Consider the following 144,179-nt stretch of genomic DNA (forward strand, 5'->3'; position numbering starts at 1 on the left):
GCTACACAGTGTCCGCACTTGGTCAACCATGGAATAGGTTTAAAAAAGAAAGGGGCAACAAAGCTATGGATCAAAAATAAAATGTTACCACAGTTTGTATGCTAATAGCAGTGATATCAAGGGAAACGAAAGCTATTGTAAAAATTAGTTTGAGCGTAGATAATTGTGTTTAGCTGGTTCACTTTTTTTTTTTTTTTTTTTAATTTTCAATTACGAAATGTCAGTTTTATCATTTAAATTACTGCATAATCACTCGTTTTTTTTTTTGCCATATTGAGATTTTTTCATGAAATTAATATTTAACAGAAAAAATGTGGTAAAGAGACAAATAACATAAGTTTCATGTCTTATCGCTTTTTTATTTAAAAAATCGTTTAATATGCTTAACGAATGTTTATTAACAACAATTCTCTAAGTTTTGTGTGATTCTATTATATTTAGTAGTAATAAATGTTGGTGAAATGGTGTATTTTCCTAATGATGTTAATTGGTGAAAGTTTGTAAACTGGTTTTGCTCTGAATCTGTTAACGTATTTCGAAATGAGGTAAATTGTATGTTCTCTAGATGCTCTCCGTAATTTTTAGAAATCAGTTGACAAATATTTCTTTCTGGTAAAGAAAATAAGAAGTAAAATTTACAAAATTAGTTTACCTCTTAAAGAAATCAAATATACAGGGTGTACCAGAAGTAGTGATTCGTCTTTTGAGTGATCAGTACATTATTATTATAAACAAGAATGGCATGAAACAAAATTGTAGGTACAGAGGAATGATGTCCTACACCTACGGATCAAGCGCTTTATAGGATCTAATCCCTATTCTCCATTTGGAGGTCCACTTGGCAGTCATTAACGGAGACTCACATTTCTGCACGCATCTCGGCACATCTGAACGGGAATGTTGTTGAATTCCTCGGTGATTCGCGCCGTCAATTCTGCAACACTGTTTATAGGTCTTGCATATACCTTGTCTTTCAAATGTCCCCATAGGAAGAAGTCGGAAGAGATAAGGTCTGGTGACTGTGGCGGCTACTCCACTGTTCCCCGACGACCAATCCATCGCTCGGGGAAGGTGTTATCATAAAAGTCACGTCAACATCATCCCTCTCCTGCAACAGAGGTATCACAGATTCCTCCAGTAAGTTGAAGTACGTCTCCCCCGTCACCGGCCCATCAACGATACAAGTAAGTCACTACTTCTGGGACACCCTGTAGTTAATGAGGACTATTTTGTTTCTTATCCACTACAATATATCTATTAATTGAATGTACTCTAAGACGGCTGTACCTGGTGAAGCTTCTTTACTATAGTCCAAGACTGGACAACACTACTTTATATCTTAACGGTTCAAGTTTTCATTTTACTTGTTCTTACTTACTATCTTATGTCATAGAATCTAAATGGAGTTGAATAATAAGAAAGCCATTTCGCAACCGAAACACTATTTCTTCAGTTAAATATTAATTATGTTTCGAGTTATCAGAGAATTGCTGTCTTTGTTATTATTAATAATGATGAGCTTCATATTTATAAGAACCTTTATTATTATATTATTTATTGGATGAGTGAGAAAAACAATATTATTTCACTTTTCCAGAAACTATCAGAAGATACAAATGAGTTTTCTTACTATAAAACGGTATGGAATGTAACTAAAACCAATGAATCGGTGATTATGTTTTTCCGTTTTTTCTATACATTTAATAGAAAAGACACACATATAAACAATATTTTTCACATTTTTTTGTCAATAATTAAAGATTTTGTAAGTTTTACGTTGTATAAATTAAAACAGTTGTAAATACAGTCCATTGTTTTTGATTGACTAGAGTTAAAACTTTCCTTCTTCTTGAACTGAGGTAACATAAAACGACACTTAATGTTTAGGCTAGGCACAAATTGAGACTTAAGTTTTCAAGAGACTCGCTTCCAAATTAGAATCAGATATAGAGTGTCCCGATAACTTGGCCTAATGTGAACCGAAGGGTGGCCAAGTTAGTGAAAATGCCGCGTTATCGGGAATGGGGTTAAAAAAGAATGAGTGTTTCCTCAGAAAATACAGTACTCTACTTGTATGTATTAGTTGCTTGAAAACGCAACAGAGAATAAACTGCCCAATTACCCTTAAGGTTGGTTTAAAGGGACAAGTTTTGCTAATAGATGTCACTACAATCTTCGTATCTCTCTCATGTATTTGATAATGATTTTGCAGGGTACTTTTAATACTGATAGTATGTGTATAATCGGGAAATATATATTTGTGGTAAATTTCATAGAAAAAGAATTATAAATACGAAAATTAGAGTGAGTAAAACAAAATGTTGCTAAATGGACAAGAAAGTTTTATTTTCGTTTTATTGTTCTTATTTACTGCTCTTTTGACATGAAATTTGCCACATACATGTCTTTGCCGATTATACACATACTAACATTATAAGAAATACCGGACGAACTCGTTATCAAATTATATTCCTATAATGACATATTTATAGACATGCGACAATAATTTTGGACATGAGTGTACATGGGATGATCCAACATGCCACGGCCTCAAATAGATGTAATGCCCAAAAGCCGATCGCAACTGAAAAGAAAAACTTGCAGTTTTCTTAAGGTAGGTGATGAACGTGCATAATATCTTCAAAAATGATTTCATTGACATTATTTTGCGTTTATTGTAGGATTCATGAAATGTTAAGCTATTTATTTATTTCATTTTATTTGTCATTGTTAATTACAACGTTATGAATGAAATGATGTAGAAATATGGGGCACAAAAAACTGTCTCTCAACTAGAGTGCCAACGCGACTGTAAGCAGACGCGAGTATTGCTCCGTTCTGTTTAAATCCTGTAAGTTACAAAAGAGCGCCTCACACCCGCTTATAGCCATTTCAATTTGCGCCTAGCCTAAAACTGGGGTCCCAACCGCTACTCTGGTTTGTATGAGAAGGAGGTATCCCATCAGGAATTGAACTTAGAGCCATGCGTGTTTATTACTTGCCCACGGAAGGATACATATTATTGTCTGTTGTATTAATACTATGGTATATTATTTTTGTTAGGCTGAATTAATTTATTGGTTCATTATCTTTGTCTTTTAAGAGGAGACATGGAAATTCGTCGCTTTCTTAGTATGTTCAAAATGGAAAAACAAGTAAAGATTGTATCAAACTATAGACTTAACAACATTCTAGCACTTAGTTGTGGAACAAAGCAGTCAATGAGTTTGATATATTCCTAATCAATACATTATTTATCAATATTGGATTTCGAAGTAGTATGAGACCTTCCTGTACTTTAACAAGTTCACTGTCCCTAAGCAACAACAATACTATCCCTATAACTTACTTTAGCGCCCTGACAATACAATTGTACGATACTCTCTTTTCATGACACATGGATTGAATCATTTTTAGTATAGATAGCGCTTGTATAATATCGACTTCCCTGACACGAGATGCAATGGGCTTAAACCAGCGGTTTGAAATTGATCGTACAAAATGAAAATATATCATTTTTATTTTTACATTTCCCACAATTATCGTTATTATTATTATTATTAAGTATTCTGCCTTTCGGCAGGTCCTGGGACTAATGAGGATTTTTTTTTTTTTTTTTTCAATTTTAGATTTGGGCCTGGAAATGTTTCTTTCTCGATCTTCAGCTTCCTCTTTTAACTCCCAATATTCTCTCCTATCTTTCAAATCATCGATCAGCTGTGTTCTTCCTATTCCTCGCTTCCCTTCCATCTTTCCTTCTTTGGCGGTGTGAAGAAGACAATTTCTTTGCAAGATGTGTCCAATCCAATTGGCCTTCCTACAAAGGATGCTGGCTAGAAGTGTCCTCTCCTCTCCTATCCGTTTTAAAACATCTTCGTTTGTTACTCTCTCTGTCCATTGTATCTTCATCTTCCTCCAACACCACCTTTCGAAGCTCTCTAAATATTTCTTTTCTAACTTCCGTAATGTCCAAGTCTCTGAACCATACAGTCCAATGCTCCATATATAGCACTTGACCAACTTCTTCTTAAGTCCAATATTGAGCCTGCTAGTTAAGAGTGATCTTTTCTTGTTGAATGCTTCTTTAGCTATGGCAATTCTTGACCTGATCTCTTTGGTGCAGTAAGCTTCTCTTCCATACACTTCCCAGATACTTGAAATTATCGACCTTTTCAAGTTTTCTTTGTTCTACTCTGAGCCGTAATGGCGTGTTTCCACGGGATATGCTCATGACTTTCGACTTTTCGATGTTAATTTCCATTCCATACAGTTTTCCAATGTCAACTATTTTGTCAATCATCTCCTGTAGTCCTCTTTCGATTTTAGCTATTTTAACCGTATCATCTGCATACCTGATCTTGTTAATGATCTGCTCTCCAATCTTGAAATCTTCAATTCCCATTAATGCTTCCTTTATTAAACATTCACTATAAATGTTGAATAATTGGGGCGACATACTACATCCTTGTCTGACTCCTCCTCCAATTTCCACACTATTGGTTTCTCCTTAATCAAGCGCAACTTCACTCGTTGTCCTATATACAGGTTCTGAATGAGTCGTTGCTCTCTCCAGTTGACTCCGACTTCTTTAAGTATTTTCAGAAGTTTCGTCCAATTGACTCGGTCGAAAGCTTTTTGCCAGTCGATGAAGCACAAACACAACTCTTCCTTTACATCAAGAATTCTTTCTGATATAATTCTCATCAATTCAATAGCATCTCTAGTGCCTTTTCCTTTCCGGAATCCAAACTGATCTTCTTCCAACCTTTCATCTATCTTACTTTCCAGCCGCCTTTTCAGTATGCGTGCAATGATCTTTCCAATGTGGGAAATCAGGCTAATTGTTCTGTGATCGCTGCACTTCTTTGCTTGCTTTTTCTTGGGCAATGCAATTGTAACATGAAGAAAATTCTTTGGCCATTCTCCACTCAGATAGATCTTGTTAATAAGTGAAGTCAGTACTTTCATTGCGTTGTCTCCTAATCCCTTGAGCAAATCTACTGGTATGTCGTAGTCTCCAGTGGCCTTTCTCCTTCGCATGTCTTTGATTGCTTGTACTACTTCACTTTTCAATATACTGGGTCCTTTTCCATCACCATCCACCTCTTCCTCTGCTTCGATTGGAAAAACCTTTAGGTGGTTCTTCTGATCATACAGATCTTTTATGTATTCCTCCCAAATTCTATAGATTTCTTGATGTCAGTGACCATACGACCTTGATCTTCAAATCCAAACGTTCGTATACTTTTGTTAGCTTTTCCTCCTAATTCTTGTGCTTTCTGGTACATCAGATCATATCTGCCGCACCGTTGAAGTTCCATTATTTCTTCACATATTTGCTCCATGTACTTTTCTTTGGCTTTGTCCCTTTCTCTTCTCAATTCATTATTCAGCCTTCTGTATTCATTGATGTCCTTGTTTTTTTGCTTTTCTGCGTTCCTCCATCCATGGTTTTCTCGGTGTTCTTTCCATCCTGCCAATGTTATTGTGGAGTGTGTCCAGTAGAATCTGTTTAACTTTTCCCCAACTTTCCGCCTCTATATTTTCAACGATATGTAGACACAAATAAACTAATATATTTAGAGAAAGGTAATTTAGATGGCAGAGCTTATTTGCTAGAGATGTTTAAATTTGCATTAAAAAACTTACTCTGTTTTGAAATTTATAACTAGTACTTTATTGAGAATATAATCGGTTGGTACGTGTAAGACCTAATGTTGTAAAACGTAAATAAGCACAGAATAGTCTGTTTTGAAAATTACTATAAATACGATTTTAAACTCAGTCATTTGTTTGATTCATTAAAATTTACACAAAAACTATGTTGGCCTATATTTTTTAAATTGAGTTAGTGCAACAAAAGTGATTAAACTGTCTACAGGTTGTGAACGCTAACTTTTTTTTTTTAAGTTGTGTGTCATGTCTGATATCTTTTTTTATTACAAAATTTATATATATATATATAAAAATTACAATTATGACATCTAGTAACATTTATTTTGCATTCATTTAAATAAATTGCGAGAGAAGTTTCCATTTTAATTCTTGATATCAGAGCATTCATGTTTAAAAATAGATAAGTATGTTAAAATTTTACTATATTAGTTTTGCTTGTTTATTAACCCTCGCACTACCGAGGCTTTTTTTTTTTTTTTTTTTTTTTTTTTTTTTTTTTTTTTAACGTGAACTACCAAGAGAACAGGGTCACTTTTACCCACCTGTTAAGATTAAATATATCTCGCAAAAGAAACAAATTAGAAACTCCCACAAAAATCTAGTGACTGAAGTAAACAGTAGATGGGACCAACGGGATTGGGTTCTAAATGTCAGTTTCATCTTCTACCAACGGGATTGGGGCACTTTGTGCCCACCAACTTAAAAATTTCCCCACGCACATGGTGTTTGTCCATCAATCTTATTCAACGTGGTTAACCCTCCGTCACGAGGCCTTCAATTAACTAATTGACTATTCTTCTCCCAAATCCAACATCAGGCCATTACTTTAGTCCTTTCATGCATTTTCGAAAGATCTGTCTAATGAGAATTTATATTAACGTCAATATCTAGTTTTGTTGAACTTCTTCAGTAACGTAAACCAGCTCGTCATTCAACAAATCAGTTGATGCAAAATCAGAGTTTTCACTTACACAATTGTAGACGATGGAAAGTGTGATCCTCGCTGAGACATTGCAACATTTGGATCTTGTATGAATGCCACTTCTTGTGGAAAATACGACATATTCTTGATTGGGTTGTGTGGTCCAACAACAATTGCCGAGTACTCTTGCACATAGCTGGTAACACACTGGCTGATGTCCGTACAACAGTGCCAGTCTTCCATCTTCTGCTACTGCGTGGTTTGTCATGTACGCTACCAGATTCCTTAAATCGCTGTATCACTTTAAGCATTACGTTGTGCGTGTCTTGGGTGTTTACGGTTCAATTCCTCTGTTGCATCTCTATTATAACTGTGAGCCAGGAAAATCACATTCTCATTCGTTTTGAGTCAGAATTTTCCTTTATTCACTCAACTGTACATAGTGGCATAAAATAGGAACAACCAAATTTCCTATGTAATCTAACTTTTGATTTATCTATATAAATTGCAATGTATCCTCCATATGCACATAGCTAACACGTACATATGAAAACATCAACAAAGGTAGACGACGCTTCATTACAATGGTACCAGCATTTGATCCGACGAGGAGCATCACTACCTACGAAGATGAATCAGGTTAACCGAACCAACGTATAAAAGGAGTTGCAGAACACCTATCCATATCAGTCTGCGTTGAGACTGATTTTCCTTACCTGCCTGCCTTCTCCGGCTGCTGTATGCTAAAGTGTCTCTCGGGCACTCATTTTATTAACCTCACAACTAAGAAAAATTCAAAAGGATCTTATTGATCTCGTTTAGTAAGACGCTGTCGCATAGGTGTACAAACTTTATATATTTTGTAATAAACAAGAAAGAAACTAAACCCGTTCACTGCCAACACCCCCACAGAAATTACTATATATATATATATATATATATATATATATATATGACTGAATTCCGAAGTGAGAACAAAATATATGTCATAACTAACGATAAAATTATGTGACGATAGAAAATAATTTCTACTGGCCTCCTTGATAGTATTTTAAAATACTACGCACTTGATATTGCTCCTTTTCAATTACTTAGAAAATTATAATAAAAGAAAGACTACCGTCAGTTGGGGTGGCTTTGGCTCATTTGCCAAAAAAGGTATTAAATTGCTCCCAAGCACAGCTTAATTTTTGCACTTAGACTCAGCAAGTGCAAAAATTATGCTGTATTTGGAAGTAGTAGTAGTTGATTTTTTTTAATAAATATATATATATATATATATATATATATATATATAGAGAGAGAGAGAGAGAGAGAGAGAGAGAGTGTCAAAGTCACCCCAACTGACGGTACCGAGTTCTCTTAAGAATTATTTCCCAATGGCCAAAATGGAAGTTGATTTTTTTTTTTTTTTTTCATTCATTTAAACCTAAATTCTTTGAGCTACAATAATGACCCGATTTCGAAGCTCTCAAAGCATCTACACGGAATGGTTCATTAATCATGTGTTCCCGAAAACCTGTTCGGTCGTCAGTGTATTTCTCGAATGCGATTCAACAACTCTCTGCCCTCTGCCAAGAACACTAGACAGTTTAAAGACAGTGGACGCTTAACAATCGAGACCAACGAAAGGCGAGCTAAACTTTAACCAACCAAACCAATAGCGATGGACTGAGTGGATCGTGATATGCTGCAACGTGTTTCGGATAAATTCTCGTATCACTTTGATATCAGTGCTGTGCTGGCCACAATGAATACTTGTGGGACAGGAAATAGAATCTGATTGGCAGTAGAATATTTAAGAACTTGTTGGGAATTTGGCGTACTTTTTCTTAGTAGAATAGCTTCATGAAATCGGTTAGCCTTTTTAGAATAATCCTGTACTATTGAGATCAGGCTCATTTCTATTTCTGACAAGGAAAGGACATGAACCTGTCAACGAGACTTCCTAATCAAACCTAGTCCATTCGATAAACATAACAAAGATTATGTTCATGCACAAAAAATTACGTGCCATGGACAACGGAGTAAGTCCCTAGGGCCCACTGACCCTGTTAGTATAAATAAAATCGAAGACTCGCAGTGAAACGGCTATTGCATCAACACTGTTCATTTGAAAGTCATGGTTTATAGATCATTCTCTACAGCATGAAACAAGCTTTCCAGAGGTGCTATGTATTGGGGCTGATAACGTACATGAACAGGCAGGGGCGGATCCAGGATCGACTTCTGGGGGGGGGGGGAGTGGGTTGTCATACTGCTACTTTTAAGGGCTCCAAACTTTGGAATGGGTTTTATTTATATATATAAAATAAGAAAGTTTAATCTTCTGGGGAGAGCGATCACCACCCCCTGGATCCGCCCCTGCGAACAAGCAAAATTGGGGGAATGTCAGGAAAATTCCCTCCTATGAACTTTCGACCCTCTGGAGTAACCCCGGGTAAAAGTACACAATTCAAATGTATCTCGAAAAATACTATATGGGATAAGAAATATGTGTACCAAGTTTTGTATTGCTAGACAGAATAGGTATGAGGGGAAAGTGCGTATTGGTATACACATTTCTTATCCCCTATACTATTTTCTGAGATACACTTGGATTGTGTGCTTTTACCCGGCGCCACTCCAGAAGGGTCCAAAGTTGATGGAAGGGATCTCTGGAGAGAATTTTCCCGACATTATCCTAGTTTTCCCTGTTCAAGTACGTTAGGGGCCCCAATACATAGCATCTCTGGACAGCTTGTTTCATGCTGAAGAGAATGAACTATAAACCATGACTTTCCAATGAACTGTGTTGATGCAATAGCCATTTCACTGCAAGTCTACGATTTTCTTTATACTAAGAGGATTAATGGGCTTCAGGGACTTACTCCATTGTCCATGGCGCCTAATTTTTCGTGCATGAACACATCTTTGTTATGTTTATCGAATGGACTAGCCGATCATCCTGACTGGGGTTTTCCAGTTTTCCTCAGTTCTACCAGACAAATGCCGGGATGGTATCTACTAAACAGGCCCTGGCCGATACCCTCTCAAATAATTCCATTGTTATTGTTCTTGTAAGATATTTAGTATAAAATGGCCTCTGAGCTGTATCTGCTGATAAATAAATAAAAGTATTAAAGCAAATGCAAAAACACTGGTGGGGAAAAGTTTTAAAAAGTTACAATATTTATTTGTACAAACAAATTTACAAGTTCAGTTAAGACGAAATACTGCAAAGTTAATTGTAAATTACCGAAATATTTCTTAACCCTATGGTAGTTCCATTAATGTGGAAATTCATTAAAATCTATTCAACATTCATACAAGAACGAAGCATACATGAACATAGAAAGTATCAAACATTTTCAGTAAAAATTATCATGGCTTAAGCGAATATTCTTCTCAGCATAATGTCTCAAGCTTCATTAACTTATACATAATATATTACATATTATAGGTAATTGTAAAAATATACACATTTAACCACTAGTTTTTGTCACAAATACACATTAATACTCATACTCTTACACTTAATATATGAAAGACCTCACGAAGAGCTTCACCAATCGCCACATCCAAACGTAGAAAGAACATCAGATCAACAGAGTGGAATCTTGATCCCACTGCACTGCTTGTTTCACTACAGAATTGTCAACCATGGGGCCATTTTCAGAATCCATCGCCGAAGAATATTTGAACCTTTCATCCTTCTGGAAGTCTCGCATGTGTTTTGCTCGCAACAATTGACGGGGGTAGCTTTCTCCTGTTCCTCGATTTGTATTGGTGATAGGAGCCAATGGGCTTCGTCCCTGAAAATAACAGTTCTTATATGATTTACTTCCATCATTTTCATTATCTAATATACATTTTTACCAAAGTTGTTTGTATATTAAAAGTTACAACCGAGCAACAACAATGCAATTCAAGATAGTGTATAAATAAAACTCACAGCACAGTGAACTTTTTGACTCTGGCCATATTACGTTCTCTATCCATCCGTAGAACAATCTAGATATAGCATAATGAAGTGTACGATTTTCCTTATAATAACTATTGGAGTTTTTCTGCAAACAACTGAGTTTTGATCCTACGCCGGTCCATCCTTAGATCTTTGAAGGAATAAAGAACTAAAAAAACTTACATAGATTTGTCTGACGTGCAGATAATTTCACAAAATAAATTTTCGTGGAGAATTCAGTCTTCCTATTTCCTTATTGAATATTGCCATACCTGTGTTAAGAGTTGAAAGTGCGTCTTCTACATTTTAAAAATATATCTAGAATCATGGTTCAACCATGACTCAGTTTCCCTTGTTCAAATTCAATCCCAGATTTTTAATTTGAATACAAAAGGACTTGACAACTAACTACTTCGTACTTCTGGATTCAAAGAAACATTTTGCTTCGTTAAATAAATTTAGTCAAGGGACAATTATCACAGAATTGGACTACAATTCTCGATGTGTTTTCGGAATGTATGAGGCATGCTTTCAGCTCTGTATCTGGCAAACCTGAATCCAGGTAATACGGCAACAGCACATAGGAAACAGGATGTAAAAAATTCCACCCGAATTTTACTTTAGTAAAATAACCTATATGTAGGATACATTTATATAAGTTTTCCTTTTAGCTTTTAGTTTAAGTTTCTCCTTTATTGTTTTAAAAATATATAGAGAACCTATGAAGATTTTTTTAAAATAGAGGAAGAAACGATAATTGTATGAATAATTCACCACTTGATTACTAATCATTATCGATGCATAACATAGATTAGGATAATACAACAATGAATGCATATTAACGCACAAATTTATATAAAAAAAAAAAGCGGAACGTAATAGCAATATAAGAACAAAGGCTACCGGGATCCAAAGTCCGAGTCTCTGAAGAAGGCGCTACGCAAGAGACAGATGATTAATGGGGGAAAGTGAATGTTTGTGAAATTATTATTTTTCTATTCTCCCACCGTGAACTGAAGCCGGAATCATGCAAACCAAGGAGACACGTTCTAGCCACTAGACCAGCGGGGAAGGGCTAAGTAGTTGAAAAACAGAGACAGAACATCTTGCCTGTTGGTTATAGAACCAGTGTTTCAACAAGGAAGTTATATATAGTTCTCCAGTATCTCAGAAACGTAAAAAGTAATTTTATCTACTAAATTTGAAGCTACCAAAGTGCTAAAGTTACCCAAGAAGAAAAATGAAGAGCAAACGAATTAAGCAGGTCAAGGAGTAATCCGGAGAATTACACGAGTAAGCAAACAATGAGGTTTGAAAAATATATAGTAGGAAAGTAACCACCCTTCACGCACCACACAGCAACAATATTCGCTCTTTACCTAGATCGGGACAAATTAAGCATAGTTGCTTTCTAAAAGTACTGGAAAGGTTTGTGTAATGCCTTCGGATCTAATCCTGATTGAAGGGAAAATCAACTTACACCTTCTCATGGAAGAAAGTGGGGAAACTCCCTAGGCGGTCAACATTAAGTAGGGACCGATTGGCTCTCGAGAAGAGTCAATCTCTACATGGTGCGAATAGTCTTCTCGGAGAGTGGATGAGCGCTTCTTTCCTTAGAAAAAAAGTCCTAAAAGACGAATGAACCATAAGGTGTTCAATGGTATGAAGATGTGGAAAAGAAATACTACCACATTATATGGCCCAGGAGAGAAGAAGAAGAAGAAACGCAATGATAGATTCTTTCTGAGATAAAAATATCCCTTCGTTTGGATCTCTGGGAAAATCAAAGAAGACTACGAATGGTGTCGCGATAGCAATGAGAGACGAAGTAATTAGTAATGGACCGTATAAAACATAATCAAGGTGGAATGCTGTAGTTACCACCTGATGTTTGTGAAACTAATTCAAAACCAGTGGATATTGTAATAACAAGTTCATATGCCACCAACTGACCATGGTGAAATGAAGTAATATATATCACGAAATTAGTGACATATTGCGTCAAGAGGGAAGCTGTAAGATCAACACCAAAGTAATAGGAGACTTCAACATATATTATACACACACACATTATTTTACTGTTTCATTAGTTTCACTGAATTTTCTAGTTTGAACTACTGCTTAAAACACACGAAGTTTTAAATAGTAAATAAAGATAATGTGTTTTTATGCCTTACAATAATATTTCAAGGCTCAATATTAAGTCGGATCATCAATGGACGATAATGCCTAATGTCAGATATGTTGTATTAACGTTAGAGCGTATAAATTAGGGAATTAACTGCTAAGACAAAACTGTTCTGATATATTGCTGGTTGTACTAAGACTAATAATTTCTACTATTGATGCGTTTACCCATGAATGTATAGTTTTAGTTACTTAGTAACTTACTGGTAATCATATAGTAGAGACCTCCCAGCAGTTCTATTTCATGCAACGACCATAAAGTTACATGGTAGTAAATGTATCAATCTACCTTTTCTGGATTTTCCCAACACAAATAAAGACAATATACAATCGTGAATAACAAAGTATGTCTATAAATAAACTTTAATAGGACAGATTCCTCGGCATAGGAAGCCAGTAACATCCTACTACAGTTATTTTTCAGATACACGTTTCAATGTGTCAATAAATTTTTGCACGTACATATATTCTTGGTTATTTAGCAACGCTACTGCTACTTGTGGAACCTGGCCCACCTTCCTACAGCTTATTGTGGTAAGGAAAGGATCCACAAGAAATCTATTCTGACTTTGGAGTAATTTAGAAAGACGCCGAAATGTCATACTCCCCATAGCAGAACATGCCGCGATCTGCGATGTGATCGCAGAAAATTTGCCGCGCCTGTGCAGAAAAATTACCAGAGAAAAAAAATATAGCCGACAGAAAAGTGTAAAAACATGCCTGCTACGTGTAGATGTCTTAAATGCACAGACGACTCACATAAATATAATTTGAACTATTTTTTACGTCGCGTAAAGCGCATTTTTAACAATCACAAGTGTTTCTTCTGCAGAAAATTTGAGATTTAAAAAAGCTCGTCGCAGAAAGACAAATTAAGTTCTGCTATCGGGGTCATACTTAATCCACCTCGTTGATGGACAGGCGACACGCATTTGAATAGGAACACTCAAAGCAGGTTAGTATTTCATGTGATAAGGTGCTTCTCTGAACATTGTATCTAATTTTAACCACCACTTGTCTTACCTTAACTGGGGAGAATGTCTTCTTAACTGGAGAAGGCGCCGACACCTTGATTTCAACGGCAGTTTTATTTTCTTTATCCTTCATATCAGGTTGATCCATAACATAAAACTTGTCTTCTTTCTTTTCTACTCCACGACAGACGTCTTCTGTATTATCTTCTTCCAAAACTTCATTATCTGAAAGGGGAAATTAATTTTTGTATCTTTTGGAATTCAATTAACATAATCTAATAATAGGCTATACCAGATTGCTTTGACCGATGGCTATCATGCTGTTTTGTGCACATAATAGCCTTTGTGTTTTGTTTCTGTAATATTCCCTTCTATATTGTTTGACTAACTTGTACTCTACCTTTAATTTTCTCCACTCTACAGATGACATCTGCAGCGAAACGAATGAAAATATCAGAAGATCTAAAAAGTATTGATTCTTTGGAGATCTAAATTGAAAATACATCTATTGTGATTTAAAAATAACATCATTTTGTTCGATGACCAGCTATTTTCATGGTAACAACATAAATCCTGTCGCTGCAGAACTTCCGTTGCTTCTGGTATATAAGTTTTCACAGGTCTCTTTTGAAACTTAACACCATTCAGGGAGTTCTGCAGAGACCGAAACAAATGAAAGTCTGAGGTTGCGAAGTTCAGGCTATACGGGGAATATATTAAAACGTTCCAACGAAGTTCTCTCAAATGCTGAAGGGTCGTATGCGATCTGGTGTTGTTAGCGTGGTATACGACATCCTTTCTGTTGACCAGCTCCGGGCGTTTCTTATGAATTGCTAGATGAACCCGAGCTCATTATCAATAGTATAGATCCGAATCTATCGTTCTGCTCGCCAGCAGCAACTCGTGCTGCACGACGCCAGGGAGTCTACTAAAATTTCGAAATGAAATTTCATGAATTTTGTGACCTTTTCTTTACCAAATATAACATTTCGTAACTTTCTCAAGAGCGAATTTGGCCGAATTTTCATGCATGCGACAGAAATTTGCTTTGCTTGTGATTTGGTAAAGTCTAAAGCCGACCATAGACATTTTTGGTGGTAAATTTTAACGTCTTATAGAATAAAATTTTCCAGTCTGTACTTATATTTGTACAGATATATATATATATATATATATATATATATATATATATATATAAAAGTAACCCAAAAGCTAAATTTCTTGACTTTCATGACCGATTTCTGATTTCATGACTTTTTTTTTGTGACTTTCGTGACCGATAGACACCCTGGATGCCCTTCCAATCCTGCAAAACATACAGGTAATCTTCCTGGACGTCAGCGAGGGCTTTCACACAGACTATGCTGCTTCTTCTCGCTTTGATAACCTTTTATGCACATCGTTGTTATGGATTATCCACTTTTATCACACGTAATCAACTGCTTCAGAAATGGCTAGAGTTCGATACGTTTCAGTAGACTCGCAGAGACAGAAATTCAATCGAGTAAATGCTTTGAGTCAGACCAAACGTCTTGCTTCATTTTGAAGTTAGTTTTCTCCAAATGGTTTTACACTGTTTGGTGATGGATGTAACGATGTCGTGACTGCTTACATGCAGGTCTTAACTTTTGAGAATATCATCCACTTTTGCAGTGATTGGTCGCTCTCTGCAAGAAGCATCTTGTACATTTAAATTTCCAGGACGAAAGTGACTGAACCATCTTTTAGATGTTGCTTTGCTTTGTCCATAGAAAGCACAAATTTCTTCACGGACCTGTGCAGCCTCTGCGTCTTTATCGAAATGAAATTGTAAAATGTAGTGGACTTTTGTGGGAAGTTCATCCATCTTTATGGCTCAATGCCTTGTGTCTGATAAGAATCCCAACGATTTTCTCTTTTCCTCACATCAGTAGTATGGGTCTGTATGGACCACTTTTTTTTTTTCCACAATATTTATACGAGGTGTTTCAAAACAACACCGACAACGTTTGGGAGGTGATTCCTGACACTAAGATAAGACAAAGTATGGACCAACCTGGATGCACAAATGCTTCTTTTCGGAGTTATAGGCTGTCGAAAACATGAAACAATGAACTTTAAACTTCCATAGCTCCAAAACTACGGGACTTACTGTAGTCGGGTGAAGACTTCACTTAGAAACTATTATAGAGGGTATCCAAGTATCCATGTTTCCATATTAGTGAGGGAGTTTGGCTACGAGCATATAATTTGAAGTACTCACAACTACGAGTTCGTCTATAAAAACTGTTGCGGAAGTACCGCAGGATTCTGAAACATGGATATTTGGATAGGGCACATACTAGTTCCTATAGTGTTGAAACCATGGACATTTAAAATTCATTTTTTCATGTTTTTGGCAGCCTGTATCTCCGAAAGGAAGCATTTGTACACCCAGGTTGGTCTATACTTTTTGTCTTATCTTGGTGCCAGGAATCGTCTCCCAAACGTTGTCGGTGTTGTTTTGAAACACCCTGTAATACAAAACTCGCCATTTAAAACAACATGTCAAATTCATGGCCAAAATAAAATAATCATATAAAACTTTATGACATAATCGTATGAAGCATCAACGACGTTTCATTAAAGTACATTATAACATTTATCCAGCAGAATACTATGTAAGTTGTTAGAGTGAACACTGTCCCACTATTTTGGACCACAATTTTTATAGATAACTCTTACTTAAACACTGTCCAAACCCCCATACCCAAAAGAACATATAAGTATATTCCCACGCAGCCACAGACAGCTGCTCCATCCAATAACTATGATTATGCTTAACAAAACAGTGCTCGGAACTTTTCGTGAGATTTCATCTTTCATCGATTGCCATAACCTATAGCATAAAAGCTTTGAAAACTCGTCTGCAGAATAGCGTTCCAGCCACCTCATACAATCGAGAGCGAATATGTAGAAAGAAACAAGTTATCCCTCTGCCTCGTTTGTTCTTTTCTCATTTTATTTCGCACACATATATTGGTACCAAACCTATATGTGATGTGTTTTGTCCGCATGTCCTGTTGCCGACAAAATTGAAATGATACGGTCAAGTCCAGTTGAAGCACTCATGGAACATTTTTATCCGAGCTAAGGGAAGATTCTTACACCACAAATAAATTTAGCGTGGAAAATTCATTCTCACATGCAGCGTTGCCAGTGTACTCGATAAAAATTATCATATTTACATCAAATATTATTGAGGTGGTAATTTTCACCCTCGTAATTTCAAAACGATTAACTGTAACTCTATAGCATATGGAACCCGGAGGTTCAATGTGGCGTTCACAAAAGCTCCCAGTGACTTCTGTCCTTAGCCAATTGGGTCCAGTTTCTTTCTGGGAGATCCATCTTTATATATATATAAGTTTTACGTCCCACGCTTATGCAGGTTAGGCTAAAAGAGACGGTGATGATTACAGATGAGTGAAATGAACAAAGTGGAAGGAAACGGGAGAACCCCGAGAAAACCCACGAGCACGGTGTTTGTCCACCACAAAGCCACACGGCGCGAGCTGGGATCGAACCAGGGACCCCAAGCACCGGAGGTGAACGCTCTACCACTGAGCCCATCTTAATATAGTCCTCCCATCTGAGCTTAGGTGCTCCTAATGGTCGCTTTCCGATTGGATTTCCAGTTAAAACTTGGAAGATGTTCCTACTTTGTTCCATTCTAGGTACAAGACCTGCTTACGTGAGCCTCCTGGACTTGATGACCCTAATAATGTTTGATAAACGGTATCAATTACGCAGTTCCTTGTTATGAAGTTTTCGTCATTCCCCATTCCTCTTCCTCTTGGGTCCGACTATTCGTATCAGGATTTTATTTTCAAATACTTTCAGTTTATGTTCTTTCCTCAGAATAGGCGACCATGTCTTGTAACCATACAGCACAACAGGCATGAATATTGTTTTGTATATTTTAAGCTCCAAATTCCTCGACAGAATTCACGACGATAAAACATTTTGAACTGAATAATAATACGAATTTCTTGCTTTTAGTCAACATTTAATTTCTTCATGGATATGGTTTGATCTGTTAATATTGATCCTAGACACTTAAAAGTATTATTTGACACTAAGTTTCAAAGCGATATATCTAAAAATAAAGATTACGGCTATGTTCGAATAAATATTAGGTACTGACAATATTGCACATACAAAATTCAAATAATGTCTCATTATCTCCGCCATTTATTAATATATTTCAAAAATTGAAACTAATTTCGAAAAGCTATTAAACACGTAAATTAAGCACTGCACTGATGATGGTTTATCGCTAAGGATAAAATTAAGAACTTAATTATTTTCATGATTTAAATAGGAATTTGAAAAATAAAAATACTAGCACAATGGTTGTAAAATAATTAGATTTTTACAAGTAATATTTTTTTCGAAAGCTTAATTTCTTCGTTATTTATTAACATATTTAAGAAATAGTTGAATTTTTTTGAAGATTTAAAGAAAGGATATTCTCCACGTTTGTTTAATAAACCTGAAAATCAATCCCGGGCGTCAATTTGCCATGGCAACTGGAAAAAGGAGTCTGACTCATAGATAATTTGAGTTGAGTTGACTTGACTTGACTTTGGGTTTAACGTCCCTTTCAGCAGTGAGGCTATATGAGACGGAACTTACTGATTAACGTAGAATCCGAACCACATGCGCTCCGCCGGAAATTGAATCCGTGTCTCCCATAGATAATTTAAGATCAAAATATGTAGACCTATGTATCAAACTGGATTTACATTATAAAAATTGTACTAACTAACCCTGTATGCATTCCTAGTATCTAAAATAGTTTCCAATAGTTCGAATATTTTAATTAGTATCCATTTTCAAGGACCAAATCCGAAATATCTTAAGTTATTTCAGCTACTAGGGATATAAAAAAGTGAGTACACACTATCTTGTAAAATGTGTTCCGTACGTTCTAATACTGATTGGATTTATAATAATCCATTGTATTAGTATTTTGAGAACTGACGCCAAATTTGAAGGAAATGTTTCGAGCACTGCCATACAGTATATGGATTCTATGAAAAAAGGGAGGTGAAGGCGAGGGCCAATTGATGAACGGTATTAGAACGGAGAACTCCCAAGCCACAATGAAGGACCGTTGTTTGTGAGGCTTCTCGACAGTAGTTACTGCTACTGGTAACAGACTGCTTTATGGTGATCATCTCTAAGAATTTTTGTGTTTATCAAAAACATTCCTCTAGATTGCAACAACCACAAGTGGACAACATTGTAATAATGGACACGTGCAGGAATAAGACTTACCAGACTCCATTGCATCAAGCAATTCTTGAATCAAATTTCCCTTCGAATGCAGCACTGGCTCCACTCGTTGTTTGCTGCAAGTTGGTGTATCATTTGCGTCGCATTGGATGCTGACTTGAGGTTGGGCACTTGGAGTTGGGGTTTCCTCCACCTAAATAAATAAAATAACGAGAATAATAAGCATCATGTGGAATATCATAGATGCTAGTCTTACACTTTTCTTATAAAATATTTAAAATACAGAATGTGTAATTAATACATAAATAAATAAAAAATCCTACCCTACCTTCACAGTTACGAACTGCAACAATTTATGACAAGTGTCATATATTATATTTACCACTGAATTGTGTTTGTATATATGTACAAATATACTAAACTCTGATCAAAATTAGAAATGAACTGACAGTTCAAAACCACGTGGAAATGTGTAAAGGGAAGCTACGTCACGAGCTATATACAGTCCTTTCAAATTGATTTTGTTTAGAAAAAATGAAATGCATAGTTTTTTTCTAGTGGTGGTGGTGATGGTGGGGAGGTACATATTTGGATATCGTGTCAGGTAGAAATTGTAAACTATGTACTCTTAGCAAAATATTACAAAGATTAATGCAATAAACAGGATGCTTTAAATATACCATTAAACAAGTTTACTCTGGGTTACAACAGTGGCAATTAGTGCAAGATTCGTAAAAATTTAGAACAGGTATCCAAATAATTGGACAAATCGACTCGAGTAAGACTAGTACCAGTTCGAAGACGGGTCAAGAAAAGGAACAAATATATTAATCTTTTGGACAAGTATTTGTTACAACAGCAATTGAATCAAGTGGTTCATGGGGCCGAAAGAAGTTTAATTTTATCAATGAAGTTGGCCAACATATATCGCTAAAATTTGGAGATACCCGAGCTAGAGTATTTCTCATACAACGTATTAGTATAGCGATTCAACGAGGAAATGTGTCAGCTATTTTGGGAACTTTGCCAACCGGAAAACAATTAGAAGACCTCTTCCTTTGGTAGGCAATTTATGAGCTGTTAGGGATAAAATTTTCGGCATTTCACACTAACAATAATAGTACGAAGATAATGATGAAAACTGTTAATAAAAATAAATTCGAATGTTGCAAATTTGAATAAAACCCTAAGTTATAACAATATGCAGGGCTTGAGAAATCTTGCTTGCAAGTACTTACCAGCCAAGAAATCTACTAGCCAGACCATTTTACAGTCACAGTGTTTATACAAGTAAACAAAAATAACTGTAACGCAGTAAACATATCAATACTTCTTTTGTTTATTGGCATGTCTTTTACAAATAATAGTAATAAAAAGTGTCATCTGCTATTTATTGTTGAATTTACGTTTTTGACTGATCGGACTTTACTCGCCAAATTTAAAAAAGTACTCGCCACTGGCGAGTGGATTTTTCAAGCCCTGACAATATGTGACTTAAATTTGAAGTACGTATTAAGCATCTAATTTGAAATTCACGTCTTGTACAGGCGGATGGAAGAAAGTGAAAGAAAAAAAAAATTGATCGGCTCTGGGAAAAGTGAGCATAACCTTTCACTTTCTGTTTATAAGTTGTTCTTGGATTGAATTTCTATAACGTGTCTGATAAAGGAGATTTTACATTGTTGAAAAATCTACACATGTATCATTAATACATTTGGTGCTTGTTACTATTGCTTTATTTATACATGCGAAAACCTTACCTGAATAGGTGTGCGAGCAATCTCTGTTGATGGAGATCTTGGATCGAGACTCAAAACACGATGTTTGGGCGTGTGAAGTGCATCGGGCTTCGGTCTTGATTGCTGTGTAGGTGGTGCTGCAGCTTCCAAAATATCGTTGAAAGCCTGACTGGTAAAATTACCCATCTCTACTAATAAAGAAATTATAGGTTTATTATCAGTTCAATATAGAATTTCTTCTACCACAAACGGTCACTTAATATATCAATGAAGATTATCAAACTAGAAAGACGAATATTGAGTGGAGATGGAAGGAAAGTGGGTAATGATATTTGGAAGAAGATAATCAACGAGATGCAGCTACACAGACAATGCTAGTCTTCTGAAAGAATGTGTGCTGAGGAAGGCAATAACCTCTTGTTGAAACGTCATAACCAGGGCCCGGATTTTGTTGACAAGTCAACTTTTTTCTGTTACGCATAGGACAAGGCAAGTTCAAATAAAAACGTTATCCATCAACTCTAGGTTCTAAAAATATAGTTTTTTAGGGTCAACTTTTGGTCACTTTTTGCTGTTTTGAAATTTCAGGTCATTTTTTAATATTTTAAGGTAACTTTTAGGTCACTTATGGTCTTTTTATTCTTTTTTTTTCTACATAAGGAAATCTTTAAATGAACACGGTTTACGGATGTGGAAAAGACGAAGTTGAATAATCTCTTTTCTTACTTCCTGACTATTGGGATGGAAAAACTGCATTCTTAACAAGCTAATGAAAACTAAGCTGTAGCTGCTTAACGAAAGGTGGGGGTTGATAGGTGGCCAAACAGATAGTTTTGGGTTGTTAACCACAAAGGATGTGATCACGTGAATAACTAAAAATGGATTAGAAAGCGTACAAGGGTTTTAAACAGGCTTTTATCTATTATTTTTCATGTAGTCTAAACTTGCTAAGTTTTATTGTTGCTAAGTGTGCTTCCTAAAACTCGGGAGTGAATTGACACTTTCAATACTTACAATGCCATACAATGGACTGATCAATAGAAATAAATGATCAATGGACTGCAACTAACTGAAACAAAACTTTTTGAATATGAGTGAGAAATGTTAATTAAAAATCCAATGGATATTAAAAAATGTCAATGTTTAATGAAATAAAAGTTTGAGAAAACGTCAGTTTTAAGGTCAATTTTTGTTATTTTTAGGGTCATTTTACAGGAATTTTAGTGTCATTTTATAGGTCACTTCTTAAATTTTTTTTAGGTCAACAAGATCCGGGCCCTGGTCATAACTAATAATTCTGAGTTCTTTTGGGTAAGTACTTTTAATACAAAATGTCCAAACATAGTACTATCGATTTCGAGTAGGCTATCATGGTTCATATTGTACGAAAAAATAAAATTTTGGATAAAGAAATTTCTCCCCTTTGGTTCAAAAGTAACTGAGAAATAACATTTTCTGAACTTGAGAGGTGGGTAGGGAAGTTGATTTATTTCTAAGTATATGAAAATGAACTGTGCACTTAAAGTAACAATACCAATAAACAACACTCAAACTTTTATTCTTCCATTGTTGCTAAGTGAAGAAGGAAATGTTGCTATGCTACAACAATAAGCATGGGTCCATGGAAAGAACTCACCTTGCATGTTGTTGTTACGACTCCACAATGTGTTATATTTTGGATGGATATGAACACACTACCGCAAACTGGAATCAATTATTTACATTATTGATATTTTTGGTCCTGTAAAAGGAAAAATTCCCGAGTATTTAGTGGGAAGTGAATGTTTCATAGTAAGTCCAATCTTTCTACGAAAACTACGTTACCGGTAACTATTTGTAAGTGAATGGACGAAGTTTGAATTACCAAGTGTTAAAACCTTTCTACTTGTTACCGACTTCTTTTCCTTTATTACAGGGCCAAAAAGAACAATAATGTAAATAATAATTACAGCTGTAGATAGTATTATCATGCCTCCAATACGCTTAATATACAATAATGTAAATTTATTCCAGTCTGCAGTAGGAGTGTTCGTGTCCATGGACCCAGCGCGGACCGAAATATAGAACATTACGGGGTTTTTAAGAAAAACGCAACAGCAACGGATGAACCTTGAGTCCTTTTAATGTTAAATATGCATATCCCACAGCATCTACCACTTATTACGCGTGCGTTCGTCCCAAGGCCAGGCTTGAAATGCTGTAACCATCCTATATCTTTGAACGCAAAGCAAGGAAAACTAATTTCGTTACAGCATTATACCCTCTACACACCACGAAATGAATGAATTTAAAAAATCCCGCCCTTTACATTTTATTACTGTGATTAATTGTATGATTATTTTTAGGATTTTCACTGTTCTAACTTACCGAAACCTCTACTCGAACTACTGTCCTTCCGCAGTTATTGAGAACAGATATAGTTATACTTCAATTGTTCTGAATAATTGATTAGGACATAATACCATACTGTTTTGCCATTAAGAAAATCGTTAAAAACATGTACCGGTCAAGTTTACATACACAAATTTGCAAAATTTAGAGGTAAAACCCAATATATTCCACGGAAAGGCGTGTTTATAAGGAACAAATTTCTATAGGCGACAGAATTAAATATTAACTAATACAGTTGCATTTTTGGTTTACAAATGCAAAAAATATTACAAGTGCTTTACGACTGTTAAAATAAATGAGCATATACGAAAATTACTATTGGATACTATTTTATTTGGATATGCTCGCGTAGTATTTCTGCACAATGTAGTACAAAAGCTTTATTTCATGTTTACTAGTATAGCGTCCTAGCGTGAAACTATTACAAGTGCTATTGGAATTAGTATAATTGAAGGTTAATGTTCCGTTAAAGGAGTCCAGTGTCTTCCACACCACTTCTTTCTATTGATTTTCGTGTGATTACATAATATAACGTTATATTAGTTTATATTAGGTCACGTTAGGTTAGGTTAGGTTAGCTTAGCTTAAGGGGGTCCAGTGTAGTTTTGACCCCCTTAACGGAACATGGACCCGATTGAGAATCCACGTGTTTTCACTACCTTTGATTACGTGTATTCAAACCAGCTTCACTCTGCCATGACTCGGTTACATAGCATTCGTGATTTTTAGCGGCCACCTAGCGCAGATCGGCTTGAGTTTTTGCTCTGTAGTTTTTATGTCAAACCTCTGGACGCTATATTTATCCGCGAATCGTAAACAATTGTAAGTTTACAATTCTCACGGTCGGTGGCTCCCGTGAACTTAATCTGTCTTAACTGGGGTAACGTCATGTTGCCCGGCGCAATTCTTTTGGAGAACAAAACGATAATCACTGAAGAAATTATAGGCTTAATATTTCAATACTTATTTTCAGTGGTGAGCTGGAAAAAAAAACTGATAAGACAAACTCAAAAAACTAACTGAATTTTCTGAGATGATGAGAATTGTTTCTACATAATTACCTATAATTTACCGAGAACCAAATTTAAATCAGATAATTTATTCTCAAACTACACAGAACAGAACATGGACAATGAAGGATGTTTCAATATACGACACTTTCGCTGGCGACTGCACACGACGTTTGCGTTAATATGAATATTGAAAACTCTTTTAAAAAATAAATTAATTTTATCTTTATATCGAAACATGTTGCAACGATTTGTACGTATGAACACGTCCAATAATGATTAGGAGATAGATTTACCTTTGATGTAAATCAATTGTACGTGAATATTAAATAGATACACACTAAAGTTTACATGTATTAAACTCGATAATAAATAGTAATTATTACTATTACTTACACCAGTGACTAATTTAACATAAATTTAACTTGAAATTTTCAAACTTGGTGCAACAGGAACTAGAACATTATCTAAAGAGTAAATACTTAAACAAATAACCATTACGTACAAAATGAAATTTAAAGAATTTTGTTGGATTCTATTAAATGACTATATGTAATTCTCCTTACCTACAGCTTTTCTTCCGATTCAAAACCCCAGCTGAATCACAGTATTTCTTCTATAACTACTTCAAATAGATATCTTACTTTATCTAGCCAATAACTTCACACATTACTCATTCAATGTAACGCGTGTTGTTATTGGTTAGATGCTAATGCTCAAGTATGAGAATATCATATGAGAAGTTTTTTTTTTTTTTTTCTTTCTTGTCGGGATCGCTTTTAACGGCATTCTCACCGCAACGCAAAATTGCGAGTTAGGTGTGGGATCAGCTCCTCCCTTATCGCTAATTTCGTATGTTAGGATTTATAAATAAATTTCCTTCATTGCGTTCTTATCTCGTAATTGCAGGCGGCAACACATTGCAAAATTTTCGTTTAATTTGCAATAATTGGCGTAGTAGTAATAATTTAGTAAATTGCAATTTTCGCGTTGTGTGGCGGAATGAGACCAAATTTTAAGGAGGTTAAGGAGAAGGAATGAAATAGTTGGAAATATTCTGTGGACATGGGGTTGTGCCGTCTGCAGAGCGTAAAGCAGCCGCTTTAATAAAAGTTCTTTAAATATCGTGAAGGAAATTTTAATTTTTGTTATTGGTATTATGGTAGAAAGAATTTTAGCAAAATGGAACACGTTTTGAGAGGAAGATTTGGGTAAGCTATTCCATTAGCTAATATAAGGTTTCGTAAATGCTCTCTTAAACGGAGAGATAGCCGCATGAAAGAATACTGTGTTTTTACAGTTAGTATTAATACTAAGTTGGTGCCTTTGTACTGCTTTTTATACAATGTAAATAGGAGTGTTGAGTATTGTATTTCTGAAACCATTAGTTGTAGATCTCTCTTCCCTCACAGTGCAAGGGCGTAACGAAATGTCTTGAGGTTAAGTGGCGGAGAGTAGGTCCAAAAATACGCAACGGTAAACTTTACAATACACGCTTGTGCTGCATATCGATAAGTAGGACCGCTTGAAAAGGATATAATAGAGTGAGATAGGTCAGGGTAGAGAGGAAGGTTCTAGAATGCTGGTCAGCGCAAATAGGTAAGGGTGTACTCAGGTTGGTACTCAGATTGGTTATTTTCTTTATCAAAGCTTAATATTTAACTCAAATCTTAATGCCGAGCGAGGAAGCCAGGTTGATTACTTTCTTTGTTAAAATTCAATGGGAATGAAGACCAGTGTTCTAGAACCTTGCCGTCCTCATCGTATATGATTTTATACGATATCATGGCTTTTTTCTTTCTTTCTTTCTTTCTTTTTTTTTTTGCACTATCTTTGTTTATTCGAATACCTTTTCTTCCTAATGCGCGTGCTCCATGCAAACGCGCTACGGTGCGGGCCTCCGTGCTGCTCTCTTGCTCTGACTCTCGTAGATAGTTCACGATTTTAGTGACCATATATCACAATTTGTGTGTTTGAATGGCATTTAGAATCTCCTTCAAATCTACTGACAGCTTGAGAGCCGGTACGGTGACTTATTATGAGCTATTATGTGACATCTTTATGCTTACACCCACCGTCACTCGCGCCTCGTCTGCACACCCTCTCGCTACCACTCAGGCCGCCCTGCTGCGCTTTACTCCAGACTCGGTTCGAGGCCACCTAGCACAAGTTGGTTCGTGTTTAATGCACTGTAGTTTTTATTTAATGCGTCCACGCTGTCTTTGTATTAGGACGCAAGATTTCAAAGTCAGATGCACATGCCAATCCAAAAATGATGGTTGCCAGTATTTCACGTTCAAGTTATAAGAGCCCCCGACGGCCGTTGGTTTGACAAACAAAGAAATTACATCAGGGCATAAAATTTCAAAACCTGACAATTAGATTCAGGATGATCAATTTTGAAGTAGACAATTCATATGCATATTACAAAAATATCTGACCATAAGGCTTCACGTTTGTGTAACGCTCACTGCACTGAAGTACCAGTTGCCGATTGCAGTAATAACAGTATCTCGTGCAAATACCTATTTTTTATATTTTATGTATTTTGTTATTTATTTATTTTTTATTTCTGACGTGATGTGATTGGTTGATCTATTCTAGGCACTGTTCTGTCTCCCCAGCTGTTCTAGCTTCAAACAGCGGTAGGAACGATCTTTCGTGTTGACGTGGCAGGAGGCAAACTATTTCGATTGAGGATGGGAAAATAGGGGGCGAATTACAACTTGTGAAGTAATTCACTTTCATGGTTCGTTGTGAAGACTTCACATTCCGTATTTTCTCTCACTCAGTGACAATTACTGTCGTGCGAATCACGAACTGCGCAGCCCTGTATGTTTAGACAGAAACAGATTCCTACCGAACACTGGTCGCTAGCTCTAAATTTCCAGTCGCCAATGGCGACCTGAATTTTTGCGCCTTGTTTTATACTCATGACTACATCACATTTACGCAGACACGATAAATGGCATTACTTTCAAATATGAATAAACCGTGTTATTATTAAATGGTGAACCAATGTTTTTTGTACATATCCAACGTCACTAACGCACCTTTTCTATACGGACATCCCAGCTTCGCCGTACCCAGACGTGGATTAGTTGCATGTAGTGACAACCTAGTACTGGTGTGTGGTTTTTCGCACTAGGCACATTTGCAAAGCGATGCTACTTTCTACAGGGAGAAAATGTTATCTTGTGTTGGTTATCAATGTGAAATACCGTAGATCACAGCTACGTGATATATGTGCAAGTGAAACCCCACCACAGTTGGGAGTATCTGCCATGGTCACTCGCGAGAAAAATTATGTTCACTGAACAAATCGCACATTTTTCCCCTATTATTTTGTGTATCAAAAATTTCGTAGTCATTGTTGAGATCGATTTGAATTGATTTCTTGCCTTTTTTCTATTGAACTATGGGAAGAAGTGTTTTTTTTTTTTTTTTTTTTTTCGGTGATTCTTCCTCTATAAACTGCTAATCCAAATTTATCTATTCCATGTCCTTTTCCGTCAGTGGTCGCTTCATCGTACATAGGTCTAACACTACTGCCAATGCCATTGGTAAGAAGTACTCATGCTTCAATACATTTCTAATTGTGTATACTAATTTGAGGAAGCTTTTTATATTAATTTGAGGAGGATGAGTCCAGTGTAACTGTTTGTGAATGTATTCGTCCATGGGTCACGAGAAAGTTGACCTCAAATATTGCATATATACATAGTGACTTTAATTTATATATATAAGTCGCCATGTTTGTGACCTCATACCTCTTGAACCACCCGACCAATGTAGATAAAATTTTCAACATAGATTAGACTCAGTTTTTATCAATTGTTTTTATCAATTTCACTCTGACAGTTCAACTTAGGGGAAGGGAAGATATTTAAAAATGATCGAAAATGACCGATATTACTGCCGATTTTCGGAGTCACTGAGATAAACGATGGCACTTCCGCTGTTCTTTAAATCCAATTTCAGCCCCGTAACTTGGGCAAGGAGGGATATATATATATATATATGATCGAAAATTACTGATATTAGTGTCGAATCCATAATTTTCGGGGCCGCTGAGACGACCAGTAACACTTCCGATGCAGTTTAAATTCAAATTCACCACTTTATGTCCAAAATGAAACTTATTATCCCCGTGCGAAGAACGGGTACTCTGCTAGTAAATAAATATAAATATCCCAAATTTCCAAGAAATATCCCATGAATGAATATGTTTGGAAATGGTTTCATTTTATTCAGCCGTCTCAAATTAATATAAAATGTGCAATTGCAAATGTATCAAAGTGTGGGTACTTCTTACCAATGGCATTAGTGTTAATTCTTTTGTGGAGATCAGAGCCCTGCGCGTGCCGGGCGCGCCCGTTTGGCCTGGCAGATTACCCGGCCCGCCCTGGCCCGTTTCAAGTATATCAAACTGGCCGGGCACGTGTATTTCCGGGCCGGACCCTGTGAGAGACGGCACGGAAACTAATGTTGTCAGCCTATCTTAATCGTAATGTGTTTGGGAAACTGGCTCTTTATTCAAGACTGTAAAGTACTTTACTACTACGACCACTGCTATTACTACTACAACTGCTACGATTTCGCGTCAGAGTTGTTGATATGTCTGGTAGTACAGAATTTACCTTCTAAGTACAGAAAAAAATTGGAGAAATGCTAGTTATTATGGCCGGTATGCGTAGAATGTGAGCGGATGCTTGTTATACGATGGACAACGGTTACTCAGTAGGTAAAGCACTCACATTTGGTGCTAGAGGTCGTCGGATCGATCCCTGCTCGCGCTATGCGAGCTTTGTGGTGGACAAACAGAGTGTGTGACAGTTTTCGGGGTGGTCCCGTTTCCTCTCACTTTTCATTCCACCAATTTATCCTATCATCATCAATACGGCCTGAGCCGTAGTTACCTAAAGAACGTATGATAAAGTCAAGTTCGTGACCTACTAAGTAGAATTTGGAACGCTACCATTAGACAAGGGGACGAAACCGTGAACTGGCGTGTTCATAAGATCAGCACAATTTGTAGTAATGTTCAGTTAGCAAGGCAGATATTACCAAATGGTGTTACATGTTCCTGTCTTGTTTCTAGTATGATACTAACAAAATATAATAATCAAATAAATCATCAAGACGCCAGGGTCGATTAGGTGTTCTTGGAACGTGGCTTAGTAGTAGAACATTCACCTCTGGTGCATGGGGTCCCTGATGTGATCGCAGCTCGCGCGAAGTGAACTTTGTGAAGGACAAATACCGTGTGCGTTTGTATTCACGGGGTTCTCCCGTTTCCTCTCACTTTATTCATTCCACCAAGTCATTTATTTCTCATCATCACCCTCTCCTTTAGCCTAGCCGGCATAAACGTGGGACGTAAAACTCAAAGATTTCATTTTTTTGTGTTCGTATTACTAGTAATAGCAGTAGCGGTATTCGCTGACGTATTAGTATAGTAATGAGTAGTAATAGTAGTAGCAGTGGCAGCAATAATGGAATTAGCACTAATATCTGTAATCGTAATAGTAATAGTAGTATTAACAGTAATAGTTGTGGTATTAGCATTACATACGGTGTAGCAGTTTTATGTATCTTCTCTGTTACTTGTAACGCACTAATGAGTGTAGTGTAAGGCTTTTAGGTCCATGAGCTGTATTATATAATAAACATGGCCGGACAGAGCAAGCACAGATAACAGACAGACAGAGTAAGGATATAGAAAGCAAACCTTGGGTAACATTTCACACGTTTTCTCATTCGAGAAGGATAAATAGACATTGCAATGTTATGATGACACATTTCCCATTTTCCATTGCATATTGAAGGATTGACTTGACTTATCAAACTTTGTTGTTCTCAGGCCGGTTACCCTCGGCCAGTTTAGGGTCCGGTTCGTTCTCCGTCCGGCTCGAGAATCGGGCCGGGCCATCTTCGGGTCTGCGTTTGCAGGCCTTTGGTGGAGATTAATTAAGCGGTTCAATTATAGTGCCTGTATAACCTTTTACGTAAGCTGGGGAAGGATGAAGCTATGCTCCATTTGCTTCAATTGTATGGTGTTAATTTAGAAGTGAGAAAGTATATTATTTGACAGATTATGCAAATACCTTGACTATCATGTGGTAATAATCATAGAACTCGTAGGAGAATAATATTGAAGCTACTAATCTTTTTATTATCTTGTGATCTTAAATACTCCAACTGCCTTAATATTTTGTTGTTGATTTTTATTTATTTGTTTATTTTTCTAGGAACGAGCTGATAATGTCCCTTAATAGGTGCTGTAGACATGGCTGTGGTGGATGTGGAATGTTTGTGTTGAAGCGAGTTGCGTTAAAGAACCCTAAATGGGAGGTGTCCACGCAGAGAGTTAGTTATTCTACGCTCAGAACTTTAGGACGAATCAGAAGACCTATTACCAGTGTTAAACCAACGTATCATATCGTCCTGCCAAGAAGAGGAGTGGCAGCCCTTGCATTTCGTATATTAAGAGGGGCCTTGAAGATACGATATCTTCTGCTTGGAGGCGCTATCGGAGGTGGAATGACACTGCAGAGGGTATGATGAAATTATTTTTCGTTTACCTAGAGTTAAGTCCATTGCTTTATTGTGAAGGACAATATGTTTCGTTTCACAACTTTGAAAGATAATTAAGTACGATGGTAATAATGAGCTTTTTTAAAAATGCAATTTGCAAAAATTTGCTGCTGTCATCCTCATTTCCCAGTTGCTACATCTGTTTTTTGTTTATTTGAAATTTAATATTTCTTGCATTACTAGTAACAAATTAAATTTGAGCTTCAGTGGTAGAAATTAAATTTGGACGTTCACTTCTGGTGCGTGGGGTTTCTGGTTTGATCTCACCTCGCACCAAGTAGACTTTCTGGTGTAGAATTACCTTGTACATGAGTCTTCTGGGAGTTCTCTCGTCATCATCGTCTCTTTTAGCCTAGTCAGCATAAACGTGGGATGTAAAACTTAAAGATTTCATTTCAATTTAGCCAGGATGGAGACCATAATTTGTACAACGTTAAAGATTTTAATTTACTGTCACACAACATATATTAAAAGAAAATTAAAACCATTTTACCTTGATGCTGCTTGGTTTATTCCTCTTTAGAATCGGTGTGTACTTCGTACATTTCGTCTGGTAAAACTATTGGGAACTTCATCTAGTCAAATGCTATTTCAAACAGCAGACGAATGCGAAATTTCCTACATTTTATTTAATCCATCTTATAAATCGTGTAAATCTTAACTAAAATTATAGTTTTGCCAGGTATAATTCTTTCTGATGCTTTAACTTCTTGGTATTGTATTTGTTGTTTCTAAAACTCTGAGACAATGTCGCTTATAGATTATTGACTCATATTACAACGAATCCCTTCAAGTATACTCTTCTTGCATGAATTTTAATTAATTCCCATATTCAATTAAATTTATTGCAGAACCAGAAAACAATAATCACATTTATTTTCTTGTACCTGACTATGTTCCGATCAAATAATAAATTTCATACAAGACGAGTTACGGCAAGTATCTGAATCAACTTATTTCTTAAAATTTATAAATAAGTACAAATAAATAACAGGTACATCCTGTATCCAATACAGGTTAATACCTGTTATTTAATTAAGAATATGTATTCTATAGCGTCCATTAGGAAAGATGGACAAACAACTTGAAATCCTCACCCTCCTAGTATAGAACCTATATACCTTTTTTTTTTTTTTTTTTTTTTTTTCAGTTTAATTCCAGCCATATTTATCACCATCTTGTCATTTTGGCTACCGCTGGATACAATTAGCCAGTGCCATATATATATATATTTCTGCGAAGAAGACGCTATATTTTTTGCGGTTCTTTGAGTTTGATGAACATTCCGAAGTTATGGGTGATCATATTAGAAGAATGGAGTGTTCGAGTACCTCCCACCTGCTTACAGGAGCAACATTATCACGAGCATTGTCATGAAAGACAATTGGCGCAAGTGTGTATAATAATGCTGCCATCCTTGTCAAAAGTGACACCCAACAGACAACCGTTTGTTGGCAATGCTTTTTGGAGACCGACCTTATATTGGCTGTCTCAGTTATACTCGTTCCACGCTGCTCACTTTCCAAAAGCTTCGCTTTAAGGCGATGTAATTTCATCCACTACTTAACTTCGTATACGTCCATTTAAATGCACTGCACTAACAACAATAAGAATATCTATGCCTTCCCTCTAGATGTACTGAAAATATTAACAGGTTTATAGGTAAAATGGTGACAGTTTTGGTAGTGCTTGTTGCTAGCCTTCATATATTTGAGATGCGGAGGACAACCGTATTTTCCCAACACCTAGTTTTTACTTTTGATAAAAGTACATTGAAATTAAGTACACAGTTCCTCTTTTGTCTGAAATATAGCACCGTGTGCATGGGTTTCCTCGGGGTTGTCCCGTTTCCTCCCACTTTCTTCATTTTACCATTTCATTCATTACTCATCATCACTGTCTCCTTTAGCCTAACCGGCATAACCGTGGGACATAAAACTCAAAGATTTCATTTCATTTGAAATATAGCACTATAATACTTTTTATATCTGTTACTAAATTTTCATGCTTCTCTCTCTCTCATAACAGACGTATGAACAATGGAAAGACTCTTTTCCCGGCGTGAAATGGATTGAAGAATATCTTCCTCCGCCTGAAAAATGGGATGAATTTCGAGGGTCTTTAATCTCCTTGAAAGATAAAGTAAAAGAAGGATTCGAAATAGGTATGTTGCTTTTTTCATTAAATAAATATCTTCCTTCTTAAATGTTGGAAATTGATGGACCCATTGTTTTTTCACGAAACATTACTGCATGGGATATATACTTTCTCACCAAGATGTGTTACTTCAGAATATGTGTTATAAATCTAGGCAATCAAACCATAATGGATAAATTAACAACGTAGGTAAGTAATAAGAGCTCTCATATTGTCGTATACGTTAATGTACAAGATTATTGTTTCAGTGTTCCTGAATAGTTATACGTATATTGTTATCAGTACATTAAGTGAAGTATAATTCTTCCCTGTCATTTTCATCTCACTCATAATGTAATGTTTTCTAAAATTGAGAAGGGTAATAACGTGATGCTGTGGCATCCTTTCTAAATATCCCATGTCCTTTTTTAGGTGAAGTTGCCTTACTTTGTTTCCTTTCTAGCATCATAGATTTCAAGTTTTATTTGCACTGATCTCGTGCTTCACATATCTAGTACAGTCACCAACAAAAGTTTTCTGTATTTTTTTAAAGTTTACTTCGTAAGAAATTGATTTTTTCTAATGCCGTTTTTAGTAAATTACAGATAATTTCGTACTGTGTGTGTTCTCAAATTGATTTATACATTTCGACGCTGTTGCAAAAAGAATATGTGAAAGAGGCATTATGATTTTTGCTGGTGATTGTACACCGACAAAACATTAGGAAGTTGGCTAGCTTGAATCTTAATTGAGTCACAAACGTTCAGATCAGGTTAGGTAAAGGAACGTAAAAGTCGAGATGAGCCAGGTATAAGGATTTTGTATAAGCTCATTAACAATTAATTTCGGAAAACATGATGATGTAAGAAAACACAGTGCTCACATTCTACGGGAGTGTGTGCATGATGTTTGTATATGGTGATGTTTGTGCTTAATAATTACGAGTCGAAATTCTTGTGGACTGAATTGTGATACAGGCTTCATCAACAAACAAATGCCGTAGCAAAAGTATGTACTGAATATGCGTGGTTCTTATGTTTCCAATAGACTTGAAAGAAAGAAAAAAGTTAAGCATTTATTCGATTCAATAGTATCATCAGATGTTTCAAGGAAAAGTAAGTGATGGTTTTATTGTCATACATATGCGTACTTTCATATTCGTAGCCACAAACAACAGAAAAGAGTATATTTTGTAGTATACAAATATTAGGTGTACAACTTTTTTTATGGAGTAGACGAAAATAACTGAGTGCTCGACATTGTGTAAACTATTTTTGCTTTACGTTCTTATGCAACGATTTTATGAACGGCTTAACCTACTTTTTGCGTACATAAAGTAAATTATTTCCTTTAATTTAGGTGAAATGTAAATTGGACCAGCACGTTAGTCTTATTCACAGAAATTTAAATAATTGATTTCAAGGGGAAGAAGATTGACTTGATTTGTTGAATTAGAGTTTGGCGTCTTTTACAGGAGCAAGGCTATATGAGACGTTGACTGACAATCTTATGTAAGATTTGAACCACATGAGCTCCCATAGGGAATTTAATCCAGATCATCCGCGCCGAAGGCACATGCGATGACCGTAAAAGAAAAGAGAGGAGAAACTGCGAATATGTAAAGAACTCGCACTCTCCTGAAATAGAAGTTTCCGCTCTGACTAGGTTAGAGGAAGGATGGTTGGCGAAAATTCGATAAATGTTAAATTCCATGGAAATTAAAGATAACAATATTTTTTTTTATGCAATATACGTGGGTCAGTCAGGAAGTTAGTTGCATTCCTTCGTAAATATTTTCGGTCAAAGGTTATTTTGATGAAATTGTGTGGCAACACTGCAGACATGAAGATGTATCATGTGACGTAACGGCTTTCACGAGGCAAGTGGAAGTGTTCTGATAATCAGTCGTAAACATGTCTCGACAGCTGCAAGTGGCGTCCAAATTGGAAATGCGTGCAGTGATTCGTTTTTTTTTATGGGCGAAAAGGTGTAACTGGACTGAAATTTATCGGCAGCTGCATGAAGTGTATGGTATAATGGAATGTCATGTGAAGCTATCGCGAAGTGGCGCACATGTTTGAGAACGGACGTACAGATATTGACAACAAACGTGCGAACTTCTGACAAAGTTTAGGTGGGAAGTGTGGGATCACCGTCCTTATACCCAGACCTTTCACCATATGTTTGATCCCATGAAAGACGATCTTTCAAAGCAACGACACCACTCGGATGACGAGGCGAAAGCTGCAGCCCAAGAATCTTTATCGGACATTGGACGGGATTTCTTTGCAGAAGGCATAGAAAAACTTGTACCTCGACAAATGCTTAAATAACGAAGGTAATTACGTTGAAAAATAGACTGTGAATCGAACTTTACGATACAAATAAAGTTATTGTAAAATTTCTATCCTGTTTTATTTTCGTAAGCAGTGCATCTAACTCTTTGACTGACCCTCGTATTTTGCGTAAAAACGAAAACTCAAATTTGATTATTTGCATAGTTTCTAAACTACGCCGTGATTCAAATGCAATACAATTGATGAATGGAGTCTGTTTCGAGGTATTCGTAAAATACTTCTGTTGTTTTTATTGTTTCACTTACAGATAATAAATGTCCGAAATTTTGCAACGATAGTTTTAGGAAAGAAAACTACTTCAGACAATAATATACATGAAACACTAAGATAATCACATTATCTACCTCTGCATTTAGTACGAAATGTTTTATAGTAGTTGCATAGGAATTAAGTGAAAAGTCAACTTTAAATATTAAATACAATTTCTTCCAAGTTTTGTAATTGACAGTGGTGATTCTGAAATGGTGGATTTCTTTTCTGGTAGAACAAATTTTCTAGTGAAGGAGTACTTAAGGATTATTGGTGTCGTTGTTTATTATTATTGTTGTTGCTCTCTGAAATGTAAATGTTGGTTGCTTTATCCCACTTACCAAGTGGACGAGTTAAACACGGATTTATATTTGGAAAATAATATTGAATATAGTTGTTATCGAGATAACAGCTAGGTGAATTGCATGCTACGTATACGTGAAACACATATACAGACCTCCGCCTCAGCAACAGTGATTTTCATTGTAAGTCTCAACGTCTAATAGTAATTGACATTGGTGCATTAGAGCCCGTGGCATATCAGATGAAGACAGTCTACAAGCCGAACTTCTGCATCTGAAAACCACCTTTACAACACAATAGCTACAGTAGTACTGGTATATGAAGAAGCCTGTAAAGATCCATGTCTATCCAAATGAACAGGGAAAGAAAAAAAAAGGAACTGCCTATCTCCTGTACAATGGCCACCTGTCAAGGAAAATTTAGCGAAGCATGACATACAAACAATTCACAAAGTCAGAGCCGTGCTACATCCAATTAAAGATGATTTAGACCTCAGGATAACTGGAGTATACCGTATTCCATGTGAATCCTATATCAGACAGACTGGTTGTACGATTGAAATTCACCGCAAGGAAAATTTAAGAGCATAACATCTCTCTCTCAGGAACAACTTTTGGTAGTCATGTGTTCAGGCTGTTAGGGGAGAAAAATCAAGAAAGTAATTGTTGGAAAAAAACAGCGATCTTAACAGGGACACTGACTTATAACTTAGTCAAACATGGGTTTCTCTTTCGAATGAAAAATGAAATAATAATTTGAAAAGTCACATGCTTACAAATTCACACAACTGACCAATCAGAACGATGTCATGGATTAACAGTTGTTGGATGCTTCCATCCACCAACCATGTTCCGTCTTTCCTATGTCAGTGGCTGTATAAGTAATGCTTCTTTTTCATCCTTTCATGTCGTACCCTGACGATGAAAACAATGTCGTTAGTTCTCCAAACATTGAACATCGTGCAATTCACTTGGTTGTTTACTCGAGAACAACTATATTCATTACGACACCAGGAAAGCCTCAATTCTTATTTCAGTTTTGAATTTGTGATACAGTAGGTTTTGCATGCAGATGCTTCTAGAAAAGACAGTAATTTTTTTTTCTTTTATTAGTTAATATATTCCATGTTTGCTTTCCTATTGGCTAGATCCCAGGTTGAAGACTCTAGGCCAGGAACAATACCAAAATTTTCGAGAATGGTTTGATCGTAGATTAGATGATGCCATACAGGCAGCGGAAGCATCTGATTTGGATTCAGAAGGGGTTTTCCAAAACAGTAAGTGGAAGTTCGTTCATATATTCATATGGTAAACATGCAAATTCATACACATTATATGCTTTCTATTCTTTATCAAGGAGACAAATAGTGCCTCATCTAATGTACACTTTCTAGTTTTTCTATTTGTTTCTCATCAATACATTATCTCGTTCGCGATCCTGTTATTGTCCACATGACTTGGGACTTATCCTGTAAATTTTCGAGTTGCATGACGGGGGTCACGGTGGATCAGTGGTAGAGCGTTCATCTCTGGTGCATGAGTCCCTGGTTCGATCCCAGCTCACGCCAAGTGAGCTTTATAGTGGACAAACACCGTGTGCGTGAGTTTTCTCAGGGTTCTTCCGTTTCCTTCCTCTTCCTTCATTCCACCATTGCGTTCATTTCTAGTCACCACCGTCTCCTTTGGCCTAGCCGGCATATCCATGGGGCGTAAAGCTGAAAGATTTCATTTCATTTTTCGAGTTGCATGACTATCGTAAACATACTGAGAATCGTATTACATTGTGAGCCTAACCTAAATTTGCGTACCAAGTTATGTACTACTAGCAAATGCACCCTGCAGCGATCAATATTTAGCGTTCACTTCCTCTGCATTACCGCATTAATTTCGCGCAAAGAGCTGGTAGATTCGTATTCTCTAAGGCAAAATTATACGAAATCTTACGCCTTAATGTTTAATGAATTAAATGAAAACTTTGATAGTAGATTTTGCTCTACCCTTCGCTTATATTACCAAAATACATGCAACTAAATGAGATTCATATTATGCATATGAGGACACTTCATATATCAAACCTCATGCAGCAATTTAAATAAATAAAGAAAAAGGAATTCTGTGTATTGAATTCATGCAGCCGGAACACCACATAAGCCAAATTTTGTACCTGTAGTCCAGTGGCTCAGTTAAAACATGTGATAATTGTCGGGGCCGAATTTTCAAAAATTAGTTGCGCCTATGAATTACTGTGGGCTTTGACCGAACAAAATCGTAATTTAGTAATAAAAAAAAAAAAAAAATGAGACATACATTCGATCACTGGTCCTCGTATTCACTGAATCGCTGAACGTTTTAGGAGAATCGTTTGTCACGTAGCACTAAATTTTGTCACCTTTACTTTGTATTCCTTGATTTTTCCTAATCTTCTCTTGAAGTGTAGAGTTTTGTCGAGGACCTTAGACTCGGAATCGATGTAGGGGACATTTTTTAAGAAGTATTTTGGTTTGTTAATCGCAAAACTTTTATTTTTTTTATTTTTATTTATTTTTATTTTTATTTTTTTTAATGTAGAGAGTGTTTACTCAGTTTGTACTTAATAGTATATAAAGTAGGGTCACAATTGCTCAGTGATAAAAGTCTTATATCTGGAGCATTATATTTCAAATTCTATCGTTCTCAGCTTGTACCACGTAGATTTAGTGATAAATCGATACCATAAGCATGAGTTCTCTTGTAAGGTTCGATTTTTCTGTTTTCAGGTATTCCATTAGCTATTTCATGACCTTTCGTTTCCATTTTTCAAGACTTTCATTAGCCTGCAAAGAGACACTTAGCACGGAAGTTCTGTAGTTGAAATTGTAGTTACGTTATGTAGCTTCTTCGTTCATTCAGATTCATAATTAAGAATTTGTCTTCAGATTGTAATTGAGTAGTATAATTGGAAATATTTTAATCGCATAGGACTTCGCATGAAAGACAAACATTTTCTTTTATTTTTAATTGATATCATTGATATATAAAGAACTAGAGATGCCCTTCCCTATGTTGCATTGTTGATTCTAGCATGCTTTCGATTGTAGCGTTCGATTCGAGATATCGTCTTCCAAGATGGCGTATTTCATTTTCATATAGACTTTCTTACAGAATATCGATAAATACCGTACGACTTGTATGAGAGATAGGCCTATTGTTCCTTTTAACAGTGAGTGAGGATTATTTTATGCAATAATTGCCATCAGTAGCAATTTTTAATGTAGATAAAGTAGGCCTACTCCCTCCACAACCAAACAGTTGCCTTGCCAAGTTGTCACAGAACACTTCTACGTTACATAATTTTGGTGAAATTTCCAAGAACTCATAAACATATAATTCAATAAATAAGCAAACTTAATAATAGTTTCAGAGTTCTCTAGATATTAGTCTTTGCGAGCCTTTTAACGGTTAAATACTGGTACAATGCATATGCCTATTCACCCAATGTTATTACAAGTACACAACCACATTTTATTATTGACTGTTAAAGGATAAAAGAAGAAAGAAAATGACTTACCTTTCACATATGAAATTTCAAAGAACGGTGATTTTTTTTTTTTTTTTTTTTTTTTTTTTCGTCGTACAATTTTTCCTAGGAGCACAGACAATCAACAATAAAACAGATATAAATTATTATGGAGCCTTACGTGAAAAACACGTCTTTATCCTCTTCCAATATGGCGGATCGATTCGATATATGCGAGTTCGACAGCATCAAAGATCTCGCGTCAGGGCATCTCTAGTTGTTTATCAGCCGTGTGCACTAACGAAGTTTAAACGAGCATTCACTCAAACGCGTTCAACGTTAAAGTTTCAAGTTTAAACGTGGTTTCAGGACTTTTGTTGCACCATTCAAAGTCGAAATTCAGTATATCTCGTTTAAGTAAACTTCGGTCAATTTGTAGAATCGACTCTGGTTGTCGTCTTTTGTCTGTAATCTTTGTTTAACAAAGAAATGAAGAAAGCAAGCCGTGTGCCGGTCGTCTCGATTTTGGAAATTGTGTGCATAGAGTTGTGAGTACTCTAATTTCAGTGATCGTAATTGTGATGGAAAAAATAACAAAACCACGCGCAAAATTTTTTTCCGAACACGCGAAATGTATTGTAATTTCATTAGTGGAAAAGTACAAAGACACTATTGAATGTAAATAGACTGACTTAGATGAACGAAATTTAAACTCCCAAATTCGGCCGTTCAAGCTAAAACCAAGACTTATCCACCATTTGACCGAGACTTAACCTTAAACGTTGTTGGTGCAACAGATACTTTCACCGAACTTGGTTATGACCCTCGTTCATCAGTTGAACTTCGTTGGTGCACACGGCCATATATTAACTCAATGATTGATATATGATTAGTTATAGTTATAAGAAAAATAGTTTCTACAGCAATGGTAAGTTTAAAGTTTATATAGAGCACATGTATGAGCACCACACATTGTCTGGCTTCGAACTTTTCTTTCCTTGCATATCGTATATTAAATGGCTCCTTTTTAATGTGTCATGCCTATTGAAATGCATGCTAATTTTTCTTTACTGATATCTTGTTGAACTGATTATCCATGTTTCCCTTTTTAACTCTTTCAATTATCAACTGAGGAGGAAAGAGGCTCAGCAATCCAAGTCATGTGGGTTTTCTTTTCGTTCCTTTTGTCATTATATCTATCTTTTTCTTTTTTCCCCTTTTTCCTTGGGTATAATGTATTTCTTTACATCTATTTTCTTTAACAGTTTTCTGTTTGTAACTTTTAGTCGCTATAATTTTAAGTATTGTTTGCTGCCAACAATTCTAAAGAAATTAACTCCTTAAAGAAATGAAGGTTTACATTCTATACAGCTGTTTGCAAAGCACTGTATAATGTAATTTAACTATCATACATGAAGTGCAGAGAATCTACCTAAATTACGAATTTCACTCATCTAGCTATTTGAAATTCCATTTATCATAATTGGAATTATACAGAATAGTTTAAGGGAAGGGGATTGTAGGAAATGGTAAATCGATTACACTGAGTGTAGATTAAATTGCAATTAATTTATGTCCAATTATCATTTGGAGATTCTGAATTGCCGACTTAATATAATTAACTGACGATGTGACCAAAACAAATTGAAGATTCATCTTCACAGAACCAGAAATTCTTTGTTATCCAGTCAGAATTATTATTAATCATTTTCTTGAGCTTTATTACCTTTTCAACATATCCAAAGGCCTTTTTGTCATCTGGTAAGGCACTTCACTCTAAAATACGCCGTACGAATAATTAACAATTGGACAAAGTTAAGCACATATCTTTTGGGACACTGTCTTAAAGTATACAGAGTTATCTCTACAACCGGACATACAAAGTAAAATATTGCAACAAACAACCCGTCCTTATCCATTTGAAATAAGTTGTATTTTTGTGTTTTAACCCGTGTTTATTAAAGTACTTCCAATCTATCATTTCACTAGCTTTTCTCTCAGCATCATCAGGTGTTACATATAATATAAACTATTCGTATGTAATCATAGATTCTGTAGACTAGTAATTCTCAACCTTTTCGAGACTAACTCTCTTTTGAGTGAATGCGATTGTCCTGATTGCCCCTTCTTCTCCCAGTCATGTATGAAGTTAAACGTAAGACTTGGACGGAGTAGTTTAAGAACCACAAAGAGACTTCAATTTCTAATATAAAAAAATGAAGAAAATTTTATTTCTATAATTTATCTTATATTAGCCATCTTTTCCTTACATTCCTTTGAAAACAGAAACGCCCCCTGGTGGGCGCTAATATCCACGTTGAGAACCACTGCTCTAGAATTGTTTGTAACAGTCTATGCTACATGATTCCATGATGATGTGGGAAAGAAAGCTGGGGAAATGATCATTGAGATGAAGGAAGGTAGTGATAAATATAGCGTTAGAAACCAAAGTAATGTTGAAATCTTAATGACTTGCGTGTGTCTCTTTATCTATATTTCTACAAGAGTACAACACTGAAGCCATCTTCAGAGCGCGCGCTCTCTCTCACTATATATATCCTGAATAGTTCTATATCCACGCAAAACAGAAAGAAAGAAAACTCTTAGTACAGAGATAATTTAAACATGTTTTGGGAACAGACTGCTCCCATTTATGAAAAGAAACAATTACAATAAAACTTAAATATTTTACTTCAAAAATTATCAGCATTGCAATTTTCTTCATACTGCACTAGTGGAAATCAACTTAAGAATGCCTTCACGGCTGTGACCCAAAGTTAATGCGCAAGAGGAAGGTGATTATGATTCCGACATGGCGCCCATAAGACATTTCAAACATATATACATGTTCAAAAACATGCAGCACTCACTTTAATAACATGTGTAACCACTCCGAGCAGCCACACAAACAGCTTTTTGGGAGGTAACTGGTGGTACAGATAGACGCTGAAGGTTATTCTGAGATCGCTGTAGGATTCGGTATGTTTGTCGATGGTCGTTACCAGACCCGGCTTGCGGTCAGACATCGTTCCATCAAGTCCTGTACATCCCATATACAGCTCAGGTTCGGAGACACAGTAAGCCAGAGCAGAAGATATATACTGAGTTGAGTTGACTTTGAGTTTAACATCCCGTTCAGCAGCGAGGCTATATGGGACGTGGACGTACTGATTAACGTGGAATCCAAACCACATGAGCTCCCGCCGGGTATCGAACCCGGGCCTCCCACGCCAAAGGCGCGTACGCTAACCGCTTAGCCACGAAGGAGCTCTAAGATATATACTGAGTACGGCACGCAAATTATCCTGCATACGAGGACATGGAGTTGCGCGTTATCTTGCTGCAATTAAATGTACAAAGGTACGATAAACTATTAATATCTCCCTGAATTGAGACCAGAGACAAGCGAGCTGTGTAACCATCACTGTGTTCGAGACAGACGATTTCCATTTACCTTGCCAGTGCAGTCTCTTCTGACACATCCAACTCGTTCTCGATGATGAATAGATGTCAAGAGAGGAACGCATGAACTTTCTCATATGGAGGGCGACGATGGTTGGGAATACATTGGCGGTCGTTGTTGTGTCAGTTAGTTCGGGCCAAATAATCGTTCTGCCCAGGCACTCCCCGGTGCGTCGCGTGGGCATATTTGACGCGTGAACCCTCTACCTCGCATCTTGTAGACCACTGACATGTCAGAACCCACACGAACGGGAATTCTGTGAAACGATCATCAATCTTCTCACCCCCCCCCCCCCCAAACATATATACTATAGGCCACGCTTAAGTCATTTAGGTATTATCTTGAGTCGTCATGTTGTTGTAAGCACAAACTTTTTTCCACACACTATTCATCGTATTATCCGACACCTTCAAGCTGCTATTAACATGTTTTCTTCAGAAACTACCATGAGCCTGCTCTCTACAGACATTACCATTCTGTTGAGGCATTACCATTCTAATCGGGCAATCTATACGAGAGTTTTTACATGCTTTTCCACAAATTATACGGTTTACTCAACATTGTTAGGGTCGTAAAGTCTAGGAGGCTTAGGTGGGCAGGTCATATAGTCAGAATGGAAGAAAGCAGAAACGCTTTCAAAGTCTTGGCTGGAAGACCAATCGGAAAACGACCATTAGGAAGACCTAGACGCTTATGGGAGGACAATATTAAGATGGATCTCCCAGAGATAGGAATACAAAGTAGAAACTGGATCCAATTGGCTAAGGATAGAAGTCAGTGGAGAGCTTTTGTTAACGCGGCATTGAACCTCTGGGTTCCATAGGCCATAGAGTTATATATATATATATATATATATATATATATATATAACTTCTAATCTTCCTTGCATTTCTTATCACAGTTACAACGTTGGACGATATAATAATCCGTATCTATTTAAAAAAAAATCCTTAAAGCCACTATATATAAAAAACCTACCTTTCCATCCCAGCTGGATATTAGTTGTCTCTGGCGGCTGACATATTGTGTTAGCCCCGAATTCTCAATCCCCCAACCACCATTACTGCAACTGCCCACGATTTTCCCACGATAAAAGCACACTATTCTTTAGAAGCCACCCGTGCATTATACCATAAAGATCATAATATAAAATCATTGTATATCGCCTTGGAATGGCTGAAATTTGTAATTTGTTAATAAAGAACTACGGATAAATTAATATAAAGTTAGCACTGGCAGCTTCAGTATTTGTGAACAAGGGGCACGACAAGCTACAAAGGAACGCTCACTGAACGTAGCCTGAAATATTTTTCCGGAAGGGGGGATATACCTTCTGGAACAAGAACGAGAAAGTGTTCTCGTAAGGACATTAATATCAGTAAGCACTTGTTCCACAAACTATGTCAAGTACCCAGGTTGTATGTATTTACGCAAAGCATGTGCATATACAGGCCTTCAGGGTGGTTGTAATGGAATTATTTACTATGGCTAAGACGTGATAAAAGATCAGGAAAGAAATTATCAATAATGAATCTTAGTATTGCTACCAGAAATTGGTGTAATGAATTTTCATTTCGATTTATGTAATTCTAATCCAAATTTGTGTAACATCTCTTTATTAAAATTTTCATTTGGCCCCGCCTAGCCACTCGAGCTAGTCCGGGCCTGAATTCATTAAAACCTGATCACAAAAATACATTCATTCATTTGAAATGGCTAAGCTGGGAACGATTTGTCGTGGAAACTGAAATTTTATCATAAAGAATGAAAAAAAAAAAAAACGTCAGATATTGCAGTAAGTGATCTCTATCGTCATAATTATTATTAAAAATAAAGCGAGAATATTGGGAATAGTAAGATATACGATATAATTGAAATATTTATTCTTCAGTCATGAATAATTTATTATTTTGCCCACTTACTATGTACAATTAAAGCATAAATACTAAATTGATTCATTAAAGTCATTAATAGTGTAAGGAATAAATGTTCATTTTTCTTTCTTTTTAAACTTCATTATGTGCTTCTTAAGTTCACTAAATTCATATCAAATTTAATTTTGTTGTTAGTTTTCTTTAATCTTAGATTGCATTGAGTTGAGCTTTAGCTTATATTGTCTGGTATAGTTTCTGTTGTCATTTGAGCATTGCTTTAAGAAAAAAAAAAAAAAAAAAAAAAAAAAAAAAAAAAAAACCAGCGACAATGAACTTTTATTTCCTTTTGTTTTTATTTTTTAAGTGCTTGGGTTGTTCTCTCACAATGATCTTTTTCCCCCCTGTAGGTTTCCTAGGGTTATCAGGAGTTGATCCTGTTGTTACAGGTGTGTAGAATTTTATTGTTGCTTTTTATTTCCTTCCGTTCGCCTTGTGCATGCAATTGGATGATTGGTGTTTGCTTTATTTTGTTACATTTCAGAAAGCTTTGTGTCTTGTTTTTATACACTTTTTACATTTTAATACTAACAGTCAGTAGTGATGTTGGATTGTTGGCAAGTAAACCTTTAGTTATATGTTCCTTTTAAGTATTATTTATTATTATTATTATTAGAAGCATGTCAAAGATACTAATTATACTAGTGATTTTTTTTAAGCTACTAACATTAATAGAAAATAATAACATAATCAAGCTTTTCGTTTACGAGCCTCTAGCTTGAATGTCTTTTTAGAGTATGTTTTTAATATCATTATGTAAAAGTCTGGAAATCTAAATAAGCGTATTCTACAAGACAATGTCAGTTTTCCATGAAAATGACGTTTATTAAAATTGGTGAATTTGGTAAAGTTAACAGAAACCATATGATTAATATCCACAACTTTCTTTGAATTATATACATTGTATATTGGGAAAGTAATGAAAACTTAAATTTTATGTATTAGCTGAAAAAGTTAAATGAAGTCAAGTCTGTCCGTGATATATTAAGTAAGTTCAGAACAAGACATAGTCGTTATATCCAAAATTATAACTGCTACATGGGCTAAAAGAATGTTAAATGTAGAATTTGTGACACAACAAGCCTTGCTGAAATGATAAAATTTAAAAAAAAAAAAAAAAAAAAAAGTGAATAGTGTATTTATATACCGAAAGTTTATAGCGAGAGTCATATAATGTCATAACGAATATTGTCTCATAAAAATGCAGTTCTGTTTTTATAACTCGAGAATGTTTTGGTCATAAAAATCAAGAAATTGGATGTTTCTAGAGAGCTTTTATTGACATGTTACATTTGTTAAAACGATATTGGTACACGAATGAAGCATACAGTTTGAAATGCGTCTCAATTTTGAAGGGAAATGGTTCTGTTCGGACAGGAGAAGGTTTCTCTCCGTGTTATCTCCAAGAATAAAATTAAGAATCATGGTGGCTCGGTAATAGCATAGTCATCTCTTGTACGAAGGGTCTTAATTCGATCGATAGTCGCATGAACTTGCGATGAACAACATTGCCTCTGAAGATTCTCTTGAGATTCTTGCTTTTCCTTCCGCTATCTTCTTTCCATCAATTCTATCATCATCGGTCGCCTCCACTTATTACCCATTTTATATATATATATATATATATATATATATATATATATATATATAGTTTACCGAACATAACTGCGGGACGTTAATCATGAAAGCTCATTTTATTTTCTTTAGTATGGACCATTGTTTTCCTTGGAATCGTTTAATCATATTAAAATAATAATAAAAACAATAATTGGAGATTGCGCGGGTGTAAAATATCTCATCTGCAACATTTCCATCCGTGCCCGCAACATCTCTGATTGCACCCGCACTCACGTTCACAGATAATAGGATAACAGATATATACAACTTATTTGTTCTTTAACAATTATGATTTCAAAAATAGTTTGTAACGTAACCATTGTAAATATTCTCCTTGTAGTTTTATGAATCCTGTGATACGATATATATCACATTCAACCAGACGTTAAATACAGTACCTTCTGATTCAAATGAACTACTCCAAGTAAAATTCGATAAAATCCATGGAGAGACAAATTTCAAAATTGGTGTAAAATACAAATGCAGTTTTCTGACAAAAGAAAATAGTATTGCTAATACTGTACGAGTCAAATATTTTCTAAACGCATTGCTTAAAAAGACAAGTCGTTATTCATAAGACATGAACGTTTTTGTTCAGAACGCAAAAGTGAAAGAAAGAAGAGTAAGCCACCTTAACCCTCCAGCCCTGATTTTTTGTTTCCTCATCGATCTTTATTTTCATTATTATTATTATTATTATTTTTTTTAACTTTTTACTTAACAAATGAAGTACAATCGCCATTTTGTTTGCAGATGTCATATTTACAGAATTATTGGATGTACACATTTGTTTACAATAGGGTTGAAACATGTATATAAAATATAAAATGGCATTAATCTAAAATATCATTGTAATCTATGTAATTTACACATCTCTAAAGCAGGATAACTTATTGTTTCTCTCTCTCTCTCTTGAACTTCGTTAATCGTGATATCGCCTACAAGTACCGTGCGTAGCTTCCTGACAACGGGTGAAAGTACTAGAGAATTGCTGAAAATGATTTAGACAAGCTCAAACAATACAAAGACAAAAAATCATCCATTTTGAATCTTCCAGATTGTTAATCATTAAATATAATGTTACTGCCAGGACCAAAAATGTTAAATAAACACGCATATATTAGTACTTAATATTTATCACGTATAAGGATTAGAAAGGAAACCATTTTGCTCTGTTGGTAGGTTGGATGATCGGATTAGAGTTTAGGGTACCTTTTAGCACCAAGGCTATATGAGACCAAGACTTACATTTTAAGGTCAATTCAAACTACCAGAATAGTTAAAACTGCAAGGCTCCCTGTCCGGGAACTAAACCCGGGACCCAATGCATCGAAGACATGCACGTTATGGAAAGTGTTTGTTCTGTCCATTGTATGTCTCACAAAAGTAATCACACTTTAGTACAAATAGTCAGTAATTAATAGTATTTCGAAGAGTGATCACGCAAATCGTTGTCTTTTCACAAACATGCATTGTCCACAGAGAAAATAAAAATATATCCGCGGAAAGTTGCATCCGTGTAAGAGTTGGGTGCGGATATCGGCATCAGCGCAAGCGTATAATAATAATAATAAAATTTCTTTCATAAGATTTATGTTCTTATTCGTATGTTAGAAAAGGTTAACTAGGCATATATTTTTGGGCCTTTGAATTCTTTCTTTCAAGTCTTATGTTTTGAAACGTACTTCCAACGAAAACCAGTAGAGAATTTTAATAGGAGTGTGGGAGTTAATATGTGTTTTGAACACGATTGTACTGTCCCTGCGTAGAACATCATAACTACAATAGGCAGAATGAAGAGTATGAGATAGAATGCAGTTTAAAAAAAAAAAAAAGAAAAAAAGAAAAAAGAAAAAACAGAAGAAATAAATAATTCGATTGAATTAATGTTTTTTTTTTCGGTGTATCAATTATAAACAATATTACGTAAATTTTAATTTAGTTTTTTCTGTAACTACTTTCAGTTTTAATTAGCACTTCAAGTTATTTTGTAATCGAAAGGCATGTTGTAAATCGTTTACGTTTCCTCCTTTCTATCAGGTAAAGATACGAGGCAAAATGCAATCTCTTTCACAAGATCTTCTACGAGCGAAAAAGTTGAAGAAAAGAAAAAAACTGCTGCCGGTAAGTGACAATTTGTTTGAAGTTTCCTCTCCTTTGAAGCAATGTAAAACTGTAATAATGTCATATCTTTATCAACGTATCCCAGCGATAATTAGGTTTTAAGAAACATACCAAAGGAAGCTTTCTTACTTTTAGGTAGACTCTTGACTTCGAAGAACATTTAAATTGCGGGACTGATTTATTTTTCTGCTCTAGGCGCCAATTTTGAAAGCCAGGCGCCTCCATAATACAGATCCACTTTGATGCCAATTCTACATTCTTTGTTTTTAAATTACGGTTGCTGGTAGAAATAGTGCAATTGGAGAGTGTCTATTGGTCACGAAAAAATCACGAAATCAGAAAACGGTCATGAAAGTCAAGAAAAAGTCACGAAATTTAACTTTTGGGTCACTATTATTTTATCTGTACAAATATTAATACAGACTGGAATTTTTTTTTCTATAAAACACCAAAATTCGCCACTAGAATTGTCTATGATCAGCTTTAGACGCTTCCAAATAGCAAGCAAAGTCAGCTTCTATCACATACATGAAAATTCGCACCAAAATTCGTTCTTGAGAATGTTACGAAATTTTATGGTTTGGTAAAGAAAAGCTCACGAAATTTCATTTTGGAATTCTAGTAGACACTCCAAATTGGAATGATAACGTTGTCTGATTCTGAAGTTTCACCCTTTGCTTCACATCGTTCTGACTCAATACTTCAATACAATACTGACTCAATAATTTTGTTTTCTTTCTTCCTACTGGCGTGCTAAAATATTTTGTTAATGAAGATTGCTTCAAATCCTGTGTTTGAGTATCTCGTGACACACATTTCATAGTTAATCTGGAAGCCATAAAAGTTTAACTAGGGCACAAAAAACAGTGCATAGACTAAAGCGATATAGCTATCGAGTACGCAGTACTCGTTATCCAACAGAATTAAATATATTTTTGAAGTTCATTGTAAATTATAACTTCTTAACGAACTTACGATAAATTGTTCTTAATCCGCCAAAGAAAGAGAGAAAAAATCAAAACTACTGGCAGGTAAAAACTGAGAATAATAACGTTGAAAATAAATAAATAAAAACTAGGCGTTAGAGTTGGATTTCCACTCGTTATGACGACCTGGCACTCTTCAAGCCCTGTTGGAATACATTGAGAAAAAGACATATGGAAAGAAATGAAAGTTACATATAATGTCAATTTTTCCTCGGACGGATATTGTCGATTACAAACTTATATGGTTCTGATTGAACAGAAATCCCGCGGATCATAGGTATGTGTTTTAGCACTGAACCACGTGCTTCTGAAGGAGAGAAAAGCATACGTAGACAGTACAAACATTATGGACGTTCAGAATGCTTAAAATAAGGTTAGTAGTTACAATCCTTAACGGATGCTTTCCCTGGAAATGTCGAGCATTATTTGGCATTGATTAAAAATAAAAAATAAATAAAATAAAATAAAAAATAAAAAAAACAAAGGCTATCCGTTAATTACGACCGTCACGCAATGTACTGTATATTGCTGTTACAAACATTTTCATTTTCTGCACTATTTGAGGCTTAGATCCAAGGTTGTATAGTCGATCAGGCATCTAACAACAAACTGGGTGGCCTGAGTTCATCCCTGGTGGAAGCGGGATTTATTTATCTTTCTATCCTTGTTAGAAACGATTCAGAGGTTCATAAACCCGTCAAAATGAGGATACGTGTGACACAAAGGTGGTTGATGTCTGATGCTGAGCACATTACGTCTCCTTTCACACAGCCCATAGCCAGTATTGAACGAGGCTTTACTTAAAAAGTTGTCAGTAATAGTTAATTCATATTAGCATTTCTTTAAACACCATTGACTTTATACATTATTTTAATAACAAAGTATAGTTCTGTTTGTTGCAAAGAATGGAGATGTTCTATATCGATACATTTATATTGCTATATATTACATGAGTTATTTTCATGTGGTATCACCAATATTCGTTGAATAGTGAACTGATAATCGTGAACCACTCACGTCTTAATGTGCACGTGTACTTATGTTTCAATAATTTGAGACTTAAAAAAAAAAAAAAAAAAAAAAAAAAAAAAAAAAAAAAAAAAAACTAGAAAGTAATGACGTACCATTATTCTCCGAGGCTAAAGGAAACGGTGATAATAATGGTCAAAATGATAGAACGAAGAAGCGGGGAAGATGCTGGAGAGCTCCCAGAAAATCCTGCACAAACGGTTTATCCAGCACAAAGCTCAATTGGCATGAACTGGTATCGAACCAGAGATCTGTGTATCTTTCAAAACATATGAAAATATATAAGTATTTAACGAGTAAAGCTGTTAGTGCAGTAGCAGTTCATTCAATTCATTACAGAAACACATTTCATATAGTGGAACACTGACAGAACAGAACATGAGGAAGATTGCAAGTGTTCTGAGAAAATACTGAAAAAAGTTGCAATTAAGTACAACAATGACATCACGACATTCTTTTCGATGTAAACAATCGCAAACATAGAGATGTTCTAATGGAAAGCTCAACGCTAATCAAACGTTTTTGGGCCATTATTTCTCAAGAACACTATCACAAATGATTGCATTCATAAACTTAACATCAGTGCACATTGACGTGAGGCAAAATTTAGTCCGTATCAGGTTTTCGGTTCTCGAGATATTGACGGATTCGGTTCAAGGTTCTACAATCATTATTCAAGGTTCTAGAGATATTGAGGGTACACTCCAAGAAGATTTTGTAGAGGAACCTAATCAGAGTACCGATTTAGGTATCTCTAATGGTTACATTCTAATGACTATAGAAATGTGGAAACAACATGCTCTCAGTATTTCTTGAATAATGGGGAAACGAAAACAATTAAAAAGCTAAACAGATAAGGCCTCTCAGTGGGTGTTCTTCCAGCTTTTAACAAGTTTATCGTTTAAATTACGAAAAATAACATAACCTAAAACCCTCTAGGAATATGGAAAGATCAGTAAGCCAATATAAAAGTTATTTTGTTGAGAAAAATACTTCAAGCGGCATTTACAAAATTTCTTGTACCTACGAAAAAAAATTATATTAGCACTAGGCAAAAAGAAGACATAAGGGAATCTCGAGAGACCAAAGAAGCTATATTAGGTTTAGCAAAGCTTCTACAAGTTACTAAACACCGGTACAGGATTTAAAAATTTTACACTGTGCTACTTTAAATATCGAAATAAAGTGTAGTTGATAAGGACAAATAATCCAATTCTGACCACTGATAAAGGAAATGTTGAGTTTTATTAATTACATACATATAACACTACCTGAATTATATATGGTTACGAAAGATAGAAAAATAAATTGACCTGGCTGCATTCAAATTAATTATTTGTTGAGCGATTGATGACGACGTTCTCATTAAGAAAAATCCATAGGAAAGAAAACCAAAAAAGCACAAATAAAAATAAGGTTATTAGTAAATTAAATTAGTGCCTTAAGACATTTATACATTATTGTTATATAGTAAAATAATTAGACCAGGTTATAACTATTGGGGAAGGGAGGCGACCGCAACTATCCATCCAATTTTCGAAATATTCATTAATAGAGTCCAGATTTCTATGCACAAACCAATCCTGAGATATGCATGCAACTAATGCACGAAAAATGTCAAAAAATGCACCAAAATATGCATTAAAAATTTAACAAATACACTGAAATATTCACTAAGAAAATAAAATTTCAATTTCTTATAAAAATATCTCATCTTAATGACCTCTGTTGTGTGAACTATTAAGGTCTTCCTTGGGTTTTCTTCCGTAAACCCTCTGCGTTTCAGTGAGAAACGTTTTGTAGATCGAAAAGTTCCTTTCTACATCAGAAGAAGTCACTGATGCATGTGAAGAACACGAAATGTCTTTCTGTCTTAAGTCTTCTTCCAATTCCATGTTTTCACCATTAAGTATATTAGCAGTATCACATATTGTTTTGTACCCATAATTTTTTGCCTAATACTTGGCAAAATTTATCTGACAGTAGTTTCGCAACGCTGTGAGTTTCACTGGACGGTCTGTAATAGTTCGCCCAACAAAGAGAGTGAATGCAACACAGTATTGTTACGGCATTCCAACTGTCTCATAATTTCATGTATTCTCGAGAAGTGGTTGTGTATGTACTTGATTTTGTTCTCAATGCCACTTGTAGAGAAACATTTTTGTAATATATGAATAGCGGCTGCATCATCGGGATTTAGTGAGTTTACAAGTGTCTTCACTTAATTTAAGTTTACTGCATAATACAATACAGCTTCTACCCAGGAGTCCTATCGATTTTAAACTGGTTGCGGAGATAGCGGAACATTTTTCGCAACTTCACGAAAGATACGTACTCGCAATGGAGCTTTCACAAATACTTTTCTTTATATTTGTTACAAGCCCATCCACTTCCAGATATAGGCATTTGCTTGTTTCTGCTGCACGATGAAGATCGTATGCAAGACAAGTCAGGTGGACTAAGTTTGGATACAACATTTTATTCTATTATTCTATACAACGTTTTATTCTACATCTGCGTTTACAAAGTACAGGGGTAGACAAAAAAAAATCTAAAAACACTTCATACAGAACACGTAAGTTTGGCCCTCCACTGTACAACACGTGTTGCGGTTGCTAATCGTTTTTTGTTTTCAATGTGTCATGTGGACCTTGCCCTTCCGTCAGCAGTAACCAGTTCATCTGTGAGTGTCGTGGTGTGAAAGTGGTGCGGAAAAATGGGCAACTTGACAGACTTCCAAAGAGGCATGATCGTTGGTGCCCGTCTGGTTGGAGCTTCAGTGGCAACAGTGGCAAACATTGTGGGGGTATCGAAAGGCATTGTGTCCAATGTCACAAGGGCATACACAATTCATGAGCAAACGACGTCTGCAAAGCACAACAGTGGTCAAAAGACAATCCTGTCAGATAGGGACCGGAGGGCATTAAAACGGATTGTAGCAGCTAAAAAAAGAAGACCACTGCAATGAAATTTACGTCTGAACTCAATTCCGGCCTACAGAACTCGGTTTCATCGAAAACAGTGCGACGGGAACTTCATAAAATGAAAATTCATGGCAGGGCCACTATCGGCAAACCCTTGGTCAGAGCAGTAAATGCGAAGAGGCGTATCCAGTGGTGCAAGGACAACAAGGCGTGGACTCATGAGCAGTGGAAACACTTAATGTGGTCCGATGAATCGACCTTCACCTTGTTCCCAACAACCGGTCGTGTTTACGTATGGAGAACACCGTCTCAGGCCTATGATACAGACTGTTTGCTCCCAACTATAAAGCATGGGGGTGGTTCTGTTACAATATGGGCAGTAATATCGTGGTTTTCTGCAGGTCCCATCATAGCCCTGCATGGAATGGTGAATGCTAAGGCGTATGAGGCCGTTTTGGGGGACCAGGTTCTACCCATGGCCCAAATATTGTTCCCTGATGGTGATGGCATCTACCAAGATGATTTGGCACCCTGTCACGCTGCAAAAATGGTGAAATCATGGTTTGAGAAGCATGACCAGGAGCTATCACACCTCCCCTAGGTCCCACAATCACCAGATCTGAACATCATTGAGCCGTTGTAGTCTGAGTTAGAAAGGCGTGTTCGGTTTTATTACCCTCCACCAGCATCCCGTAAGGAACTGAAGCATATTTTGGAGGAACAGTGGTACAGAATTCCACACACCACGAATCAGGAGCTGTATACGTCTATTCCACGTCGGATCCAAGCTGTTTTGGACGCAAAGGAGGCCCCACACCATATTAGGTACGATTTTCACACTTTTGCAAACGTTTTAGATTTCAGTGCACTTTAAATATAACCTACTTTCTTGTGATATACTCTGAAATATGCTTGTATGTAGCAATAAAATTCAGAAATATGCCATATCCTGCAAAATTTACAAAATATGCATGCACATCGAAATTCACTCAAAATATGCACTTATATGCGCTATCATATGCGTCTCATACGAATCTTTACAAGTCCGTCGAAAAGAAAAAAATATTTTCCAAATGTTTCTGCATGTTATTATAAACGTGCACTTTGCATATAAATTCGGGCTGTATTCATTAATAACCACCGTTAAAACCAAAAATAAATAAATAGTGTGAAGATTGTACTGTGGAAACGGATTTAAGCCTTTGTATGCCTCTGAAGATGAGTGTCTGAGTGTCACACTCGAAATATTGGAGGAATTATTGACTGAAGTACATTACTAGGTGAGTAATTTGAGGTATTATAAATTATAGTTAATTTATGTAATATTAAAATTATTTGCCATGCAAAATTCACTTTTACAAAGCAAAGAACGCTCGGCTAACCATGATGAAGATAAAATCAACTAATGAAAAAAAAAAAAAGTTTATTTCATCGAAAAAGAAAGAACTCCTTTTTATACCCATCAGTGCAAAAATTATAATAATTGAAAAGTCTTAACAACCATAAGAAATGAGTCTTGAAAAAGTCGAGAAAAACTAAACATTTTACTAAATAATTTTGTGGGCAACTGTATTAATAAGTATTATTTAATATTTCCAATATTAGGAACAAACAGTTTTAAATCCTGCACAGTTTAGCACTCAATAGCGCAGATACCGATATCTATTAATGTGACTTACACACCGAGATGTTTGGTATTTATTATTAGGATTGACACTAAGGATTTAGTGGAAGCTGTTTAAAAAATACATGCTTTAACTTGGTTTTCAGTAACTTCATACAGCAAATATATGCTTTAACGTGTTTTTAATTAACCGCCTGTTTTCAGCAGAGCCGAATGTAACTCGCAAAATATTCCGGTAGAGGTAGATTTCCGGTTAACGAAGGTAAATCTATGAAAAAAAAAAAAAAAAAAGTATGCGTATATAAAGTAAGATACTGTACGTACCTTAGTTAATTTAAAATATTTATTTCTACTAGGAATTAATACATCCAAAACTTACAATGAATAGAGTACACACATTAACTTACTTTTTGTAATACTCAAAGACGCTACCTGTACACATTACTGCTTGGCTGCTCAACTTTCCATAAACACTTAACCTGGGAAACCACATTAAGCATGTCAGTGTCGTTGCGACGTAAAGTAAATTGTTGCAGTTTTTTTAAACTTTTGATAGAATCTTGATACACTTTTTGACCAACACTCTCCTTTCAACTCAATGCTATAGTTCTGTTATTCCTCCACCTCCTCTTCTTCTTTCAGACTTTTTTTCTATTAAAGCATGTATATTCGTTGTGTTTGTTTCAGTTTGCACATCACTGTTTTGCTGACAATATAGAGTGTATTGTATATACCTGTACATTGAACCTCTGATAGGATATCTAAAAATTCGTAAATGCTACTCTCCGAAACCTGAAAGTTTCTGTTAAGAGACTTATTTTCATTTCCGTTGTCCGCGTAACATAGTTCTCGTTTAATGAAGGCAGTTTAATACGATTTTCGCCAGTAAATTTCGTGAAAGGCAGATTTTATTGTAGTATTAAAGCTTATCAGTTGACGTGTAATTCTAACTATGTTAACTTCATTGTAGAGTCAACTCACGAACGTCTGGAGGCGTTACAAGACGAATTAATCCAAGTTCAGTTAAAATACCAAAAAGAGCTGGAGAGGCTAGAAAGAGAAAACAAGGAGCTGCGCAAACAAATTCTTTTACGTGGAACTAGTCAAGTGGCGATGAAGAAAGTCAAGGTAAGCATACAAGTAACATTGAAGTTTTACCCCTTTTTATTTTATACAAAGAAGGACTATAGATACTATACATCTTCTACCAAGATAGTTCAGTTTGTACGAATACGTGTAATTCAACAAGAACGTAGCTGGTGTTGTTTAGAGCTATGTGGTCCAACTAATAGCCAAACATTATATGGCTTTCGCTTGTATTCGTTGAGTAAATTGCAAATTTTAAAATTAAAATAAACTAAAACTTTAATAAGCTTAATATTTATAGTTCCTTCGCAAGCAGTGATTAAGATGGTTGATTTGAACTTTAGCAGCCCCCTCCTAGAAAGTTAAACTTTCACAAAGACAAAATAAAAAAATAAAAAAATCAGCAATATCAACACGATCTTTTCCTCTTTCGCAAAAACGAAAGTTAGTCCTCCTGAAAAAGTTATCCTCAACAGATATGTATTTTACAGCGTCGCATAGCGCACGTAAAAATGAAAATATACATTGACTGAAAAAGAGATAGTTATTAAGCACATATAAATATTCAGATTCATTGGTTGCAGGATAAAGCAAATATTTGACTTAACAAACACCACCTTGGAATTAAATTAACGTAACAGAATTTTGTTAGCGAAAACAAAAATAATAATTTTAAAAAATGACTGAAAATCCAACAAGAATAAATGTCTATAACTGGCAAGTAGAATACGGTAAAACATAAATCTTAAATTGTCTTTGATTATCGACTTCATATATACACAAATTCTTTCCATGTCATTACAATTCACCACATGTTCTAACTTGAAATTTGTTCAATATGGTTACTGCCTTAATTATAAATAGGAGCAATAACTTATGAGAATATTGTAAAAAAATACTATTATTTTTCTTTAAACAGGTCTCACTCCTATTTAACCAACAAAATACTTAAATATATTGAATGACTAACTATTCTACATTAAATATACATACAGTAATAACACGAGTGACAACACCAAAAAATTAAACTTTTTTTTATTTATTTTTATTTATTTATTTTTTTTAACAGTTATATGTTCCACATACCATTGAAGAGGCCAAGTGATGGGCCCTTTCACTTGTTTCCTATACATCGCTGAGAGAAAACTTATTAACCAATCAGAATGCAAAACTGCGATCACGTCACCTCTTACCAATAGCTATGATACCAGATCTCTCAATTCAAAAAATAACCAAATACACTCACACACACGCATATATATATATATATATATATATATATATATATATATGAAGGATGAACAGCGCTTTTCTACGATTTACCAAATATCCCTTTCAACTACAGTACAATGTACCTAATACATTATAGAGTGAGGTAGAATACGTCTCTGTACACATTACTTCTCTGTATACAATACTTCTCTGTATACGGTACAATACTTCTCTGTATACAGAGAAGTGAGATATCACTACCCCACACCCGGTTTCCTGCATCCGGATTAAGAGAGTAATAATTTGAACTCAGATCAAATTTCATTTTTCGCGTCTTTTCCAAGGAAAATAGCTTTATAACTTTATTTTTTTATTTATTTTATTTATTTATTTAATTTTGAATTTTGGTCTCTTTATCCCACAAATTGAACCATAATCATTCATTTACGCGTACTTTTATCATCCATTTCTAAGCCGAGACGGGAATTCATATATATATATATATATATATATATAAACCGAAATCAGCTTAAATATGCAAGATTCAAATAGAATGGGGATACTGTAGCTACGTTGTTGGTATTATAAAAATATTAAATAAAATCACATAAATTAATGATATTTGTAGAGATTGAGTTTAGATCGTAAAACATCTTTCACAACGCCTAATAATAATATAATTAGATATATTAAAATTTGTACTTTAGAATACTTACTGATAGATTCTATAAAGTACATCTTAATATATAACAATGTGCTTACCTTTTGCGCCCGTGGTCGTTTCTTTTATATTTATGTTGATATTTCAACTCGTGTGAGAGTCATGTTCCAGTTGTTTCGTACCTCTTGCAGGTTGGAACTCATATATTTTCATCATTAATTGCTTTTGTATTATCTGTAAGCGTAGCCAGAATGTTTCATATGAGTATGCACAAAGATAATTTAAACATAACTTTTAATATGAGTGAGCATAAAAAATATTAAAGCAGAATTTTTCATATAAATGTGCACAAATGTAATTGAAGTCCACCTACGCTCTCACTATAACATTCTCACGTGTTCACACGTGTATTATTGGAATTTTAAGTGTATTAAAAATCAGATTAAATTTATTTCAGTGAATTGAAGAATTACAGATAACGAAAACAATTGAAGAAAAAAAACTCAAAACCCTTTATTGGGATATCCACAGGCACATCTTGTAGCTACGCCTATTCCTGTGAAGAGAATGAGCCGGGACCGGACCAAACTTGTTTCACAGATCACTTTTAACATTTCGTTTCTAATTAGTGCCTTTCCACTAGTTGTTTCTTCTAATTGTAGTAGAAAGATGCTAATTTGGAACAAGTATTAAAAGTGTTCTTTGAAAGTAGTTTGGTTCCGGAATCCTCTGAGCTCATTTTCTTTACAGGAAAGTATAAAAGCAGTTAAGGATGAGATTATAGAAATTCCAGCCTACAAGAGGTAAGAAACAGTTGCGACCATGCCCACCGTTCGAGTATAAATATCATTATGAATTAAAACGAAGAGAACTACGAGAGCAAAGGTAATCACAACGTTGTATTTAAGTAATTTTCTTTTTGAAATTCATAACTTTATTAAGATGTAATTGGTTGAGTATGAGTATTGGGTGATTGGTTGATAATATTGTAAATCTTAGAGGAGAGTCTTTGTTAAAGATTGGTGTAATTACGATTTTAAACTGATTATTTTTTAGGTGGGGATATTTCTAGACTTACACTTAGGACTATTGAAGACGGTTTTTAGCGTGATGATTCTCTTGTTCTTGGTTTATGTTTAGTTTGGTTTTATTTTTGCAGTTCCTATATATAGATTTTACTTTTTGATGAGTTCGACGTAACACATCCAGAATAATGAAATATTGATGTTGTTGATATTTGGTCAACTTATCAGAAGTTAAACAATAGCAGTGTTGGCTTACATTTTGTAAATTGTGTTAGGATAATAAAACTAATCTAATTATCTACAAATTGTACACGCTAACGTTGTAGAATTTTTAATTCTCATACATCCTAATTTTAATTACTTTAAATTACCGCCTGTCGTGTTTTTAACATACCGTATTTGCGCGAATATAGGCCGCACTTTTTTTCCTAAATTTTGGATAGAAAAATCATGTGGTGTGACCTATAGTCGAGATTTTTCCCCTCAAATAATAAAGCGTCAATTTCAAAGTGACATGTACACGTATCTTCTGGGTTGAAATTAATATCATTATAATTTACTACAGTTACTTTTATAAACCATCAAAGACTTAAGAAGATAATAGCAGAAAAAAATACCTTGTTCCCAAAAATTGCCACCTTAATTGGGTACAGATAACACCTTATACTGGTACAATTATCACTTGTACACTCAATACTGTTATTAATAGGAGTACGTACCTTTGTTATACAGTATGTATAACATATACGGTACATTCATATAGAGTAGCTGTTCTTGAAAAAAGAAAAGCAACTTTGTTTAGCAAAACTGCGTCGACTTGGATGTAGCCATTCAAAATAAGCACAGTCATTTTCCACCATCTCAGCATTACCAGCGTCTGATTCTTCACCCTCTAGATCAGCGTTTCCCAACCTTTTTCAACTTGCGGCACACTACGGGTATAACTTTAATTCTCGCGGCACACTCACTCATAGATTATGTATTTGTAATTATAAAATACCGTGGTATTTTTTTCTGTGATTACTGATCTTCTTCTCACAGACAAAAAGCTCGATCACTGGTTTTCCCCCGTGGTAAATCATTATGCTTATTTTTTTATTGTAATTTAAAAATAGAAAACAATTGCAATGTAATGTTGGACTCAGGTTTTTACATACAATTTCTTTTTCGAAAACTGTATCCAACTTTTCACTAAGATAGAAGATCACTAAATAACGAACGAGCAAACAAATCTCTTGATCTTTTAAAAGACTAATGTAGGTAAGTTATGTGTATGTTTGGTTTGTCGAAAAGATTGAATGATATTTTAAAACTAGCAGCGTTCACCCCGCTTCGCTGCGGTCACCCCGGAACGCAATAAACTTTGTTACTTAGATAATTTTTACTTTTTCGCTTTCAAGTGATATGATAAAAACCATAGAAGATTGCAGTAAATCTTAACATTATATCGCCTGTCATTTATGTTAACCCGCCCCGCTTCGCTGCGGTCATCCCGGTGCTGGCATATTGTAAAAGTGTCTGTAAAAATAAGCAAATCAATTAAAAAATTTTAAACAGAAGATTCAAGCTATTTTCCGCTGTATATCGCCTGTCATTTATGTTAACCCGCCGAGTGACACGGTCATGCGGGTTGCATATAAATACGTTTATTTTTACCTATGATGAACTAATAACAAAGGATTTGTACGTTATGGACACCTGAATGGTCAATTATCTCAAGACACTGGTAATTAAAAATTAAAGTGATATGATAAAAACCATCTAGGGTCCAAATCCTAATAACCCCCCAAAAATGAAAGAAATTGGTTCAGCCGTATTAGCGTGATGAGCGGACAAAATTTTGTACGTTCTCTTTTATATATATAGATTTCAAGTTACAAAATAGACTGCAACAATAAAGAAGCAATAATGGTCATAAAATGATAACAAATACTTTCTTCAACATTAAAAATGTACAGAAAAGCAACAAGGTCTGAAACTTGAAATTCGTAGATTCGTAGTAGAGGTCCTAATTTTTCCCTATGTCTTGCAATTTGATTGCTATGGAATTAATAATTTTATTTCGATTTCCTCGCGGCACACCAGCGGCTCATTCACGGCACACCAGTGTGCCGCGGCACACCGGTTGGGAAACGCTGCTCTAGATAATCCAAAATGCTGCTCAGTCATCATCACAAAGGAGGTAATCTTCAGTCTCATCAGGATTATTGGAAATTCCAGTTGTTTTTTTTTTAACTTTTCATGGCAAGTTCTTCCGATATTGACCGCCAAGCAGCCAAAATCCAACGGCATATTGTGACAAAAATGCAAGTGCGTGTTGCAAACAGCCTCCTGGCGTCACGTTGTCCTGTAAGTTCTTTTGTTCATGATGTAATTTCTATAGAATTGTCTTACACTAGCTTTGAATGGATGACTGATACACATATCCAAAACTGTAACACACAACTTCCTAGTAAATTTAATAGTGCGGCCTATATTTGAGATTTACTTTTTCTATAATCTCTTGTCGAAAGTAGCGGCTTATATTCGCGCAAATGCGGTAACTTGGAAAATTTAAAGAAATTATTCAATAAGAATTTATAGTTTTTTGTTGGTCACAGTATTTTAAACATTTTAATAATAAATTCCCCACTGCGCAAAATATCTTCAGAGATCCTAAAATGTATGGGCCACTCTAGTTTAGTGGTTAACATTTAGTTTTCTTTCCTTTTCAGAAATCTCTAATCGACATGTATTCGGATGTTTTGGATGAATTAAGTGACTACGATTCTAGTTACAATACTCAAGATCACCTTCCGCGAGTTGTAGTGGTTGGAGATCAAAGTTCGGGTAAAACATCTGTCTTGGAAATGGTAGCTCAAGCTCGGATATTTCCCAGGTGAGCAATTTTTGTTTGGTGTTACAGTTTATGAAATAGAGTTTATTTCATTATTTTTTTTTGGGGGGGGGGGGTAATAAAATACGAAGATTAAGTATCCATTAAGTGGACGTAAGTATCTGTTGAAGTGCTAAAGAGAAACTCCATTTCAAGCTTTTTCATTTGATTCTATCGTCTTTTATTTATTTAATTTTTCTTTCTTAAAAAACAACGACGAATAGTATATATCGAACGCGATCGTTGAAACTTATCCAATGTTAGCCAAACTCGACATAGTAGTAGACCTTGATGAACTTAGTGCGCATAGGGAATTTTAAAAAAATGAAATGAAATCTTTAAGTTTTACGTTCCACGTTTATGCCGGTTAGGCTACAGGAGACGGTGATTATGAGAAATGAATGAAAATGGTGGAATGACGAAAGTGGGAGGAAACAGGAGAACCCCGAGAAAACCAACGAGCCGGTGTTTGTCCACCACAAAGTCCATATGGCGCAAGCTGGGGTCGAACCAGGGACCCCAAGCACCGGAGGTGAACGCTTTACCACTGAGCCACTGCGCCCCCCAACATAGGAAATATTATAATGATGTAAAAGTTGTTGGTTCCTGAGTTACGGGGTTTGAATGTACTTGGGATCTGAACCACTCTAGTCCCATCGATGCTGTCCCACTGGTAATCGAACTCGGGATCTCGTGCACCAGAAGTGGCACCACTTGTTCTAGCAATTAAGTTAAGGGGAGGGCTAATTATCCTCTGATAAATATGTTGAATACGCATGTCTTTATTGTACCATTCTGTACAAAGTGCTCTTTATTTTATTGCTGTCAATAATGAATAGGGAAATTTTATGTTAAAAATTCATCCTTTATTTTGCTATGCTCTCGAAAGTATTACTAACTTATTAAGGGTCGATTAAAGCTTAAAAATAAAAAAATAAATAAAAATTAAAAAGAAAACCTTCGTTATCAAATTTCATTGCCGTATCAAACTCAATTTTACGTTTAAAAAAAATTATTAAAAGTTACTGGGTATTGTGCTTTTTTTTTTTTTTTTTTTTTTTTTTTTAAACCAACAGTTGAAAAGAAAGAAAATATACTTTCATCAAACATTTCGCGAGTTATTCCCATATATAAAGCAAAAGGTGTCTCAGGTGACTTCAAAAAATAATCTTTCACATGCAATCTAACTCACTCTACTGGTCTGTGGAACCCGAAGATTTATTGCCATGTTCACAAAAAGCTCTCCATTGACTTCCGTCCTTAGCCAACTGGATCCAGTTTCTACTTTGTATTCCTATTTCTGCGAATCCATCCTCATATTGTCCTCCCATCTTCGTCTAGGTCTTCCTAATGGTAGTTTTTCGATCGGATTTCCAGTTAAAACGTTCCTACTTTCTTCTATCGTGTCACATGTGATCCAATTTACGAGATAATATTGGTTACATTATCTACATGTGTTTACAATTATGCGGCCAATTTACGCATTTTTTAAGTTTTGTTTTTGTTTCTTTAATAGACGAAACTCAAATTTTAGAGTTGACTGTATATTGAAAAATGTGAATTTGATAATTACGAACATGGAGTGCTTTCCTAACAGCGTCGTTGTTCTTGATACTTGAGAAAACGGTTTCGGTGTGTATTACCCGTTTCATCAAATAGCAGATATTCCATGTAAATCCGTTCCTAATTCGTAAGCCAGTATTTTCATTTCAGTTACAAATTAAGGTCTGGATGTGCGCAGTAGACTCGGGTTTGAATACCGAGAAAAGCTTATATGGTTTGGTTTCCACGTTAAGCTGTATATCCACATCTCATTTAGCCTTGGTGCTAAACAGGACGCTAAACTCCAAATCAATCAATCAACTAACCTGCTGGATGTGTAAAATTGTTTTCCAGTGTTTAAGTTTAGTATAGTATTTACTTCATTCCAATTCATTATTGTAAATGCTTCATTCGTGAAAAGAATGTAAAAATGACGATTCATTCCAGTAAATATTGTATAAATAGCAGTCGAAAAAGCAAGGAAAATTAGATTTCCGATACTATTTACAAATTAACCACGTATTCATGATAATGCGCATTAGAAGTCAGCGTTGCTTAAGTCCAACTTTAGGCAAGTAACAAAAACAAAGACACAAGTGGTTAGCTGAGCACTCTCTTTTTGTTAATTAGTAGCATTCCTCGGTTGCGTACTCTGTTAGAGTAAATTTGTTCTTAATTATTCATTATTTTTTGTAGTTTTGTGGTGTGATATTTGTAGTTACGTTTGTGGTACTTGTTTATCCTTAGAGGTGCAGGTGAAATGATGACGAGAGCTCCAGTGAAAGTAACCCTTAGTGAAGGGCCATATCATATAGCCCAGTTTAAAGATAGTAGTCGAGAATTTGATCTCACGAAAGAAAGTGATCTTGCGGATCTTCGGAGGGAGGTAAGTGTATTCAGTGGGAATTTAAGGTAATTAAGTTTTAGTTACGTAGTTTAATTAATATATATTACTAACTAGAAAAGAGTGAAAATATTATCATATAACACTAAAAACAGTGCACTATTGACATTTACATTAGCGCTTCATGAGTTAGGTAGGGGAGGAAGTAGAAGCAAAGCACAGAAAGATAGTTGTGAAGCAGTGGGGCATTTTGAAATGCCCAACTGGAGTCTTCATTAGTGTTTAGCACAAACATTTATTGTGTACAGTATCCAGTGTTGTGAGATATTTTTTTTCTTTTCTTTCTTATATTCTGATAAGTAATTTGCTTTATACTTCTTTTCAAGCGGGAAGTACCATCTATAGGTATGATTGTATCAAAGAAATGGACAATTTTTTTTTTCACAGTCCAACGGAAAAAAAATGCAGTATCTTAGCTGAGGGCTTCATGATAAAAAGTTTGTAATGAGGCAGACTTTTTGAATCAGTCACTTCTTTCTTCAACTTGCCTACCTTCTTCTTCTTTCACCTCTGGTGCTAGAGGTCTCTAATTCGGTCCCAGTTCATGTTTTTTTGATAACATCGTGTCCATATGTTTTCCCTAGGTTCCCTGATTTCCTTTCACATTCTCATTCTACCAGTTCTTTTACAATTGTTCACTTTCTTTGATGATGATGATGATGATGTAGTAGTAGTAGTAGTAGTAGTAGTAGTAGTAACTACTACTACAAGGATTCATTAAGTGTGTGCAATATTGACATAGTGAATCTTTTATTACGTCTAGATCACGTGACTACAGGAGTTCAAGCAGAGGAAGATGCTTGGTAGCTCGGGTATACATAGTGGTAGTTTGTGCAGTGGTGCGTTCCGTGGTTTGAGTGCCACGAAGATAAACGTGCAACACAGCATAATTCGAGTACTTTCGCTTTACGAGTTTGAACCAAGTCATAATGCTGTTGGAAGCAATCCAAAACCTTTATTGTGTGAGAGGTGAAATAATGATGAGAGATTCAGTAAAAGTAAATCTTACTGAGGTAGGAAAGGAAAATCATAGATTCCGGGCTTGATGCGCCAGGTCGTAGACCCAAATTCAAAGACTGGCACTCGGAGATTATCAGGCGAGTTCACTATCTCAGAATGTAGTATGATTTGTCATCTACACGACCTCACTGAGAGCTTGCAGAGCTGCCGATTTATTCCTCGCGAATTGACGTTAACTTAAATAGAGAGACGAGTATATACGTGAAAGAACTTTTGGAGAACTCATATCAAGAGAATAATAACATGCAAGAACAGGTGTATATTATTCCGAATTCCTAACCTGCCTGAGCAGTGGTTAAACAAGAATCAGTTGGAACTTGTCGCAACAACGGGCATTTCCACAAGGTCTGGAGAATTATGAGAGAATAATTTAGAAGTAGTTCGTTCCGAACGGTTGTATTATCAACGCCAACCTGCATTCGGAAAGGATGTATGCAAGTGTGTGTCAAAAGTATCCTTTATTGTTGAATAGAAATGGAATCCTGTTGCAACGAAACATCGAAAAATCTCTACTTCTTGCGTGAGCTGGAGTGAGCAACAAGAACTTGAAGGAATTGAACTGATGCCCCAACCAGCGTATCGTCGGAATTTGCACCCTTATAGTATTACTTGTTCGATCCGTTCGTCATTTTCTGCGTTCACGGTTCTTCAAGAACAAAGAGGAGGTAGAAGCTACAGTGCAGAAGTTCTTTGCCTTAGGCAAGATATCGGCGTAGAGTCTAAGTACTGGTCGAAAAGTACCTGCGAACATTGCAGCGTGATAGCCTCTCTTCTGACGCTAGACAACTTTTTTTTTTTTCCTAATTTGAACATAAGACAAATAAATGACTGAAACATTGAAAAACTTTTGATTCATCCTTGGATTGTTATTGTTTTCATATTGTGGAACTTTGGAGATACGGCCATTATTGTCACTGTAAGTTTGTCACTGGTATAAAGCAGTCATTTTATATGAATGCAAAGGAACCAACTTGGACAAGTTTCAACATACTATGTTGTTTTAGTATTTAAATACTGTATTCCGTTTTCCCAGGTAGAAATTCGAATGAAGAACAGCGTGAGGAGTGGGAAAACCGTTAGCAACGAAGTAATATCGATGACAGTCAAGGGTCCTGGACTGCAGCGAATGGTTTTGGTGGATTTGCCTGGAATTATAAGCGTAAGTTAACAAGTTCTGTAATACATAAATTATGTTATTTTTCATTGTACGATGCTGCTCTATAGTTATTAGAAACAATGAAAAATACAAGTAAATGGAGAAAATAACTGATTTTGCTCACATCAGATTCTATATCACTATCAACGCACAAAACATACAAGCAAATTAATTAAGATTTTAAAAATATGAAATCAGAGGTTAGTAGAAAAGTGTACACTCGTATAGGGTTGTGGAATAAAACTTGTGAATTGTGCCAATACAATATCGTTATCTTTTTATTTTCCAAATAGTTAGTGTGCTAGGCTTTATTGCTTGTAGTCTAGATTTTGGTTATACATGGCAGTTTAGCTATTCTTAACCTATAAAGCATAAACGAAGAAGACCTGAAAAATGAACAAGTTATAGCTGTACAAGAAAAATGAACAAGTTATGGTTACCGACTAACATAATAATCAATTAGAATTCTCGATGTAACCGACTAACGTCAGTGAATTGCGTAAAGCAAACCCAAATCATCACATCATTCTCCACCACCACAACGCCAGTTTCCCCTGAGTACACCAAACTGTTGGTTTTCTGTCCAGCAAAAATTCCGAGTTAATGACTTATTTACTGTACTAACCTGACTTAACACCTTACTTACCACTCGGCACTACAGTCCTATGTGGGTCTTGGCCTCCTCAACTATTAGTCTCCATTCGTCTTGGTCCTTCAGTCTGTTAGCCCATCCTTTTATCTTCATCTTTTCTAGATCTCTCCTTACATCGTCAATCCATCGCGACTTGGGTCTTCCTCTTCCTCTGTTTGTATATATTCTTTCGTGCAGAACTTTCTTCGGCAGTTTGTCAACTGTCATTCTTTTCCACATGTCCAAATCATCTTAACCGCTGAGCCGTAATGAACCTAACTATATCCTGATTCTCCAGTATTTGAGCTATTTCCTCATTAGTTCTTCTTCATTCGTCGCCCTCTTTCACGGGTCCGTAAAGTTTTCTTATAATTTTTGTTTCAAATATCCTGAGCATGTTCTTATTCCACTTCGTCATGGTCCATACTTCCGCCCCGTAGGTTATTACCGGCCGAATCATTGTTTTATAAATCTTCATTTTTGTGCCCTTACTAATTAATTTATTCTTCAGCAGCTGCAGGTTACAATAGAATGCTTTGTTCTCTGCTTGTATTCTTTCCTGTACTGTATCACTCATTCCGTTTTGATTGTTTAGTGTCATACCTAGATATTTAAAACTTCTTGCAGCCTGGAAGATCTTGTTTTCTATCTTCAATTCCATTATGTTTTTTTCTTTCATTTTTGTGAATATTATCATGTACTTAGTTTTTCCTACGTTGAATCTTAATCCCATTTTTCCAGCCCCTTTTTCCAATTTGATGTGTACCTGTTTCACTTCTCTTTCAGTTCTCGCTGTAATTGTAACATCATCTGCGTAGGCTAATATCTGGCTCAGTTTGGTGAATATGGTTTCCCGTTTGTCTATTTTATTTATTGCTCTATATAATGCTATATTGAATAGTGTGTTCGAGAGACCATCTCCCTGTTTACTCCACCATTATATTCAAATGAGTCTTTCATATTGTCTCCTATTTTCACCTTGGCTTTTGTCTGTTCCATTGTCATTTCTGTTAATCGCACCAATTTTCTAGGTATGCCAAATTCCTTCAACGTGTTAATCAGGGTCGTTCTATTAATGCTGTCGAAAGCACTCTTAAAATCTATAAATAACATATGGAAAGTAACATTATGTTCATGATGCTTCTCTACTATTTGTTTTAATGTAACTAACTGATCCATTGTGCTTCTGTTGGGCCTAAACCCTGCTTGATATTCCCCAGTTATTTTCTCAGAGTACTTTCGCAGTCTTTCGTTTATTACAGTGGACATTATTTTTTATGCTATATTAAGTAATGTGATTCCTCTATAGTTTGCGCAATCCAACCTGTCACCTTTCTTGTGTATTGAACATATTAGTTCCACTTTCCAGCTGCTGGGCATCCTTTCTTCCTCCCATATCACTTTTATAAGCTTGTGAATTTCTTATTTAACTTCAGGTGCGGAATATTTAACCATTTCTGCGATGATGTCTTCGCCGGGTGCTCGATTATTTCTCAGTTTTTTAATTGCTGCTCATATTTCTTCCTCAGTTGGGTTTGCTACTCCTTCTTCCTCGTCGTGTTGTGTTTCGTATAGTTTCTGCTCTTCATCTTGTTGGTCGTCCCTTATCTCTTCTATATTCAGCTGTTCACGGAAGTACTCGGTCCATCTTTCCATTACTTTATCCTCTTCCACTACCTTCCCATTTTTATCTCTTCAACCTGTATTCCTAGGCTAATATCCCTTCAGCATTATATTTATTACTGCATAGAGCTTTCTTATTTCATTCTCGATTTAGTTGCTCGATCTCTTCTAGGTTTGTTTTAAGCTATCCCTGTTTTTCCTCCTGCAAATGTTATTTGCTTTATGTCGCAGTTCTATATACTTTTCATAATTTCCTCTTGTTTCTCTGTGAAGCATTTTCTTCCTTGCTTTATTCTTTTGTTATTATCTCTCTACATTCATCATCAAACCAGTGCCTATTCGGTGTTTTGTTTTGTCTTCCTATCACTTCTTCTGCTGTCTCCTTTAACACCACTTCAATCGCCTTCCACCTTTGTTGCACATGTTCTGCCTTTTCTTCCAACTTACTGCCTCTTATTCTTTTCCTTGTTGTCATTTTATACTTTTCCTTAATTTATTCATCTTTATTGTAAGTTATCGATGTTCCATTTCCTTCTTTTTTTGCCCTTTATCCCGTGCCATTTGCCTTATTCTCGCTTTTACCTTAGCTCTCACTACATAATGATCTGAATCACAATTTGGGCCTCGACAGCTTCTCACATCCATAATTGAGGTGGCACATCTTCTGTTTACCAATACATGATCTATTTGGTTTATTGTATTATTATCGGACGATTTCTATGTTCCAAGATGAATGTCTTTGTATGGAAAGCATGTGCGTTGTATTAGCAGCTTATTTCTCTTAACGCAAACTGCCCTAGTTTGATCCCATTTTCATTGCTTTCTTCGTGAAGTGTATATCTACCCGCTACTTTTTCCAGAAACTCTTCCTTCCTGATTTTTGTGTTAGTCTCCTAAAATGATTAGCATGTCATATTTAGGTGTTTGGTTACAGACTTTCTCCAAGTTATCGAAAAATTCCTTTTTTCCTTCCTCCTCTGTTTCCTGTGTTGGGGCGTGTATCGAAACAAGTGTTATATTCTTAAATTTTCCTTTAATTCTTAGTTTGCATATACGTTCATTTACAGGTTCAAATTGTAAAATAATTATTTCTCACTAGTCTCATCCTGACCATAAATCCCACTCCACACTGCCCTGTTTGCTCTACTGTTTTATATACATCATAACATAGTCGGGTTTGTCAATCCTTGAACTACCTTTTCATCGAATTTCCTGCATCTCCACTATATCAATGTTAAATTTCCCTATTTCATCAGCAATCTCTTGCATTTACCTGGTTGCATCATTGTTCGTATATTCCATGTCTCAATAGCCATATCCTGCTCCGCCATCGTCTTAGTTCTCATCATTCTGTCTATCCGAGGCGTAAGTTGAGGTTTCTGAACTTGTTCTTTTTTTACAAAGTTGGGTTGTTAGCCCAACGCTTAACCCCCAACCAGGAGGACCAGGAGTTTTCTGTCAGGGTCCTCATCCCTTAGCCTTTGTAGATCCGTCTACTAACTGCAAGGCAGCAGTGATGGTTTTGGTCCACCCTGGAAATATCCTGTACCCATCATATCTGATGGGCGTTCCCCTATCCGCCACCTGGGGAGGCGCCTGGTAGGAGTCCAGCAACTCCCACCAAGTAACTTATTTTAGTTATTACATATGAAAAATAATATATGTGGTGAATGATTGTGTCGCTTGAAGCAGCTGTTGAATTCGGAATAGCAGTCTCTGAGGTACTTCTGTAAACTGCTGTGAAAAATAAATACAGTAGGCTTAAACAAAGTCAAAGTTAATTTAATCATAGAAAGGTCTATGTTTCCGAATTTTATAATAACGGAGCACTAGAGCCATTGCTAGTTGTAGTTTGCAGAAACTTTTTTTTTGAATTATTATTATTATTATTATTATTATTATTATTAATCAGTGGATGCAGAAAGGAGTAAATAAATAAATTTTTATTAGTCCCTGGTTCGATTTCCGGTGGGGAGACTTTGTGGAAGAAATGTAACAGCCTTTTCATGCAAGCCACCCTTATTGAGGTATTTCCTGGGTTTTCCACATTCATACCAAGCAGATGCCGGGATAGTACCTAATATACAAGTCCCAGGACGCTTTCTTCTCCGTGTCATTTTGTCTTCCCCCGTTTCCAGATAGTGTGCTCGCCGAGGGATGTCATTCCTTATGCATGACGGGCTTAAAGTCATAGATGTCGGTAAGGCACAAAAATATGTATAAATAAATTATTATTATCAGTATTATTATTGGCTTTTTTTTTCTTGGGGAAGTATCGGAAGAGACAGTATTAGATGCAAAGGTAACAGATAAATATTTGTATGATCTGATAGTAAAGGTTGGAAACGCGTTGACAGGGGTGCCAATCCCCCCCCCCCCCCCCCCGAATTAACAAAGTATCTCCTCACATTTAATTTTACATCTCTTCTTATCACAACGAGTGAGATCATTGATTTAAAAAAAAAAAAAAGACTCAATACAGGTTGCAATCACATACGCTTTAAACTTAAATATAGTTTATTTGAATTTAAAATTGACAATTAATCTTTGTACACTTTAGGATTTTCATTTTGTAAGGCAAAAAATAAAATGTAAAATTTTTGCAGACTTTGCTCATGCCCCGAGTCTCAGTGATGTAAAAGATACATATAACAAATTTCAACAAGATTGGATAATATTTAGGGGTTGCACACTTTGATCAGTTTTGTAAAAGTAGGAAAAATACTGTGTTAATTACTTTTTTTTCATTTTTTAATTACTTTTATGTTAAAAACTAGACATTACAAACTTATAATACTAAAACTAGACACGAAGATTAATAGGTGGTGTGATAGGCGAAATATGTGTTATATTAATCAACTTTGAGTGATGTAATACCTTCTTTTGTTCGCTAGATGATGACTTTCCTGTGATGCTCGACTATCCTCAACAAGATTTTTTTTGTTGTTCGTCCCCGACTTTAAACTTTTATTTTTTTTTTATCAGAGCAATTCCTTTTCTCCGATACGCATAATTTTTTTTTTTTTGTTTTTTAATTGATCTAAAATTCCCTATACACCTCGATATTCACTTATAATCAGTATTTTACTGATTTATTTTTTACATGTATGTTTATGTTAAAATTAGCCTTTATTTAGGAATATTTTTATATTTATTTTTATTTTTTTTATTTATTTATTTATATTTTTTTTTTTTGTCTTTGCGTGAAATGAGGCAATTTTAATTATTTTACATTAAAAAAATTCCCCCCCAAAATTTTAATGACGTAATTGGCATCATGTTCCCCCCTTATTGGCACCCCTGGTTGTGCCAAGTACCTAATAGAACAACAGAGTGAACAGTTTCTATTTTTTGTGTATCATTCGCTGGCCTGCTTGTATTCAAAGGTTGAAATGATGTAGAAGTTATAAAATGGTAAAATAGAATGTATAAAGCTCAAAGTATTTTTAAAAGTAAGAGATCCATTCTTCGTTCGTTCCAGACGGTTACGTACGACATGCATGAAGATACGAAGGATGCCATTAAGCAGATGTCACAAATGTACATGTCGAATCCCAATGCAATTATCCTGTGCATCCAGGATGGATCAGTGGATGCTGAAAGGAGTAATGTCACTGGTAAAGTTCGAGTTATACTTACAGTTTCTCAATATAATCTTTTCTGATCCTATGTCGGACCTCCTTCGAGATGATCTCTCCAGTTCCGTCCATTGTCTGATCCTATCCGATACATTTCCTAATATACTACGAACTCTAGCCAACTAATAACCTAGATTGTATTTTTTTTTCTTCTCAGCAGGGTATATGCTTCTCAACTTAGTAAGTGATTTTTTTTCCCTCAAATTACAGCTATAGTAAACATACGAAGAAGAGACCAAAATCACTGTTGAAATACTGATAAGAGTTCTGATATCAGTGTTGCAATCTATAGAGCTGTTGATTTGTTATTATTAATTCAAACTCAAAGTTAATAGCTAGCTTAAGGCCATTATATTTAATTTGCTTGAATTTTAATTGAAGAAATACTGTATGTAATGAATGCTTAAATAAAATTTACGTGCACTATATATTTATTTTTCGTTATAGATCTTGTTAGTCAGATGGACCCTCAGGGTAAAAGAACAATTTTTGTTTTAACAAAAGTGGATCTTGCTGAAGAGAATATGACAAACCCAGACAGAGTAAGTATAACACAATTTCAGTGTTATATAAGGTGGTCGTGAATTAACTTCCTATTGAAAATTGTTTATAACTTTTTTTTAATACATAGCCAGTTTTCATGAAACAAAAATAATTTTGTTCCTTACAATGGTAGAATTGTTATGCTTTGCTAAAATTCTACATAAACATCACCATTATCCACTAGTTATTGTAAACGTTTGCGACAGACTTCTGCAGATTGTCCAGCGGTACGTTTGCAAGAACTTGGCCAATTCGCTCCTCCAATTTATCAAAAGTTTTTCGTTTTGTGCAATAAACTTTCTCTTCCACCAACCCTCAGAGGAAAAAGTCGCAGGCCGTTAGGTCAGGACTCCTTGCTGACCATTCAAGGAGGCCACGACGTCCCAACCGGCGTCCTGTAAAATGTGTATCGAACCACACACAGACAGGAGCGCGAAATGGGACAGAGCCCCATCTTCCATAAAGAATTAGGTCGTTGTAATTGTCCCACGTGGGTACAATACCGTGAACATAATCTTCAAGCATAGCAAGATTCCGTTCTATATTTGTGTGCCGAATGACGTAGAGAACCACAACTTTTGTGGATGTCATGCTACACCACACCGTGACCTTTAGGCGATGTTGGTTTTTTTTAACAACTCCCTTCGGATTCTCTCCTGCCCAGTAATAACAATGATGCCAGTTAAATCCCCAACATGATACATGGCTTTATCTGACCGCAAGATATAACTGAAAAGACCTTATCAGTCTTGATATCAAGCAAGCATCATCTTCCGTACTCCAACCGAAAATCACAGTCTTCCAGTGATAATTCCTCTCGTTAATGTGGTTTCAATAGACGAAAATTCAACTTTTCCTTCAGAACAGTTCGGACTGTGTGTCGGATTAAACCACTTACGTGAGATATCTATCTTTGTGATTTTTGAGGACTTCGAGTGAACATTTCCCAACCACTTGTACATTTTTCTCCGTCCTGGATGTTGGGGACCCGCTGTGTCTAATAATATCTACTTCTGAAACTGTATCCATTAGCATTAAATGGCAATTTCTTATGGTTTTTGAATAGGGGGCGCGGTGGCTCAGTAGTATAGCGTTCACCTCCGGGGCGTGGGATCCCTGGTTCGATCCCAGCTCGCTCCGTGTGGACTTTGTGGTGGACAAACACCGTGCTCGGGATTCTCCCGTTTCCTCTCTCACTTTTTTTATTCCACCATTTCACCCATTTCTTATCACCGTCTCCTTTAGCCTAACCGGCATAACCGTGGGACGTTAAACTTAAAGATTTCATTTCATTTCTTATGGTTTTTGCATCTGCCAAGGCAGAAAGTCCTTTCACACTTCACCACCATCTTTATACTTATACCACAGACTGCCATATTTCGTACCGGGATACCAGCTGAGCCCACTCAAGTGTGTCATGGTGCGCCACTGATACCTGCAGTGACATATATAAGATATTATGTAATAAATTCTACTAGCATCCGTGATAGGAAGGTCAATTGAATTAGACACATCTTGCGAAGAAATTGTCTTCTTCATACCACCGTAGAGAGAGAGATGGAAGGAAAGCAATAAATAGGAAAAAGAACACAACTGATCGATAATTTGAAAAATAGAAGAGAATTGGGAGTTAAAAGAGGAAGCTGAAGATCGAGAAACGTGGAAGAAACATTTCCAGGCGAAGAAAAGAAAGAAAGAAAGAAGAAAAAACTCGTTATTCTCAGGACCTGCGTACTTAATAGTATAATAATGATTGTAAGGAACAAAATACTTCTTGTTTCATGAAAATCAATTATTAAGTATTAAAAAATTATAAACAATTTTTCATAGGGAGTTAATTCCCGCCTACCCTATATATATATATTATGCACTGAAATCAAGCCATTCTTTTTTAATTTGTTACTCCATATAATACTTTGTCGCAATCAAGTTTAACACTCCAGACATAAACATTTATGTAATACACATTGAATCTCATTCGGATTCAATCCTTTGTATCAGAAACTTGTTAACTCCCTGCTGGTGAACCTCCAGTATAGAATAACTTCACATCAACCATTCATTTCGTTTGGTGTATGTTCGTAGCTAATTTCTTACTGCGCACGTGCTGTAGAAACTTGTAACCAAAAAGAGAGTTTTAATATTAGGCATAATGATAACGACATATTGTAATAATAGTATGAAACACATGTATCAATATTATTTATGTAATTCTGTGTGTAACTTGCTTTCTTCAAGGATGAAATTCAATTTTTTAAAGTTGTATAGAGCTCAGTTTTTAACACTCTATTGTTTGGGTTTAAATTTTTAAAAAAAAAAAAAGTTATAAATGTTTTATCAAGCAAAGACCCGGAAATCTTCCAACTCTTCTCGAGTGTGTAAAATAAATAAATATCTCGCAGGGTTTAGAGCCGTAGAACTGAAAATATCATTATGTTAATTTTATTTGCAGATAAAGAAGATCTTATCTGGTAAATTGTTTCCAATGAAAGCTTTAGGTTATTTTGCTGTTGTAACCGGCAGAGGGAATAAAGATGATTCCATACAAACTATCAAAGACTACGAAGAAAAGTTTTTCAGGAGTTCCAAACTTTTCAAGTAAGTATAAAATTATTATTTTTAAAATGTCTTCTTGAAAACCGTTACAAGGCTGAAAAGCGTTTCACATGTTTGTTCAAATTATGTTGGTAATTATGAAATGTCTAATTGTTGCAAGTTTTGTCTCAAACAAGGTTGACGTCATTACACGTATTGATTATTATTATTGATTGGTAACTTGCAGCATCTGAGGAGCTTGCATGCACCACAGTCTTCAACTAACCCCTTCGTCGTCACGTACGATTTTTCTGTTTTGATACCGTCCATCAATTGTAGCCTTCGCCCCTCCCTCTCTTTCCTTCCACTACACCCTGTAGGACGTCCTTCATACCTTTTCCGCCCAACCAATGTCTCCATCAGTTTCTCTTGCTCTTTTTAATTACATCTAAAATTAACACTTTCTCATTCGTTTTCCGCTCCGCCCAGAAAGTTCCCTCCATTCTTCTCTGCACATACATTTCGAAAGTTTCCAGTCTTTTTTCATTGCTTTTGCATATTCTCTATATTTCTGACCCGTTCAGTACAATACTCCACAGTACAGCACTTTGAGTCTTTTCTCGATCCTTTGTCCAATGAGCCACAAAATATACTTTTCTTCCTCCTAAATGCTTCTTTCACCATTCGTAATCTTGTTTCTATTTCACCTTAGCACGTCATACAATCACTAATAATACTACGTAGGTATTGAAAACTAGTTACCTTTTCTATTTTCTTCCCTTCTATATTTGACACCAAATCACTTCGTTCCAATCAACATGGTTTTTGTGTCTCTACTATTTATTTTCACCTCATATTCTTCACTACCCTTCCTAAAGTTTTCTACATTATATTGACTTTCTTTTTATATTCCACAAGAAGCGCCATATCATCTGCAAACTTTTTACCTCTTACCTAAATAGCATCTGCATTATGTAGGCTCTTTTTCACTATCTCTTCTAGGTAGATAAAACGTCTGCGAGAGACCTTGTCGAACTCTACTTCCAATTACACTGCCCTTTCATTTCTTCCCCTATTCTTGTTGGTTTATATATTAGTTTCTTATGAGTATTCGATCTTTCCATTCCGACTAAACCTTCTTTAAAGTCTGGGTTAGGTTGGAATTTTAAGCAAGGTAGCAAATGTAAAAGATTTTAGATATTTTAAGAAATAGATGTGCAAATCGTCCACATCACTCATATTCACTTATTCCAGTAACATTTTTTAAGTTGTAAGGTAAGGTTTAGACTTTTAAATATTAAATATACACTCTATAGCATGCATCAGTAAATAATTTTAAAAAATTAGATGCTACTTTTAATATTAATTCTGACGTGATGCAGTTGTTAAAAGAGACCAGAAAATGTGATCATTTCTTATAGAGATGGAGTAGTGTTATCGTCCCAAGTAACTACAAGGAACTTGAGTATGGCTGTGTCTGAATGTTTCTGGAAAATGGTTCGAGAAACAGTGGAACAGCAAGCAGATTCTTTCAAGGCCACACGCTTTAATTTAGAGACTGAGTGGAAAAACAATTTCCCAAGGTAAATTCCTATTTATTTATTTTTCTGTTTATTATATAACTGCTTTTATATCAATCGTAGAGCTTTTAAATGTATGAAAAAATTGGTAAGCATGTCTTTACTCTCATATATTAGCATTAGGTTTGTGCGAATGAAATGTCAGCCCCAAGTTCGTCATTTCTGAAGCCCAAAAGAATAACTACAATACCTGCTTAATCATACTCTCGCCACCTGCAACACACACGTTTGCCACACTTTAGCCAACAATTGGATTCCATGATGAAAGAAGTCCGGAGTCTGCTATTCGAAGAAGCCCTTAACTGCACATTGCACCGCCCGAACATCAGAGAAAGTCTTTTCTCCCAAGAAATTCTCGAGATGTCGGAAGACATGGTAGTCGGTGGGAGAAACATCAGGAGAATCCTGTAATATGTAGTAGAGAAGCGGTACACAGTTTCCTCCCCCCTTCACTTTTTTTATTATAAAAGTTTCTATCTAGTTCGTACACTGAGTTTCAAATAAGTAATGTCTCTAATAGTCCTTCCTTTATAAGTTGAACCTCCTGCCCAGAGCAGCGTGGAGGTTTTTTGGTTAGGATCCTCTTGCCCTAAACAGCGCAGAGGTGGGATAGTATCTTCTGCCCAGTGCAGCGCGGAGATTGGTAACAAGCCTCTTGCCCGATGCAGTGCAGAGGTAAGGTTAGGGAGTCTCTTTCGTTCAGAACATCTTGGAGAATTAGGTAGAATGTATCAGTTGGTGACTGAATATCTTTTGCCTCTGTACGTCCTCTTTTATAGCCAGTCTTGGAGTCGGAATCTATGGAGGAGTTGAAGGAGTCCTTCCCATGACTCTTCGTATCCTCCTCGTATTTATTTGAAGACGGCATCCGTCGGCTGCTTAGAGTTCCTTGTACTGAAGTACGTAGTGTTGTTTGTGAATATGAGGGGATATTGCAATGCGGTGAATGAGGAAGGCTTTCACACTGCAGCTCATTGAGAATGTGCAACTTGAGGATTTCTGCACTCTGCAAGTTGCGGTGTATTTCATGGAGTTTCGCAGTGATGGTTTCACCTGGACGGAGAAAGACATGACAAATCAATTCTACCATAGAGCATCATATCAGTCACATCTTCTAGAGGTTTAGTTAACCGTTTTAATATTCGTTCAAGATTCTATAACTTCTATGACCGTTTACGATTGTCTTAGTAGATTCATTTTTCATCAAAAGTGACAATCTAATGTTGAAAACTTGCCCACTTGTTGCTTACACTCGGAGAGCGGCAAACCTCCAGACCTCGATTCCTATTGGCCTGTGTCAACTCATGTGGTATATAAGTTCAGTTTATTCACTTCACTAATTGCACAGAGCCGCCGGACGATAGTGGTAAGGTCTATGCCTAATTCTTCTTTAATGGCACGAACACTTTTCCGAGGGCCTGCTTCAACGGTGTTCCTGAGGAGCTCATTCGAACATGATGTTGATCGGTATCTATGGGACTGTTTTTTTCAATATGGTGTCACCGGAACAAAATTTGATAATTCAACGACGAATGGTGTCTTTATTTATCACTCCTGGCCCAAATACACAGTTAATGTTTTTCGCGTCATGCTGTGCAGAATGTCTCAGTTTGAATTTGTAAGGAATTGTGTGTTCTGCATGGTGCACTTTTATACGACCCTGATGAACAACTCACTGCCTCCTGACTGACAGGCTACCCCAACCTAATACATAATTTGTGATTGTGTACATAATTTGTGACGTTAAGGACCTTATTCCATCCCTATGCTGTATTGCTCAGCCGAGTTTCCCACCAGACGTCAAAACGGACATTTCATTCCTGCCAACCTAATGGTACTAAAAATAATATATGGTAACTTTAGCATTGTTTCAATAAAACTGGCACTTTGATGGAAAAAGATTTAAAAATATATATATAAAACGGTACAGGAGGAAGAGAAAGATTTATATTATTTTGCGTTTTTTTTTTCCTATAAAATAAAATCTTATGGTAGATGTTTTAATCTAACTGCGTATTATTTCTCTTCAGGTGTAAAGTTATGGAATCTGATGCAGATGCTACTTTATAGCTTGATCTTCAACTCTCTAAAACGTATACAAAAATTTAGATTAACACGGTCACGAAATTAAGAACGTGAGTTTTTCGGTCGAATTTGCAAGTGTTATAGGAAAAATAAAAGACAAAGATAGGAAGAAAGAAAAAAAAGAAGCAGAAGACAGTATCATATATATATATATCTTCGTGTTATACTTGCGAATTTGACCGAAAAACTCATTCTTAATTTTCTGACAACGTTAATCTAAATGTTTGTATACGTTTCACAGAGTTGAGGAACAAGCTAGAAAGTAGTATCTGCGGCAATTCCACAATTTATACCTGAAGAGAAATAATACGCAGTTACATTAAAACAACTACCATACGAATTTATTTTACTGAATTAACAAAGAAATAATAATAATAATAAAACTCAAAATAATACAAAAATCTCTCTTCCTCCTGAAAATTATCCTGCTACTGGAAGAGCGGATTAAAAAGAAAAAGTTCATATTTAGTTTGCTACTGTTCCATATAGTACATTTTTATCTTCTTTATCCATCAGTGTCAGTTTACATATATATATATATATATATATATATATATATATATATATATGCAGGGTTCTTACAAATCTGAAAAACAAGGAAAACACGGAAAAGTCAGGAAAAATTAAATGAAGGGCAAATGTCAGGGAAAAGTCAGAGAAAATGGTGTTTAAGTTGGAAAACCTGGAAATCAAGGAAAATTGGAGATTTTTCTCAGGAAATGAAACTATTGTCCGTCTTACCTATTTGTTAAAATAAGCCAATAATTCAGCCATTATTCGTTGAAAGAGGCACTACAAATAAATGATTTTCGTTGAGTTGTACAAAAACTCATTTCGTACAGACTTCTGAAGAACTTAATGGTGCTATTCCAAGTGGCAATAAAATGACAGCAGACCTTTCAAACTATATAATATCAAAGAAAGATACAGCTGCTGAAATTATGGGGTGTTTCAGACTCATCAACTGCAAAAATAGTTACAATTTGTGTAAAAACAATAGCTTTCTTTGTAAGGCTATGTTTCCAGACAATAGCATAGCAAAGAATGTTCATATGGGGCCTGTTAAATATAGCTACACTATATGTTATGGTATTGCCCCTTTATTCAGAAAAAAAAAAAAAAAAAAAAAAAAACATTACAAGCAGCTTGGAAAAATGTGAACATTGTGTTATTGCATTTGACGAGTCGTTTTAACAAAATTGCTGGGAAGGGTCAAATGGATCTGCATGTGTGATTTTGAGATCAAATTAAAGATAGTGTTACAACAAGGTACTTGACCTCTGTTTTATATATATATATATAGGGCAACTGCAAATGATTTGTTGTTGAAATTCAAAGAAGCTTTCCCAAAGGGTTTTGATTCGATCAAGATACTTCAAATAAGCATGTTAATTGGAAGTTTCTGACTTCTCTACAAACTGAAATAGAGGTACAAGGAAATGAAATCAAACCTTCACAGATTGGATCCTGTGGTTTGCATGTGCTACACAGTGCTCGTTTAAGGGGACATTTAATGGTTGAATGGAACCGCAACACGTTTTTACGGTCTTTATTACTTATACAGTGAGTCACCAAGTAGGAATAGTGAAAATACAGAGGAAATTTTGTTTAAAAAAAAAAAAAATGTTCACAATGAGTGGAAAATGCTGTGATAGTGTAGACAGGGCTTTAAAACTATTTTTAAATGTGAAAGGTGTCATTGAAAGTCCTGACCTTAAACTTTTTCAAAATTACACTGTAAACAGATTGTAATCAGGTATTAAAGTTCCCCTCGTGCCTGCTAAACTTACATTTTTCAAATCTGTGGCGTTGGAGTTAGAACCATATTTAAACTAAGTTTCAGGTCGAAAAACATATTGCCCTCTCTTATATGAAGAATTGTTTGCTGTTATTGTAAATTTATTGAAGCATTTTGTAAGAGAAGAAATTCTTCATTTTATCATAACAGCAAATAAGTTAATGTGTGTACATATAAAAGTTAAAAGTAATCTGAAAGCCCCAAAGAAAGTAATGTAGGATTCGAAAAGAAAGAAAAATAAAAAAGTATTGGGAAACTTAAAAATGTCAAGGAAGTAGACAAGTGCAATTTCTTCAGTGATTGTCAAACATTTTTGATAGGCACTACTGAAGAAATATTCGGAAAATGTCCTCTTAGATATCCTCTTACTCGTGCCATTTCATGCCTTGATCCTGATGTTATCTTGCATAAACCTAAAATTGCGCGGATAAGGATGACGAAGTCCACTCCATCAGTCGTCTCGTCTCGATAATGTTAAAGCAGAGCTAGTTTAGAAAGAGTTCGAATCTTTTCTTCAGCAGTCGAAAAGTGTGTTGACGTCTTATTATAATTCAGAATGAAGCAAAACAAATCTTGATTATGAATAAAAGCGGAAAGGCTATTAGTCAACGCGCAAAAATATGTAGCAGAATTTTCTTCTACATGCAACAGGTAGCGCTTTCGGAAGATGCAACTTCCTTCATCAGCCTTTGGTAGACTTCAAAATAAATAAAAAACATGAAGGATGATTAAAAAATGGTTAAAAGATTAGGATATGTCTAAAATAAACCTTCTGTCAAACACTAAAACACGGGAATAGAAACTTACTGACATTGTACACAGCTGTTCACTGTTTTCTGTTCTTGCTTTCCAAATGATGAAAGTGTGTAGTGAAAAGATTACTCCAAATAATATTTATTTCCTCTATCCAGGTTAAGTGAGGGCCTTTCTTTGTGAATATAATATGATTCTTTAACATTTCGTTCCGTTGCTGATTTTGCTTTTTTAATTAAAAATGATTCCACGATATGATGGTTATAGTCTCTAGACCGGATAACTGTTGCGGATTCCGAGATTTCGAGGTGCGAATGTGTTCAGTTATTCAAAGTGCAAATGTTCCTTTTTGTTTGACCTAGGGGGCGCGGTGGCTCAGTGGTAGAGCGTTCACCTCTGGTACTTGGGGTCCCGGGTTCGATCCCAACCCCCGCCAAGTGAACTTTGTGGTGGACAAACACCGCGCTCGTGGGTTTTCTCGGGGTTCTCCCGTTTCCTCCCACTTTCTTCATTCCACCATTTCATTCATCTCTCATCATCACCGTCTTCTTTAGCCTAACCGGCATAACCGTGGGACGTAAAACTTGAAGATTTCTTTTTTTTTTTTTTTTTTTTTGTTTGTTTGTTTGTTGTTTGACCTATATACACTTTATCACACTGACATTTCACCCGATAGACGCCACTGCTTTGTAAAGGGTCAGTAAAAATACTTTAAAATTGGTTGTGTCTTTTTCTATAGATTTTGGATATTTGTACAAGGATCGTCAATAATTAAATAAACTGTTCGATGAGTTTAATCAAATTCATCCTAGAATAAAATTTACGAAGGAGCTTGAAGAAAATGGTGCTCTTAACTTTCTTGACATTACCATTAGAAGACATAACAATAAATTTGTTACTTCGGTATACCGCAAGCCTTCTGCTGGTACAAAATATATCAACTTCATATCATCACATTCATGGCTTCAGAAATGAAATATTTAGAAAAACTTTTTTTTAGGAGAGCTCTTTTACTTTCAGACCTCTCTGGGGATCTCAACAAGGTACAGTATTTATTACAAATTGGACAGGAGAATGGTTTCCAAAAATCTTTTATCATTAAAATGGTATAAACAGGTACAACAGGATATTGTTAAAATGGTATAAAGAGGTACAACAGGGGATCGTCGGCACCCACCATCAACCAACAACAGGTGCCGTAACTGACAGATGGATTGGTGTCCCTTTGGTTTCACATTTTTCAGCAAAAATCAAGAAGATTCTGCAAAGACACAATATCAAAATTTCAGAAGTTCCTCCAAAATCTATAGATAAATACATAACCAATTTTAAAGTATTATTTACTGGCCCTTTACAAAGCAGTGGCGTCTATTGTGTGAAATGTCAGTGTGATAAAATGTATATAGGTCAAACAAAAAGGAACATTTGTACTAGAATAACTGAGCACGTTCGTACCTCGAAATCTCGGAATCCGCAACAGTTAACCGGTGTAGCAACGCATCTTAGAGATTATAACCATCAAATCGTGAAATCATGTTTAATTGAAAAGGCAAAAACAGCAACGGAACGAAAAATTAAAGAATAATATTATATTCACAAAGAAAGGCCCTCATTTAACCTATATAGAGGAGAAATAAATATTATTTGGAGTAATCTTTTTACTACATACTTTCACAATTTGGAAAGCAAGAACAGAAAACAGTGAACAGTAGTGTACAATATCAGTAAGTTTCTATTCTCGTGTGTTTTAATGTTTCACAGAAGATTTGTTTGTTTTCACGTATCCTAACCTTTTAACCATTTTTTAATCATCTTTCATGTTTTTTTATCCTTTTTGAAGTCTACCACAGGCTGATGAAGGAAGTTGCATCTTCCGAAAGCGCTACCTGTTGCATGTAGAAGAAAATTCTGCTACATATTTTTTTGCGGTGAGTAATAGCCTTTCCGCTTTTTCTCATTGAATATAATCACCGCTCGCAATATTATTATAAATCTTGATGAGTTTTATAAATCAGTTCTAAGTGGCAAAAGTGAATTCAAATACTTCTTGAGTCTTGTGAAAATGATATTAATTATTTCACATGGAAATGCAAGTGTAGAGTCTGGTTTTTCTATTAACAAAAGTTTATTGGTAGAAAATTTGCAAGAGGCTTCTTTAGTAGTTCAATGACAACTGGTAGATTATTTGGCCTACATAGGTGGAATGAGATGTCTCAGTGCTTCAGATCCAGAACTATTAACTTCTGTAAAAGGTGCGAGAACAAGATACAATTCGGCTTTGGAAGAAAAGAGAAAAGAAAGAGAAAATGAGAGGTCTCAGGCAGTACTAAAACGGGGGAAAATGGCTGAGTTAAAAAAAAAAAAAAAATAGAAAAAAATAGAGATGAACTTAAGAAAAACCAACGATTGAAATCAGAAGAAATTGAAAGTGAGATCAAAATTTTAAAGCAATCAATCTAAGTAACTGAAACAAGTAATCGTAGCTATTATTGTCAAAAGCTTTTAAGTAGTGATCCTACTTACTTAATATTATTTAAGTTCTTTTTACCTTTTAGTGTGTTGTACAATATATGTAACATAATTAATTTATGTTCTATTGTAATAACAATTAGGATCTATTGTAATAACTGAAAAACAAATTCGGTACAAGAAGTGGAGGTTAGGGAATTGGCATGGGCAGCTGTAATGTCCACTCACCATAACTTCCATTATGTTAAACTTTCAAATATTTTTTTTGTTTGAGGGGAAAAAGTTCACAATTTGCATTCTCACAATTGCATATACATTTACATATTATTTTGAAAAGTTTAACTCATTGTTTCATTTTCTCATTTTATTGAATTCGAAGAAATACTGAGAAGTTCCATTAAAGTATTGTTTTTCGTTTGCTTACTAAATTTTTAGGAGTGTGTCTTAATTTCTTCGAAATTAACAGAAGCAATTTGTTGACATTTTTTTAAAGAATTCTTAAGTTACAACTGTTCATTGGAAAAAGGGTGGCCAATTTCTTCGCTTTTTTTATTATTATTATTATTATTATTATGAAGTTTAACGTTGTTGTGTAATATTATTTGAAGGTGTCTTTTTATAGAGTTTTTTCACTAGCTCAAATAGCAATTCTTTGGTTAGCTTACGCTGGTTTTCTTGTCTACTATTATTAGCCATTTGTATAACTCTGTGTCTACTGTATAGTGTTGCAAACGGAAAGTAGCACACAGGTTGAGACTCATTGGCCCAGGCCTTTATTTAGCTCTTGCAGGCATTCATCATCAGTACATCATTATCTTATTAAATGTCGCGGGTCAGGGACAATAGTTGGTCTTCTCCTGGAAATCAGGGAAAATGATAAAAGTAATTTTGTAAGAACCCTGTATATGGAGTTGGGAAATAAAGCTGAATGAGTGGGTATTGCAAGTATGTTTAAAGGCAGTGGATTCATGGCAGAGTTGTAGATCTAATTTTGTTAGAAAATGAGATAATAAAATTAATGATTTTATGTTAGATACAATGCAGTCTTGTTTGCATGTATGAAGTATAATGTGATGTGATTAAATTACTGATAATTTGGTTGATAACGACTTTGTGGTGTGTGCTGCAATATTAGATGCAGAAATAAAATGCGTATTACTTATACGGATTTCATATACTTGTAGATGAATGTAGTATATAATAGTTAAATGCCAATCAAATTACGAATCGGTCACCACGTAATAACCCACGGTTCATCAGGAGGGAGTATTTTTCGATAATAGTTCATTTCTCCACTTGTACTTCTCATTTTTAGCGTTGGAAACTTTTTATTCCAGCACTTGATATAAGAGAATCAATACTAAAATTTGACGACAAGTAAGAAGGTGCGCTAAAATTCCTTTCACAATTTTTTCTTTCTTTTCGTAATTTGTCTTTGTGATTGTAAACGAAAAGTTGTATTCATATTTTGGCACTTGTTTAACATAAAAAGTTGGTTCATTTTTTCGTTTTTTCCATGTTTTCAGATTACGTGAACTGGATCGAGATGAATTATTTGAGAAAGCGCGGGGAGAGATTTTAGATGAGATAGTGAATCTTAGCCAGGTATCTCCAAAGCAGTGGGAAGACGTCCTCATGAAGAAATTGTGGGACAAAGTAGCTACTCATGTGTTTGAAAGCATCTATTTACCAGCAGCTCAGACAGGCAACTCAGGTATATTACTTCCGAGACATTCGTTTAACCATAAACAGGATTATCCATCTCTTAAAACCTGTATCAGAACATGCTAACTCGAATTCAGTGTTCAGAAGTAATGTGATCCTTTGAAATGGTTTATTTTTTAGAAACGTAACTGTGGAAGCGTTCCTTTCGTTTCCAATGAAACGAAGTAGGAATTGTTTATTTTTTAAAAAACATGAACAACGATTTTTTTTTTAAAAAAAAAAGATGTGTTTCTCAAATCTCAGTAAATACTCCTCGTTCTTTTGCATTACTATTTCTCGCATCTCCAATTGTGTGCAGAATTATGACTACCTATCGATCTTTGAAAATTCTTGTGGATTTATCCATGGGAAGATGAAACAGAACCACAGATTCTTTGATCCTATTCATTTATAGAAGCGTAAGAGCAGGGCTGAATTAACCTATTTGGAGGCCCGGGACTAGAAAAAATATGTGGCCCTAGCTGACTTTTTTTTTTTTTTTTTTTTTTTTTGAAAGTACAATAGGAAAGTTAAAAGTATATATTTCATATTTTTGGTCATATTTTATTTTATGATTGATTGTATCTTCATGATTCTTTTTAGATAGCCAGTTGAGATTTTGATCAGAGTGGAGGCCCGGGGCTATAGCTTTCCCAAGTCCCCCTTAATCCGGCCCTGCATAAGAGTTAAAATATGATACTCACTGCTATGAGTAGGAAGGTTAAAACAAAATGAATGGCCAGAATCTTCTAACCGTCACTCAGCAAAGTTTCTTTTTAGATGTATATAATAAACACGTTTTGTAAGTCGATTTCAGTTTAAATACTACGTGTATAATTAAATAGTCCTTAATTATATTACAGAATACTTTGTCCCTGGCTCTGTTAGGACATGTAAGTTTGTAGTAGACAATATCGTGTTCATAGATTTTCTCGATGCTTCTCTGTTTCCTATCATTCTTGCTCCACCAATTATTTCGTAATCATACACTCCCGGTTATCATCCATTTCTTTTAACCTAAAATTCTACATACTGTAGACTTGTCATTACAACTACAACAACAATCAAAAATAAAATAAAATAATAATAATAAATCAAATTAAAAATGAAAAAGTCCACGAAGCAGTGAAAGTTCAATATTTGTTTGAGTGCATTTACTAATGAGAAAACATGTTTTTCGTAAGTAGAAGCTTTGCTTTGTATATACTTGCACACAAACTATTTCCTGAGCAAGACAATATATTCACATAAAAAACTGCACACGTGTTACAGTTTCGCCAACTAACATGTACGTAGTTTTTTATGTGAATATATTGTTTTGCTCAGCAAATAGTTTATTTGTGTTCGAGAAAACATTGTTTGTAGTGTTATGAAAAACTTTTGATGTTTTTAAACAGGAACTTTCAACACGACGGTGGATATTAAATTGAAACAGTGGGCAGAGCAGCAACTTCCTCAGAAGTCTGTAGAAGCCGGCTGGGAAGCTCTTAGGGAAGAATTCCAAGCGTTTATGGAGAAAGCGAAAAAGTCGAAAGATCACGACGACATTTTTGATAACTTGAAAACGGCCGTCGTTGATGAGGCAATGAGGAAACATTCGTGGGAAGATAAGGTAGTTTTTATGTTATTATTATTATTATTATTATTATTATTATTATTATTATTATTATTATTATTATTATTATTATTATTATTATTATTATTATTATTATTATTAACAGATAGATTGTTTCATTGCAAAACAATCATCAAAATGAAAGGAGACTTCCGAATGAATAGGATGCTTGTGTTTGATGTGTGGTCCTGGCTTCGATCCGGGATAATTGGTTAGTCTCCATTACACTTCAGAGTTTAATCTTGGAAATCAGACTAAAATTTCAGGGAAAATTTCTCTAGGGGCAGATGCGAAGTTAGAAATATTATATGGTAGAAAAATCTCTCAATTCTGTAATGTAATATCAACCCTCTCGTTGGCCTAATGGCTAGCGCGCATTCCTTTCGTTCATAAGATCCCGAGTTCGATCATAGTGGAACAGCATAGTACACATTACATATTCATATTTCGCTTCCTACTTTTCCGTGACATTCGATACCTTGGTACTTAGACACCGAGGGGGAAGTAAGCTTGCTCTAACACTCGGGCACCATACACTGTAGATGTTGGTAGATTTCTGATCGTTAGGGGGGTCGCCCCAACAATAGGCATAACTGGCAGAAACTGGCTTCTGCTTTTCGCGAAATGGGCGTATCTCATTTCCCTACCTATAATAAAAGGTTACGTGCTTGTGGCACAGAGAATGGGTCTTCCATTTTGAGAACCGTGCACAAACCAAACTACTGGGGACTTGCGGGCCGGTTTTAAGTTATGAGACACCTCCGTAGGAGATGGGCTGTCTGCCCAATCCGCTTAGGGCAAACCGATGTAATAGAGACTATCTCGACTTTGTAGGTTTTGCTCTATAGAGTCTAGTTCCTGACGAAGACTAATCAAATTATCATTCAATATCGTTTCTCACGTTAACCGGAAGAGAGTATCATTTCGCAGTATCTCCATAAAAGTTTAAAACAAATACTGATTAAACAATAATTTTAATTTTAATTTAGGTAACAATCCTAAATTTCTCTCAATATAGTAAGCAGTCTCTGTAGCATAGTTTGTTTAATATATGAACAGTCTTCTTCGTAATTAATTGATAAAGTGCTTAAAATGTAGTATATAATTCGAGCATAAACGTAGAACAATATATGTATACAATTTATAGATAGATAAGCACTATTGCACTGAAATAGTAATAGTAATAGCAAAGAATGCTTATCTCGGAAAAGATTGTGAGTTCGATTCCAGATTGTATCATAGACTTTGGTTTACAAATAATTACTCATCCTTTCTTCTATTTGATAAATCCACCAATGATTTCATAATTATTCACTTGTTTCCAAGATATTAGATAAGTGTACGCTTTGCTTATACATATATTTTGTAGTTAGACTTTTTTTTTTTTTTTTTTTTTTAATTATGGAAAAATAATAATAAGAAGAAATAAGATTTATCTTTGGGTGTTAAGTTATTATGCTTTAAAGAGGAGATAGTGTTGTTACGATGTTAATTAAGGTTGGTGAATAGTTGCGTAATATTTGATACCATATTGTTACATATTTAGAAGATAAAAGTAGAGTTTTTTCTTTTTTTAACTTAAAGTTACATTCTGAATATGTAAGATGTTAAGATTGGATTTATGATACGTAGGAAGTATAATAATATAAATAATCGAATTCATATTCATATTCGAATGGGAATTCATATTATTATAATTGTAAATGTGTTATGACATTAGTGTAACGTGTCCTGAATTTATGATAGTTATTCATGAATAAACGGTGATAATTGTATTGACCATGAATTATAACGTTGTCAAGAACGATTCGTGATAAGTATTGAAGAAGATATTAAGTGAATAAATAAGATAATTGATCAAAAGTTTCATAATAATTATTTATTGTTACAGAGTAGCTAAAATAAGATAATTGATCGAAAGTTTCATAATTATTATTTATTGTTACAGAGTAGCTAATAACTAGTAGTATTTTGGTACATAGAGACTAAAATTTAATAAGTGACATTCTTTAATTGTAACATTCATGATTATTTTCTGTAACAGACAGTGTGCAATATAGTTTTTGATGATGTTGTGGTATACATTTCTCATTCTTGCAACTTAACGTTTGAATACTACAATATAATAATAATAATAATTAATAATAATAATAATAATAATAATAATAATAATAATAATAATAATAATAATAATAATAATAATAATAATAATAATTCCTGAAAATCTATTGCATTTTAGTGTTCCCTAAGAGATCTATGCTTTTATTTGTAGGCCTCGGATATGCTCCGAGTAATTCAGCTGAACACATTAGAGGATCGTTCTGTCCACGACAAACAACAATGGGATTTGGCTGTGAAATTCCTCGAGAACAGTGTTGTAGAGAAATTGAAGGTATGTTAGTTTTCATTAGAAATATATCTTGAGTATTTATTTTAATATAACTAATATTGTAATCGACAAAGGGAATGGAAGATTCCTTAAGATATACAAGCACATTATTTAATAGAATCCAAACAGTCTAAAGCATAAGATCTCGCAGTGAATTACCGCGACATCCTCTATAGGAATATATTCACATGTACTCATTCTCTTCGGTTGTCATTCTAGACATGTAACATGGATATTGTAAGAATCAAAATGTCCTGTGCTTCAAAGCACGAAAACAAACCACGTTTTCTCTGTTACGAAAAACTGTATTGAAATCGACTCATTTATTTGAAGAGTATTTCTGAATTGCTTGTGAACGTAACTCTAGGCCTATATAGAGAAACATACGACAGTTTATTTATGGTACTAAACTTTAAAATATGAGAAAACATACTTGTCGACATTATTCTTTCTATTTTCTCTTTATATATATGACACCAAGATAAGGCAAAAAGTATAGACCAACCTGGGTGCATAAATGCTTCCTCTCGGAGTTAAGGCTGCCGAAAACATGAAAAAATGAACTTCCAAAAGTATGGGACCTACCGTAGTCGAGTCGAGCCTTCACTTAGAAACTAGTAGGTGCCCTATCCAAATATACAAGTTTCAGAATCCTGCGGTACTTCCGCAACAATTTTTGTAGAGGTAGTTGGTAAGTACTTCAAATAATATGCCCGTAGCGAAACTCCCTTGCGTGAGTACCGCAGGACTCTGAAACATGTATTTTTGGATAGCGCATATATTAATTCCTAAATGGTCTTGACCCCGAAGTACCCTAACAAGTAAGTCCCATAATTTTGGAGTATTGGACCTTTTAAAGTTCATTTTTTCATGTTTTCGACAGCCTATAACTCCGAAAGGAAACATTTGTGCACCCAGGTGGGTCTATACTTTTTGTCTTGTCTTGTCTTGATATTAGGAATCACCTCCCTTAGGTTGTCGGAGTTGTTTTGCAACACCCTGTAGAGAGAGAGAGAGAGGAGAGCTTTTAACTTCAGTTTTGTTTGTTAAGATACAAGATTTCAATCTTTCATGTCTTAGGAATATATTCCTCCAAAATCGTACATTTCAAAGAAGATTGGGAGAAAGAAAGAGGCACATATTAAACGTCCCGTCCCTTTTTCGTACGACGTAACTAAAGAATGCATATCAGAAAAGAAATAAAAAGTCAACAGATCGACTAATTAGGAGTCGAGCCTGTGCTTCAGCCGTATTTGTGCTCTTGTTCTTGGCCTAGTGGTGAAGAAGACTTTGCTGGTCCCAGATTTAATTCTCGGTGGGAGAAAATAAGAACGCTTTTCAGTAACTCAATTCCCAGCTGTTCAGTGTCGTCATATGTAACTTTACTGTTGACTAAAGGGAGCAAATCAATCTTATCAATCAACTCCATTTGTAAATCTTCAGCTAGAGATCAGCCACTATAACCAAGAAGCTGGATACGCCCTTCTTTAGTGTGTTTTAATGGCAAAACGTAAATTCAGACTCTCGTATAATAACTTTAATATATCATATATTGGTCCTCCCAAAATGCCTTGTGATATATTTCAGTATGAATTGGAAAAATTCTTACATCATAAAATTTGCTGTTAGATTTTTTTTCTACAGCACCTAATATCGCCTATTTTTGCACTTGTTGGTACATTTTTCTTTCTATTAGACCCATATCTAATAAAAATTAGAAGTTACGTTAAGTGCTGTTTTTGATTTGTTTTTACTTGTAGAATACTGAAAACACTCTTCGTGAAATGGTGGGGCCTAGCTTTAAAGAGAGGTGGATGTATTGGCAGTATAGTACACCAGAACAAAACCTTCGATCGGCTGTCAAGTGTGAACTCGAGAAGGTTCTTCATTCCGAAAGAGTAAGTACAATTGCTAATTCACTCCATGACTTAGGAAATCCAAAGGTTCATTGCTGCTAAAGAAAAAAAATCTGTCTGTGTGTTAGTCTAATCCAGTTAGGACCATTCCCTAAGAAGCTTTTATTACTCTCCCATCATAGCCTACCCTAGATATATTTTCTCAGGGCTCACAAAGTGAAAGCTTGTATACTGTGCTCGTATTTCGTATGCAGATCCACAAATTTCATCCATCTGCGTCCGGATTTACTTACGTATAAGATAGTCTATTCGCTAACGAGTATAAATTGTAAGTATAACATGGTGCTCCTCCGAAACATCCTCCTCAAAGATCATTGAGCATAGTCTACGAGGGGGCAGGTAGCTCAGTGGTAGAGCGCTTATCTCTGGTGCGACGGGTCCCTGGTTCGATCCTCAACCAAATCTGTGGTGGATAACATCGTGTCCTTAAGTTTATTCGGGGTACTCCCACATTATCATTCCATCGATTCTTCCATCATCATCATCATTCGCTTGTTTTAATCATCGTTTCCTTTAGCCTGAAGGGCATAATCGTAGGACGTTAAATTGAAATTTTTCTTTTTTTTTTTTTTTTTCCTTTTTTTTAAAGCGTAATCTATGCCTTGTTGTCCCTGAAATTAAGCAGTAATATTTGAGAAGAACTATACATTTTTGGGTAATATTTGCACCAGTAGAGGCTTTAGCGGGTATACCAGGTAGGCACGGACCGACCCAAAAATTTTGAAAAACACATAAACGCTTACATTAAAATACAAATACTGAACAAAGCACCGTTTTATTATAAAATAATAAAATAATAAATGTGACAGTTTCGGATATCTAACATATCCTTCTTCAGACACTATCAAAAATAAATGAAATTGCCTATATATTTAAATATATAAATAAAATTGCCTATCATCATCTTGATATATATATATATATATATATATATATAGAGAGAGAGAGAGAGAGAGAGTCATTTTTATGGCAATTTTAAAATTCTTTAACAGACATACTATATATTAAGAAAAATTTATTTTTTTTTAATATATATAGTTGCAAGACTTGGGGTGCAGGAAGTCTTGAATTCATTAGGGACGTAGGAAGACGCATTTCTTGTGTTTCCGGCGAAGTTCGCTCCACATCTTATCTAATACAGCGCATATCTGTTTCTATCCAACGTGGTAACGTCTCGTTGGTCCTTGGCACTTTACCTCCTGAAAAGGAACTGGATGAGGTGTTTATACTCTTATTTCATTTCATTATTAAAATATATTGAAACATATATATATATATATATATATATATATATATATATATATATATATATATATATATACGGTCATTGTTAATAATTTTAAATTCTTTTAACAGACATATAACAGAAACACGGAAAATTCTGAACGCTGATTGGCTAATCAATAAAGAATCATTCAATCGTAATAGAAGTTGATCAAATTGAAACTAAATACCAAGATCCTCCCTGGTCCAGTGGAAAATAATCTACAAGTTAAGACTTTCCAATAACTTGCCCCACTGCTCGTCGATTTTAAGTCCTGTATTTCAATTCAGAATACAGCTTTCCTCTTTTTCAATGAACCTGGCCTCCTTCCACTTTCTTATTAACGTCCTTTGTTCCCTTGCTAACACTTCAATCTCACACCAATTAATATTGTGTCCCATGTCCCGTACATGTTTCTTTCTCTTTCCAATTTAACATCATCTTGATATTACTTTAATCGTTCTTCCAGTTTTTCCCCCCGTTTCACCTAAATAACAGCTATCACAATCACCACACTTTATCTTATAAACCACTTCTCTTCTTTCCATTATTTCTTCTCGACTTTCTTCTTTTTCTTCATTCTTAACACATCCAATAGTCTCCTACTCTCTACAATACATTTACTATTTTATTACTTTTACAATAAAAAGGTGCTTTGCTCAGCATTTGTATTTTAATGTAAGTTATTGAATATAGCAAAGCTAGTATGAATCAGTTACTTATATAAACGCTCAAAGATACAATAAAGAGTAAATATATTTTCAACTATTTATGTTAATAGTAGATAATTATTTAACAAATAGCATCAACCACTACTGTAACAGTAATTTTCTACTCTCATTAATCGATCAAATGTGTATATGTATTCATAAGCAAGGGAGCAGGCCTACCCAAAATTAAAATCCTAAAGCCGCCGCTGATTTGCACAAGCAGTAATATTTGCAGAAGCCACCAGTTTTCTAAGTTAGCCCTTAATATAAATACTAATCTCTAAAAATTGTCAGTATAATTGTAATTTCTAATCAAACAAGAGATAACGTTTACTTGTATGCTCATAACTTAGTATTATATGTTTTGAATTTGCACAATACTGAGACTGTTTAATAGGTGAGGAGTGCAGATCTAAATGAGTTAAGAGCTTCTTCGTGGCTAAGCGGTTAGCGTACGCGCCTTTGGCGTGGTTCGGATTCCACGTTAATCAGTAGGTCCACGTCTCATATAGCCTCGCTGCTGAACGGGACGTTAAACTCAAAATCAACTCAACTCAACGAGCCAATTTAAAAATAGAAAATAGAAGTGGAAATAAATCAATTCCTAATCTTATTTCCTTAATAGACACATCTAAAATCAATACTTTGAGACTGGAAGTTCTTTAAAATATACATTGTAATAACTTCTAATGTTACTACATTGGGAAAGACACTAATTCCATGCTCGTGTTACTCTGTAAAAGAAATAAGTGCCATCCATGACATAAGACCTACAAGAAGTAAGAAATTAGCCATTTTATATATGCACACCACCCTATCATAAAGAACCACCCCAAAGATGAGCCTGTGTCCACCGCTCCATACCGTGCACAGAAGCTACTTTTGGTGTGGTATTTAATGCTCTTTGTACACACACTGTTGCCTCTTCCTTTAAGAATTAGTCTTTCATTATTAACACTGTTTCGTCCTTATTAAAATCTCTCCTTTTACAGAATCACAAACCATCTTTGTCATATGACGAGATAACGGCTGTGAGAAGAAATCTCCAAACGCAGGGCTATGAAGTTGATAATGAATTCATCCGAGAAGTGTGGTATCCAGTCTACAGGAAGTATTTCCTTAACAAAAGCTTGGCGAAAACATATGACTGTAGGAAGGGATTCTATTTGTATCATCAAGGTGTAGATTCAGAGGTATGGCGTAGTACATATTTCTGCGTTATTATCTAGTTTATGGTGCTTTTGTTATCGCGCGTGCTTTTTGATGTTGTTGGTTTTAGGTTCGATTTCCGGTAGAAATACAGTATTTTAGACATCATCGTAAGGTGAATTGGGCTACTATTAGAATTAACAGCTATTGAACCCCGATCTAGGAAGTTAGAAAAAGGTGATGGAAATCTATGTGCTGACCACATCTTGTAGTTAAATAGCCGCCTATTCAAACATAGCCTTCTGTGGAAGGGGACGTGCATATTTATTTACTTTTGGAAAATGAATAAAGCTAATATTGCATTGAATGATAGGGCGAATGGAATACATGTTACAATATAAAATTAATAGTATTCTTCTTGTATTTTTAATAGCTGAAATAGTTTCTAATACATAAGCAAGAATCCATATTCAGGAACCAATGAGGCTTAAAACAGAGCCTGATGTAGGTAGATCTTGACGTCTATTAATTTCAATATCAGTGGACAATGTAATTTCTACACAAAGTTTTTTTTTTTCCTCAGGCGTAACGTATTTTTGAACAACTAACTATTACGTGGGGCTTCACAATACTATTCATTTTCCCATAAAACAGTGCTTCTTCTAGACATGTTTTTTGGGGGCTAGCCCCCCCTCCCGGAGCTAAGAGAGTGCCTTCCCCCCCGGAGAGGACAAAAATAATATGTCTATATTATAATAATAAATAGAATAGTACCAGCAATACCCCTCCGAATACTAAATGTGCCCCTCCGGAACATTTTTTCTGAAAGAAACACTGCCATAAAATTAAGTTCACGTAACACTATTATTAACCTGTGCACGTAACACTATTATTAACCAATACCTATAAAATAAAGTAACACATTTCTAAATGGTTAATAGTTGTGTTAAGTGCACTTTACACATACATTTTACGGAGGAATGAAGTATTGTGAAGCCCTCGTATGATAGATAGTTCTTCAAAAAATATGTTACGTCGTAAAAATACGTTCTTCGTATAGAAATTAAATGGCTCAGTGATGTTAAAGTTACAATCATGTCAAAATGTTAGTGCATAATATGTTTTAAGCCTGTATATAATTGAAGATGGATTCTGGCTTGTGCATCTGAAATATTAGAAACTATTTCAACTTCTAAGTATACAAAACGGGCAATACTGAATTGGTTTCCCTGGTGCAGTGGTTCTCAACCGATGTGTCGCGACACACTGGTGTGTTACGCAGTCCGTTAAGGTATATCGCGAAATTTTAGAATTTAAAAGTCATGAAGAATTTAATAATAATAAGTTAAAATCTAAGTACTGTACCAGTCAACATCTCCAACGAGAGCAATAATGCTTATTGCTATAGAGTCATTATAAAAGATAATAGATTTCACTATTATATTAGTTAATAATAATAATAATAATAATAATAATAATAATAATAATAATAATAATAATATCAAAGAAGTGTGTTGCGATGTCCTGGATGTTCAGTAAAGTAGGTTTTCAGTCAAGAAAAGGTTGAGAACCACTGCTTTAATGAGTAGTTTATACAGGGTGCGGCAGCGTTCATAGTAGGATATTAAAAACACACCATCAGGCAGTAACTGTAATTTATTTATTACCTCTTATGTCAATTAATAGTTAAAGGTATGCAATTTACTAATGTGTAAGTCATTGTCCATTGCGTAGATTACTTTTTGAATATGACTCCTGTCAAATGATGTCCCCCTCTGCACAACACATTCATCTAGGCGGCGTTGAAAGCTTTCCATAACTCGGCGTAACTTATTCCTTGGGACATTGTCGACGGCAGTTCTGATGCGATCCTTCAACTCAGGAATGGTAGGCACAACGTGTTCGGAAAACTTCTTGCTTCAGGTAGCCCCAAAGGAAAAAGTCTGCACATGAAAGATCAGGTGAGCGAGGCGGCTAGGAAATGTCACCAAAACGGGAAATTACTCTATCTGGAAATGTCTGTCGCATGAAATCCATGCAAAGTCTGGCTGTATGCGAGGTCGCTCCGTCTTGTTGAAACCATAATTGTTCCACATCGACCATACCTAATTGGGGAAGAACGAAGTCTTGCAGCATCTTTAGATAGCGTTCACTGGTGACAGTTACAGCCACACCGCTGTCATCCTCAAAGAAGTAAGGGCCAATAATCCCAAAGGAAGCAACTCCACACCATACTGTGACACGAGAACTGTGAATGGCTTGATGTGCAGTTCGTGCGGGTGTACATCACTCCAATAATGCATATTCTGTTTATTCACTGAACCACATAACTCGAAATGAGCTTCATTTGACTTCAGGATGGTGTGCAACATTTGTGGATTTTGGCGAAGGAGATCACGCATGGTTAAGCAGAATGTTTCTCGTGAAACGCAATCGCGAGGCCTAATTTCCTGAACAATCTGCAGCTTATATGGGTGAAAATGGAGATCTTCGTGCAATATTCTCCTGAATGAACGATCGGACATATGCACAGTTTGCAAATGACGACGAGCAGATCTTTTTGGGCTACGCAATATTGCAGCACGAACATTTTCCACGGCTTCTGGTGTCCGCACAGTTCTTTCACTTCTTCCCGGTTTGCCATTGCAAACAAAACCTGTTGTTCGAAATGCACGTACCCACCTCACAATGGTCCGTCCATCTGGAACTTTCCCATGACGTCCCAAGTTGAAATGTTGCCGAAATAGACGCTGGGTAACAATAACAGAGTCGTTATTCTTGAAATAACTTTTCAATAGCAAAGGCACGATGCTGTGCACTCCACCGCTCCATATCACTGTCACACTCGAAATGGCAGCACATTAGTACACGAATGTGACACGAGCTGGCGCGCATTCATGCAGTACGTCATTGTACTACGCAAGTCAAATTACGCTATGAACGCTGCCGCACCCTGTTCAGGATAAGTGGTAGGTTGAAAATGATAGTTCAGAAAATCACAGAAATTATAAACAACTTAATTGATATACAACGCTACATAGGTGATTTTTTTTTCCTATAAAATGAAACTTGAGTGTTATCTTTTCATTGCTCTATAAAAACTTTTTGTTGTTGTAGTAGTTGTTTTCAAAATAACTTAAAATACCAAACTTACAAGTATCTTAAAATTGCTGAAAAAGTATTATGTCGTTTCTTTCTTTTAGGTTGATTGTAGTGACGTGGTTCTGTTTTGGAGAATACAGCAAATGTTGAAAGTGACAGCGAATGCTTTGAGGCAGCAAGTAATGAACCGAGAAGGTAATACATTTTTTTTAGTAATTAGTTCTAAAACAAAAGATCAATATAGAGAAATAGAAGATAATTCTTACCTTTTAGCAAGCAAATATTATTTTTTTAGAAGTAAGATCAAGCTTAATTTTTTTCCTCTTCCTCATTGTAGCAATGTTCATTTGAATTTACAGGAATATAAAATCATATTTATATAAGAAACTAGTTTCGTTTCACAATGTGAAACTACAATGAAACTCCGAACTATCGGAATCCAATGGATGAGTTAAGTGATTTTATCACTTCCACACGCAACGTTAGTGCACGCATCTAAAACTTCCGTTTTCTGTACTATTCAATATATCTGCTAGGTAAAGAAAATGTAGAACGGTGTATAGTTCACTTTATTTTCATATAAAAGATACTTCCTTGCTTACAGTATCTTCGATCTGTTCGTTCTTTGAAGTACTCTCTTTCAAAAAAGTTAAACAAAAATTGCAATTATCTTTTTCATTATAATATTTATAAGTAAATGCAAAACATGAGCATTGTAAGTTCCATATGTATCTCGTATCTTTGAACTATCGGAAACAACGTCAAGTAGTGGAGTAAATATGTCATGCTTAATCGTTTCATATTAGGTAGATGCACTCATTCGGTTTCAGTAAAGTCATAAAGGCGGAGATAGAACCTATTCTTGGGACGTTCAATCCATTAATAATAATAATAATAATCTTGCACTCTCTTACTGCTTTTATTTTATGAGGATCCAGGATTGAAATACAAAGTGAGTGGTTAAATCTATCACTTCCAATATCAATAAAGAATAAGAGTAGAGATGGATTTCCAATTGGATTTGATTTGAGTTTAGAATCCCTTTCAGCAGCGAGGCTATATGGGACATGGACTACAGCTTAACGTGAGATTAGAGCTGCATGAGTCCCGCCAGGAATCGAACCCGGAACTGCTATACAGAAGGCGAGTACGCTAACTACTTAGCAGTGAGGGAGCTGTCAGGGTAGAGATGGGACATATTCTTGGAACACTCAATCCATGTTAAATATATATCTTTTACCATTCTTGCTCTGATTTCTGTCAATAGACTGATAGATTAGTTCTATAAGATTACTTATACAAATCAGAGTTTGGAGTAAGTCAAAGGATATGTTTGTATAATGCGCACTTATGTATATAAATTTCAAATTGTAAGAGGAATTGTGGAACACCCTGTATATATAACCTTGACACAGTACAAATTTGACAGCAAGTGGATTTAAAATGGAATGGTATATTCAGTAACACCTCGACTTTCGTAAGTAATGCGTTCCGTGTAAGATTTTACATAAGTCAGTTTTGTAAATTGCTTATGTGTAAACTTTGTACAAAACTGCAATATTTATATGTACAGGGTGAATCAAAAGTCCAGGTCCATAGGCCAACTCCGTTATGAGCAAGGATACAAAAAAATTGAGAGGAAAGTTGTTGAAAATTGTTTTTCAGTCAAAAGTGATGGAATTTTTCCAATCGTATCATCCAGTTGGGCTCCGCATTGGTAAGGCGCCCTGTTGTAAACGGGAAAAAAAGCAACGTTGTCAGTTCAGCAAAACTGTTTCCTTGGGCGCTTAACGTGCCAACAATAAAGCATTGTTAGAAAACAGATTCGAAGTATTCTAAATTTCCTCATACAACAATGTGCACGTCCCCAGAGTAATTTTTGGGTACTGTTACGTTCTGTTCGAACAGCCTGCTGAACTGACTTCTGACACATCTGTATATTATTTACACGGTGTTATTTTATAAATGAAACATCCATCATGCAACAGTATTTACTCAGATTTAAAGTATAAAACATTCTTTTATACAGAAAAAAAATGTATATCACGTATGTCGTTATTTGTGATGGATGTAAAAGCCGCATGTTCATACGCGCTAATAGCTGAAACCTTTTCTAGAAGACTATACTTCTAGCCGAAACCTTTCGCTAGAAGCTGACCATACTAGTAAAATTTTTCGAGGTTTATTAGTAACTGCGAATTGGCGTAAGTCGGGCGATTTTTAATTTATATTATGTCTTTTGTTTGAATTCTTACAAAGGTGGTTTAACTATGTTTCTTCTGACGAAGTGTATTATCAATTTTCTTACCCAGCTCGTCGTTTGGATAAAGAGATTAAAGAGGTACTGGAAGATTACAGCCAAGATCGAGAGAAGAAACTGCAGCTGCTCACTGGTAGAAGGGTCACATTAGCTGAGGAATTAAGTAAGTAAATCTATGGTTCTGTAGGGTTTTTTTTTTTTTACATATTTTAAATAAAATTAATGTTAGATTCCAATTTGATTGGTAATTAAAACATACTGGGTTCGAAGTGTTAAATACGCAAGAAAGAACGAACTACTGAAATCCATTGAACGTAAGTGTGGATCATCATGAATAATCTTGTCTTGCACAGTATTGAGGGGCTGAGTGGAGGTATATATTTTTTTCTTTTCGCAACACAGACTTATGTGTTGCATGATATGAATTATCACCAGGAGCATAAGGCATTATTCCTGGTTTATTAAGGCCGGATTAAATAATATCACCAGGCTGTTTTAGTAGGGGATTACATCTCCAGATTACTAACTAGCAAGATGTAGTTTTACTGTATGTTGTTCATTGATATAGACAGAACATACACCAAAGTAGTACGATTTCATTTATTGCGTGGAAATTGAAAATTTGTTGTCAAGTAATCACTTTACTCTATTTGCGTAATTAACTTTCAAAGTTAGGACACTCTACAAATAATTTCGCAACTCTTCACCCTTTGGTCCCTAACTAAACAAAGTGTGGTGGAATGTTAATTCTATTTACCATACATATTCAGAGTATTTGCCTCGTCTACATTATTCTAATCTCTATTTCGGTAGTATATTGAATTCGAGGAGTGAAAAGGTGTGACTTGGCTGGGAGTCTTTGCTACCTTTGACGTATAAAGAATGAGAGGATGCACAGCTGGACCGAGCTTCAAAATCAAGTCCCCGGGTTACCCATTCCGCTCTCTGAGCAGTCATACAACGTAGTCGTTATTGCATCGGCACAATAAGCCGGAGATCTAGGTTTGAATCTCGGTGCAGTTATGCATGTGCACACTCTTGGTACATTATTGAATTTACATCTAGAGGAAACTGGTATGAGATAAAATGGATTATTTCCTCAGTTTATCATATATAAACCACTACCTACTTAATATGTCCTTATGAATGATCCTATGTAAGGAAAATGTATGTGTATACTCAATTTCTCATTTAAAATGAAGTCTGTGGCTTATGAAATATGTAAGTTTGATGTTAAGTTGAGTTGATTTTGAGTTTAACATCCCTTTCAGCAAAGAGGCTATATGAGACGGGACCTATACTGATTAACGTGGAATCCGAACCACATGAGCTCCCGCCAAGAATCGAATCCGGGTCTCCCACGCCAAAGGCGCGTACGCTAACCGCTTAGCCACAAAGGAGCTCGCAAGCTTAATATGATATAATCTTAATTAGTATGAAGTAAATCCAGTAAGAATTATTATTAGCTACGTTAATTATGTCCTTCTTTATATTATTCTCTAATTTTCTTTCTATTCTACTTAAAAATTTTTTCCCTAGCCAATACACTATTGCAGCCCTCGTGTCCCTACCATCCTCGGTGTCTCGATCTTATCACAAGCACTATATTCTAATAAATACGTATTGTGGAGTTCCTGTTATATTCTTCAATCTTTTTTCTTTCTTTGTTTCTTTCTTCATCCATTTATTCGCCTGTTGTGTTCTTGCTAGCTCAAAATTGTTTTGAAACACTCCCATCTTAAGACTGGCGACTTCCACTCTCTTCTTTATTCCAAAATAAAATTCCATTTCCAATTGTACTCAGTGAGTCTTTCTCACCTCCTTCAGTCGGATTTTAAAAGATAAAATCTGCCAGATGGAGACGTTGGAGATATACAAAGTCACTTTCCTTGTCAAGGAATGTAGTGAGTTACGACCAAATGAAGTGTTGGTACGAGAATAAAGGACTATATCAGATATTCAGTAAATAAATAAATTTAATAAACTCAGTTAACTCTAATATATCAAGACATTTATTGAAAGTGAATATTCAAGAGACAAAATACAGATATTATACATTGTAAAACCTCAAACATGGGAAGATCCAAAAACCAAGTTTGGATCAAATATACCTGTTTAAAATTGACATCGTATTAAGTAACAAACACGATTAAATAGAAGAATTAGATCAAATATTGCGAGAAACACGCTCACTAATTTGAAACTTTCATAATATTCCTTCTATCTCCCCCCCCCCCAAAAAAAAAAAAAATACAAAATCTTCGACAATGTATTTCTGGAAAGAATTGCTATTTTTCCCTGAGCCGTGATGGTGCGCTCCGAATATTTGTCGCAAGATTGTTTTCCAATGCATGCTTTCTTCCCTCATACATAGTTGGTGATTAACACAGTATTGCTCTTGTAAACGTAATATACTGGGTCAAGAAGGCAGAGTTTTTATATCAATCGTTGTCTTCATTTACAGAAAGGAGTGTGAAGCTTTTCATATTAGACTACAAATTGAAACTTAATAAGTTAAATAAGAAATGGAATGCCGTGATATTAACTTAATCAGTAAAAATCACAATTGATTCATATTCCCTGTAATCTCACAATATTTTGTTTTACTTAAATTGCAAGAAAAATGTTTCAGTAAAATCGGAAAGTACCCGAAAGTAACTCTGAAGGTTGGCAGTTATGCATTGGAATTGGTTTGTAAAACTCAAAATGGCGTTCTGTGTAAATTTCTTGGCTACATAGACCTTATTGTGTTTTGGATACATAATTTCATATACATTAGTTGATATGTTGCATACAAAACTGAGTGAGTTGTTCTTTCATTTGATGTGTTATTTACAATTGTAATAAATATTGCAAAACCTTAAAACCCGGATATTCGATTTGAAACACCTATATTTAAATTCCTTAGTTCAAAAGAATTAAATTTTGTTAAATATTTTAATAGTTAACTCTCAAATGTATTTAAGTTAATATTAAAATTTTAGTTAATGTAAATTTATTTCGGAAAGCTAAGGGTCACTTAACTAGACTTGAGGGGAAAAAATCATCAAAATTCGATTTTATTTAAAAATAAATAAATAAATAAGATAAAAGAGAAGTCAATGGGCTTATAAATGAAGGTGGCATAGATATTCATCATACTTAATAGATTTTTACTGTAAATATTAGACATGGTTTTTTGATTAAGATAGTAAAACTTTTCTTTACATCCAACCTACATTACAATTTTCCATTGATTTCTCAACTTTGGATTATATTTTTAAAATTAACTAATTCTTTCCACAGAACGTGTTCGACAGATTCAAGACAAGTTAGAAGAATTTATTCAAGCATTAAACAATGAGAAATGATTGGTTTGGAGTGTGTATGTGAAAGGTTGCTGTAACAATATTGAAAATAGGAGTGGAAATGAGTTAGGTCATAGCTTCTTCCAGTTCATTGTTGGAGGCACTGTTGGTGGTATAAAATGCACACAGAAGAGAAAAGGGGAAAACATAAAACTTGGCTTTTTATTTTCAAGAAAAGAACATTAAAGCGTTTGTTAATGAAATTTTACGATTGGTGGTGGAGAGCCAGTATTAGAATCTTGTAGTTGCAAAAACAAATATATATACAATGCATTTGTGAACTGCACGCTGGTTGCAGGGAAGTGAACAGACTGTGTCAATGGACGAGTGAACAAACTTTGTACTGTAATGTATTGTCTTTTCGTTTTTGATATCACGTATTTTTGTACCAATAAACTGTAACATAACTTACGAATTGTTCATTTCGTAATGGTAAGTCTGCTAGAAAGTTACTTCGGCATCTAGTTTCGACTGTTCATGTAGCAAGGAAGATATGGTCTTGGTATTGTGTCTGATTTAATAAGTAAATCACACTAATTGGTAACTTTCTCACTGAGGTTACACATTATCTTCTTCTTCGTAATATCATTTAAGATTGGTTTAAAGGGACAAGCTTTGCCGATAGATGTCGCTACAGTCTTCGTATCTCTGTCATGTATTATTATAACTTTCACGAAAATTCACGATTTCTCTTACAAATTTCAAACTACAGACTTCAAATTTTTAGAGAAGGAACTTCATAACCTATCGAAGGCAACAATCCGTGCCGATTTTTTATTTAGAATTTTCTTCATTGTTAACAGTATATTGCTAAAGATTTGGATATCCAATTTCAACAATTAAGCCATTTCAACGATGAAGAAAATTCTAAATAAAAAATCGGCACGGATTGTTGCCTTCGATAGGTTATGAAGAATTTTCTTCATTGTTAACAGTATATTGCTAAAGATTTGGATATCCAATTTCAACAATTAAGCCATTTCAACGATGAAGAAAATTCTAAATAAAAAATCGGCACGAATTATTGCCTTCGATAGGTTATGAAGTTCCTTCTCTAAAAATTTGAAGTCTGTAGTTTGAAATTTGTAAGAGAAATCGTGAATTTTCGTGAAATGTAAAAAATACATGAGAGAGAGAGACGAGCACTGTAGTGACATCTATCGGCAAAACTTGTCCCTTTAAACCAACCTTAACGTTAAAATAGAATCTTTGGATTATATATTGATACAATCTGAAACTTACATAATTCAGATTTTCTAGAATATTTCTCTCTTCATCACATTTCATTACAAGTCTATAAAATAACTACTTGTGTGGTTTATATACACTTTTTGGGTGATGTACGGGAGTCATTCAATATATAGGCGATTGGGATGTAGATGCCAGAAACTCAATACCCAGTGAAGTGTTTACTTCGAATAAAAAGCCGAGCAATCATTCCAGTTTCACTTGGTGATCTGTATGTAGGTCAGGGTTTGCCGGTTTAAACCAAAATAATAAATTTAAAAGCAAAAAGTCACAGATCATATAAACTTCATGGTGACGTTTTTACATATCTTAAGCCATATAGAAGGTTTTTTCTCATACATCACAAAGCCAGGAAATATGAATGTAAGTGATTTATTAAAATCAAAAGTATTTTCAGCATATGAATATGTACGAATGATTCAGAACTAAAGTGAACTCAAATGATTGATATCTTTCTTCGCTTCTTTTATTCATATACAAATTTAAATTAGGTTGCTGTATTGTAATTCAGTGAACTAACTTGGACTAAATTAGATTTATACACTGTTGTCTTTTGAAATTATCCATTTCTTTTAATAATGTGTATAACTGCACATTGATTTCACTTGTGCAGTTGTGTATCTTTCTGTTGTGAAGTGACTCTTAAAATGTTCGCAAGTATGTTAAGATCAGTACAGAATATTTCTTTCAAGTGACCTCCATGAGTTAGTTGGTAAACTCATTCCTTCTGTAATCAAGAAATTTGAGTCCAGGTGGAATGCAATTTCTCTTGAGTGCATCGAGTACTGATTTGGATCCCATTTTGAGCTATAGGTTCCGTCCTTCAGAACCTTCCTGTTGAGTAAGAACATCTGTACTATAACAAAGAATGTACTTACATTGTTAATTCTAGAGCTACGGTAGCATAGTCTCTAAGGCGTCGACCTCAACTGGGCGGCCCGGATTCGATACCCGATGGGGACAAAATTAAAAAAAAAAAATCAACACTCATTCCAATGTGACTCTGAGGTCCACCCAGTTTCATTAAAGTGCCTGGGAAAGTAAAATGGTCGGAGCGTGGTTGCTGGCTCCATCACATCCCTGAGTGCCGAAGTGAAGAAAATGTTAATTGAGCCGTTACTTCCACACGTATCTCTCTGAGCCTAAATGGCCTGTTATGAAAGGGACACGATCTTTACTTTTGTTGTTGATTGTAGCGTGTTGAAATTCGATTTAGGATGAATTAATAAAACTTAAGAATTATGTTGATACAGTTTTAAGTGAGAATGTAGAAATATCTCCGAAGAAATGGTTTTATGGCAAATCAAAAAAGAGAAAAATCTTTCTGTTAAAACTATACTTTTGGCTGTAACACTGCGTGTATTAAAATCGGTGAAGCAAAGATAAAAAGAAAAAAAGATATAAAAACTAAGATCCTAATTACGGGATAACGACTTCTCGACTATTAAAGAAAATATCCTTTCTATATCCTAATTGAATGGATATTAAGTGTTGACAGGTAGTGAATACATTTTCGTGTTACAGGAAATACCCATATGTATTGACTGACTCGTATATCTACTATAGATTTGAAATCGAATAATAGCCTAATAATTTAGAAAGGAAGGAGAGTTCACTTCCCTGGATGGAATCCAAGGAAGACTGCTCAAAATTAAGGGAAATTATACAGTTATTCGCTTCAGTAAGCTTTTGTACGGTACATAATGTATGTATATACGACTAATTATATAATTGGTGCTTAAATACCAGTAAATCCAATTTTTTATATAGGTTATGCTATAGTCCCCTGGTTGTGCTTTGTTGTTTTTTGTTGAGAAACAATGTACTTGTTGGCTAGTTAAAAAGTTGAATGAATATGCTGTATATAGTTATTTAATTAATAATAACAATAATTGAAGTATTTTATGTGTATCTATGTTCCTAATATCCTTGGATTTCCTTTCCTCTATGTATATTCAGGTACAGCATACGGCATTGATGGCAACTGTGCAGGAAACTTACATTAAGTACATTTGTTTTGATTTAGAGGGATTCAACTATTAAAGCCCTCTAGGGACTATTAATGGAAATCTGTCCTCGTTTAGGCCGGCAGTAGATTGACCAGAGGACAGGACAGCCGAGCCGAGGTTCAGTACTGCGAGCAATGCAACAAAGTCTTACCGCATATTCAGGCCCGTATTTATATATTGTGCGCTCCTGTGCTCTAAATAATTTGACGCCTTCCCTTCCCCCTCAAAAACGAACAACATTAGAGTTGAATTCATAGTTTTTGGAGTCGCTAAGATGAAAAGTGACAGTTTTAAGCCAATTCAACTTTGTCATACTCCACTCCCCAGGAAGGGGGAGAGATTTTAAAAGTAATCGAAAACGATGGATATTAGTGTTGAATTCATAATTTTCGAGGTCGCTGAATTTAACGGTATCAGTTTTCATGATGTTCAAGTTCATCCTCACCCCTTGGGGTGAGGCTGGGAGAGGATGACTTTTTAAAAATAATCAGATAAGCTAACTAATTAGTAACTACTGTAATTAGAGCGAATTAAACCAGGGTTCGAAATGGTATATATATATATATAAAAAAAAAAACAGGCGGTATGTTTTATTACGATTTTGACTTGACATACCGGCTACCTAAATGTTGTAATGCAGTGAGGGTATGTTGCGTAAAAGATTGCATTTATATTTATATAATGACTAAAAACCATTGGAGAGCTTCTCTGTAGTAACGCGGGAAAGGGGGCATGGAGAGACTTTGATCCCCTCCAGCTTTCTGAAAAAATATTTCCTTATGTTGTATTACAGAGAATTATACACGAAAATGCTCAAAAACCGAATGAGGATAATAATTTCCTGCGGGAAGAAATGGCGTCTTCCACTCGACTGTGGGGTATTCGAAACACCTGGAAGGTCCGCTCCCACAGCAGACAACTCCTAAACCTGCCCATGTTCAAAACACGGCATTTATATGCATTAAGGCAAGAAGACGCACACATACACACATATATAACAAAGAAAATGTTCAATATGGCACATCGAAATATAAACTAGGCGACTTCTTCGCAGAACCTAATTTTAAAAACAAAAGGTAGGAAAAAGAAAAGTGTCGGTGTTGTCAACTTTTCTACGTAAGAAATAAAACCTTTTACGTGCAAAGCTATTCGTCAATTGATTTATTAAAGGTATTTAGCATCTGCTTTCCAGTGACGGTATGTTTTAATCATTGGAAAACCAGAGACGGTATGCCTTCGTCACTAGAGGCGGTATGGCATACCACCGCATACCGTCTTCTCACTTCGACCACTGAATTAAACACGTTAACATATTTTCTTGTGCTTGCGTGGGACTGTGTGTTGCTAGTTTTAATATTACTTTATTGTAAATCTTTAAAAAATAAAATCCTGAAGGCTGCGGTAGTTCAGTGGTAGAGCGTTCACCTGTGGTCCTTGGTTCGATCCCAGCTCGGGCCAAGTGAACTTTGTGGTGGACAAACACCGTGTACGTGGGTTTCCCCAGGATTCTCCCACTTTCTTCATTCCACCGTTTCATTTATCCCCATCACCACCGTATCCTTTATCCTCGCCGGCATAATCATGGGACATAAAACTTAAAGTTTTCATTTTATTTCATTTTTTAAAAAGTTCAAAATTTTGCCGCCCACTAAATTCTTCCGCTCTGTGATTGAGTACAGAACAGCACTTACCTAAATACAAGCATGCGCATATTCACTCGAGCACCTGCTGGACAAAGGCCTCCAACGTTGCGACATACACAACACACACACACACACACACGGTCAATCAATGCGGTCAGACTTTTCCGCATCCTCTCCTGCCTCTTTTTTTTCGGTTTGGCTGGCCTTGTGTCGGGCAATATGCAACCGATCTTAGTTTTGACTTATTCTAAAAATGCTAAAAGGGAGTTATTAAGTACAATAAGGTCTACAGATGATATCGCAGTGATAACAGAAAAGGAAGAAAAACTGCAAGTGGCTTATCTGAATAAGAAACTTGATGAAAGGTGTAATATGAAAATAGACAAGAACACAAATATCCTATAGTGAAGAAGAAGGAAGCAGTCTTTCATTGTTCACTCATTGAAATAGGAATGTATGTTGTTGAATAAATTTTTTGATCTTTTTATTTTTATCACTTTTTCTAATATTTTCACTTTTGACCGCAATCCTTACATTTGAACGTTTGAGTAGCACGACATCCTCATATGAAAGAAGTTTTTAAAAAACTGTTGGAACTAAGAATGGCATCAGTACCTACCTTCAGGTATACGTCAAACTTCCTATCAGGAGTTGTGAAATAATTGAAGCCGTGACTTCCATAACCGCACAAGTTCAGCTGAAGAGATATTGAGATATCTCTTTAGAAGCAGCTCGACAAAGTACGGAACTTCTAATCGTAAGGTCGTGAGTTCGATTCCCATTTGGGGCAGATTTCTTTATATGTAATGATATATCCCTCAATGCATGAATAATTATATAAAATAATTAAATTAAAATAAATCAGTTGTGTATATATGTTGCAATATCCTCTCATATTGTCAGTGAACACTACATACGTGTACAATAAACAAAGCCACGTGCAAGCAGGATGACGGATATAATCATCGCTGACGGAACACGAAATGGACCCCTTCGATAACTCTCTCCAAGCTTCACCTCTGAAGACTAGCTATATAAGTGGGCGCTCCAAGGCAGAAGACGTTAGTTTTCAACTGATCATTTCTCAACTAATATCTCCAGGTGCAACGGGCAAGATACTCCTTTTGTTTCGTGCTGCAACTGGCAAGAGGTACTCCTTACTCTCCGTGCTGCAACGGGCAAAAGCTATCCTCACCTTTCCTTCGTGCTGCAACGGGCAAAAGCTATCCTCACCTTTCCTTCGTGCTGCAACGGGCAAAAGCTATCCTCACCTTTCCTCCGTGCTGCAATGGGCAAGAAGTATCCTCACCTTTATTCCGTGCTGCCACAGGCAGGGAGAATCCTAAGACCCAACTGCCACGGGCAGGGTTATTATCAGTCTCCGTGCTGTAACGGGTAGGAGGTTTCCTAGTCCCAGCTCCTACAGACAGGATCATACTCAACCTCAACCTCCATGCTGAAACGTACAGGAAGTTTCCCTGTTTTTAACCTTGACTAACTCTTAAAGACTAATCAACATCATCATAGGTATTCTGCCCGTATTGGCAGGCCACTTGCAGCAGCTGAGAAGCTCCCATGCTCCACGGTCCTCCGCTAACCTCTTCGTCTTCACGTATGATCTTTCTGTTTTTATATCATCCATTAATTGTAGTCTCCTTCGCCCTCTGCCTCTCTTTCTCGCCACCATACCCTCTAGGACTTCTCTCATGATACAATCTCTTCTTAGGTAATGTTCCAACCAGTTTCTCATCCTCTTCCTAATAATATCTAAAAGTGTTCTTTTCTCACCCACCAATTCTAACACACTCTCATTCGTTTTCCGCTCGACCCAACTAATTCTTTCCATTCTTCTCCACACCCACATTTCGAAGGCTTCCAGTCGATTTTCGTCACCTTTACGTAATGTCCACGTTTCCGCCCCATACAGTATGAAGCATTTTATGAGTCTTTTTCTCAACTCCTTGTTCAAGGTTCCACAAAACAGACTTTTCTTTCTTTTAAAGGCTTCTTTCGCCATTCCTATTCTTGCTTTTATTTCACGTTCGCATTTCATGTCATTACTAAGAATACTACCCAGATATCGAAAACTATTCACTTGTTCTATTTTCTCCCCTCTTACTTTTATATTTGACACAGACCCCTTCGTTCCAATCACCATGGCTTTTGTCTTTCTAACATTTATTTTCATCCCATATTCTTCAAAGCCCTTTCTCATTTTTCTAACATTTTATTGATTTTCTTTTCAGATTCTGCAACAAACGCCATATCGTCTGCAAATCTCATGCATCTAATCATTCTACCTCCTACCGAAATGCCGTCATCATCATGTAAACACTTTTTCACTATCTCTTCTAGATAGACATTAAATAGTGTTGGCGAGAGGCAACATCCTTGTCGAACTCCCCTTCCAATTGCACTCTCTTCCGTCAGTTCTTCCCCTATTCTAACACTTACTTGTTGGTTCATGTATAAGTTGCCTTATGAGTCTTCGATCTTTCCATTCCACCCTATCTTCGTTAGAACTCCCAACAATAATCCCCAATTCACGCGGTCAAAACCTTTTCTTGATCAACACACCTCTTTCCCTTTTTCACCTTGATCACACAACATACACCTCTTTCCCTTTTTCTATAAATCTTTCACCGATCGCCCTTAATAATCCAATTGCATCTCTTGTGCCCTTGCCTCTTCTGAACCCGAACTGCTCCTCCTCAACTTCATTTGTTCTTCCATATAACCTTCTGTTCAGTATTTGGAGCAAAATCTTAGCTGCATGAGATATGAGACTAATAGTTCTATAATCCTCACATCTTTTTGGGTTCGATTTCTGAGCCATCGGTATCATGGTCGTCTTCAGGAAGTCTTTTAGCCACTCCCCTGTTTCATGTATTTCATTGCATAGTCTAAACAATTCTTTCTTTACCTTGTCTCCCATATTTTTAATGAATTCGATTCATATGTTATCTATCCCGTTTGCCTTTCCATTCCTAATCTCGGATATAGCCTTTTCAAACATCCCGAAGAACAATAAATCCTTTTATCATCCTCGCCTACTTCATTTCCTACTTCAACATTTAGGCTACACGGTCTATCTCTACTCTCATACAAGTCTTCAACGTATTCTTTCCATCTTCCTATGACCTCATTTCATTTGCTGACTACCTTCTCATTCTTATTTTCTACTGCCATCGTAATACCTCCTTGTTTCCTCCGAAATTCCATAGATTTCACCTCCTTATACATTTCCTCATATTTCCCAACTCTTTCTAATTCTTCTCTCTCGCATTTTCTTTGGTAAAACTCTTCCCTCGCTCTGTCTGTTTCTCTCCGTAACTCATTATTTAACTTTCTGTACATTTTTCTGCCCTCTTCTGTATCAACCTAAAGAGTAATAGAAATCACTTATTTATGATCTTTTGTATCATAAACTGTACAAAATATTTAATAGTTGATAATAAAAGGTGAGGAACAAAACACTCTTGTACCGTTTGTTTTACCAAATATTACAATATACATCAAGACAGTAATTTCAAGACAGTAATTATATGCAGAGTCGTTTTGACGTATGATTAGCGTCATACTAAAGGCCTGAGTATTGAAGGAAACATATGTTAGTCGAACTCTTTAGTAGGGCACTAATCACGCGTCAGAACGACTCTGCATAAGGCGCATTGTGTTTAAAATACAACTGCATGATTTTTCCTGCACTTTTGTCACACTCAGGAGTAGAAATTGGACTGTAACTTTGTAGTATGTATGTAAAAATTTCGTCGTAGATAAACAAAATACCTACAATACAGGAAATTATGGTAATCTTAAGTCGCAAATTTGATACATAGCGATGGAAGCAGGGAAAATATCTTAACTGCAAATAGACTACAATGATTAACCATCTGCTTTATGCGATTTGATAATCGTTTCACTACCAATTCGTGTGTCCTCAAAACATGCCTTCGACCAGTTATTTGCCAAAACTAGGGAGAAGTTTATAAAAAGCCCATCTATATCAGCAGGATAAACGCAAGAATGTAGGAAAGTATTCTGCTATTTTCTGATATAAATGTGATTCATCCGACCTGTCTTTTATATAGAAGGGTGAGAGGAAACTGGCCTTTGTCTCTAAAAGGGTTGAAGATATCAAGAATCAAAGTAAAATCAAACTTACTTGCAATATCAGTATTACAACCTCTATGCCGCAGTAAGTTACCTTGTGTTAGCAGAAAATAAACCAAAATATATATTCAGGAAAACAGATAGACCTGTAATTCACTTTCTGAAAAGTGCTTCAGCAAATAACTCTGTAATCAGTATTCAAAATAAACATACAAACACGATAAGAAGAACCTTTAAAATTATTAATTTTTATTAAAAAATATAACAATTTGTTTGTAACTTCTATCTCTGGTGCATGAGGTACCTGGGCTTTGTGGTGGATAAACACCGTGAGTGTTTTCGGAGATCTCTCGTTTCCTTCCACGTTCTTCATGCCAACATTATCATCCATCTCATTATCACAATCCCCTTTAAGAGGCCTAATGCCTGCGAAATTAAAATACCGCTAATTTTACAGTAATTATGTGATATCTTCAAATAGATAAAAGGTAATAGAATGTGGAACAAGAACGCCCTAGACAACATTATTTTGCGTGAGGAACCGTTATCACGAGCCACCTAGTAGCTTTCCGTTTGCAGCCGTCTAGAAACGCGAAAATAAATGCCGATTTTCTAAATGGCCGGAAATCGAAAGCAGATAAGTAAGTCATGATAACGATATCTCATGTAAAATAATATTGTCTAGGGCGCTCTCGTTCCATATTTCGATTATCTTTTATCTATTTGAAGATATCTTTTAATTACTGTAAAATTAGCAGTATTTTAATTTTGCCGTGATGAGGCCTCTTAACCTCGTAAAAGAAATACCGGAGTGAACGGCTCGCGTTTTAGATGGCGCGCGTTATAGAGTACGAGCAGATGCCGAGGAGACGCGACAATTGGTATGAATTAACAAAATTAGTAAGAAAAAAATTCAAAAGGAGAAATTCGGACTCCCCACGCCAGGATCAATAGCACAAAGCTCTACCAGACACTGCCCTCGCTTTCGTATTCTCCAAATCTAGTCATTTTTTTCTCTCCTATGAACCTTCAGTCCCCGCGCGTAGTAAACAGTAATGCAACAGCATTTCAACCATGTGTATTGGTGTCAACAATCATCTTTGAAACTTTTGGATTACTTTATGATGTAATTTTGAAAAAAAAAATACTGTACTATCATTTTTTATTTTTTTTTAAATTCTGTTTTATTGTTAATTTTGTACTGTTCATACTGTTAATTTTGCAAGTGCATTATCTGAACCCCGATTATTTGAGGTTAACAGGTCCACATTAGCTCGGATAATCGGGGCTCTACTGTAATCCTTTGCGAATACTGCAACATTTGATTTCTTATAAATAAATTAACGAATGTACTTTATGACGTAAGCAACCTGGAGATTCATCGCAACATAGGCAAAATCTCTCCATTTGATGCTATTCTCTGCCAAGCCAAACTAATTTCGATTAACATCAATCTCTTTAAAATTTTGTTTTATACAGTATCATCCTCATACTTTCTTGCTCTGCTCAAAGAACCTTTTGTCTCAGGCGTCCCGACTACAACGTACTACAACTCTGTGCACTACGCTATATTAAGGTTGGTTTAAAGGGGCAAGTTTTGCCGATAGATGTCACTACATTCTTCCTATCTCTCTCATGTATTATTTACCTTTCACAAAAATGCACGATTTCTCTTATAAATTTCAACTTAGAGACTTCAAATTTTTAGAGAAGGAACTTCATAACCTATCGAAGGCAACAATCCGTGCCGGTTTTTTATTTAGAATTTTCTTCATTGTTGAAATGGATATCCAAACCTTTAATAATATAACTATTTCAACAATGAATAAAATTCTATATAAAAAATCGGCACGGATTGTTGTCTTCAATAGGTTATGAAGTTTCTTCTCTAAACGTTTGAAGTCTGTAGTTTGAAATTTGTAAGAGAAATCGTGAATTTTCGTGAAAGGTAAAAAATACATAAGAGAGATACGAAGACTGTAGTGACATCTACCGGCAAAGCTTGTCCCTTTATACCAACCTTAAACCGTGCTTCCATGTTATAGTCTCATTATATTACCTGTATGTTATTCGGTTATGTGTAGCTATTGAGACAATTCGAATTATGCAATATAAAGTCACGCATTAGCTCGTTGCATCTCGTTTGGATTCTTCTGTAAGGACTTATATGGATAGTACTGGATTAATTACAATCAATTAATTTATATACAAATATGGTTTGCTCAATAGGTGGCATACAATTGGTGTTTCAAAATTTTAATTTCGTTATTTAAGGAACTTCGGTTTACAAACAAATATACTCTTATATCGTCGCATGAGTACCAGAGGAACGTAACTCCATTTTCGTAGGTTTACAGGCGAGTGGACAAAAATATTATTTTCTTCGAAAGATGTGTTTTTACTAAGATGGTAATTGAGCTACATTACAACAGATGATCGACAAGGAGAACAGATTGCGTTACGTTCCATTTACACCAAGTGGGGCTTTCAAAATTATGTCCAAACATTAAGAAAATGAAATAGCATTTTTGGAGTTACGTTTCTTTGGTTCTCATGCGACGATATGTTGACAATTTATAAGTATAGTTTTCTACCAAATTTGCATAAAATGATAATAAATAGGTTTTCCCACAATGTAATTAAAGGTCATAATCCAGGGATGCAAATAAGGAACAAAAATTTTACTAGTTCGAGAAAAAAGCTACTAGCCTACATCCCACAATAGAAATCATTTACTTCCCTTCGGTATGATATTAAATACTCTCCCGCACCGATGAACCACTCGCCCCGGGCGAGTGGGTTATTTGCATCCCTGTCATAATATATTCTACCCAGTGGTAAAAGTGGATCCGAAAAGGTAGGGGGACGACACCACGCCGACTCCCGTGCCTATCTTTGTCCATTGTAATTTTTTTAGAAAGTGGGGGACGCCATAGATATTTCCTGGAAGTGAGGGAACGGCGTCCCCTTGCGTTCCCTCTCACTTTTTCATAAAAGAGTAGAAATGACTGACTCATCATCGGCCAAGCCATACCATAAGTAGAAACACTAAGTGTGGATAGACTAATGCTTTGTCACGATATCAAGAGATACGATAAGAAATCGTTGAGATGAATAGTGACACTCCCGTTCTTATTTAAGTCCAAGTTCTTTCTTCATCATTTTGAGGATGAGTATGATGGTAAGAAGGGTGACGATAATCGAAGATAACCGATATTACTGTATAATTCATAATCTTCGTGATCGCTGATATGAATAGTGGCATTCCAAATGTTGTTTAAGTCCAAGTTCAGTACTCATTGTCATGGAGGAGATAAAGGATTAACACCAGGATGTCAAAAAATCGATTTTATCCGTTGTTTTCCTTAAATTTATTCTTCCCGTGCGAAGAATGAGCATTTCAGATTATAAAGAGATGTGTGTGTATGTGTTATTTGCGTCTGAAGATTAAATATATTAACTTCCATAATTTCTATTATTTTCATAAAATATTTAAATATAACTTATTGCACTACACACTTACCACATGTCAGGAAATATATTTTACTAAATAACCAATGGAATTGTGGCACTATGATATATCAAAACTTCTCTAGACTTTGGTTTCGAAAACTGGCTCGATATCTATTTTTTTTTTTCTTTGACTTCTTTTTGGAAAGGCGCTCTTGAGTAAAAGTTAATGGGTTGGAAAGATTCCTTTGCTGCCTCACCGCTCCCTGAGAAATGATTTCTCTTCACAGGCTCACTAGGACGTCCAAACTCTTATCCCCTTTCCCTAATCTTTTAATCTCTGCTCCACCCTCGCACGATTACTCACACATGCACAAGGCACAGGGTTGCAATCTATTTAATACATGATCCCTGCACAAACTTAGCGTCTGATGCATGCAGTCGGAGAGACGTTTCACCAAAGCAGGGAGGGAGCCGCCTTGTGCTCGTGGGTCGATTGGAGAAGGGTTTCTCAACTGTGAGGTCGCGGCCCGACATTGTATTATGAATTATTTTCTTCTAACAACTTTTGTAATAAGTTTCCTAATAAATAACTAACGAAAAAGATATTTATATGTATAATCCGTTCTGCTACTAAAGATTGTATCTCATGGGTTGTTTCTTTTCCACTAGTGTTGTGGCTAGTACCCAGTCACAATCGAAAGTTTTCGAGGATTATGTAACCTATGTCATTGGTCCAAGCGAAGTAGTTTTGATTATTAGTTACTTGTGTTCAAGGATACCGATGAATGTGGTCCGAGAGTCTGGATACCCTAGAACTTAATTTTTCAGAAAGTTAACACAATTTCAGGGGGCAAATACACAAAGTCATTTGCATTTTGTAGGCTAGTTTGAAAATTCTTCGGACCCAAAAGAGAAATCTTGGGTGCAGCACTGCTTGTGTTTACATTGTGTTACTCATTACTTGGTTTCGAATGTCTATGTTGGCAAGAGACATGAAAGAACAGAATTGACAGTGGAGCAAGTTAAGAACGTTTAACGAGGGGAGGGATTTTGAAGTTCCGCCACTAGACCGAAGGCAAATTAAATATCGATTAAGACAGACACTTTTGTCATTTGTAGGGTATTAAACAAGTTCGTTAAAATTAATAAAGAATTATTTGAGATCAACTATATCTCAAGAACGAATAAATGGACTAGCTTTGATGGACATTGAAAATGAAAATGGCCAATATCAATGAAATAGATAGGGATGCAATTGTTAAACTGAAAGCCAGAAAAATGTCTCTATAACATGAACTTTTCAGTAACAAAGAAAACGAGGAATTCGGCTAATTGCCATAATCGTATTACTACAAAATATTACGTAAATATGTTTTTAATAAAGCTTAAGAACATACCTCTTTGTCAAAATCAAACCTGTGTGAATATAAGGGTTAATGCTCTTGAGTTTTATTGTTTCGACTTTTATGTTTCAATTGTACTTGTCAAAATACATCTTAGCTATACATCTTAGCTGTTTCTTTGCTTATTTAATAAAAAAAAATGCTATTATTAAAATTGCAAGTTCGTCCAGTATTCATCCACAGTCAATTAGTTACAATTTCGCCGTTTTTCGTTAATACTCGTAGGGAGACTACAGATATTGAAGAAATTTGCAAATATAACGACCATTCAAAGAATTTTTGTCTATTAAACTTTCCACTCTTTTATTATCATTTAGCTGGGGGCGCTGAAATATCGTTTGCTTACACTTAAGAAATGTCTAGAACCGGCCCTGAACTTACTCCAGTGGTTTAGATGACGCTTTGAACTGCACGTTTCGTCTTATATACCCTTGCTGTTGACGAAGGATGTAATTATAAATCAATTTTCATTTTCCCTTGCATTTCCATGGGTAATTCTCCAGAAACTTTAGACCGTAATTATAAAACATACTTAAGTGAACAATGATTGTTAATTTTGCATTAAGTCAAAAACAGAATTGCAAACTTAATGGAACATCCAAAAGAAACAGTGGATCAGCTAAGAAACTTTCGTATTTGCTTTAAAGGAAATGTGAAACACATGTCTGCCTTCCCTTTCTTTGTGTAGCGACCAACTTTGTTGGATATCACTAAATCTTCCTCTTGTGTGGCGGACAGGGCCGGATCCAGGATTTTCTGAGGGGGGTGCACCTAATAACTGCCAGTACATTTGAATTAAATTTGAGTGTTTTAAATGCCTTTAGGCATCTGTGGTGTGAATGAGGAATTGCCCTGGAAATGCTAAGTGTCTGCTCTCGGTGAATCTTTTCCTTCAACCTTCAGAAAATTGACTGAAACTATTTATTTTGCAAAACTCACTGCTAGCTTCTCACTTTAGGTAGTGTATATTTACAGCGAAGGGGGGTGCACGTGCACCTTTGCAGCTCCTAAATCGGCCCTGGTGGCAGATCTAGAAAGTAAAAACTAGGGGCAGCCAGAATCCAGACTATGATATTAATGAACATGACACAGTTGTAATAATAGGCGGTGCAAATGACGTTGCTTGTAATGAAGCTGAAAATGCACTAAACATACTAGAATTGGCTCTACAGAAACTTTCAGGCACAAATGTAGTGGTAGTAAACTTGCCGTATCGCCATGATTTAAATGACTCATCGTGTGTAAACAATGAAATAAAAGAAACAAATAAAAAAATTGACGTGTTGTGTAAAAGTTTCAAAAATGTCAAACTTCTTGATGTAAGTTGTGTGCCCCGAAACTATCATACTAATCACAGCCTCCATTTAAATCGTCTAGGGAAATTGTTTTTACGCAACGCACTGTATAATATCATTATGCCAAATAAGTTGAAAGCATAGTGCACAGCTTATAGTACGTTAATACCTATCAATTGTGGAAGTACATCAGCACTGGTAATAGACGGAAATGGAAACGATTGTGAAGGTGATCAAATTTCGTCTGAACAAAGGAGACACAGTTCGACTTACAACGGAGCAAATCGGGATGAGGGTGAAGTGTTAAAATTGACATGAAACTCACACGTAAGCTATGATAAGGAGCCAGGAGTACTTTTGGCTACTGAAAGTGAAGAAATTGATCGAATATCGTTAATACAAGGTCCACATAATACAAATCACGGTACGAAAGAACCTGGACTGGATATTAACAGATCGCAGAAAGTATCCACAAATGGTATAGAACAAAACGATCCATCTAGTACAACTCAGCGAAAATCAAATAGAATAAGAAAGGTTCCTACAAGGTATAATGATAATAGTTTTTTAATGCAAGTCCCAATAAAAATTCCAAGCACTTAGCCAATAGAGGTAACAGTGACTACAATGTAATAAATGTATATTACCAGAACGTACAACGTTTAGCTAGTAAACTTGATTTTTTTGATGTATTAGTTGAAGAGGATCTTAAAGGTATGCATGTCATTTGCTTTAGTGAACATTGGTTATCTGCTAATCAGATGAATATGGTACACTTAAATAACTATCAGTTGGCTACAAACTATTCACGCGCTCGTAGGCAACATGGTGGGGTATGTATATTTGTATGTGAACATTTACGTTTTAAGGAAATAAATGTAAGTCAATTCGTTGTTGAATTGCATTTTGAAATAGTTGCTATTTCAATTGAAAACATGTGTATAATTTGCATCTATAGGTCATCAGCAGGAAATATTAATGTATTCTTTAGGAGTCTTGAAACTGCTCTTGAGTCTCTGTGTAAGAAATATAGTACGGTAATAATTTGTGGTGATACTAACATTGACTGGCTGGTTCAATCAAGAGAAAAAACAAAATGTCAAAATATATTGGATATGTTTGGGTTGCAGCCTCTTATCAGAAAACCAACTAGAGGGAAAACTGCGTTAGATCAAATAATAATAAGTAAACAATACACAGAGTCAGTTACCTCTTTGAATATCTTTAAGCCAGGCTTTTCTGACCATGACGCAATAATAGGGCAAATACACACATCTCAAATATTCGTACCTACTGTAGAAGGCCGAGTTCCTTCTCCTTCATCTGCATATCCAAATGCAGATGAGGGGCACATTTGCATATCATTATTTAAATATATTAATTTGTGGTAAAATTAATTGCTTCTTAATTAGCATGCATATTAAATATTATCTTGTTATTATGAATATTAATGGGTAAACACCGAGCGTAATACGGAAGTATTAATACAATATTGCTGTATATTGTATTTATTTATGTATGTTATTTCCTTTATAGGTTATGAATGATTTATTTCTTGCGTGCATCTCATTACTGGGACATTATGTTGTATATATTACATATGTTAATGAAGTGAGATAGTTATTATACTATTCTACATTCGATTAATTAAAGAAGAAATTAAAGCATATTCTATGGATTCTTGTATAGAAGTTTGAACTTTGGGGCTACAAAGCTACATGGACAGAGATTTTTTTCTCGGCGAGACTTGTCTGCATCGAGAACTGCATGTGAGGTCTAAGACAACTCACGAGTGAAGAAATCACTGAATGAGCAAGAGAAGATGACTCATTAAGTATAGGAAGTATCCTGTTCACTTCCTCTTGTAAAGCAATACTGGTATGGATACATTGCTGACTGACGCTCAACATGCTTTGTTGAAAAAGTTGTAAAATTTTTAGCGTCAACATGATAGATTTTGAATTTGTAAAGGTGCGATTTTCACACCTTTTAGAAGAATTTCTCGAGTAGCAAGCTCATAGCGTCATCCCACCCCTCTTCACCAAAGTTCGTTACCCCGTCAGCGAGCGGACCTAGGAAATTTTCCCAGGATGCACAGCAGTTTTGAAAATATTGTATTTTATTTTGATTCATTTTATATGTAAAATATTAATATTAACGTATTACGCTCACTAGTTCTTTGAAAGACCATTCAAAATTCATGACTATATTTGTCAACGTGTTTCCCTGCGTTCAAGACATTTGGCTCTTGTATATTTTCAAAATTAATAGTAACCTAAGATGTTTTCTTTCTCTCTCTCTTGCAAACATGGCTACTGGGGTTAGTAGCAGACAGTTTTGAGGGAAGCCATAGGAAAAGAGACTTGCTTCTAATACCCAGAGAGATGACAGTTTTGTATATATGTACCAATGTATTCTATATATATATTTCTTTATTTTTGTACATTTTATCATGTGAAACTATAATGCAAGTGTTGTTTTTAAGTGAAATAGTAAATGTTTACATGCTAGTGTTATGGACTTCTGTTTTGTTCAGAAGCTTTTTAAAGTGACCGCCATCGCAGGTGAGGGCAGCACCTCTCATAGGTGTCTGGCGGAAATGTGCAGGCAGAAGCTATATTTCTGTGGTCTGTACATAGGAGACCACCCACGATATGTTGCCTGCGGCATCAAACCCTTTGTGGGAAAATTCTGAGAAGAGCGAGTCGGCTATTTTCCTGGAATAGTCGAGCAAGGGGTTGTCGACACCTTGTTCGTGGCTGAGCAAGGGGTAGTTGTTTATAGTCTCGGAAGAGAACACTTCAAGCTATCGTGTGTGAAGTTTTAAAATTGACCCAGGAAGGTGAGAGAATCGCTCCCCAGGACTTCCTGTGATTATTAGACATGTACCGACATGTATCGGGCACGGATTCGTACTAGTGAACAGTGCTGATAAATATCTATTTGATTGTGAATTACGTCAAGTGTTTTGAATAGTGTTAACCCTCAAAATTTGAGAGCTACATTATGATCAATTATTACGTCTGAACATGATCGTTTCGACCATTAACTTAAATATGGCTATTTCGCTATATTTTGGTCAGCAGTACTAAGTAGCAGTTATTCTGACTACAAACTTTCTTAGTAGTGCAGTGGCGCTTTTCACTAATTCCTAGTATGGAATTGTAATTTATTTTTCAAATCTCTATCTGAGAGATTCCTGGCCTGTCACGCTATTACGGCAGTGCCATCCTTGGACTTTAGGACAAGGAGACAAGCAGGTGCTTAATTTACTATTATGCTGACGTATCTTACGTCAGTTGCAGCGTCCTTGTGACCATTCCGCTAGTCTGCATCGTCAAGAACATTTCCCATTTAGTGGAATGCGAATGTGGAAACTATATTTGTGATTTCCGTCAGGAACTGTGCGTCACCCTTTTTCGGATGAACAGTGCGTCGTATATATATATATATATATATATATATATATATATATATATATATATATATATATATATTGATAATTTATAATCTCACGTATAAGTTGTGTACTACCATTTTATTTGCTATTATTATCCTCCTCTCTGAAAGACGGTCAGAGACAGTGAACTTGAAATTATAAGGAGTGCGTGTAAAATGTGGTGTGTCTGTTTATTAGATCTTTGAGAGGTCAGACAGACCTCTATTGTTCAAATAATTTTTGTTATATATTTTTTTTTTTTAAAAAAAAGTGAAATTTTGTGTATATTTCACTTAAAGTGTGGTGCACCAAAGTATGAAGAAAATGTGTTTGATTGTCAGTGTGTATAAAAATGGAAGTGTTAAGTACTTCTACTTTCATAAATGGTTTGCTTAACCACGAATAAATCTTCATCTATCCAAAGTATTTCCTGGGTGTCTGTTTTCCTGTACGGTGAGTACCTGAATACTAATTCCTATGTTTTGTTTTCAGGAGTGAGAGTCAAGGAAGCATTTCTCCTTGTATTTGTACATCTGACCATCTTCCTGTATGGGGCCCAGGGAGAATTACGCCCAAAGAACTAAAAGTGACACAGTCATGAGTATAGAGAGTAATTAACAGGCTGCTACCTGTTTGTTTTTGAAACTGTTAGATTTTTTTAACCTTTTGTTTATTTTAAACTCTCTATAAGTAGCTTCAAGACCATGACTGTAGTCCGAGAAAACCCTGAGATCTTTTGTTCATTTTTATTCATGTATTTCATGCTCTACCGACTATTAAATGTGGCAGTGGCGGCTTCCACAGGAGATCACCTTCATCTCCAAGCAGGGAAAAACATATGCTAATGCTATTTATTTGCATTTTATTTAGATTTTCTGTATAAATTTGAATATCCCTAGCCACTCCACCGTATATTATCATCTTTATTGTGGTGGTGTACCCAAGGTATGCATAGATTTCTTCTAGAGCTACCTGCACCTCACAAAATTTGTGGCTACCCAGCTTCAGGGCACGATATCTCACGCTCTTGCGCCAAAATACTTGGCACCAACAGTGTAAAGGGCGATTGAGTATTTCTCTTAAAATACTCATTGGTCAGTGTACCTTTTGGTTTTAAAATTTTCGGCTTATGTTTTGTCAAACCCCTCACAAATTTCCAAGAACTGCGTTGTGTCTTATAATGTTTTGAATTTTTATTTGTGCCTATGATTTTTGTGTTTTTGGTATACTGTGTTTAGAGAATTCAGGCTTATTAGAGTTTAGGGGGGAAGTAAAACCTTTGTATTTAATTTTTTCATTAATGGTTGTAACGAGAGCACAGGCTCGTCGTATTAGAAATATGGAAAGCCAGTCCCTTAATGAAGATTTCTCTCTGAGAGCAGACCAGCTCTCAGATGATAGTTTAGTTGTAGCGCAGAGCGCTAACGAGCGCACCGGCAGTGAGGAGGAAATCACGGATGTGGTGGAAACGGTTCCGCCATCCACCGGTAGGGAACCGGAAGTGCCTCGTCGGGGAGAAATTAGCGAACCGACTGTCAATACGAGTACGGTAGATAGCCCAACTTGTAATGAAATTAGTAATGTTGGCAATATTAGTAGTTTAAATCTTGCGGCCATTTTAGGCGAAATATTACAAGGACAGCGTAGTCTGGAAAACAGATTAGAGAAGAAATTTGAGGAAAGTGTGCAAAATTTCGAATGCAGGTTAGAATCACAACTTTTGGAAAGCTCTCGAAGTCTTGAAAATAAATTGGAGAGAAAGTTAGAAGAAAGTTCACAAAATTTAGAGAAGAACCTAGAGTCAAAATTGGGAGAGAAATTAGATGAGAGTGCTAGGACCCTAGAGGGCAAACTAGAAAGGAAAATAGAACAGAGTAATAGTCATCTGGAAAATAGCTGTAGCAAGTTAGAACGAAGCTTAGAACAAGTCAGAAATGAAACTAGACAAAATAGTGAAAGGTTAGAACAGGGTATTGAACAGGGCCTGGAGCAGGTGCGGAGAGAGTCAAGAGACATGCACCAACGTCTCGAACAGGCGATAGAGTCAAATAATGCTCGTCTTGAACTCCAGTTGGAGACTGTGAGTTCGAGACTTGAGCACAGCGAGCGTGAGTTAACGGAGCGTCTGGAGGTCACCACAGTGGAGTTAAGGGGGGAGATTGAAGGCGCTCGAGAAGACCTAAATTCTCGCGTAGCTGAGACGGCCAGCAAAATGGAGAACTACAACGAACTGAATGAGAGTTTACAGCGTGTCTCGTCTCGTGTCGAACAGACCACGCTAAGTTTGAATAACCAGGTCAGGAGAGTGGAGGTTAGCTTCGCTTCCCAACTTGCCAGACTTAGAGGGGAAATCGAGCAAGAGACGCAACTTGAGGAAATACGTTCCGAGTGCAACGGTAGCATCCGTCAGATGCCCGACACCGTACAAGACGTCTGCACTCAACTTGAAAAGAAAATGGAGGAGTGGAAGAACTCCGTGCAGAAAGAGACGAGCGAGGTGATTGAGGGACGTCTCGCAAACATCTCCGTCTCTTCCACTCAAGAAAGACCACCATCACCGAAAAACTCCTCGAGTCGGGACTTGCCCGGTTCTCAACCTGGGAACATGGCTCAATTCCACGAGACAGATCCTGTACCATCGACGTCTCGCTCATGTACTCATGAGACGAGACAGAATCTGGCCACTGCACTAGGTCTCATTCACAGAGATGTAACTCTACCAGTTTAGATGGGGACCGAACCTGAGACAGAGACATATAACTTCATTCAGGACCTTGACCGCTATTTTGAGGTCACAGGTGTACCAGAGGATCTGCGACTAAGTTTCTTACCCAGGGCGCTCAGGAACACGTCCTATCAATGGTTCCAAGTAAACAATAGTAAGATCCAGTCATATGATGACTTTGTTACAGAATTTAAGCACTGCTATTTAAGCGAGGAACGACTAGCAAATTTGCGGGCCAACATACTCACGTCTCATTTTGACAGTCGTGTCCACAAATCCCCAGCAGAATATCTGCTGGATTTGTTGCACAAGAATAGTATTTTAGAACCCAGGATGACAGACTCAACCCTTTTGAAAGTTCTCCCGAGGCACTTTCCAAATTGGTTATTTCGGGCTATTGTCTCATCTCGCCCGAAAACCATAGCAGAATTGCTCAACTTGGTCCAAGAGCTGCAGTCTTCGATGACGAATCGAGACCAGTTCTATCAGCAAAACCGAAGGAAGGGGGTCAACATGCTCCAGGTGAGCATGGAGAATGACAGAAATAGCCCCCCCGGCCATTGCGGTAAGCAGCTGTCTCGTATGCAAACAAGGCAATCACGAGAAAACCAGCGTCCTTACCAGAGACGAGGCAACAGACAGCAAAATCATAACAACCAGCGCTCGCCACCCCGTAATCAGAGCAACGGAAGTGGGTCGTCTGGTTGGTCACGTGGTGGGAACTCCCACACTCACCAAAACAATCGTGTAGCCCGCGGTAGGAGGGGAGGAATGCGCAACACGGAAACACAGCGACGGAACTCCTTTAGAGGGGAGGAGGAAGAGATACAGTTACTGGAACATTATGACCGTGCGCCCCTTCCACCGAACCAAAATAATGTTACCAGGAGTAACCAATCCTCATCTCCCTCTTCCAGGGAATGAGAATTGCCCGCACGTACTTGCGGCGACGGTAGATTGGACACGGAGAGAACTTGTTCAACCGAGTTGACACAATTATATCCCAAGTATAAACATAGAGAATTCTTGCGAGACTGCAGTGAAGGAATTTTATACTTCAGAAGAAAAAGAAGAAAATTGTGATTTTTGTTTAAAAATAAAGAACACGAAGCATTTTGATGAAGGCAATTTAGAAAAGAAATTAGTTTTGTTAAGTAGGAACGGAGAACCCATCAACAGACAGGGAAATATACGAGGAAGCTAATGGCATATTTAAGAACCTCTTTGACCATAGTAATGAACCGTTACCAGCGAACAATGTCATTTCACTACCAGAAATAAATGTTTGTTTATTTGGCGAGGATGTAAATTGTCTTTTGGACACAGGAGCGACCTGCTCCGCCATTTCTAAGGAATTTTGGGACACCGTCTCAAATAGCCATCCCCCACCCGCATTTTTGAGTGCGAAGAATATAAGGGTAACGTCGGCTTTTGGAAATAAAGCAGCGACTTTAGTAGGCCAAACTCTGTTAGTCATTGTGATACAAGGGAAGGAATACTATACGTTGGGTATTATTATTTCAGGTTTAAATAGGTCTTTGATATTAGGTTCCAACTTTTTCACAGAATCTCGTGCCGTGTTAGATTATGACACCGGCCTTCTGCATCTAAAACATCCACATGATGTAGAAGTTGCATTTAGATCTGTAGATTGCGAGACTGAAGATCTAGTAGTTCGATGTTTGGAGTGGAATGGTGAGTGCTGCAGACCATTTAGTTTAATGGATGAAATTGAGAATGTTGATTTTGATTGTTCCCCGTCAGACGAAAGACGGAAGGCCATTAGGGTTAATGCACAAGATGAGTCTAAGACCTCCAGAGAGCAGGCAACTCGTGCACCAAACTTGGATGATGGAAGATTCCCAAGTGCCCAAGAATTGGCGAATTACGTATTCCCACCAGAAGAGTGGATGAAAGTGAATACTCGCGCCTCCCATTCAGATATAGAAGAGTTTGTATCGAACTACTCAGATCTCTCAGCCTCACAGAGAGAAAGTTTGAAAGCTGTGCTGCTCAAGCATCAAGCTCTGTTTGATGTCAAGCCAGGTTGCATAGCTAACTACGAGCATGAGATTGGAGTAACGGACGAACGTCCAATCAAGACCAAACTTTATCCTTACCCTAAACGTTATCGAAATTTAGTATCCAATGAAATTTCGAGATGGCTCGCGTGGGGAGTGATAAGAAAACAACCTACTGCATATATCAATCCTCTGGTAGTGACAGCAAAGAGTGATGGACGTATACGAGTATGTATCGACGGTCGAGCTTTGGCTAAGATTTCTGGTGATTTATCTGACCGACCAATGCCTCCCTTGTCTGTTCTCCAAGACATCTGCGATAACTCTTGGTTCAGTTGCGTGGATGCAACTGAGATGTTCCTTCAGATTAAAGTCAAAGAAAGTGATCAAAAGTATTTAGGATTTTTACATGAAGGTATTTCCTACGTGTTTCAGAAATTACCTTTCGGAACAAAACAGAGCCTTGCTTCATGTGTTCGAGCACTTGATATGCTTATAGGAACTGAAGCGCGAGAGTACTGCGGCGCGTATGGCGATGATCTGATAGTAGCCGACAGGAGCTTCAGTGAACATCTTGTACACTTCGACCGAGTGTTGGGTTTACTCACTGCAGGTGGCCTAACTCTCAGGCTGAAGAAGTGTAACTTTGCAAGAAAGAAATTAAACATACTTGGTTTCGAACTTTCTCAACACGGAATTGGAAAAGATCCGGAGAAAGTGAAGTCGGTGTTAGAATTCAGAACACCGAGAAACGTGAAGGAACTGCGTTCTTTTATTGGCTACTGCCAATATTACCGGTCTTCAGTAGAAGGTACTCGGAAGTTCTCCATCCGTTGTTCAATCTGCTGAAGAAGAATGTGAGGTTCAAGTGGGAACCGGAACATCAGGCAGCGATGGAGAAGATCAAACAGATCTTCCAAGAAGAAGTCGTGTTGAAGACCGTCCTGCCTGATAAACAACTGATCCTAGAATCCGATGCGTGCGATTTTGCGTGTTCAGCTCTATTGTATCAGCGTGATGATAATGATGACATTAGGGTCATAGCTTTCACATCACGTGTGTTCAACGCAGCCCAGAAGAATTATTCTGTGACTGAGAAGGAATTTTTTGGACTTATTGATGGAGTTGTTAAATTTAAGCAATACCTAGTAGGAACTAAATTTAAAATTCGCAGCGACGACCTTGCTCTTAAATTTATCCTGTATTGTAGACTTACAAACCAGCGCATCAGCCGTTGGGCAATGCTGCTCTCCAATTTTAATTTCGAGTTTGAGTTTGTAAAGTCGAATGAAAATTTGAGTGATTATCACTCTCGGTACCCTCCTCACACCGAAGAAGACCTCAGTGTTGCACGGAAGCCTATCCTCCAGGAGTCGCTGATGACCATACTGACGGAAATTCCTTGTGAGTTGAGGAAGATGATAGCCATACTACCAGAGATGCAGTCTTCTGATCCTGTCTACGGAAAGATCAAGAAAGAAGTAGAAGAGAAGACGAACTCAGCACGAGTGAATGGTGCTTGTCACCGTTTTGAAGTATTAAACGGGCGTTTATGTAAACGTGACCGGGAAGGAGTTCGCATATGCATCCCAGAAGTGTTAGTAACTCCACTGCTCGATTATTACCATTCAGATCGAGGGCACATGTCGGCCAGTAAGTTGCTTCCACTTCTGACTGAATTTTTCGTATGGCCAAAGATGAGAGCAAGCGTGAGAAGATACTGTGCTTCCTGCGAATTATGTCAGAAGAGCAACCCTCCCCACTGTTATCGTCCGGGACCATTGAATCCCGTCGTCGTAGAGAAGCCAGGCTACCTGGTATGTACAGATTGGCTTGGGCCAATAACAAAAGGAATTGGGGGAGTCCATTATATTCTTGTTTTCTATGATGCTTTTTCAAAACTTATAGGATTATACGCATGTAGAAAAGCAAACACTGCCACCGCAGTAAGAAAGCTGAAGGAATATTTAAAAGTAAACCCTAGTGTGGAACTCGTCTTGACAGACAGAGGGTCACCTTTCCAGTCTGAGCGCTGGAAAAAGGAATTAGCAGACCTTGGTATCAGGCACATAACCTCTACACCATATTATCCCCAGGGAGAAATGGCAGAGGTCGCAGTAAAGGCTACTTTACGCTTACTGCGTAAATTGTGTCATGATAACCAAAGATCGTGGCCCAAACACTTAGAGAAAATAGAGAAGTGTTTGAATTCGGCGAAACACCTGACCACTGGCGTGTCAGCCTATGAATGCCATTTTGGACAGTCTATGTCTAGAGACATAGCCAGGCTCTTTGAAATCCCAGAAGTGGATCAGCGCCATGGCGTGCAGTACTACATAGATATCGCTAAGAACAATCACAAGAAAAATGCTGCTGCACGGAAGAGAAATATTGACAAGTCACACCGTACGTAGTGTATAATCTGGGTGACCTTGTATTAACTAGAGTATTCCCGAAGTCGGATGCTCTAGCAGGTGTTTCAAAGAAACTCCTTCTCCTATTTTCTGGCCCATGGAAAATTGTCGCTATCACGGGCAAAAACATGTACACGCTAGCGGATCCTGCGACAGACGAGATCAAAATGACCAGAAATGCTTACTTACTCAAGAAGTACGTTGCTACAGAAGAAGCGAACAACGGTGGTGCTGGTGCAATAGAGACGCAATAAATAACTCACACCCGAAGCATCGAGCCCCGGAAGTGACGACTTATGTACATAGTGTAGTGTTACAGTGTTTTATTTTAGTGTATTAGTGTATAGTGTGTATTTGTGAACTTATGTAGTCAGGTTAAGTAAAATAGGGCTTCCTGAATTCTCTGCATTTAGCTATTTTATCTAGTTTTCTTGTAATGATGTTTCATTGTGTTTATTGTTGTTGTGTATTATTTTGCTTATGTTTACAGGAACATACAATGTGCACCCAGTATGATCTACGTCCTGTATTAGTAAATACAGCACCTAGAATCATAGGGGAGAAATGTAGAAGGCCGAGTTCCTTCTCCTTCATCTGCATATCCAAATGCAGATGAGGGGCACATTTGCATATCATTATTTAAATATATTAATTTGTGGTAAAATTAATTGCTTCTTAATTAGCATGCATATTAAATATTATCTTGTTATTATGAATATTAATGGGTAAACACCGAGCGTAATACGGAAGTATTAATACAATATTGCTGTATATTGTATTTATTTGTGTATGTTATTTCCTTTATAGGTTATGAATGATTTATTTCTTGCGTGCATCTCACTACTGGGACATTATGTTGTATATATTACATATGTTAATGAAGTGAGATAGTTATTATACTATTCTACATTCGATTAATTAAAGAAATTAAAGCATATTCTATGGATTCTTGTATAGAAGTTTGAACTTTGGGGCTACAAAGCTACATGGACAGAGATTTTTTCTCGGCGAGACTTGTCTGCATCGAGAACTGCATGTGAGGTCTAAGACAACTCACGAGTGAAGAAATCACTGAATGAGCAAGAGAAGATGACTCATTAAGTATAGGAAGTATCCTGTTCACTTCCTCTTGTAAAGCAATACTGGTATGGATACATTGCTGACTGACGCTCAACATGCTTTGTTGAAAAAGTTGTAAAATTTTTAGCGTCAACATGATAGATTTTGAATTTGTAAAGGTGCGATTTTCACACCTTTTAGAAGAATTTCTCGAGTAGCAAGCTCATAGCGTCATCCCACCCCTCTTCACCAAAGTTCGTTACCCCGTCAGCGAGCGGACCTAGGAAATTTTCCCAGGATGCACAGCAGTTTTGAAAATATTGTATTTTATTTTGATTCATTTTAAATGTAAAATATTAATATTAACGTATTACGCTCACTAGTTCTTGGAAAGACCGTTCAAAATTCATAACTATATTTGTCAACGTGTTTCCCTGCGTTCAAGACATTTGGCTCTTGTATATTTTCAAAATTAATAGTAACCTAAGATGTTTTCTTTCTCTCTCTCTTGCAAACATGGCTACTGGGGTTGGTAGCAGACAGTTTTGAGGGAAGCCATAGGAAAAGAGACTTGCTTCTAATACCCAGAGAGATGACAGTTTTGTATATATGTACCAATGTATTCTATATATATATTTCTTTATTTTTGTACATTTTATCATGTGAAACTATAATGCAAGTGTTGTTTTTAAGTGAAATAGTAAATGTTTACATGCTAGTGTTATGGACTTCTGTTTTGTTCAGAAGCTTTTTAAAGTGACCGCCATCGCAGGTGAGGGCAGCACCTCTCATAGGTGTCTGGCGGAAATGTGCAGGCAGAAGCTATATTTCTGTGGTCTGTACATAGGAGACCACCCACGATATGTTGCCTGCGGCATCAAACCCTTTGTGGGAAAATTCTGAGAAGAGCGAGTCGGCTATTTTCCTGGAATAGTCGAGCAAGGGGTTGTCGACACCTTGTTCGTGGCTGAGCAAGGGGTAGTTGTTTATAGTCTCGGAAGAGAACACTTCAAGCTATCGTGTGTGAAGTTTTAAAATTGACCCAGGAAGGTGAGAGAATCGCTCCCCAGGACTTCCTGTGATTATTAGACATGTACCGACATGTATCGGGCACGGATTCGTACTAGTGAACAGTGCTGATAAATATCTATTTGATTGTGAATTACGTCAAGTGTTTTGAATAGTGTTAACCCTCAAAATTTGAGAGCTACATTATGATCAATTATTACGTCTGAACATGATCGTTTCGACCATTAACTTAAATATGGCTATTTCGCTATATTTTGGTCAGCAGTACTAAGTAGCAGTTATTCTGACTACAAACTTTCTTAGTAGTGCAGTGGCGCTTTTCACTAATTCCTAGTATGGAATTGTAATTTATTTTTCAAATCTCTATCTGAGAGATTCCTGGCCTGTCACGCTATTACGGCAGTGCCATCCTTGGACTTTAGGACAAGGAGACAAGCAGGTGCTTAATTTACTATTATGCTGACGTATCTTACGTCAGTTGCAGCGTCCTTGTGACCATTCCGCTAGTCTGCATCGTCAAGAACATTTCCCATTTAGTGGAATGCGAATGTGGAAACTATATTTGTGATTTCCGTCAGGAACTGTGCGTCACCCTTTTTCGGATGAACAGTGCGTCGTATATATATATATATATATATATATATATTGATAATTTATAATCTCACGTATAAGTTGTGTACTACCATTTTATTTGCTATTATTATCCTCCTCTCTGAAAGACGGTCAGAGACAGTGAACTTGAAATTATAAGGAGTGCGTGTAAAATGTGGTGTGTCTGTTTATTAGATCTTTGAGAGGTCAGACAGACCTCTATTGTTCAAATAATTTTTGTTATATAATTTTTTTTTAAAAAAAAGTGAAATTTTGTGTATATTTCACTTAAAGTGTGGTGCACCAAAGTATGAAGAAAATGTGTTTGATAGTCAGTGTGTATAAAAATGGAAGTGTTAAGTACTTCTACTTTCATAAATGGTTTGCTTAACCACGAATAAATCTTCATCTATCCAAAGTATTTCCTGGGTGTCTGTTTTCCTGTACGGTGAGTACCTGAATACTAATTCCTATGTTTTGTTTTCAGGAGTGAGAGTCAAGGAAGCATTTCTCCTTGTATTTGTACATCTGACCATCTTCCTGTATGGGGCCCAGGGAGAATTACGCCCAAAGAACTAAAAGTGACACAGTCATGAGTATAGAGAGTAATTAACAGGCTGCTACCTGTTTGTTTTTGAAACTGTTAGATTTTTTTTAACCTTTTGTTTATTTTAAACTCTCTATAAGTAGCTTCAAGACCATGACTGTAGTCCGAGAAAACCCTGAGATCTTTTGTTCATTTTTATTCATGTATTTCATGCTCTACCGACTATTAAATGTGGCAGTGGCGGCTTCCACAGGAGATCACCTTCATCTCCAAGCAGGGAAAAACATATGCTAATGCTATTTATTTGCATTTTATTTAGATTTTCTGTATAAATTTGAATATCCCTAGCCACTCCACCGTATATTATCATCTTTATTGTGGTGGTGTACCCAAGGTATGCATAGATTTCTTCTAGAGCTACCTGCACCTCACACTACTCAATCAGAAGTTATAACAAAAAGATGTTTCTCAAAAACAAATATTAATTACTTTCTACACTTGCTAGCACAAGAAACCTGGCACAAAATATATGAAATTGGTGATACGGATGGTAAATTTAACATTTTTTTAGATACATTTCTCTTTCACTTCAATATTGCGTTTCCCAGAAAGAACTACAGTAAGGTTAGGTTGGGGAAACCATGGGTCACTATAGGAATTAGGACTTCTAAACTCAAACTACTTGAGTTATCAAAAAAAACTAAAAACGTGTAAAGATGTAACACCTCAATTTATTGAATATGTAAAATACTATAGAAAGACATACAAAAGAGTCATACGAACAGCAAAACTTTTACACAGTACAAATTACATCTTAGCAGCGAGAAACAAAAGTAAAGCTATGTGGAAGTTAATTAATGGTAAGATGAATAAGGTAAAAACAACAGGAATTGATGTAATAAAAGTAAACTCTCAAGTAGTATGTAACCCAGATAAGATTGCAAATCATTTTAATAAATATTTCTTAACTTTAGGAACATTTAACCCAATCAAAATAGCTCATCAAGAAAATAACTCTAAGCTACAGACCGGAATAACTAAGTCGCTTTTCCTGAAACCAGCTACACCAGAGGAAATCTTACAAATAGTAGGGGAGCTTAAGGCAAAAAAATGGCCAAACCCTGCACTTTGTGTTAAAAAGGTGCCATTCGGATATGTTGTTCCCCTGATCCAACTAAGCAGGAATCGAAGTGGCCCCACTCCGACAGGTGGCCAGAATCCAATATGGCGGCTATCAAAGATGGCCGCCTCTGCGAATTCATAGTGTTGGTTTTAGAGGCATATATCTCATTAACTACTAGTCCAATCTTCACGATTCAAAAACTAAACGACGTAGGAGATAACAGGGTCTAATAAATGGGCAAAAGGTTTTACCTAACACTGAAATTAACACCTACAGAAATTATTTAATTTGGAACTTTACATTTCTTTTGATGGAGTTTACTCATATTTTTTAAAATAACAAGTAAACGGCTGGGATTATCAAAAAGATGTCGTATAACATTTTAAAGAGTGTTAAATTATCTTTCGTTTGGTGTATATTTCATTCAGATTGGTTAATAAACAACGAAGTTATGACAATTTAAAGATTCGCATTGAGTCGATTGATTTTCCCAAATGTTCATTTACCGTAATAAATCATCACTGATGGATGCTGCATTGTACGAAACAAATCATTCTCTTGTGATGTGTTCTTCATAAGTCCCATTTCCACCAGAGCACAAGACAGCCTCACCGAGCCGGGTTATATGAATCCAATATGGCGGCCATTAATTATCATCCATAAAGATAAGTCTTTTTCGAAATATTTATTAAAGTATCTACATATATAAACAAGTACGACAAAGTAATAACAAACATTTTTCTCTCCCTCATCCTTCTGCCGCACAGAGTAAGTATGGGAAGGAATGAATTCCAAATCAGGTTTCGAAATACGTCAAAAGAATCGATAGAACTGTGTGTTTAAAAAACTTGGAGTAATAACTGCATTATTCTCGAAGTATTTCCATTGGAAGTAACAATGGCATAAATCCAGTGTAATGTTTCGGCGGGAATAGTTCGGAATCACACAAAAAGGAAAAGTTTGAGGCGCCTCCGCAATTCTTGTGTTACCAAGAATTCGTCAATTCAAATTGAGCGATGTTTTTAAATTGTACAAAACACGGTTAAGGACGATTATGAAGAAGCTTGAATCAGAAGAAATAGAAGTTCATAGTACAAGATTTCGTGAAAGGATTTTTCGTCACACGCCTGAGCTAACAGCTCATCTGTCCGGCAGAGATATTTTGCTTTCAGAAGGATCTGACATAATAAGTGAGCTGGAGAAAGACATTGATGAAGATGATATGGCACTAAGTCCTGTTGTTAAGATGCTTCGAAAGGATATGGCAAACCACAACAGTCATTTTGCAGGAAAATTTGAGAATCACTGCCAGGAAGATTTTGTTACTCCTTCACTAATAGCTGCTGTTAATATGTTACTTTATGATTCATCTGTCACCCCTGATAGCAACGAAAGTCAAGCAACTTCAAGTTTATCGCCTGATAGCAAGCCAACTTATATTTTATAACTTCTATCAGAAAGCAGGTGATATTGAAACAGAAGCAGCAAGGCATAAAGCAATCGCGAGCCACCTTTTTCCTCTCTATGTTGGGCTGAGCGTGTATGCTAAAACTCGTAAAAATCTCTCATAAATGAACTGAATTCATAAGGCAATTTGTCTACACGTGTACAGGAAATATCTTCAAGTCTTTCTCAGTGCTTGATAAATCAAAGTGACGATATGGGTTTGTCCTTTCAATCTTCGTCGAGGTATTTTAACGGTTGCAGCATTAGATAATATTGACTACAATCCTTCTAGCACAACATCAAAGGATTCTTTTCATGGTATGAGAATTTCTATTTTCCAGCATCCATCTAAAGAAACCCTGGCATTCGACGTGACCATGTCTCACAGGATAAGTGGATATAAAAATGAGAACTGCTCCTGCTCTCCCCGATAATTATGCTCTAGTACAGGGATGAAAAGCTACTAGCCTACATCCCACAATAGAAATAATTTACTTACCTTGGTTATGATATTAAATACTCGCCCGCACCGATGAACCACTCGCCCCGGGCGAGTGTGCGAGTGGTTATTTGCATCCCTGCTCTAGTACCTCCTGCTTATATCACTAATAAGGAACTAGTTTTACCTCAACAGAATCCGCAGTTTGTAGAGAAAGTTCTTCCACGAAATGGATTTTTCGCAGAAGAAAAAAAAACTGGGAGTGTTGGCTTGAAGCATGTTTAAAAAATGACACTATTTGCACTTGGTCTGTACACCATGCCTCGAAAACTGAAACTCTGCAAGTGCCAAGTATATGCTGCCTGCTTCCGTTGTTTAAGGGAGACTCTAAATCTGTTGCTATGATACGACACGAAATGAATGTTCTATGAGAACTTACAGACAAAGTCAACAAAGGACAAGTTCCGGTTCTTGTAATGGATCAACCATTATTTGCCTTGGGGAAACGAATTCAATGGAGTTGGCCAGAGTTATATGGCGAAGTTCATCAAATTATGATGCTGGGAGGATTGCACATCGAACAAGCCTTCCTGCATCTTATAGGCAAATGGTTAGATGGAAGTGGTTGGGTAGAAATTTTATTCAAGTCAGATGTAGCAACACCAGGAACCACTGACAGTATATTGAAAGTAACTCACATTACCAAAGCTCGTTTTGCTCATCAGGTTACTCTGAAAGTTTTACATCATTTGCTGCGTGATGCATATCAGAATTCTTCATCAGGGCAATCTTTCAATGACTGGTATACTGAAAAGGAATCTTCGTGTCCAACGTTTAAGTTTTGGATAATATATTACAGTCTCGTGATTTTACTCTTAATTTACATCAGCTCTACATTTTAAGCTCTACATTGAAACACTAAAACTAATGGCAAAATTATTTTTCGTAATGGACCACCTTAACTATGCTCGTTTGCTTCCCGTTCGCAATTTGATTTGAAGAAGTTGGAAGAAACACATCCTGAGATTATGCTTTCGAGATGGGTTACTTTGTGATAAGAAAGACATCAAAACCTTTCTCCGCAATAGCTATAGATCAGCTCACGAACAGAATAACAAAATTATAAAAGGGGATGGCGGAGCGATTGGTCTCTTACACGACGACAATGCTCTTGTCAAATGGACGACAGCGGGACCAAAAATTAGTAGACTAATTAATGAATTCAAAATATCATATAATGAATATGATCCTGATAATAAGCACCATGAAGATTACTCGTCGATGCAAGAAAAATTTAAATCATCCGTTGAAAAGACGAAAGAAATTTTAGTCGAATTGGGGAATCCGTTTGAAGAAAATAGTGGACTTCCAGAATCATGTTGCTTCCAGAATCATCTATAGCGGTTATATAATTGAATCCGTATATTCAACAGAAGAAAAAGGGTCTAATATGTACAAGGAATTTGTGCAAGAAAGATTAGTAGAATGCACCAAGCCATTCTTTTCGCCCATGAAAAAATCTTCTCTAGTGCTTCATTCTTCCCTTCAAAAGAATAAAACAAATACAAATGAAATAAAATTACTTAAGATGGACGTTGAGCTATTCTCTCGCTTACTACGCGTCATTCAAACAAGACGACTTGACTTGGATGAATTCTTTCAGCACGAGAGTCAACCAATTCCACAGTCTCGCTGCCATAATTCACAATCCTCAAAAAAGTCCGACTTAGCTATGCTTCTAGAGAGTGAAGCCAACATCAAAGAAGAACACTTTCCTAATTTTTGTGATGTTTTGTTATTTGATGGAGCAATTTTGGTTCACATTTTGCAATCAGTATCAGTAGAAATATTTTGTGATTATTTCCAGTGTAATTTCTTCAAATATGTTCAAAGAGAAGCAGACACATTCCATGCAAAGCAAGTGGATCTGATATGGGATAGATACTCTTCAAAGAGCATAAAATCTTCCACAAGAGAAAGGAGGGGTGTAGGAATAAGGACAAAAGTAACACCAACTACACCAATTCCTAGCAAGTGAAACGATTTCCTTCGCAATGACGCAAATAAATAAGAACTGTTCCTTTTTCTTGTGAAAAGGAAGGAAATAACTTTGAGGTAGCAACCAGTAATGGATATCACATAGAAACTTCAATAAATCTTCCAATATTTTCAAACAAATCATTAGGAAATCATTTAGCAGAAGCTGATAGTAGAATCATGTTACATTGCTTTGATTCAGCATTAAATGCGCACAAGAAGATAGTTATCCGCACAGTAGACACAGATGTTGTAATACTTGCTGTATCGTTTTTCTACGACTTTGAGCGACACGGTTTAGAAGAATTATGGATATCTTTCGGCACCAAGAAACATCATTGATTTTTCCCAGTTCATCATAATTCAAAAGCATTAGGAAAAGAAAAATCAACTGCGTTACGAGGCCTCCACACGTTTACAGAATGTGATACAGTGTCATACTTTCTCGGACATTCACAATTATAAGCATGGAAAACACGGCTTTTGTATCCAGAGGTGACCACAGCTTTCCTGACTATTTCACACCCTGTAATCAACATAGGCAAAGATTGTTTTAATTCACTAGAACGATATGTTGTCCTATTATATTCAAAAACAAATGAAAAATTTAAAGTTAATGAAGCCCGGCGAGAATTCTTTTTGGAAAAGGGCAGACCTCTAACTGCACTTTCTCCAACTTGTGATGCCTTGGTTCTTCACACCAAGCGTACAGCATACCAAGTTGGACAAATCTGGGGCCAGGCAATAAAGAAGATAGCACATATTCCTTCTCCAGTAAACTGGGGATGGACTGACAATGGAAGTGAACTTTCTCCAACATGGACTTCTATTCCAGTTGTATACGAAGCATGTAGGAAACTCTTTTTGAAATGTGCTGCAAGACATGTACCCCAAGATGTCGTTGTAAAAGTGCAAGCGTCCCGTGTTGCTTTTTTGTTCTATGTGTAGGGGAACATGTGGACAGGTGATGGAAACTGAAAACAAAGATCTAGACCAATATAACTTTCATGTAAGCAGCACTCATTATTTTTGAAAATTCAGTTGATCCACAGTAAATTTACACCACGTTGGAAACGTACCAATAAATAGATAAACTTAAATGTATGATTCTTTATACAATAACTTGTACAAAAAGTAATATTAACTGTTCGTCGAAATCATAAAACTGTTTGTACACAGAAAATCCAAAAGATATATTGTGAATTTCAAATTATCGAACCAAGTGTTTGTGCTGTGTTTCTGTTCTTACACTACGAAAGAAATTATTTACTTTCTAATTTATAACAATCTATTGCTTTATGTAATTTCTTTATAATATTGTAAAGGATATAAAGTCAATGTCTATGGTTTAAAGACATGAATTTATTTCTTAGTCTTCCTGTGCAGTTCTCTTTCAATTCAGATGAACCAATAAAACTTTTCTATCGTGACGCTACGCACGTAATTTCTTAAGATATTCTTAAACTTGATTCATGTATAAAAGTGAATAGTAATAGAATAGGTGATATTACTTTCTCCGTATACGTTTAAAAATCTAGATACTCGGGTCAATATTTCGAAAGAAACTAATTTTTATGAATCATAATTAATGGCCGCCATATTGGATTCATAACCGGGCTTGGTCAGTAGGCCCATAGCCTGCCCAAAAATGTAGGGGGGGGGGCGATCCAGCCATATTATAGTTCATTTGCAAGTTTACCGTGAAAATTTTAGGGGGAGGCGGCCCCCTAGACCCCCCTGGATACGGGCCTGTTGGTCAGGCTACTTTGCGTTTCTGGTGAAAGTGGGACTTATGAAGAATACATCACAAAAGAATGATTTGTTTCGTACAATGCAGCATCCATCAGTGATGTTTTATTACGGTAAATGAACTCTCGCTCGTCATTTGGGAAAATCAATCGATTCAATGCGAATCTTTAAATTGTCATAACTTCGTTGTTTATTAACCAATCTGAATGAAATATACACCAAACGAAAGATAATTTAACACTCTTTAAAATGTTATACATCTTTTTCGATAATCCCAGCCGTTTACTTGTTATTTTAAAAAATATGAGTAAACTCCATCAAAAGAAATTTAAAGTTCCAAATTAAATAATTTCTGTAGGTGTTAATTTCAGTGTTAGGTAAAACCTTTTGCCCATTTATTAGACCCTGTTATCTTCTACGTCGTTTAGTTTTTGAATCGTGAAGATTGGACCATTAGTTAAGGAGATATGTGCCTCTAAAACCAACACTACGAATTCGCAAAGGCGGCCATCTTTGATATCCGCCATATTGGATTCTGGCCACCTGTCGGAGTGGGGCCACTTCGATTCCTGCTTAGTTGGATCAGGGGAACAACATATCCGAGTGGCATCTTTTTAACACAAAGTGCAGGATACTTCCCTTAAGCTCCCCTACTAAAATAATAAAAAGCTTAAAAAGCTCCAGCTCTCCAGGTTGGGATGAAGTGCCATCCATGATTGTAAAGGAAAGTTCTCTTCTTATTGCACATCAACTCTGTCATATAATAAATCATTCATTTTTGACAGGAATTTTTCCTACGCGGCTTACGTTAGCTAGAGTTACACCTGTATATAAAAAGGGAAGTAAATTGAAAATGAAATGAAATCTTTGAGTTTTACGTCCCACGGTTATGCCGGTTAGGCTAAAGGAGACGGTGATAATGAGAGATGAGTGAAATGGTGGAATGAAGAAAGTGGGAGGAAACAGGAGTACCCCGAGAAGACCCACGAGCACGGTGTTTGTCCACCACAAAGTTCACTTGGCGGGGGCTGGGATCGAACCCGGGACCCCAAGCACCAGAGGTGAACGCTCTACCACTGAGCCACCGCCCCCCCGGAAGTAAATTGAAGTTAAATAATTATCGTCCTATTTCAGTTTTGTCGTGCTTTTCTAAAATATTTGAGTTAGCAATGAAAGCACGACTAAATAACTTTTTCCTTTTAAATAATATAATATCCACAAGTCAACACGGGTTTCAAAGCCAGAAGTCAACCAACACTGCAATCTTTAATTTCATCTCTGATGTAGCAATGGATATAAATAAAGGAAAGCATGTAATTGGTATTTTTGTTGATTTATCTAAGGCGTTCGATTCTATAGACCATGGTATTTTGCTAGAAAAATTGTATTCTTATGGCATCAGAGGTGTGGTAAACAATTGGATAAAGTCGTATTTATCTGAACGTAGTCAAACTGTTGGCATCTGTAAAGAGGTAATGGCAGAAGAACAATGTTTAAATCATCTTTAATGAAAGTAACAAAAGGAGTACCACAAGGATCAATATTGGGACCTCTTTTGTTTGTTGTATATATTAATGATTTGGTTAATAGTCTAGGCTGTGTGAAGTCAACATTGTATGCCGATAACATAAAAGTTCTTGTCAGTGGAGACTCAGTGAATGAAGCAGAAAGGCTCACTACAAAGACGCTTACAAAAATTATTAGTTGGTTAAACATAAATAAATTAACTATGAATTTAGGAAAAACTAACATTGTCAAATTTCGATTCCCGGGCCAAAAAATGAAATTGTACCAATAACTGTAGACACTGTAGAATTATGTCAAACAACATCTATTAAATCTCTAGGAGTTGAATATATTAATGAAGATTTAACATTGAATACTCATGTTGAATACATTAATACTAAACTCAGTTCACTCTGCTTTGCATTCCGTAGGTTGCAAGGTAGTTTGTGCAAGGAAGCTGTCATGTCCTTATACTATAGCAAAGTTTTTTCAATAATAAACTATGGTGTTATATTTTGGGGGAATTCGAGAATAAGTGCTAGTACATTCCGAATACAGAAAAAAATTATTAGAATAATGTGAAGTATGCCTGAACGATCCTCGTGTAAAAATATTTTTAAAAAAATAAATTATTGACATTACCTAGTTTATATATATATATATATATATCACACAATTATGTATGTAATCGAGCACAAGGATTTATTTACTTTAGCTAATACGATTCACTCATACAATACTAGGCAGAATTGTAATATGTATATTATCCAACAGAATTATGCAAATTTTAGCAAAACTATGTATATGAATTGTATAAAATTATATATCAAATTACCAACAAAGTATAAGGACATTAACGAAAAACGGATATTCAGAAATACTCTGTTAGAATTATTGTTAGAAAAAAGCTATTACTCTGTGGAAACTTATCTTACTGATAATATATAGAGAATGTAAATCATATCTGACAACTGTAATGCTTAATTGAGGATTGTCCTCATTTGTAAGCTATGAACAGGCAAATAAATATGAATATGAATATGAATATGAATATGAATATGAATATGAATATGAATATGAATATGAATATGAATATGAATATGATACGTATATCATGAGTTTACTATAAACTTACAAAAACATATAAAGAATAGCTTAAATTATTTTTGTCACTCAAAAAATTTGGGGATCCTAGACCCACGCCCTCGAGCTAGATTCACCATTGCAACAAATAAGGCTTTCTCGTCTCGTACTAGTCTCATGAATGTTGTTTAAGCTTCGTCTTCTCTTGGTTCTCGAGGAGATTTTCCGCATCTCGTCTCGATTCTAGAAAATGTTTTCTTGCCTTCTTTTGTAAATTTATTCCCTGATTTTCCTCTTAATATCATCTAGAAGATATTAGAATCCTTCTGTATCACAGAGGTTCACGGAGGGTGTGTTATAAGAACATTCAAACCATATTTATTATTGGAGAATATTGTGTAATGGACTTGCGTAACCTTAAACGTTAATAAATGCTTTTCATTATGTTCGTATTATCTCTTTATCAATTTATAGATTTTCTCTTGTGAATTATGTAACAAACCTTGCTTGAGATCTAAGACTTGCAGTGGCGGATCCAGGATATGATCAAGGGAGGGGGTAAACTATAGTTGGCCGTTTTATCCAGTATAAAGCAAGATTGAAGCCCATTCTATTCAGTGTATGCCTGAGCGTCAAGGGGGGTTATAGCCCCTATAAACCCCTTAGATCCGCCCCTGAAGACTTGGATGAACTAGTGTTGCCCCTGAGATTCCAGAAATGTATTCTTTCGCCTCGAATTTGAGAATGTTCCTTTCGTCTCCACTTTCATCTCGTGAGCAACACTGCTGATTTTATATGGACCAGAAATGTAATTACTCAGGCTCGCAAGTTGAAGACCTAAAAATTACCTTAAAAAGGCCTATGAAAAGACCTAAAATATCTATTTAAAAAAATGTCCTAAAAACTGGACCCAATTTAATTAGAATTACATATTTAATGCATATACGGTAATGCTCAAGAAATACAAGCTTCTGGTAGGTTAACGGTGTCTCTTTCTTCCACAAACTGAAGAAAAACTAAAATAAGAAAGCTTTCCTACTTTCACCCTCCTCCCTTTGCTGGAGGACATTGTTACGCCTCCTTATCTGACTTGTGATTGTTGCAGATCTGGTCTTATCAATACAGTCGTTGAAGACTGTCTTATCTTTTGAATTTTCTTTACTGAAGAAAAGATGTTTAAGAGGTGGTGATGATTTGAGTTAATGGCCAGTAAATTTATTGTCGAAAAATGATAAGATGCTGAAAAAGGGACGTTAAGGCCTATGAAAAGCTTTTTTTTTTTAAAAAAAAAAAAAAAAACAATAACAAAAAAACGCCCAAAAAGGACAAATAAAATCCATCATTTTCTGGCCTACAATGACCCAAAACGAACATGTGTTAACCCTCGTCTTCGGGTACTCGGATAAAAGACGATTTTTCCTCAACTTCCAGGCCCTAGTAATTACAATTGAATTACGTGTTGTCTCAATAATTGGTAAGAATGATACAAACAGGCTAAAGTTACTGTCACTAATTGGCCAGTGCTTTTTTTAAATCACTTTTCTTGCACACCTAAAGAAATGTTATGAAATAGATGTCATTCATCTTTTATTCATATAATATACTAACAGTACAGCTGCCTATGCAGTTAATAAATTAATCAGTAACTTTGACTTCTTACTTAAATTAACGAAATCAATAAAGTTAATTTGTAGAAAGCAGCAGTTTAAATAAACTAAGGAGGGACTGTGTGGTATAAAATTTCGCCATTTTTATCTCTTATATAAGACATTTCAAGATAAATGGTCCACCATATGTATATGCGTGCATGCGTGCATACATGTTCATATATTATACTCTATATTCACAAATTTATGCTAAAAATTGCACTATCTTACATCTAACTTTACACCAAAACAATTTTGAATTAAGAAAATCCAATAATTATCAATATTGAAGACGAGACCGAGACTTTCGGAACTAAGTTAACATGTAAATCTAATCTCGAATTATAGAGATCTTTCTCGGTCTCTTCTCGAGTAACTTTCGATACATCGAGCCTTGGTTTCGTCTCGTCATATTAAGGCCCGTTTCGGTCTTGATACCATTCCTAACACAATATTTTCTTCAAAACTTTCGTTCCAAAACCTTCAATACGTGAAGACGAAGAGGTTACCGGAAGACTGTGGAGCATGGAAGCTTCTCAGTTGCGGTAACCTGAAAATAATGGCAGAATACCTCTGATGATGATGATGATGATTCTTTCTTCCCCTGAGCTTCAATGACCAATTTGCATATTC

The 144,179-nt window shown here is 35.9% G+C and overlaps 2 protein-coding genes across 6 annotated transcripts; one reads left to right on the forward strand and one right to left on the reverse strand.

The window, feature by feature from the left end:
- Positions 1 to 9,747: 9,747 nt before the first annotated feature.
- LOC145668945 (uncharacterized) lies at positions 9,748 to 24,823 on the reverse strand. Of its 2 annotated transcripts, none has more exons than XM_081737232.1 (5): positions 24,668 to 24,823; positions 20,722 to 20,891; positions 19,004 to 19,154; positions 13,752 to 13,927; positions 9,748 to 10,392 (listed from the first exon to the last, which is right to left on the reverse strand). In XM_081737232.1, the coding sequence occupies exons 2-5, from the start codon at positions 20,884 to 20,886 to the stop codon at positions 10,177 to 10,179; spliced, it is 708 nt and encodes a 235-aa protein (XP_081593358.1). In that variant the 5' UTR covers positions 20,887 to 20,891; positions 24,668 to 24,823; the 3' UTR covers positions 9,748 to 10,176. The 2 variants fall into 2 exon arrangements, with proteins under 2 accessions (XP_081593358.1, XP_081593359.1); XM_081737233.1 differs by having other exon boundaries at positions 20,722 to 20,888; positions 24,668 to 24,814.
- Positions 24,824 to 25,103: 280 nt separating this feature from the next.
- Opa1 (Opa1 mitochondrial dynamin like GTPase) lies at positions 25,104 to 106,676 on the forward strand. 4 transcript variants are annotated; one of them, XM_081737228.1, is made up of 22 exons: positions 25,105 to 25,312; positions 30,353 to 30,659; positions 32,727 to 32,862; positions 36,891 to 37,019; positions 44,983 to 45,021; positions 48,290 to 48,373; positions 55,907 to 56,064; positions 61,635 to 61,798; positions 64,085 to 64,223; positions 66,295 to 66,420; positions 72,153 to 72,288; positions 72,757 to 72,851; positions 75,305 to 75,450; positions 76,809 to 76,970; positions 85,599 to 85,786; positions 87,174 to 87,388; positions 89,664 to 89,783; positions 91,541 to 91,678; positions 94,663 to 94,863; positions 98,023 to 98,116; positions 100,234 to 100,344; positions 103,467 to 106,676. In XM_081737228.1, the coding sequence occupies exons 1-22, from the start codon at positions 25,284 to 25,286 to the stop codon at positions 103,529 to 103,531; spliced, it is 2,982 nt and encodes a 993-aa protein (XP_081593354.1). In that variant the 5' UTR covers positions 25,105 to 25,283; the 3' UTR covers positions 103,532 to 106,676. The 4 variants fall into 4 exon arrangements, with proteins under 4 accessions (XP_081593356.1, XP_081593355.1, XP_081593357.1 ...); XM_081737230.1 differs by lacking the exon at positions 48,290 to 48,373 and having other exon boundaries at positions 25,104 to 25,312; XM_081737229.1 differs by lacking the exon at positions 44,983 to 45,021 and having other exon boundaries at positions 25,104 to 25,312.
- Positions 106,677 to 144,179: the final 37,503 nt, after the last annotated feature.

This window comes from Thermobia domestica, chromosome 13, assembly GCF_964235325.1.
Source record: "Thermobia domestica chromosome 13, izTheDome1.hap1.1, whole genome shotgun sequence".
NCBI classification, from domain to species: Eukaryota; Metazoa; Arthropoda; class Insecta; order Zygentoma; family Lepismatidae; genus Thermobia; species Thermobia domestica.

What these genes read in the sequence shown, in the direction of transcription:
- LOC145668945 (XM_081737232.1), bottom strand. Translation starts at nt 20,886, where the DNA reads ATGGGTAATTTTACCAGTCAGGCTTTCAACGATATTTTGGAAGCTGCA. An exon ending in TTGCTCGCACACCTATTCAG is followed by an intron (nt 19,155 to 20,721) that starts GTAAGGTTTTCG and finishes TTATTTATTTAG; the next exon opens with GTGGAGGAAACCCCAACTCC. An exon ending in GCTTGATGCAATGGAGTCTG is followed by an intron (nt 13,928 to 19,003) that starts GTAAGTCTTATT and finishes TTCCCCTTTCAG; the next exon opens with ATAATGAAGTTTTGGAAGAA.
- Opa1 (XM_081737228.1), top strand. Translation starts at nt 25,284, where the DNA reads ATGGAACACGTTTTGAGAGGAAGATTTGG. An exon ending in CAAGCTCGGATATTTCCCAG is followed by an intron (nt 61,799 to 64,084) that starts GTGAGCAATTTT and finishes GTTTATCCTTAG; the next exon opens with AGGTGCAGGTGAAATGATGA. An exon ending in AGCTCAGACAGGCAACTCAG is followed by an intron (nt 85,787 to 87,173) that starts GTATATTACTTC and finishes GTTTTTAAACAG; the next exon opens with GAACTTTCAACACGACGGTG.